At 29.8% G+C, this 124,079-nt stretch overlaps 10 protein-coding genes and 1 pseudogene across 13 annotated transcripts; 5 read left to right on the plus strand and 6 right to left on the minus strand.

The window, feature by feature from the left end:
* Positions 1-2,190: 2,190 nt before the first annotated feature.
* Positions 2,191-7,052, minus strand: LOC132938473 (longitudinals lacking protein-like). The gene is made up of 4 exons (XM_061005326.1): positions 6,440-7,052; positions 6,143-6,330; positions 5,227-5,373; positions 2,191-2,735 (listed from the first exon to the last, which is right to left on the minus strand). The coding sequence occupies exons 2-4, from the start codon at positions 6,326-6,328 to the stop codon at positions 2,691-2,693; spliced, it is 378 nt and encodes a 125-aa protein (XP_060861309.1). The 5' UTR covers positions 6,329-6,330; positions 6,440-7,052; the 3' UTR covers positions 2,191-2,690.
* A 20,037-nt stretch (positions 7,053-27,089) lies between these two features.
* On the plus strand, positions 27,090-31,629 carry LOC132939855 (uncharacterized). Of its 2 annotated transcripts, none has more exons than XM_061007255.1 (3): positions 27,090-27,185; positions 29,814-30,347; positions 30,826-31,629. In XM_061007255.1, the coding sequence occupies exons 2-3, from the start codon at positions 29,857-29,859 to the stop codon at positions 31,370-31,372; spliced, it is 1,038 nt and encodes a 345-aa protein (XP_060863238.1). In that variant the 5' UTR covers positions 27,090-27,185; positions 29,814-29,856; the 3' UTR covers positions 31,373-31,629. The 2 variants fall into 2 exon arrangements, with proteins under 2 accessions (XP_060863238.1, XP_060863237.1); XM_061007254.1 differs by lacking the exon at positions 27,090-27,185 and adding an exon at positions 29,061-29,199.
* A 3,005-nt stretch (positions 31,630-34,634) lies between these two features.
* LOC132938270 (replication protein A 70 kDa DNA-binding subunit-like) lies at positions 34,635-38,547 on the plus strand. Its single transcript, XM_061005017.1, has 2 exons — positions 34,635-34,809; positions 36,517-38,547. The coding sequence occupies exon 2, from the start codon at positions 36,532-36,534 to the stop codon at positions 38,359-38,361; it is 1,830 nt and encodes a 609-aa protein (XP_060861000.1). The 5' UTR covers positions 34,635-34,809; positions 36,517-36,531; the 3' UTR covers positions 38,362-38,547.
* On the minus strand, positions 38,423-41,440 carry LOC132938273 (programmed cell death protein 6-like). The gene is made up of 4 exons (XM_061005020.1): positions 41,194-41,440; positions 41,019-41,125; positions 39,591-39,859; positions 38,423-38,795 (listed from the first exon to the last, which is right to left on the minus strand). The coding sequence occupies exons 1-4, from the start codon at positions 41,250-41,252 to the stop codon at positions 38,697-38,699; spliced, it is 534 nt and encodes a 177-aa protein (XP_060861003.1). The 5' UTR covers positions 41,253-41,440; the 3' UTR covers positions 38,423-38,696.
* A 199-nt stretch (positions 41,441-41,639) lies between these two features.
* On the plus strand, positions 41,640-48,245 carry LOC132938272 (serine/threonine-protein kinase Sgk2-like). 2 transcript variants are annotated; one of them, XM_061005018.1, is made up of 10 exons: positions 41,640-41,781; positions 41,949-42,139; positions 42,227-42,322; positions 42,387-42,523; positions 44,529-44,639; positions 45,527-45,800; positions 45,866-46,132; positions 46,200-46,373; positions 46,440-46,580; positions 46,728-48,244. In XM_061005018.1, exons 2-10 carry the CDS (start codon positions 42,002-42,004, stop codon positions 46,887-46,889), a joined length of 1,500 nt encoding a protein of 499 aa, XP_060861001.1. In that variant the 5' UTR covers positions 41,640-41,781; positions 41,949-42,001; the 3' UTR covers positions 46,890-48,244. The 2 variants fall into 2 exon arrangements, with proteins under 2 accessions (XP_060861001.1, XP_060861002.1); XM_061005019.1 differs by having other exon boundaries at positions 41,648-41,776; positions 46,728-48,245.
* Positions 48,246-51,250: 3,005 nt separating this feature from the next.
* LOC132938287 (apolipophorins) lies at positions 51,251-76,541 on the minus strand. Of its 2 annotated transcripts, XM_061005040.1 has the most exons (46): positions 76,408-76,541; positions 75,520-75,708; positions 72,385-72,456; positions 72,083-72,285; positions 71,801-71,989; positions 71,563-71,712; positions 71,257-71,443; positions 70,897-71,158; positions 70,636-70,801; positions 70,216-70,548; positions 69,810-69,960; positions 69,196-69,412; positions 69,030-69,102; positions 68,772-68,951; positions 68,236-68,421; positions 67,962-68,149; positions 66,959-67,219; positions 66,690-66,886; positions 65,743-66,618; positions 65,475-65,680; positions 65,199-65,393; positions 64,887-65,107; positions 64,682-64,826; positions 64,472-64,625; positions 64,197-64,412; positions 63,902-64,128; positions 63,653-63,832; positions 63,427-63,579; positions 63,199-63,361; positions 62,940-63,136; positions 61,102-61,322; positions 60,722-61,026; positions 60,395-60,522; positions 60,199-60,327; positions 59,842-60,130; positions 59,549-59,757; positions 55,801-56,034; positions 55,583-55,713; positions 55,303-55,475; positions 54,366-54,549; positions 53,523-53,719; positions 53,014-53,135; positions 52,836-52,947; positions 52,352-52,458; positions 51,549-51,834; positions 51,251-51,398 (listed from the first exon to the last, which is right to left on the minus strand). In XM_061005040.1, the coding sequence occupies exons 2-45, from the start codon at positions 75,584-75,586 to the stop codon at positions 51,643-51,645; spliced, it is 8,748 nt and encodes a 2,915-aa protein (XP_060861023.1). In that variant the 5' UTR covers positions 75,587-75,708; positions 76,408-76,541; the 3' UTR covers positions 51,251-51,398; positions 51,549-51,642. The 2 variants fall into 2 exon arrangements, with proteins under 2 accessions (XP_060861023.1, XP_060861024.1); XM_061005041.1 differs by lacking the exons at positions 51,549-51,834; positions 52,352-52,458; positions 52,836-52,947; ... (1 more) ...; positions 53,523-53,719; positions 54,366-54,549.
* A 2,105-nt stretch (positions 76,542-78,646) lies between these two features.
* LOC132939153 (ankyrin repeat domain-containing protein 13C) lies at positions 78,647-88,259 on the minus strand. The gene is made up of 10 exons (XM_061006180.1): positions 87,956-88,259; positions 87,809-87,850; positions 87,570-87,674; positions 81,257-81,388; positions 80,978-81,195; positions 80,775-80,906; positions 80,354-80,521; positions 80,129-80,278; positions 79,931-80,060; positions 78,647-79,828 (listed from the first exon to the last, which is right to left on the minus strand). Exons 1-10 carry the CDS (start codon positions 88,068-88,070, stop codon positions 79,695-79,697), a joined length of 1,326 nt encoding a protein of 441 aa, XP_060862163.1. The 5' UTR covers positions 88,071-88,259; the 3' UTR covers positions 78,647-79,694.
* LOC132939154 (distal membrane-arm assembly complex protein 2) lies at positions 84,319-85,623 on the plus strand. The gene has a single exon (XM_061006181.1). The coding sequence runs from the start codon at positions 84,671-84,673 to the stop codon at positions 85,517-85,519; it is 849 nt and encodes a 282-aa protein (XP_060862164.1). The 5' UTR covers positions 84,319-84,670; the 3' UTR covers positions 85,520-85,623.
* A 3,970-nt stretch (positions 88,260-92,229) lies between the features above and the next one.
* Positions 92,230-94,368, minus strand: LOC132937892 (uncharacterized; annotated as a pseudogene).
* Positions 94,369-102,446: 8,078 nt separating this feature from the next.
* Positions 102,447-109,923, plus strand: LOC132939315 (ATP-binding cassette sub-family F member 3). Its single transcript, XM_061006409.1, has 13 exons — positions 102,447-102,759; positions 102,888-102,993; positions 103,077-103,254; positions 103,380-103,612; positions 103,785-103,889; positions 104,888-105,046; positions 105,110-105,313; positions 105,517-105,682; positions 107,526-107,716; positions 107,795-107,969; positions 108,262-108,442; positions 108,510-108,730; positions 109,444-109,923. The coding sequence occupies exons 1-13, from the start codon at positions 102,687-102,689 to the stop codon at positions 109,597-109,599; spliced, it is 2,148 nt and encodes a 715-aa protein (XP_060862392.1). The 5' UTR covers positions 102,447-102,686; the 3' UTR covers positions 109,600-109,923.
* Positions 109,924-121,125: 11,202 nt separating this feature from the next.
* LOC132938604 (uncharacterized) lies at positions 121,126-122,864 on the minus strand. The gene is made up of 3 exons (XM_061005528.1): positions 122,426-122,864; positions 122,171-122,295; positions 121,126-122,090 (listed from the first exon to the last, which is right to left on the minus strand). The coding sequence occupies exons 1-3, from the start codon at positions 122,636-122,638 to the stop codon at positions 121,967-121,969; spliced, it is 462 nt and encodes a 153-aa protein (XP_060861511.1). The 5' UTR covers positions 122,639-122,864; the 3' UTR covers positions 121,126-121,966.
* Positions 122,865-124,079: the final 1,215 nt, after the last annotated feature.

Genomic DNA, 124,079 nt, shown 5'->3' on the forward strand with positions numbered 1-124,079 from the left:
TGGCTGAATTGTAATGACACAAAACTGTTTTTATTTTATTGTTTAATCATGGTTTTAGTGAAGAAAAAAAAAATGTACTATTCATAAACACAGTAAATTATTGACAATTTTGAACGATTAAAACTCGATGCTGAATATAAGAACTATCTAAAATGTTTCATATTTTTTTAACTAATCTCAGCTTCACTACTCGGATTAGCCCAAAAACAAAATGTTTATAGATGTGAACATATTTATGGCACATGAACTTTTATTAAAGCTGATTATAATGTTTTGGCCCATGTCCTAGAAAAAACTCGACTTCTTCGATCTAGAGTAAATAGCATAATATTATATTAGTTCTTTAAGAGGACGTCAGTATGGCACACCTGCATGTGTTGCCTCCGTCTTACAAATGTACAACATAGAAAAAATTCTGTTTTGCGCGGGACAACTTTTCTCGCACCATATTTGTTGTAGAACTATCAAATTTTCACAACACGTAATGAAGAACTTTATCTGTGCAACAGCGGTCTTTTTTTTAATAGCACTATCCAATCATTTTTTATAAGCAAATAAAAAAAAACAAAATGTTGAGAAGCAAATAACTTTTATTGTATTTATGTTATCTAAAATATAGGCACACTGTTGCATAGATTAAAGTCCTTCTTTACGTGTGAAAATTTGGTAGTTCTACAACAAATATGTGTGAGTAAAGTTGTCCCGCGCAAAACAGTTTTTGCTAAGTTGTACATTTGTAAGACAGAGACAACATATGTGGGTGTGACGTCTTCTTAAGAGGATGTCAGCGCACTATTTATTTTCTCTCTCTGGCACACACATAGCATAGACAAAACGCATTAATGCGAGAATCATTTTTTCTATGTTTTTATGTAATCTTAGAGTAAAATCACCAATAACAAAAAAAATAGTGAATAATATTTTTGAGGGAATGACATATCGATTTTATATTTTATTGTTATTTGATTTTATAACCGACTCAAATTAAACAAAAAAATTTTGTACATTTAAATGTTTAAATTGTTTTGAGACAATATTTAAACAAATAGATATGACATTCCCTCACAAGTCCCAATATCCGTTGTTAATAAGAAAATAATGTAAAGTAGAAATCAATTCAATATTAATTCATTATTTGAGATACAAAAAAAAAAAAAAAATGAAATAATAGTGCCAATAACAATTAATTCTAAAAAAAATACAATTGTACAGAAGAGAATTTCAACCAAGTAATGATAATTGATAAAGATATTAAATATTATTTAATCATCATCAGTGACTTGGCATAATAATTAAGTATACATTTGTGAGAGGTTTTTTAACTTAAAATTATTTATTTTTCTGCCGAGTATTATAAATGAACACGTTTACTGCTGATGATGCCAAGTGGCGACATTTTACATAGTTTCCATATTATGCTGAAAACGCCAATTGGCGTCATGTTCCTTGTTATTAAATCCACTACAATTTAGTCAGTGTAAGATTAAACTTTTTGTTTTTCGCCAGCTTCTTCTATAAGCATTTTAATAATATTATTTTATTAGCAGGTGCAAGCCGTATACTGATAATTTAATTTTTAAATTTTTAGGAAATTTTTTTTTAAAACTCCAATTTGTTCAGCTTTACGACAAAGTATACATAAATAAATATGATATGCGGCAAACGTGTTAAAAATGTATTTTATTTTTATTGAATTAATTTCCAAACTATATTATTTTAAAAAAAAGTTATTAAAAAAAATTAATTTAAAAACTAGGGACAAAATGGCCTTAAATTACATTTTTTAATGAAGACATAATGTCCATTTACCTTTTCAACTATGTATCAGTATTATGTACATTGATTGTATATTTATGTGTTCATTGAATATTGTAAAATTAATACTCCAAGATATAATATATATTTAAGATGCTTTTTAGATGCTTCCAGACTTCCTGTTGATGGCAGCAACAATAGCAACGATAACATTTGTTTCATCAACTATTATTTTTTTTTTTTTTATAATGTTATTGCTTTCAAAGACGAAATGGACACAGTAGCTTGTAACTTTTTACTTGCAGTCGACTGATAATCACTTACGCTCTTTTTGGAAGTAACTTTGTGTTTTAATTGAGAATGTACTTTATATAAATTCTTGAAATTTAAAAGGTTAACTTTTGATACTTCAATTATTTAATAAATAAAACAAGATTACAAAGACGTCAACCACATATATTTTACCTAAATTTATTGTGTTCGTTATAAAATGTCCAATTAAGGTTTATACATTTTTTTTTTCAATTATTAACATAGACTAATATGCTCTATTAAAATAAAATATAATAATAATTGTAATTCATGATAAATGTACAAGACAAGTATAATATTTACACAACTCGTTGATTTTTTTTTTTAAGTAAAAACAAAAATTACATTTTGCAACTACATATTAACACATAATGTCTATACTTAAGAGTTTATTCCTATAAAATAAATATTGTTATTAAAATATTTCATTTTTTGTTTTTTATTTTTGGCTTTTAATTGTACTGTTGTAAAACGTATAGACAAATGTATTATATAGGTAAATACAAATAAAATAATAATTCATTAAAAAAGGAAAGAAAAAATAATGCAAATCTGGGCTCTTCATTAATATGCTAATAAAGATTAAAGTAATTAAAAACATATTTAGCAATGTTGAGTAGATACTAATCTTTTTTAATAGTTTGTGGAGCTTCTGCAAGACCTTTGACCTAAAAAAAAAAAATGGGTGTTAAAAATGTAACAAATTAATTAATAAGGTTTCTTAATAATACATTAAAATAAACTATTGTTTTCACTTTTAATTTATATTAAATTGAAACAGAAGTATATACATGATTTGATTTTTTAAATTAAAATATGTATTATATTCATGGTTTATAACAGAAATGATTCCTAGGTTTAATATGGAAGGTCACCCACAATTTGTTTTATTTTTAAAATGTAAAATACGACAGTTTCTATAGACTATAAAAGAAATAGGAAAAGAACAGGAGTTGAGCTTAAGTTGAATTTAAGGAAATAGGTATCTAGCCAAGAAAACAAAAATTACTATCAACTAAAAATGTTAAAGAGGAGAGATACAAATTATCAACACTACATAATTTTCAAAAATAAACAATATTTTTAGTACTTTTCAACATAATTGAGAAAAACAAAATGAAAATACCTCGGAAAATCAGGAATAGTTTTAAAGAAAATCAATATTGTTTTTTTTTTTTTGTAATTAATTAAAAATTAAAACATGAATAACCGTTCAAATTATAATATATGGTGCCTCGTAAGTTGTTTTTAAAATTTTAAATAAAATATAAAAATATTGAAAGGGCAAATTTTTTTATGGGGATTTGAAGTTTAATGTTTAATAATTATATTTTATTTAATAGATAAATAAATAATAGTATCCCAATTTCCAATGGGGTAAGAGTACAGTTGGTAAATAATCAATTTTAAACCATTTATACCATTAACTTCATCACTCTATTTTATATTATGGTAAGTCAGTGTATTGACTATACTATGTCGCAAAAGAGAACTATTGCTTTTTGCATATCATAAATGATATAATTCACGCGTCAAGAACCACGTGATCACACTAACACTGGGTCGTTGGTGAGATTTACAGAGAACTGACAAAAATCAATCAGCTTACTGATTATTTTCTCTTCAGACAGAGTATAGATACTAATTTAAGTAGTTAATAATATAATATATTTAATATTTTTAGCAAAAAATTAGTTTAATCTACTAATGGTATTAAAAGAAAAAAGAAATGGCTATGCTTAGAATCATTTTCTGTATACAATTATTAGTACCTATCCTATATCTCGACTTGCGCCTATCACTTATCTGTTATCTCAACTACCACCCGATGCCACAAATTCTGTAGTTTCTGTCGTCTACTACAGTCTACACTCTTAAAAGGTTATCAGCTGATTTTCATGGCATCAAAGTTTATAATCAATTAACTGGCGTTCAAAATTATTTTTATTATTTTAGTTTATTTTTTAGTAGGTATTCATTAAAATTATGAATCTCTTGGAATTTATCCTAAAGTAAAACTACGCCCTTGAATTCTTTCAAGAATAAGGTTTACTCCTAAAACACCGTAATTTCAAAAACAATCATAAGATTTTTAAAAAAAAACTGTATATTGGGAAGGTTTCCTACACAAAAAGGATAATTTTATTTTATTTATTGGGGCTGGCAGTCGCGACATCAGGCGGTAGTTGAGATAATGGAATTAAGAGCCTCAGTAATCATGATAATGGATAAGTAATAGTTACTTCCTGTAGTACGAGACTACCACCCATGACTACTTCCGTTATTACAACTACCAAAACAGCTGAACAATATCATTTTTTTTTTTTATATATAATTTGAATGTGGCCATCCCCATAATTATTTATTATTTTATTTGTGGATTTACCATTTTTGTTCATGTTCAAGTTAGGCGATAACGACAATAATATTATTCTTTGTAGGTATTATTATTTATTAATATTTAATTGTTTTCAGTGGCCGTACGCAGAATGTAAAGTATATTACAAATAATTACTGGGTATTTAAATCTTTTCTTTATTTCATTTTTTTTTAATATTATGAATTTGAATGTGCTCATCCCCACAATACCTATAGACATATTGAAAAAAAATATCAAAGAATTAAATAATATTAGTAAATATAAAGTAGTCTGTAGTAATAGGAATGTGTGCAAATTTAGGTAGTCTTAGATAACAGGATTGTGATGTTTCACAATACAATCGCGGTAGTCGTGATAACGGAGGGGAGAGTCGAGATAATAGCCTTAGTCTCGTATAACAGGAAAGTACTAAGTAATCCAATTATTCATCACTGAATTTAAATTTAACACATCTGTGTCTTAGTCAATGACAAGGTACAATTAAAACCTACTATACACCATAGTGACATCTCTGATTTTGTCAAAATTATTTATAAAAATATTTATTTAGATTAAATTTAAAATTTAAATAATATTATTAAGTGTTATACTTAGTTTAAATATTTTTTCATCTTAATTACATTTAGGTAACTACTGACAAAATTATATAAGTAGGTATTTAAGAGGTTACATGCTATGATAATTAATTAGCTATTTAATAATAATTATTTTGAAATTTATTGCTACAAACTTTCTCTTTTTATAATGAAATTAAATTATATGAACAAATTTTAATTTACCTTCAAACGATCAGCCGTCTTTAGAAAAGCTGGCAGTTGTTCCTGGCTGATGTTGACTTCTCCTGCGTACATAAATTCAAGTATTGACTGCAAATGGCTGAACGGTACATCTTTAAGTATTATGATTGGATGTTTTGATGGGTTTTCCTAAATATGATTTTAAAACAAGTGTAAATTATTCAATTTATAAACTTTATATGTAAAAATAGGTACCTGCCTATACTAAAATTATACTTTAAAAATTGTTATTATATTTTGTCAACTAAAAATCAATGTCAATACTATTTAAATAATATAATAATGACTTTTTATAGTTAGTCAATTTAAACACGAGTTAAATTACTTAACGGTTCAAAAAATGTTTTACAAACAATTTGTACAGCAATTTTTGTTTCGTTTAATAGATATTGGGTTACCATAAAAAGGTACCTACAATCAGATTTAAAATTTTGATGTTTTTCCACAATTATTATAACTACTTGAAAGATAAAACAGTTAAAAACCTATATATCACAATTATCAACAAGGAATTCCATAGGTATAAATTATTAATTAACTAAGCATAAATTATTTATAAAAGTATAGATCGGACAATAATATAGGTAATATCAAGATAAAAATAAAACGTATATTAACAGAAAAACCATAGGTATATCTTATCTTTGAACTCTTAAGACTTCAGTTTCTCATGACTCTGGTTAAGACAATTTGTAAGGAACCGTACAAAATCATCATAATATGGAACGCATATTGAACAATGCTGACGTTCATATCTATCAAACCCTATCAAACGATTCGATCTCAAACCATTACAATATTACGGATCCAGGACCAAGACGGACATCATTAAACACGATTGAACTGGGTTCTCTCGATACTGATTCTCTGAATCTTCGCCTGATACGACGGGACTTACCTCTAACAATGCTTTGAAGTAAGGGCTGCAGGCTGATAACACCATTTTGTGTGCCTTACACGTTTGTCCTTCGCAAGCAAGTGTCACGTCCGTGAAGCTCTTCTCGTTCCTCAGGTGTTTGAAGGACGACACCATGTTGCTCTGGTAATCGTTCCATTTCAGGAAATATTGCTGTTGATCGGCCATTACTACACCGGAAAACAATCAATCGCCGATAGTTAGCGTAATAAATATCATTACGGTCGCGGGTCGCTCATTCCGCGACATTGTAATATTGTGCGCCATTATTATAATTACCTTATTGCGGTTCGAATCGCTGACAAAGAGGACGGCGGCGTGCAGTGGTCAAAGGATCCGCGAGCACGACAACAACTGATCGTCTGATTCTCGCCGTTTGTCGCCGGACGTCACTCGATGCACCAGAACATGTACGAACTACGAACTTGAACTTGAATAATGGACGACGCGCGATAACGCAATATCCAAATCCGTCGGGGGCGCGCGCGACTGTGACGACGTTGGACTCGGACGTGTCTCGTCTACGGCGGTGATAAAACCGTGTCAGAAGCACATAATAATAATAATAATAATAATAGTAATGATATTATATATATAAATATAATATTATGTATAATAAAATATCGGAGAGATAAACAAAACGCGAAAAACGTTGACCCGACGTGTTGACGTGCGTTACGGTGATGGTGCGTGCGGGTGCGCGTGATTAACGGCGCGTGTTTGCGGGTGCGCGCGCGCTATTTTCTGCCTTGGACGACGTAGGCGGCGTACTGTAGAGGGACATCTGTTGTCGAGGACGGGGAAAGCGTGGCGGCATCACCGAGCCGGTCGAAGGCGCCCGCCGCCGCAGGTAGCCGTCACGGCGCGTACGGCGCTTACCTGTCGTTGGTGGTTCGTTACAGCGCGGCGGCGTGCGAAATCGTGATGACTGCTTACACGCTTGTCGTTGGGGGGCTGCACTGAGGGCCGGGCGGCCGACTCGAAGTTTGTGTACTCGATGGCCTGAACGCCAAGCATTCGGCGGGGGTGCCTTCACTCAATCACTCGGCAACGCCGAGTTTTTTTAAATAAAAAAAATACGAACAGTAGAACTCAATAGCTCAGTTTCCGATGGAACGAGATTCGTTTGATTTCAACAGTTTTCGGGTGACTTGCGGTTTTCCCCTAAGAAAATTGCATTATGGTCGTCTTGTTGGCGACACTGCGGTTTTTATCATCGCGGTCTAATTTCCTTTTTCAAATTTTTACAATTTCGTTATTGTACCATACGTTGTGACTTGGCCAGTTTTAACTTGTTAATTGTCAGTTGTCGTACATTGTCTATTGATACATTTAAGTTTAGAGTATGACTGTATAAGTTAAGTTCACGTTTGTATTTTTCCGTGTCAGACTACCGTCAGTGACGTATCGACAGATTCGGAAATTTGGTCATCAATAACTCTATTTATATTAAACATATTATATTATGTACACAATGTCCATATCTATGTCATAGGCAAGTAATATTTGGGAAAATTTCAAGTGCAAAATTCCAAGTCAAATTTCTAAATCTATAAAACCTATTTAAAACCTTCTATCTACGTACAGGAGCTGGTTGTTGGTAATGCGGGGTCGTTGCTTACACTTAACTACCAAAAGTAATGTATAACAATTAAATCACGACTATTTAATTAGGTACCTATTCACTCTGAACAGTTTGAATGCCGTCATATGATTTATTATAGGGTTCATATGGTTAGGTTAGGTTTCATATAGTAGTGGCGAGTGGGTGGCAAGGTGGGCATTTGCCACTGTCTGATTTTAAAATCAGACCAATATGGGTCGCATAGTGGCCTGAAACGTAATTTTACGTGGCCAAAACTATACATTTAAAATTAAAATGTTATGTTGTTTAAAAAAAAAAATCATTATCTACACATCCTAGGACCTAGGGACATAGGGAATACTTATACAGAGTTACAGCCTTCTAGGGCCAATTTCACGAGAACAGTATAGCATCGTCCGTAAGATGTTTTCTTACTTCTATCCATAGCACGTCGTATTTCGTTGTCAAATTATAAAATATATTTCCTGTTTAATTTCCCCTTGACACTGTATATCTATTAACAATAATTTCAAATGTATATTTATATACTTACCAGTATTTTTAATATTTTTGTGAAACAGTAACAGTAAAATATATTAAATTGTGACTACTACATAATTTTTCGGCCAGTAAATTGTATTTACTTAAATTACTGCTAGTTCAGACTTCTGGACGACGTGGTCCACCTCTCCTATCTCAATTACACCCTAATCAACAATGGCATAACAATTATTTTTATTCAGCTGAGTAGGTACTTTTTAACTCTGACTGATTTGAACTAGAATTATTAGAATAGCTCTAAATAGGAAGACTTAGACAGTTTTGTTTTTTTTTTTAAATACCTACTACATGTACTATGGACATAAATAGGGGCAGTCTTAGTGGGTAGACCTATACCTACATGGTATTAATTTTTTGTATCGTGTGTTGGCCACAAACACAATATAATCAAACGTACACTAACAAGTTATTCATATTTATGATTATAATAAATAATAGATAATATTATGCTGGCTCAATAGTATGCTGCGTAGTCAGGGCCGGCGCTACAAATTGCAGGGCTCTGTGCAAAATTGTTTGGATAAAATAATACTTTGTTGAATTATACCTACACAAATGAATTATAATATAATAAATTTATGAAGAGTTTTAAAACTAAAAATTACACTGTAGATATATTATGTGTTATGTTTTAAATGCCGTACCTAAACATTTTGAAAGGTAAAATTTGTAAATTTATAAACTGTATAGAGTGACCGAACGTAACCTTTGGGACAAAGTTTGCTACCCAAAAATAGTGTCTATGGACTATAGATAAAAAAATAAACTTCGCTTCACTCAGAAATCAGAATCTAAAAATAAACAAAGAGATTTACGAGTGGCTTTGTTAAATACCTGTGTGTAGGGTAAGCGAATACCTACTAGGTATATTAGGTTATTAATTTATTATATTAAAATGGACTGAAACTTAATTATGCGAACGCCGAACCCCTATGGTTTCAATATTAATTTAGTTATATACCGTTTATTGTTTAAGTACCTAATTACGATTTACATTGTTTATCCTCTTCAATGTATCGTAAATACTAAATATTGTTAAAAATATTTGAGATTTTTAAATTTTTGTTGATGTATAAAATTATATTTTAAATAAAAGTTAGATTACACATATTATAACCGTACGGATGCCACAGAATTATTATTTCAACTGTAATTTGAAAAATATTATCTTTTATGAAATTATAATATTTTATTAGTGATGATTTGCTTTTCTGGAGTGAGCTCAGCTCCCGCGGGGCCCTGTGCAGGGGCACCGGTTGCACTGCCCTTGCACCGGACCTGTGCGTAGTAATTAATTTTCTTATTAATGTTTTAATTTTGTTCAAAAGAAATTTTTACATGTATACATATACATAATACATCAGTTTTTACTTTCATTAATAATATTTATATTTTTCCAAGTACTGATATAGTTTTTATTTTTTAAAAGTTTTCCTATATTCCTTTCATTTTTTTTAAGTTTCTTTTCGTCCGTAAAGTATAAGTTCTTTTTATTTTCAACATAAAACGATTACATTTTTTAGATTCTTAAACGCAAGCACATCAACAATGAATGCAATTATTAACGAAGGATTATATCTCTCAGGCCACATAATCTGAAGACTGAAATATTTTTATGCATCTACAATGTTTCATCAACCGTTAAGCTTTATAGAGAAAAGTTATTAGGTCCAACTGTCCAAGTCATGATAAGGAATTATTTTGATATAAGTCTTGGTCGGCGCATAAGTAAGCTAGACTATAGATATCTAAACCAAGTAAGATGATTTTATGTATTAAGTATTTTGTAAAATGTATTTATTTAATATTGACATCTCCTCACCATTTCATCTCCACACCAAACAAATCATCCAATATCGCCGGCCGGCGTCACACACACAAAATAAACATTTTGATCCAGGACCGTAAAAAAATGTTTATGAATAAGTTTCATTTAAAACAAGTTGAATAAAGAAGTGAGGTCCAATAGGAATAGTGAGTGGTAGGAGACTTAGAAATAGGACTTTGGTAATCTCTAAATAATAATAAATAAATTATAATATATATAATAAAAATATGATAAATACAATAATAATAGTAATAATAATATAGTTATAGTTATAATATTAGGACAGTGTTGAATTTTAAATAAGGATTGGGGGGAGGGGTATATCATCCTAATAATTTAAAAAACTGTATTTTTACTCATCATGGAGTTATAATGGTATGTGACAAATATAAATCACTCGACACCAGCAGCTGATCTCTCCAATTTTTTTAAGACGAGTAAAAGAAAATTAAATAAATTGTTTAAATGTTAATATTGTTTTAACTCAATATTTTCGTAATGGATTATGGAGCGGATTCGCAAAAGTATAGCGAGACTGCGAGAATCGGCAGTCAGTACAAGATAAATACCTAATGAACGGCTCATAAGCCATAAGTGCAACTAGGGAGGGGGGCTGGGGGGCTAATGTAATTATGTAATTTTTATTTAAACTTTACAATTATTTTATATTGCCTATATGATAAAATATGGTAAATATCATTAGCTGTAAGCCTGTATTTGTTTGAAGGAAACGATTTATGTCGGTTTATTGGCAAGATTGTTGTACATAATTTTAATGAATATGCACTGAACTAAAGCATAAACTATAGAGACAGTGAATTGCGGAATAAAAATCCGCAGAAAAAACTCCCGACGAATAATCCCGGAAAAAAATCCCCCAGACTACAATGTTACTGACAACTAGGTACATGATATTGATTGATCAATGATTTTTAAAAGCTAATTAGTGTAATAATTATCATATTATTAATATTTAATTACAACTATTTTATACCTACTAGTAGTATAGTATAACTACTTTTCATTAAAAAAAATTCAAATATAATAAATAATTTTCAAAAATTAACAATAATATTATTTTTTTTATATCACGATTTTAAACAATATATTATATTAATAGTCTTTTTAAAAGATTAGATACCTATTACCTACATTCATTGATTATTTATTTGATAATCATTTGGATTATTCAACATTTCGATCATTCGAAATATTTTTATTTTTTATTTTATAATCTTTTAAATATTGTATCTATAAATAAAACTTATAAAATCGACTTCTAATAATAATAATTATTATTAATATTGACATTTTGCTTATCGTCATTTATATATTATTAGGAAATGTAATATTTTATTTTGGGGATATATTATAATATATAATATAAATCAACAGATGATAATTACCGATTATCTTGTATCGTAAATAATGTGTGTGTTTGATGTCTGTACAACTGTTGAAAACAGTCTGCAAGCCTGGATTTAGGATGGGCATGGGAGGAACGGTCCATTGGGGGCCCATCTTTATTCTCAAAATATATTTTTTAACGCGTCCGATAGTTTAAAGAAAAAAAAAGGTGAATAAGTGGATGTCGCTCTGCTGTACAGTAGGTTACAAGTGGGTCACTGCATGTAATGGATGGTGTTAAATTTGAATTCAATGATATAATATCATTGTATAAGAAAAACGATTCTGAGCGAAAACGGTCAGTCAGCCTATGATATTACCAAGTATATTTGATGATATTATTATGAATAAAGTAATTTATATATAACCTATATACGTGGAGCCTTGTTTTAAATTTTCAATCCTTAGCCATAAAAGTTAAATATTTTATACATTTTTAACTACAAAATAATTAATAAATTATAAATTTGATAAATGTTGTCGAAATTTGAACTTTAAATGCTTATAAAAAAAAAATTGTGCCTATGTATTTTTAATATTTTTCAACTGATATTAGAACGATATATCAGGAGCCTTATATTCAATGTTCACGCTTTTTTACCCAACAAAAAAATTTTTATTGATATTTATAGAAAAAAAAACTAAAAAAATTGAAAACTCACAATGTCCGTAAACCGCTCAAAAAGAGTCAAAATATTTTCAAAATTTTATGGTGTATATAAAATGCTAATATAAATATTCAGTGAAATTTTCAAGTATCTACAGTCATACGTTTTTTAATTACAATAAAATAAGAAAATTGTTACATGAGAAATCGAGTGAATATCAAATGTTGTAAAAATATAAATTTCAGACACTCATAAAAATTTAATTTAAGTTTCTTGTAGACATTTTTTTTTTTTGATAAAGGTAGACAAACTCATGAGTAATCTTATATTACATTTTAAAATCTTAGATTTAAAAAGAAAAATTTTTATGAATTCTCAACTCAAAATAATTTGCTAATTTTCGTGATTTTTCCGTATTTTGTCAAAATTTGAACTTTAAATGCTTATAAATAAAAACTGTGACTAAGGATTTTTAATTTTTTTCATCTGTCTTTGAAACAATAACTTAGGAGCCTTTGATTAAATTTACAAGCTTTTTTACTCAACAGATAAAATTTTATTGATATTTATTGAAAAAAAAAACTAAAAAAATTGAAAACTGACAATGGCCGTAAACAGCTCAAAAAGAGTCAAAATATTTTGTAAATTTTATGGTGTATAGAAAATGCTAATATAAACATTCAGTCAAAATTTCATGTCCCTACGGTCATTTGTTTTAGAGTTACACCAAAAACCAAAATCGATTTTCTCGAAAACAGATTTTGCGTAAAAATTCCCGTTTTCCTTAATTTTTCTTTTGTTTTTCACGTCGCTTGTGAAAACTACTGGGAAATTTTTACTTTTGACCCCCCAAAGTACCAACTAGATTCACTTTCCTATCAGAAAAGTTACTGTTGAAGAAAATCCAAGCAATTTTACTGTCCTAAAAGGTGATGACAGACACAAAAATAAAAAAATAAAAAAAAAACACACATCATTGTAAAATCAATACATTCATCGCTTCGCTCAGAATCTAAAAATATTTAAGTAAGTAGGTATGGTAGGTTAGCTTGCCAACAATTTTTTTTTTTTTTTTGATCATTTTAGATTACCGATTTAACTATTTAAGTATATAAAAAGGTTGTTTAGTAGTTATATAAGAAAAAATTATTTAGCTCTTGTACCTAAATGAGGTATTTCAGTTAAAAGTATTAATGCATATTATATTAAATTTCAGAGGACCATAGTTAATAACCTAGCTAATCAAAATTGATCATTTGACTGTCGAAATGTTCAGGAAAAAAGCTTTATCGGAATCCATAAAAAAATATAGTGGTTACCATTTGAAAAAATAAAGTCAATTTTATTATTGGTACAACTTGAAAAATTTTGAAAATGTTGCCTGTTAAAAATAAAGAAACACGTGTCTTTTTTTGTTTTAACGAAACTCCCTATCATCGATCCATAATTGTTAAAAAAAACCTGCGTACAATATCATAAGTTACACTCTGTATATTTTTTGTATAGTAAAAAAATAATAAGTTAGGTAGTTACAACTTCAAATTTAGTTCAAACTAAAAATTGAAACATAAGCTAGTAAAGAGATAATAAATTTATAGCATGTAACTAAAAATAACTTAATAGTTAACAAACATTTTGAATTTTAAATTCTAGTCGGCAATTTTGAAGATTACACCTCCCCTTCCCCATGATTTTTTTTTTGAGATCGTCCATGGATATAATAAAATTATTATGACTATTGTTACACAAATAAGTAATAACAATGTATCTGTGACCTGTACTGTCCAACACATTAAATAAGTTAAAGATTATTTCATAATATTATGATTTATGTTATAGCTGGGAACATAGTAGAGAAGTACTTACATCTGAGCGCATGGCAGTGCGCCAAAACAAGTTCCAGCAATGCCAGTGTCTTTACACGAATTCGCCCAGTTTTTCTAACCCATATATCTCTGTTTCCTCTTAAGATAAACTTTTGAAATTTAAAACACAGATTAATCTCGAGTAGCTTAGGACGCTGTAAGAAAATGAGCCCTTAATATTGTGCCATTTCAAAATGGGAAGATTTCAAAATTTGCAATATTGTTACTGACTCACTGACTGATCATCAAAAGTATAAGATACTTCCCGTATAGGTAGAAACGTGAAATTTGGCACAAAGGTAGGTTTTACAGTGTAACTAAAGGGAAAAATCTAAAAATTGAAATTTTTTTAAAACTAATGCCGCTTTAGAGAGTGTATTTTTAAACGTATGAAGTGGCGTGCTTAGCACGCATAAACGTTTTTTTTTAAACAGTGTTACAATATGGTAATAAGAAATTGTTTGTAGTTGATTTATATATATATTTATAAAACATAATAATGTTTTCGTATATTTGTTTTATTCAAATACAAAATATAATATAATTATTCAAATACAGAATATTTTAATAATATTCGTTGGTTTACAGACGATAATTATACGTGATAACGTCATAAGATAACGAAAACATTGATGAAAAATTGCATACTCTTATGAATTGAATGGAATTATTATCACTGAATTATCATTATTTTGTATAATACAAAAAAGGAGTTACCGAAAGAGCCATTGTTGAATATAACCGTCTAAGAACTTTGTGTAGGCCAGACTTAACAACTATTCTATCTAAAAAGTCTTGATGACGAAAAGTAAAAGATCGTACTTGGCTATCTTTGCCTGATATTGACAACGCTCAAGAGTCCAATCTCTCAGCTCCTCAACAGAGACCCAATCGGTCTTACAAGAGAAAATCTACGACATATAAAAAAAAAAAATTAAGAAATTAAAAAATTAAAAATTAAAATAAAATAACACGTCGTCCACGACGCTGAAGCCCGCAAAAATAAATGATATCCCAACAAAAACCTAACGGTGAAAAAAGGCCAAGTTCCAAACTCCCTCCCAAAAAAAGTCGGCCTATCAAAGTAGTGAAATCTACATTGTGGCCAAGTCTGCTATTTTTTAATTCATATAACCTCACTGCACTCCTACATTAAAAAGTAGCACTCCTCTTTTATTTGTATTGTTTAACACTTGGCCAGCATAAAACATCATTATCGAATGTTCTCACTTATTACTTACGTGAATGATGGGAAGAAAATAACTCAGAAAAAAGAAAAAGATCTGGATTTTTTCTCAAAAAAAAACAGCGAATAATAGTAGTGGTATCTACATTGCAGCCAAGTCTAGTTTATGCCTCATTCAAAAACTGGCCAAGTGTTAAACAATACAAATAAAAGAGGAGTGCTACTTTTTAATGTAGGAGTGCAGTGAGGTTATATGAATTAAAAAATAGCAGACTTGGCCACAATGTAGATTTCACTACTTTGATAGGCCGACTTTTTTTGGGAGGGAGTTTGGAACTTGGCCTTTTTTCACCGTTAGGTTTTTGTTGGGATATTTTATTCTTCAATATACAATATCCAGGTATTTAGTACAATATTTTTATTGATAACTTTTACTTCAAAATATAATGAAAAAGTCTGATTTTTGGGGATGCACATTTTAAACTGAGGTTAGTCCCCTCAGAATATCCCTATAGTTGCGCCAATGCATGTTTTACGGTCGTAGTATAAATATTTTTATTACCTTGAATACTTTGATATGGATGATATGAATGGAACAACCCCTCTCCCCATCTTTCGAATGAAGATTTTAGTTTTTTGTATATTGTGAGGAATGAGGATGTCAGTACTCAGTGCAATATTTGTTTTCTCTCTTCGGACCACGCACAACATAGAACGTTTTTCGTTCACAATAATGATTATAATTTACAACTATAATAATTTCTAAAATTAGAGTGAAATTACCTCTAATAAAATTTAAAGGTAAGATTATTATCTAGGGCATCTCTTAGGATTTTTATTATAGTTTAATTTTAAAGAGAGCTATGACTTAGTATTTTAAGGTATACAAACAATTCACTATTTTTTTGAAATACTCATAACTCACTTTAAAATTAAAATATAATAAAAGGCTATGACATGCCCTAGATAATATTTTTACTTCAAATTTTATAAGAGGTCATTTCACTCTAGTTTTAGAAAGTTTTATGATTATAATCATTATTGTGAAAATGTGAACGTAAAATGTTTTATGTTGCGTGTGGTCCAGAGAGAGAAAACCAATAGTGCGCTGACAATCGCTTACGTAATCATGCATTTTAATTATTATTTATTGTATTTACGATTGTGAAATATTGTCATAGGTGCATAGGTGTATTAAATTATTATGTAAAATAAAACATAAGTTTTAAGTATATGGTGCGTAAATAGGTGCATATTACTTTATTATCAGTTTTAAATTGTATTTTAGATTACTAGCAGAGCGATATGTTACCGGAAATTTAGACATTTGGGAAATGATGACTATTCCTAATAAGGGAACACAGATATATAAACATACATGTAAGGGAAAGAAACGATATCAGGCAATGATAGTATGATAGGTACCACATACATTACACAGTAAAATAACATATTTAGGAAAATCAGATAAATTATTTAAATATGCCTAATAACTAATAAGTAATAAGTAATAGGTATAAAATGGTGTCGTGTGGGTCACTGACCACTGTAATGGATGTGTAAATACTTAATTATATAAAATCATTACATACGATAAACGATTCTGAGCGAAGATAGTCTATTATATTCGTCAGCCTATATTATAATAATATTTTTAAAATAGAACAAAATAACTAAAATCTTTTTTTCTCCGTTTAAATATCTAATTTTGTCCAAACTTGAACTTAAAATATCTATTAAAAATAACTGTTTCTAATGTTTATATAATTTTCAATTTTTTGGATACACTGATATACTGATGAAACCATGTTTTAAATTTTAATCATTAGCTATAAAAATCGATCATTTTATACATTTGTAACTACAATATAATTTGCAAATTTTCATGATTTTAATGAACTTTGTCAAAATTTGAACTGTAAATATTTTTTTAAAAAAAATCGTAAATATAGTTTATAGGGTAATCCGGTAATGTGTCATGTGGATCCAGGGGTGGATCTTGGATATTTTGATAGGCGGGGGGGGGCACATATAAATTGTATAATGATTCTTCAATCATAATTAATAATACATACTCTTATTTTTAAACAAAATTGGTAATATATTTAATATAGGTAATTTTGATCACATAATAACACACTAAAATGTTGTCTTATTGTAGATAACACATTTTTAACATTGTTGATCATTTCTATGGATTGTGTATAGTCAATATTAATACTCTGTAACTGAATTGAAAGTGGAAGTGTTATGGCTAAAAATTTCGTTAATATTTTTAAGAAAATCAAAAATTCAAATTTACAAATAGCTGCAGATAGAGATTGTGCATTGCTTCCTGTATGGTTACTAAGGATTAATTCGTCTAATGTAACTATTATAGCTGGTAATATTTCCAAAAAATGTAAAATTCCATCATGTCTTTCGACCCAATAACGTGTTTCACACAGCGTTTTAGATTTTAATGCTTTTTGGAGTAGAAAAAGTTCTGTAATTTTTACTCAACTTTTGAGTTTTCAAAGCAGATTTCCTTAAGAAGTTATAAATATTTTTTACTATTCCGACTGTGTTGCGAATTGAAAGTACCGTGCTTGCTTTACTGAGTACTAAATTTAATCTGTGATTGGCACAGTGAGTATAAAATGCAAGAGGCTGTAAACTTGCAATTCGAGATTGTATTCCTTTAAACGCACCACTCATATTCGCGGTACCATTATATCTTTGTCCTCGAAGCAGAGTAAGATCTAAAATTTTTTCTTTTAATATTTGTATAACGGTGTCAGCTAAATATTCACCAGTTACATGTTCGACCTTTGTGAATCCAAGAAAATGATCCTGTACTTAGCATGTGTTCGAATCAAAATACCGAACACAAAATGAAAATTGTTCAGAAATACTTACGTCAGTCGTCTCATCAGCTAAAATACTATAAAACTTTCAAATATGAACCTTTTGAATTATTATCGCTTATAACATTTCCACAGCAATCAATTAAATCATTTTGCGTCGTCTTACTAATATAGGTAGTATTTTTTGGGGCAGATTTGAAATGCTCTTTTAGCATTTGATCACCAGCGTTAAAACAAAATTCTAATAAAGCCTTGAAATTTCCTTATGATATAATATTCGTCATCAACAGAATATATAGAACCATCATCTCTATGCCCACGTAAGGATATATTTTGTAGGTCTCAAAATAGTATAGTTTCAACAATAGGGATTAATTCTATTTTGTTTAACTTAACGTGTCATAGCAGTGTCTAATGTTGTTTCTATATTTTGTATTTTTCCATTCATAACACTTATGAAATTGTCAGATTAAAAAAAACAATTCTTATGGTAGTCATTATTTTTATGGCCTTAAAATTTTCTTTTGTTTTTTTGTAAAGAGATAATGGTACAGTAACTAATTTTCCTAATTTTACACGACTACGGCCTCCCTCATCGCTACTAAATAAAAAGCATATTCTACGAAAAGCTTCTCCAAGTTTTTGGCTATAAGATAGCCAGGGTTACTCATTTATCCAGTAAAGTTTAAAGGAACGATTTTTATCTCCTTGAGAAATTAGAGGAAAAATAAAATTTTCATGTAGAACCCACGGATCACGTAGAATATCATAGTAACATACTCGTAGTAACATAAAAAAAAATGTCCAATAGAAAATTGACAGGGGGCACGTACCCCTGTGCCCCTCCACAGAATCCGCCACTGTGTGGATCGTTTCCATATGGTAGTGACCTCAGGGCTAAGATTATTTAAAATAATAATTACAGTGCATCCCAAACGGCTTCCGCTGAAAAAGGTTTCACCCAAATTTACCCAATGTATGATTCTTATATTTATATATTTTTCTATTTTTAACGCTAAAATTAAAAAAACAACAGTACCTTACACATTTTTTAATTCTTAATTCACAAAATCAAATATAGATATGATATTTTATATAATTTTTATAATTTACATAGAGTATGAAACTCAAAAAACATAAACATATTTTTAACCACACCTCTTTTGAGACAGTCCTATATTAAATCTGTAGGAACTAGGAAGCGGGAATTTTTAAATATTTATTAATATTTTTTGACTATTGTATATTTATATATGGGTTTAGCTGCAGAGCATAATACTATTATTACCATCTACGTCATCATTAAAGATATTAAAAAGTTGATATATGTATAGTACATATTATTATGATATAGGCAATATAATATTGTAATTATTAATTAATAATAATAGCCAATAGGTATATGGAGTATTAATAGTTAATAGTTATGCTGTTTTGGTAGGTATCAATTACCTATTAACCTATAATTACCAAAGGACAAAGGTACCTTTTAGGTAATAAATAATAATAATCATTATACGGTGATTATACTTGAATGTACTGAATATTTTCACACAATCTACATACTCTGGTGGCAGCCATCATAGCAATATTATAACATTCACTTATGTCCCTTGAAGTTGAGCCTTTATCAATGTTTGGAAGGAGCGAGCTCCAAAAGGAACGAATTCCTTTTTATAAAATAACGAGGAAATGAACTAGTTCTTTTTTCAAGGAAAAATAACAAAATTGTTTGTTCCTTTCTAGTTCCAATAATTTACACAGATAATTATGTAAATAATTGAAATTAAATTTTTTTTTAATGTGTATAATGTATATTGCTAATTAGTGATCGTTATCGAGTATCGACGTTAAGACAATCGGCATACGTTAGCCAATAATTTAATTTTGAAGAAAATCTCAAAACTGAATTATAAAATATGTATATTTAAAGTATATTTACGGTTATTCACTTTTGAATTAGAAGAAAATAAGAAACTTGTTAGATGATAAGTCATTAATTTACTAAAACTTTGAACTTCTGATATACTTAAAAATAATAGTGAGTTTACGCCCAACGTTTTTTTTTTAATTACACTAATAATAGCTTATGAGGACCTTGTAGTACAGTTTTAGACTAAGTGACAAAATATTTTTCAACAATAGATTACCCATTAAAAAATAATAAAAAACTAAAATACCTAGGCTATCTGCCTATCTAGTATTGAACATTTTCATATTAACATTTAGTGAAAATTTAAAGTAACTGCTGTTATTCGTTTTTGAGTTATACCAAAAACAATATTTTTGTCAAAGTTCATAATTTATGTTCATAAAACTCAATAACGATGTTACTTATTTTGTTTAATTCAAAAACATTATTCGTGGGAGATTTAAAACTTTTACGTATGTATATTATACAATTTTACAATACGCATTGAGATTGTCATAATATTTAGATTAATTTTAAGTTATTAACTATCTATACTATGAACCTATTCACGCAGTTCTACGGTGAAATACTACTGTACTAGCTGGTAGTATTGACTCAAAAGTTAATAACAAAAAAATATAAATATGATGGAAATAATATACACTTTTAAAATAACTACCTAGGTATAGGCTATAATTATTAATTATGTTTTCAATAGGGAGGGGCTTAAATTTGCATTGTTCTGCCTCCTTACAACCATATATTTTGTCTTCTTTTCATTGATACGTAAACCCATTTTTGCTGACGACTTTTCTAGCCATCTGAATATCGACTTAAGTTCATTTTGCGATTCTGTTACCAGTACCAGGTCATCTGCGTATGCAAACAGTCCTATAGTGTGACCATATAAGTTTATTCCTTCATGTTGTCCCATATTCATTTCCCTTTTCTCTATATAAATAAAAGTACCTTAGTACAATAGTACCTATCTTACTAAGACATGTTTTGGGGGATTACTATTAATAATATATTAAATTCCTTTTTCAATATATAGATTATTTACAAGTTATAAGTTCGAAAATTAGACTTAAAACAACATTGCTCAATGTTGAATATTGACGTTATATTTAATGTATCCTTATAATTTTATAAACAGGCTGGTTCACCAAGCAAGCATTCTCGAGTCTAGTCCCAATTTCGTTTTATTAGGTTAGCGGGGAAATGTTTATATTTTATCGAAATAGGTATACTACTATATTGTACATCTATATCCAACATCGTTTATGATAGTCGATAGACTTATTATAAAGTATAAACTAGTTTGTTATAGGTATATAAATTACTATGTACAATACTAACCATTTACATATTTTATTTTTTAATTAATATACATGAATTATACACGCCAATCAAACAATTTCAAATTCCCGTTTGCGGCCCGTAAAAAGTTTGTTGGAATTACTGTTTTTGTAACAGTTGGTATAACTGTATTATAACTTATAAGTAATTATTATTTATTTAAGGTTAATTATTGTTAATTGTTACTGTGCAAAGAAGCACATTTTCTACATTCATAAAATGCACACTGTGTTGTGTAATATAAAAACCTCATGTCAACGAGAGAAAATCGTTTAATCGTGTGTGCATGCTCGACTGATCTGTGAAGTTCTTATTCGTTGGAAGCAGCGAAAGAAGAATGGCAAAATATATCCGAGTACTAAGAAATATTGGTAAGGTGGCTGAGTTTGACGGCTCGGAAGACTGGCAGCTCTGTGAAGAAAGGCTTGAACAGTATTTTTTGACCAACGGAATAGAAGAACAGCGTAAGGTACCAGTTTTTCTGTCGGTAATTGGACCGAGATCGTATGCTTTGAGGTATGAGACGATTACAAAGTGTACCACAGTTGCTACTATGGAATATTGATGTCAATAAATTGGATGCTCGATATGGAAACGACAAAAGTATAAAAAAAAAAATGTTTAAGAATCAAAAAGAATTCATTGTCAAGGAAAATCAAAAGGGCAATGTTTACACCAACAAGGAGAAGAAAGTGAAAAGTAATTGTTATGCATGTGCAAGCTAGAGACAGCCATAAGTTTGCTGAATGTACCTATTTAAGTATAAAGAGTACATATTATGTAAAGTTTGCAATGTTAAAGGACATTTATCTAAAGTTTGTAAAAGTAAAAAAAATTGATAATTATGATGATTATATTAATATGTTTAACTTAACTGATATTAATAGTAATAAGGCAATTTTTGTAAAATTAATTGTAAATGATCTATTATATTAGATATGAAACTTAATACGGGGACAGGTGTATCTATATTACCAGAAAGAGTAATGAGAGAAAAGTTTAAAAGACAATTAGTTTAACCTACCTTATAGTTAAGGGGACGTTACAGTGGCATTTGTTGTCTCCGTCTTACAAGTGCGTGTTGGGTGACCATACGTCCCGTATTATACGGGATTGACCCGTTTTGCCACTTTGTGTCCCGTTGTCCCGACAAAAGTTATACGGGACGCAATTTGTCCCATATTTTCAAGTAGGTCCCGTATTAACCCGTTTTTCTCCTTATTTGTTAATTTATAACTATTTTTTTTTTACGATATTTTTGTATCACAATATTTCTATAAAACATTTAAATCTATACTTATCAGCATTATTTTTAGATTCTTGTCTTGACAATAAATTATTATAATTGCTGCGGGTAGAAAATAGAAAACTAATAATGTCACATCATTGTCGGCAACGTTAAACCAATGATTATAAATACTAATGGTATAACGTACAAAATGTTATTATTATTATATTGATGTGTGGCGACGTCGTCTACTAAATAAGTACAATTCCATCCACCACAACCAGTTTGTTGTCAAATGTAATGTCTATTTTTATTTTGTAATATCTATAATATTATATCTATGTACAATTATAAATATAATATTTGTTATTAATATTTATACGTGTGTGTCGAGTTCACGATGACATTCACAACTCACAGTGTAGTCGTAGTGACGTGTGGTTTATTTATAACTCAGTGTACCATAATACCTAATTTGTTTTCAAAATGCCCAAAAGACAACCACTCCACAATTAAAATTAGAATTTCCTTTTTTACGAGATGCTGACGAAGTAGGAAAATTATTTTGTACCATACGTCAGTGTTTTAGTCAGTGTTTTCTATAGAACATGGTGGACCTTCAGATATAACACAACTACACAACATGTTACGAAAGTAAAAAAACATTTACTGGCATTATCAGCTGCATCAAAACATGAAAAGGTAAATTCTTTTTTTTAAAAAAAAAAGATCCGAGTGGGTCTACTGACGAAAGTAGACGTACCGCAGCACAAGAAGGGATATTCGCATTTCATACCGTGGTACACAATCACTCATTTCGATCAATGAACTGCACATCATCTCTTTTAAAACAAATTTATAATAAAAAATGTACTTGCGCGAGAACTAAGGCTGAATCGATTGTAAGGAAATAGAAAATATATATTTTGCTACAATTATGAATGATAGATACTTCGAACCATAAGAACCTAAAAATCGTACCCATTTTAATACGTTATTTCAAACCAAATTCTGGAAAACAAACAAAGTTTTTGAAGTAAAAAATTTAAAAGGAGAAACAGCAAATATTTTATCAACTTGTATAATTGAAAGTTTGAAAAAGCATAAGTTTTCAGATAAAATTATTGCATTTTCTGGTGATAATTGCAATACTAACTTTGGGGGTGTTTTAAGAAAAGGTTCAAATAATGTTTTTTCAATTTTAAATAACAATTTAAAAACGAATATATTTGGGGTAGGTTGCGCTGCTCATATTTTACACAACGCAATGCAATCAAGTGCTGATGTGTTATCCGTTGATGTGGAAATCATAGTTAACAAAATGTTTCAATTTTTTCATATCTATACAGTTCGAGTTGATTATTTGAAAGTGAATTTGTGAATATGCAAATGTTGAATATAAAAATATTCTTGGAAGTGTAAAAAATCGTTGGCTATCCTTATTACCTGCAATAACAAGAATTATTGATACTTACCCGGGCTTAAAATCATACTTCGAGAAACAGGAAAAGTGTCCTACAAAATTAAAATCATCTATAGTATGGTTTCATTTTTTGCGAAGCCAATTAAAGGTTGTCTGTGATACTGTAACAAAAATAGAAGGAGATAAAATATCAGCCTGTGAAGTTGTAGAGGAATTAGAAATTTTAGTTAGAAAAATAAAAATTAGAAAAAATCTAAACTTCCTTACAACAAATATTTTATCGCTTTTAAATGGTTTAAAAAACAATAATATGTGTAATGAAAACTCATCAAAAAAAAGTACTGATCTATTAGTATTATAATTTTTTATCTTACGTAGAAAAATGGGGTTGACACTTTGACGAGTTGAAAATATTTCGTTGGGTCCAACTAATAAACTGTCCTACTTGGGAAAATGTTCAAAAATGTATTACATTTCTTATGGAAAATAACCAAAATAATTCTAACTTAAAATTGGATGAAGATACTTATTTGATGAATTCAGTCATGTAGAACAAATTTTTAAATCATGAATTCATGAATGGCAAACAAATTTAGCTAAAGTAGAAGTTAAGTGGTGTGAAATATTTGAATACACTAAAGCTCATAACATTAATACAACTAACATATCAAAAATTGTAGAATATTCTTTGGCAATACCGGGTACAAATGATGGATTTTTTCAACCATTAATGTGTTGTGGACAGATGAAAAACATCGTTTTTTGGTTGAAACTATCAAATTAATTATAATTGTAAAAACACATTTTAAAAATTTATCTTGTAATGAGTTTAATAATATTCTATTAAATAAACTAAGTTACTCGATGACATCAGTTCAGCACAAAAGTACACAAAAACATCAAAAGAAGAAATTTACCTGCCATCGTCATCAAAATAATTTTTTTTTTGATTTTTGTGTACATATATTAATATTTTATTTGTATTTAAAAACTATTATACAGCATACATTTAATTTTTTTTTTTATATTTATATATTTAGTTAAGTAACTTAAGTGACCCTTTGTTTTATTTTTATGGTCACCCTAGCGTTACATAGCAAATTTTACGCTCAGCAGAACACGTTTATCTCCGTTAGTTTAAAAATTAGAACGAATTGACCTTTTAAACAATTTAAAGGTAAGACTATTACCTCAACAATGACTTATGCTTTATATTATATTTTAATTTTAAAGCAAGTTATGAGTATTTTAAAATTATAAACTGTTTGTACATCTTAAAATACTCATAACCTGATTTAAAATTAAAATATAATAAAAAAACCTTTGTCATTGTCTAGGTAATAATCATACCTTTAAATTTTATAAGAGCTCAATTTGCTCTAAATTTATAACTAACAGAGATAAATGTGTTCCGCTGAGCGTAAAAGTTGCTATGTTACGCACTTGTAAGACAGAGACAACAAATGTCACTGTAACGTCCCCTTCAAATTAAAGTGTATGATGGAGCATTAATTGATCCATCAGGAGAGACAGATATGATTGTGTGACATTTTCTAAGTTTAATAGTTTTTGTAACAGATGGTATAACTGTATAATAACTTATAAGTAATTATTATTTATTTAAGGTTAATTGTTATTAATTGTTACCGTGCAAAGAAGCAATTTTCTACATTAATAAAATGCACACTATGTAATATAAAAACCCCATGTCTTCTATACACTTTATTACAGTTTTCAGTAGTTATTAAAACTAAATAAATATCTTGGTTGCGCGCGTCTTACGTATTTGTATTTCAGTGGCGTAGTCAGGATTTTTCTTCAGGGCCCCGGACGCCGGGGGTGATTCGTTTTTACACAGCGGTGGTTTACTTAGGTTCTTACATAAAGTGTGACATGCAGATGCCAAAGTTTTATTTTAGATTTTGGTTCCTATAACCCTAATCATATACTGATTTAATAATACATAATTTTTTTATTTTCTTAATATTTCGTGGTTGGGGGAGGGGGTGGGTTGCTGCCCTTCAGCACCCCCGGCTACGACACTGTTGTATTTAATAATGAAAAATAGCTCAGTCACATTCATTTATGACATTTTTACTATTTTTTTTTTTTTTTATTTTAAGGATAAGGCTTCAACAGCAAAGGTTATTAGCCTGGGAAAGTTACATATATGTTTCTTAAAGTTAGGTGTACATTTATGAAATAATAGTTTTTTAACAATTGTTATTTACAGAGTTTACAATTTTTTAATAATACTGGTAATGTTTAGGAATTTAATGATTTTTGACGTGTTGTGTTCATCGAGTGCTTCTGCAACATTGGGTGGCGTCTTCAGTTCGGTGCGTATTGAGGTGTATAGTGTGCATTCCTCCACTATGACGTGTTTAATAGTTAGTATTTGGTTGCATGTGTTGCATATTGGTTGGGGCTGTTTACTGATAAGGTATGAATGTGTGAGTGCGGAATGTCCGATTCTGATACGGGTGATTGCGGTGTCTTGGCGTCTGTTAAATTGAGGGGAGGTGTGCCACCTTTTGATATCTTTTTTTTATGTTTTTGAGTTTGTTAGTTGTTGGTATTAAATTCCATTGGTTTTGCCAAATTGAGATTATTTTTTCATTAATAGAGTTTGTTATGTCCATGGAAGATATGTTATTTAAAGTAGGGGTTGAAATATTTTTTGTTGCAAGGTCAGCATATTTGTCGGCTCTTTCTTATTTTTATTTTACCTAGATATGCGTTATTTTGTGAACCAATGTATGTTCGGGTGCATTCGGGATGTTTAGGTAGATTTGGGACGAAATAGAAAACTACCTGTGTTCGGACCACTCCTCCATCGCGGTTTGATCGCAACCGCCAGTTGAACAGTTTACAGTGTCACCATGCGTGGGTCAGGAAATACTTGACCCAATAACACAATGTCGCTAAATTGACCAGGGTCACACCTACACTGAAGGGACAATTCCCGTGTGGATAAAATGTTACCACAATATACCAAATAGCCAATAGGTACTTGAAAACCTCCACTAGAGGTTACAGGTGGTTAAATATGTGGTTACAACGACTAGTGGAATTTTTTACATAACCAATATTATTTGTTTGGTGCATAACGAGACAATTCTGATCACGGACTACACGCACTACACAGTTTACACGGACGCGAAGCCACTAGGCAGCATAACAGCCCTTTGATTGTCAGAATTCAGACTATAGTCAAGTGAGTACCTACCTATACTTTAATACTGTACTAATAAGTAATACTAACCCAGTACTACTGTACCACTGTGGACTGTGGTATTATACTTGGTAGAAAAGCACAGAACAATAATAGTAAGTACCTATATGGATTTTTTCAACTTAGAAACTAGAAAGGTAGTGTGATCGTGTGAATTGTATCATGACGTATGAATGTACCTATATTACACCGCAGGGCTTCATGGCGTCATGATAGCGTCGTGCTGTCATCCATATTATCTATAACGAGTCTCAATAACTCGAATTTTTTTTCTTGCCCCTTGAATCTTTAAGATTCTGAGCGGAGCGATGAATGTATCGATTTTACAATGATGTGTTTTTTTAAATTTTTTTTTTTTAAATATACTTTTTGTGTCTGTCATTACGGTTTGGGGCAGTAAAACTGCTTCGGTTGTTTTCAACAATATCTTGTTCAATGGGAAAGTGAATCTAGTTGGTGCACTCGGGAGGTTAAATTTAAAAATTCTCAATAGTTTTCAAAAGCGCCGGGAAAAACAACCTAAAAATTAAGGCACAGCGGGAATTTTTAGGTAAAATCGGTTTTCCACAAAATCGATTTTGGTTTTTAGTGGAACTCTAAAACTAATGAACGTTTTTTCATGAAATTTTCACTGGTTGTTTATATTTGAATTTTCTATACACAATGACAATTTTTAAACTATTTTGATTTGTTTTGAATTGTTTTTAGGAACATTTTCAGTTTCAAATTTTAATAAATATTAAAAATCCTTAGTTGCAGTTTTTTTTTTTATAAGCATTTATAATTTGAATCTTGACAAAATACGTAATATTCACGAAAATGTGTAAATTAGATTGAGTTAGAAATTCATAAAAAGTTTTCTTTTTAAATTTAAGATTTGAAAATGTAATACGAGATAATTCATAAGTTTGTCTACCTTTATCAAAAAAAAAAAGTCTACAAGCAAATCAAATAAAATTTTTATGAGCGTTTGAAGTTCATATTTTTACTATATTGGATATTCACCATAGATTTCTCATGTAGCTGTTTTGTTATTTTGTTTATATTAAAAAACAAACAACTGTAGATACTTGAAAATTTCACTGCATGTTTATATTAGCATTTCCTATACACCATACAATTTTGTAATAGCAGTTGAAAAATAAAGTTCGATTTTCGACAAAATTTAATAATTATTTTGTAGTTAAAATTTATAAAATGTTTAACTTTTATATCTAAGGATTTAAAATTTAAAACAAGGTTCCATGTAAATACTAAATAGGTTATATAAAAGTTACTTTATTCACAATAATATCATCAAATATACTTAGTAATATCATAAGCTGACTGACCATCTTCGGTCAGAATATTTTGTCTTATACAATGATATATTATATCATTGAATTCAAATTTAACACCATCCAGCTGTGACCCACTTGAAACCTACTGTACAGCAGAGTGATATCCACTTACCCACCTTTTTAATATTTATTTTTTTTATTATAATATTGTAATAATAAGCATAATATGTCGTAATGATGGACCGCCACTCACCAGTCGAAATATTTCTCATGGGAAGGAGACTAGGAGGGGGCAACAAAAAATATATTATCCATACCATAGATTCTGGATCTGTGAATTAAATAATTAAATGTTCGTATAACCTAGAGTCCAAAGTTCAGCTTCTATATAATGATCGATGGTTGTAATGATATGGTGGATACTGAATTGGACACCCCAGTTGGCTGATTCGAAGACCATTGTATTTCAGCTTTAGGCCACTATTTATTACAGTATTAGTGTATTACTTATACTTAGATTATGTGATTATGTCTAAATGTTCCATCTTTTTATATTATTACCAATGAAAAATCAAATATTACCTACAACTGGCTACAACTGGCAACTGGCAAGATATTAATGTATTGTTATGTCATCAGGTTTTACCATAAATTAAACTAAAATAAATATTAGCTAGAAATGTGCAGAAACCCAAGTATTTTATCAATATGTGTAGGTATGAACAATATTTAACAATTGTTTTGTTTTTTTAATCACAACAACAAAAAATATTAGTTGAAATTATTTAAATATTTTATTTATTTATTTTTATATTATCATGTAATTACTGAAAATAATAATAATAATATAATAATTTTTATCCTGTTTTGTATACAAAATTTCTACCAGAAAGAGTGCTTCGATTTCAACAAATAGTATCTTATCTTTTAGCAAATTGAATCAATATGGTACTTTACTACTTAAGAGGTGATTTTCTCAATAGTTATTTAATGTCACGTAAAAAACCACCGAAAAATTACGAAAAACCCCTAAAAACGGTATTTTAATTTATAACGCTTTGCTTATCACCATATAATATAGAAACGAATAAAATATAATAATACTATAATAATATTATAATATAAATTCTACTTAAAGGCTATAATAAATAATAACAATATACAGACTGACACACGTCTCCACTCAGAATCGTTTTTCTTATACAATGATATTACTTACCTATGTCATTGAATTCAAGTTTAATTATACATTGACCCACTTGTAACCTACTATGTACACTATACAGCAGAGCGACATCCACTTAACCGATTTTTTATTTATATTTTACAGAAAATCACGCAAAAGATTGGAAAACTATAAAATCATAGAAAAAATGGACTATGAAAAAATGTTAACAAAAGGGGCGTTAAGGTCCATGAAGAACAATGAAAGAGTTGAAGGTCCTGTCATGCAAGTTATTGATGTTAGAAAAATGTTAAAAAACCATTATAATGGTTATGATTCTATAACTGTAAATAATTGTTATAATTTAACTGTTTCTGACGGTGAAAATATTGTAAATTCTGTTGAGATGGACATTCACTTGAACAGTATGTTTTCTACTGGAAAACTTACCAAATTTTCCCTTATAAAGATAAATAGTTATCTTCTAACTTATGTTATTGAACCAGCTAAAGAACCAAGACAAGTCATTATTTTTTCAAATTTGGTTGTTATTGTACCAGGTTCTATTATTTTTAAGACAATTGGTAACCCTCAATCAATTAGTAATAACATTGAACCAATACTTAGAACGGAAGCTCCAGTTCCGACGGTTCAAGTTTACGAAGAATCTAGAGTATTTCATACAACGCAAGAAATATGGTAACTAATTTTCTTATTTTAACAAAGTTATATAATTTCTTCTTACAATTAAAATAATGCTATTTTTATTTATTTTAATAGTCTGGATACTATTATACAGTCTCCACAATTGTATATACATTTATTATTTACAATTTAATATCTTTATGGAGATACCTAACTTTAATAAAAAAGAAATTCAAAGCGTAATATTTTTAACCGTTTCTGATAAAAACTACAATAGGCAATAGCAATTATATATCATGATATCAAAATTGTATAACCTTGTATTAGTTTCCTATATTTATTTACTTGAGAATTATAGTATGTATATTGTAGTTAATTTGATAGTATAACAGTTATAATACCTACCTACTTCTTTATTTGCAATGTGTTTCAAGTTTATTCTATAATGTGGCATATTAACTACACTATATATTTACTATTTAAGTAACTATGAATAGATTTTGAAATTATTTTTAATTTATTGTTTATACAGGAAAACGCTTATAGAAAGAGGAGAATATTCAAGACTATTGACAGTGGGTGCATTACAATTTATCATGGACAATGTAGTTGAGGTCAAATATCCTGTCATGCAAGTTCTCGGTATTAGACAACTAAGAGATAATGTCTCAGGATTGAATAAATTTCGTTTAATTATTTCGGACGGTCAACATTTCAGTACTTTTGTAATGTTAGCTACTCAGTTAAATAATATGATTACTAATGGCAATTTAACCAAATTTTCAATCATATATATAAGAAGTCATGTAATCAGTCAACTCGGTCAGAGTATTACAAAAGTCATTATCCTTACGGATTTGGTTTGTTTGGTTGTTCGTCCGGGTGGAATGATTGGTGATCCTAAACCAATCAGACAGATTTCAGGTCAAGTAGTTGATAATAGTATACCTGCTTCAACTGATGCAATTCCTGAACCAATTGTTGAAATTGACACTTTAGCACCTCCAATATCACCAATAGATCAAGATCAGGAAGTGGCGAATTTGCCTTTGAATTTAGATATGTTACACATTTTTTAATTTATTTTTTTGTTTGACATATTTTTATTTTTCATTTTGCAACATAATATTATTATCATAATACATTATTATTTAAATTCTTTACACAGAATTTATAGTCTTAATTAAAAATATGTTTCGTTTTTCACAATAGTTTCACTAACGTATTAACAATATAATCAGTAATCACTGTAATTATAAATCATTAAAAATTATAAAATTATTTTTTTTTAATAAATCGTAATTGACTTTAAATTGTTTACCTCAAATTACCCAAATAGGACTGTTAAATAAAGCCTGTGAACTCATAAGCTTTGATTCTTTTTTCATTTTGTCAAATGCTTTTTAGATTCTGAGTGGAGCGATAAATCGATTGATTTTACAATTATGTGTGTTTTTTAAATTTTTTAATTACTTGACTTCTGTCTGTGTACACGATAAGTAGTCGAATAATGCTTTGGTTTTCAACTTCAGTATCTTGTTCGATGGGAAAGTGAATCTAGTTGGTACATTAGCTGGGAGGTCAAAAATTTCCCAGTAGTTTTCAAAAGCACCGAGAAAAACAAAAAATAAATTAAGAAAAACCGGAAATTTTTACGCAAAATCGGTTTTCGACAAAATTGATTTTGGGTTATGGTGTAACTCTAAGACAAATAAAAGATACGTGAAATTTTTACTGAATGCTTATATAAGCATTTTTTATCAACCATAAAACTTTCAAAATATTTTTACTTGTTTTGAGCTGTTTACGGACATACCTATTCAGATTCCAATTTTTTTAGTTTTTTTCTATAAATGTCAATAAAATGTTATTCATTGGGTAAAAAAGCTTGAAAATTTAATACAAGTCTTCTAATATATTGTTACAATGATAGTAAAAAAATTTTAAAAATACGTAGTCACAATTTTTTATAAACATTGAAAGTTCAAATTTTGACCAAAGGCGTAAAAATCACGATTATTTTAAATTAAAAATTCATAAACATTTTCTTTTAAAGACTAAGGTTTTAAAATTGAATACAAAATTCTTCATAAGTTTTTCTACCTTTATCAAAAAAAAAATTTCTACTGGAAAGTCAAATTAAATTTTTACGAGCGTTTGAAGTTCAGATATTTACAACATTGCATGTTCTTTTGATTTTGTAGCGATTTACTTATTTTCTTGTGATTCAAAAACGAATAACTGTAGATACTTGAAATTCACATCATATGTTTATTTTATCAATTTCCATACTTGACAAGATTTTCAAAATACTTTGACTCGTTTTGTGCTGTTTGCGGACATTTTCAATTTTAGATTCTGAATGGAACGATGATTTTACAATAATATGTGTTTTTTTTTAATTTTAATTAATTTTTTTATTTTTGTGTCTGTCATCACCTAGTATATTGTTTCAAAAGTAGATGAAAAAAATCCAGTCACAATTTTTTTTTACAATTATTTAAAGTTCAAATATTGACAAAATACGTAAAAATGACGAAAATTTGCAAATTATTTTGAGTTAGAAATTCATAAAAAGTTTTCTTTTTAAATCTAAGATTTGAAAATGTAATACGAGATGATTCATAAGTTTGTCTACCTTTATAAAAAAAAAAAAAAGTCTACAAGCAAATCAAATAAAATTTTTATGAGCGTTTGAAGTTCATATTTTTACAACATTTGATATTCACTCGATTTCAAATGTAACAATTTTCTTATTTTATTGTAATTAAAAAACGAATGACTGTAGATACTTGAAAATTTCACTGAATGTTTATTTTAGCATTTTCTATACACCATGCAATTTTGAAAATATTTTGCCTCTTTTTAAGCTGTTTACGGACATTGTCAGTTTTAAATTTTCTTATTTTTTTTTCTATAATTGTTAATAAAATTTTATTTGTTGGGAAAAAATGCTTGAAAATTTAATCAAAGGCTCCTGATATATTTTTACAAAAGTAGTTAAAAAATATTAAAAATTCATTGGCACAATATTTTTTTTAAGCATTTAAAGTTCGAATTTTGACAAAATTTTATAATTATTTTGTAGTTTATTTTAAAATTTATAAAATGTTCAACTTTATATATAAGGATTTATACTAATACTAAATAGGTTATATAATATAAATTACTTTATTCACAATAATATCATTAAATATACTTATTTGTTGGGTCAAAAAGCTTGAAAATCCAATACAAGGCTCCTGACATGTTGTTACTAAAGCAGTTGAAAAATATGTCCGGTTGATTTGGACTGTCATAGACTCATAGCCATATAGACGTAATCTATAATTATGTCTATGGTCACAGGCCACATCACGAGTTAAGATAATTTATTGTATCCCACAGATTTCTTTATTCTATATTGTACGTTGCTGTGTAGTATTGAAGTCTGTGTAGTATTCAAACCTATCCTACACTCTACAGCAGAGATGGCGAACCTTTTTGTACCAGCGTGTCAAATAAAAATGTTGGTTGGATTTTGTTTTCGTTGCGAGTCAACTATAGTTTGATAATCCTTCTTTAAACTTAAAAAATCCTACATCTATGGTTTGAATGATAAAAACACAAGTCAAATATTATATTATCAAACAATTTAAATATATTATAGATACCAAAAGTATAAGTAACACGTAAGCATGTAAAAAAATTGAATTGCGTTCAATGCGTTTAGGTAATAATACCATAAACTTAACATTTCGTTTTTGTAATCTCAATATATTTTAGTCTACGTCCTACGACCAGTGGTTTTTGATGACAAACTTTTCACACGGTTGAGTGTGTCACTAAAACAGTGTGCGCGTCATAGGTCCGCCATCTCTGCTCTACAGGATAGGGAACAAGGTTCCGCCATCCGGCCATCGTATTATAGTATTTGCCGCAATGTCGACGTACGTCATCATTGACCGTCCAGTATTGTCACGGAACAATGTATTATAACACACACCTGGTAATTGGTATATTGTCAGACAGTCAGAGAGAGTATTCAATTTGCTACGAACTGCGTCCAAAGTAAATCCAGCGAGTGCTTGCGATTTCTATTCTGACCAGCATGCTGTTCCAATTGCGTCCGATGCGGCGAAGTTTTGCAAGCCGTTTGGTTTTCCGACGCCATCGGACGCATTAATTCCTTTTGGACACGGCGTAAGGGTTATCGCCGCGAAATTTAGTAAGGCGGGAAAATGGTTATAAATTATCGATTGTACAACCTCTTTGAGATTTAGATCAATTATCCTATCAGCTCATTTCCCGCCCTTACTTGTGTACTCATTGTAACCACTACTATACCCAGCCAGTGGAATAGTGAATACTGATTATAGTCCACGGAATTGAAAATGTTCTAGACGTAAGGTAAAAAATTAGTCTTAAAGTATAATATTTAGCATTTCTTACTGGAGAAGTTAGAAATCCGGTTGGCCTACTGTTAAACGAAATACCACATTCCAGCGGTCAATAAATATATATCTAACTGTAGAAGGTAAGACACTTTATAATTAATTGATAGTACTTCTTTATCGTGTGTCAAATCCAATCGTTCAGCACAACACAGGCGACGAACTTGTTCAATTGCCCATTTTGTTTACAAATCGTATCTAATTTTAAAACTCGAAATTTCGTTGATTGTAAAATATCTAATTATATAAATACTCATGTTGTTTATGTTTTTGACAATAATACCGATTACCATAATCTTATTCCGCCCGGCGCTTAGTTTAATCCCGATGTGAATAAAAAACACACTCGTACTATTCGGACGAAATACCTACCTATTTTTGCCAATTCTAAACTATAAAAATTTGTGTGTAGGTAGATACTAAAAAATATCTGTTTCAAATACATAGGCAATGTGTGTATTTACAAATATTTTTTTTTACACTTCAGTAATATTCGATAGTAGGTATTGTTTTCAAATATGACTAAATTGTTATTTTTAAATAGTACCTTTGTAATGAATTAGTGCTTTGTATTGTGCCTTTCGTTAAATTTCTCTGTTGTCAACTTCCTATTATAGCTTGGAACACTTAGTTTAACGTTAATTTGGTACCTATCACTTACTATTAATAACGTTGTAAATAATTTAATAGTTTTTAATTCACTGTATTTGAGGCTTATTCTTAATTGATGGTCATTTACTTAAATTTATTTTATTTTTCAACTATAATCAAGCGAGCGATGTGTTTTAATAATATGCTGTTATCAATATAAACTATTTAACGCAACAAAATATTGACCAATATTTATTGCCCTTATTTTAGACTGAGCAGAGCAATAAATGTATCAATTTTATTTTTTATTTTTTTTTGTCTAAAGGCACTTTAGTATAAAAAAAATGAATCTAGGTAGATTTGTGAAAATAAATTATGTCTTAATGTCTTATCAATCTGATAAAATTTACCTACTACATATTTTTTATTAAGGCGCCCGGTGCCGGTGGTATTTTGTCCTCAAAAATATACTCTGCGGGAATAACGATACCGCCTTGTAAAATCAACCTAATTTCTTAATTTTTTTTTTAAGAGGGAAATATTTTACAGCCCGCATCGATCTCTGTTTTTTAATATCTTACAAAATCAGAGATCGATGCCGGCTGTAAGAAGTCTTCTTAAAAAATAGTCATCAAAATCCGACAATTCTACAAAGCTTGTGAGTTATTCCAGTAGTAATTTTTTTCAATATAATACACCCTATCAACCCCCCCCCCCCCTAAATAGGTATCGGGTAGTAGTTTAGTGGAAAAGTCTTATAATTGAGGTAGGAACTAAAATATAAAATTTAATTTTCAAATTTTATAGAATTGTGGAAAATTTGAAAAACTGGCACTGGAACCCTTAACACTTATAAGTCACCATAATAATATAGGTATAACCACATTTTTTCAATTGAAAGAATAGTTAACCTATTTAATTTTTTAATAGTATGGAAATAAGCTAATCAAATTGACGAGTGAGTGCAACGATAATATTGTATTTTTAAATATTGAAGATTATCAACAAAAATATTATGATTTATGATCATCATTATGTTGATATTAAATAACTGTTACAATTAATTTAATCTCATGGTATAATTATCCATTGTGAAAAAAATACACAGTGGAATATGTCCAAATACCTGTTTAAAATGTTTAAATATGAATTGTTTTTAAAATTATTCATAATTATTTCTATGTTATGTTCATATCTAGGAAATCATTAAAAAAATGGAGTATGAAAAAATGTTAACAAAGGGTGCGTTAAAGTCGATCATGAACAATGAAGATGTTAAAGATCCAGTCATGCAAGTTCTCGGTGTAAGGAAAATTACTGCTGCAGGAGCAAACGAAAGATATCGCTTACTTATTTCTGATGGCCATAATTTAAATTCTTTTGCCATGTTGGCTACTCAGTTGAATGGCATGGTTTCTTCTGGAGAAATTAATGAATTTTCCATCCTACAGATAAAACGTCATATAATCAGTAACTTGACTGACCGTTCAAAAGGAAGTAAGCAAGTTATGATCCTTATAGATTTAGCAGTTATGGTACCTGGTGATGTGGTGGGTTCAAAAATTGGTGATCCTAAACCAATAATTGATAATTCTGGTCAAAAAGTGGAAAATGGCGCTTCTGCATCAGTTGATTCTACACCCCAGTCTAATTCTTTGGCAAAACCACATTCTGTCCAATCAAGTGTCATAGATAATGGTCTTCAGCGAGATATTGATGTTAGCAATATTCATCCTATCAATTCTCTTAGCCCATATCAAAATAAATGGACAATCAGAGCTAGAGTTGTAAACAAAGCTCCAGTTCGTACTTGGAATAATCAAAGAGGTGAAGGTAAACTTTTTAGCATGGATCTACTTGATGAGAGTGGTGAGATTCGTGCAACTGCCTTTAATAGTGAATGTGACAAATTCTTTGATATGATTGAAGTAAATAAAGTATACTTTATAACTCGCGGCTCAATTAAAACAGCAAATAAAAAGTTTTCAAATCTAAATAATGATTACGAGCTTACTCTTTCTAATGAAACACAAATATTTCCATGTCACGACTTTGATGATTCTCAAATGCCCGCTCTGAAATTTAATTTTGTTCCATTGAGTCAAGTGAAAGACGTTGATGTTGATGGTATAGTCGATGTCATTGGAGTTTGTCAAACTGCAGGAGAATTAACTATGTTAATGTCAAAGACTACAAGAAAAGAATTAAAAAAAAGAGATGTGACTATAGTCGACCAGTCTTTGAGTTCAGTGACTATTACTTTGTGGGATACACAAGCAGAAGATTTTGATGGATCATTGCAACCTGTAATTGCTATAAAAGGAAGCAGAATCAGAGAATTCATGGGTAGCAAATCATTGTCCCTTTTAGGATCGACTGTAATGCAAATAAATCCAGACATAGATGAAGCGCATCGCTTAAGAGGTTGGTATGACTCACTTCCTTCAAATGCAGAATTCACTAGTATTTCAGCCCGTTCAGATGTTGGAGCTAATAATCAATTTCTTACAATTAAAGGAGCACAACTTGCTCAACTTGGTAGCGGGGATAAAGCTGATTATTATAGTATGTACTCTCATTTGATTTTTGTGAAATCCGAAACTGCCTTATATAAAGCGTGTCCAAAACCAGATTGTCAAAAAAAAGTTGTTGATCGAAATGACGGAACATATCGTTGTGAAAAGTGTAATGATGAAACAGAAAATTTCAAGTATAGATTGATGCTCTCGGCACAATTGAGTGACTCGACTGGAAACCAGTGGGTAACCATGTTTCAGGAAACTGCTGAAAGTCTTTTGGGAACTACTAGCGCAGAATTGGGAAGGTTGTTGGAAGAGTCTAAGGAAGAATATAGTGATGTTTTTCAAAGTCAAATGTTTAAATTGTTTGATATTAGAGCTAGAGCAAAAATGGAGACATACAACAATGAGACTAGGTTAAAAGTAACATTATTCAGTATAAAACCAATTGATTATAAGGTAGCTTCTACAAAATTGATTGCTACCATTAAGAGATTGAGTGGTATTACAACATCGGTTATGTAAAAACTAATTATTAAGTGTATTTTTTTTTTAGTTAATTAAGTTTAGAGATTAACACAATAAATATTATATACATGTATTTATTATAATTTCATCTTTTTATTGTTTAAATAAGTTCATTTTTAATATCACAACATTTATGGAATTGTTTACTAATTAATTTTAACAGTAAACACAGTTTAATATAAATTGTATTATATTTAACTTATAAAAATTAAAAAAGCCTCTTTCATATATCCTTTAGTTTGGTGCAAATATATTTCAAAAAAAAAAAAAAATAAATAATAAAATAATTATTGACGAATAGATGATAAAATATTAAATTAAATGATTTTGACTCATTTAATACTAAACACTAGCCCAACAAATTGTTCATAATGCAATGTGACTACTCCATCTTGATCGGTATCAAATTGGCGGAATGCTGTAGTTAGATTCTGAAAAATTAAAATTATAAAATTAGATAATAAATATTTGTTTAGTAAACTTGTACTAAGAAATAAAATTACAATTTCTATCAATTAATGTTTTGACTACAAGTAATGATAAAATAGTTTTTGATAAACTAAAAAATATTGAAATATATCTCAATTTAACAAAACAGTAAAGATATTGTAGATACCTTTATATGTAAGGTCTAAGTACAGGCGCGGACTGGTAAAATAGGGCACGGGATGCTACACAATTTAAAGGGCAAATAACATAAATTGTTGGGGCGAATTTAATATATGTAGATTATTTATAAAATATTAATATATTTTATTTTGTTTTGAAAAAATATTGAATATACGTTAAACACGTAAATAAGTACCAAGTTACAAAAAACTTTCAATCAAAGTTGTACAATATTATAGATTACTAGTAATCGTAAGTTGGTAACAATCTGTTGTTCATTAGGTGTCTAGAGTCTTTAAATATATAATAAATAATATTAGGCAAATATATTTTAGGGCAAAGGATGCTGTAGCATCCCAGCCAGTCCGCGCCTGTCTAAGTGTGTGCTTCAAAATTTAGTGTTTAAATAAATTATTTAAGGTCAGATTTTGTAATTACATTTTTTAATTAAGATGTCCGGAAAATTATTAATTGTTAAATCAAGGAGTTGGCACAATAAGATTACTAAATACATAGTTTGTATTTTATATTGAGTTATATTAGTTAGTAGGAATTATTCTTTTTATAAACAGTAACTTGATTGAAACAACAATTTAATTTTAATATGCATTACTTACATTAAGCATGATGCAACATTGTATGAAATCATCAAATAGGACAGTCCCTTTTCCAATTCTATCAAATTTTTGCAACATTGTAGTAACGGTAGCATCATTCAAATTGTATCCAAATGTTTGTAATGCAGCTCGAAGTTCATTTCTGTCTATATTTCCAGAATTATCTTTATCAAAGGAACGGAAGCAATTTTGCCAATCTACAATATATTTCCATAATGCACCAAAATCTTCAAATGATATAGTGCCTTTATTTGACTTGTCAAACATATCTATAAATAATAAAATAAATATTAATAAAGAATTAAAATAACACTATACATATGCCGTACGACTTGAATTAATCAGTATTATTTATTTCTATGATTAAATGCACCTACAGAATTTTGGGAGACTGGTCGTAAGAAAAAATTAAACCAAGCTTTAACAATCTTGTTTTATTTGTCTGTAAGATTAAAGGTCCCCACACACTGGCGGTGGTGTTATATTCTATTGTCTTGGCTTTACCGCCGCGGTGAGCCGTGAAATGTGTCCTGCATCAATTCACTGCTGCAGTGTGTGAGGACCTTAACGCCGTGTCCTAGGTAAATCCGGTGAGTCCAACAATTTATATTCTGATCATCCTGCTCGGCCACAATACAATGCGATGAAATATAAGCTGTTTGGTTTTTTGTCGGATTCACGAAGGACACTGCTTAATGTTAACGTAAGGCAATAATTTTTAAGAATGCTTAGCTGGAACCTTTCTAAGATTAATTTATCTATCGGTTAAACCTGTTGGTTATAATATTAACTAGAGTTCCAAAAACAGTTTAACTGGTGCTCAATACTTATAGTATTAACTGTCAGTTAAAGTTAATTGAAAAACTGGCCCTACAATGCCTCCAGTAGGAAGTACTAGCCACTAGGTACTAATTATTCACTATTGGTTCTCTTAATACTTGACCAATCTTTTTACAAGAGGATAGATAAGTGTTTATTCAAGAGAGGCGAGAGCGATTATACCATGTTAAAACTTACTGTCCATGGGTCATTAAGTTAACTGTACTTTTTCCGATTATTGCCTTAATTGAGTTCTACTTCTATTTAGGAGAAGGCCTGAGTCAGAGGACAATATGAGACTACATAATCATTAATGGTAAATGGTATTCAATGACTCAATTGTCCGACGTATTAATTTGGTAATTAATTGTCCTTATAAGTTTAACTCAGGGTCGGACTGGGAATAAAAATTGGCCCCAGGGGTACTGATAATTTGGCCCAGTTTTGGGGTAATAATAAAATATTTATAAGTTATCGACCCAAATTTTTGACAGGCCCAGGCGTGGTCCACCCCTGGTTCTACAATATATTTTTTAATTACAATTATTATCCACAAATTATCATTATAATTGTATTTGTATTTTTAATTAAATACATCTTTTGACTTACTCAACATTAAACGAACCGTCTCCGGGTTGAAAGGTGTCCACGTGCCATTGGATAGTGCGGTTTGTAATTCGTTAGCTGTAATGGAACCACTTTGGTCTTTATCTAATCTTTAAAAATAAGGAAATATTTAAATATATAACTGAATTAGATTTAATGATTATTTGATGTATTTTACTTCTGGAACATTTCCATCAAGTATGCAGGAGGAGGCATTCCACTTTGAGGTTGAGCCATTCTGAAACCCAATGTTTGGTGTTGTAATACTTTTATTTATTTAAAAATTCACACGTATGAAATGAATAAACGTCAATAAAAAAATCGCAAGCCAATAAACATTAAACAATCATTAGGCGAGTACAACAACAATTTAATAAGTAATAACTGAAGTCTGAAATACTACGAACACTGTGAATAACAATTTAGTTTCATTAGATTTCTTATCTACAATTCTACGTGACTATACGTACGAGTGTATGACACAATGTAAACAAAGTAGGAATAAAATAATAAACATAATAATGATAACATAATAACAAAAAAATTAATAACAAAATCCTGTGATTATCATTTACCGTGCAACTTACCAAGTTGGTGAGCGCATGCGCCGTGCCTCCGTCATTAATGTGATAAGCTGCGCCGTTCTAAAAATGGAAAGTTCAGCGTCCACTCTCCACAGATTTATTTATTTTATTAGCTAGAAAACAATCAACAATTATGTGACAGTAGTGGGAAGTTGGAATGCCAATGGATTTGTCGTGGTGAGGTAATAAATTTCCCTGAAGAGACTATTATGGACGATTATTATTATTTATTCTTGTGACGAAATTAGATCCAATGTCCATTATTAGGTCACTGGGTCATTTTGTAAACTAGTTGAAATGACTAAAACTATGTGTCTAAATTGGTTTTGTTATTTTGGATTTCATACAGGCCGACGTGGATATTCTACCATCGGCAGTCATTCCAGGTCATGTGTTGACGTCATGGATAATAAGTCCAGCGTACAAGTAGAGCTAGATACGTGTGAAAACTGTTCAAAATTGTCTATGGACGGGGATGATGATAAAACTGCGGCTATGGTGTCACAAGCAGAGATTTGGCAGGAAGATAAAAAATTCACTGTATATTAAATTATTTTGTATAGAATAATGACAGTCATTATAGTATATAGTATTTAGTTCTACAAAATTTAATTCCATATGTTTTAGGTGTATAAAGTTGTAATTTGGTCACGGAATGAATCTTGGCATGTATTTAGGCGTTATAATGAGTTCTATAAACTTAGTGAAGTACTAAAGAAACAGGTAAAATCCAAGTTTTAATTTTTAATTTTAGTTGATTTATTGATTAATTTTTTTTATTTTATAGGTGCCAGACTCAAACTTAAAAATACCAGGTAAGAAATTGTTTTGTAACAACATGGATCCGTCATTCATTGCCTCTCGCCGGGAAGGTCTTGATCAATTTGTACATCATTTAATGCATCAAAACAATTTACTAAACATGTAAGCTTAACTAATTATTAGTTTGTATTAAATTATAAAATTTTATTCATAATCAAAATATTTAAAAGCTATTAAGAGGCAAACAAAGAATTTATGAATGATTTAATGAATGAACTGAACTTTTTTTTCTTGTGCTCTTCTATTATTAAAATTTGAAATTATTAAATACACTTTCATAATAGATTGTGCATGTTGATACTAAACATTAGTAGTGCATATTTATCTGCAATGGTGCAGTCATACTCATTAACAGTAAAAATAGTTAACTAGATAGAAAAAAATGATATGATATTAATAAATTAATGACTAACAATAAATACTAATTTTGTGTAATCAAAAGCTCAAAATATATTAAATATTTTATTTCGGTATGCGTAGTCAATTTATACAACACACAAATTGACTATGCATATGGACATTTTAGAAGTATGCTTAAAATAATATAACTACATAATTTTAAATAAGAATTAGTTATAAAATTATGTAATCATTTAAAACTTTTTTAATGAATATGTATTATTCAATATATTTTACATAATTATAAATCAGAAAACCAAATAAAAAATAAATTATTTTTAAAAATCCTAATAATTGTACCCAATTATAATGTTATCAAGAAACACCAGTTATTATCAATTTAACTTAATCATTTTTCTGATTTTTTTTAATAATATTTTTTAATTACACATGAATACAACATAATAGTACCACCTCATATTCAATTGCTGTCTTTATGTTCTATTTGTATATGTAATTTTAAAATTAAAATATGTATTACACTATTACGAAAACATTTGTATATAGATATTGTTACTCATTATTTGTGGCAATTTTATTTTAGTATTTTTATATTATATAAACACTAATATCTATAATAGGTGTATGTATTGATAAATCAATATTTGGCAAATGTGTTTTATGCTATCTACAAAAAAAAAACTATGTGATGTCCTCTATCAATATGTTTTCTGTTTGAGTCACTTTGAATTCATTAACCCAGCACCAAACAAGTTCAATAATTTTGCATAATATGTTCAATCTACTATTATTGTTTTTTATTTTAGTCCACTAACGTGGAAAATAGATTTTATAAAAACCTTACCAGCAGCATTTAATTTTGTACATCAAACATTTAAATTTGATAATAATTCTTGGTTTGTTAAAAACTTAAAAACTTCAGATAAGTTTCATCATTAAAAATAATTTTCCGGTATAATTCACACATATTAACCATTGTGAAAAATCATAGAAAAAAAATTGTTCAACAATTACCAAAGACCAAACCCATTCTAATATATAATACTATACAAATATAAAGAATTAGTTTATAATATTATGGGAGAATAAGTAGATATTGTTACTAAGTATAGACAGCATATAACACCAATAAACCTTATACTTCTAACTGTAAATAGCATATGACATGTGTGCCCAATCTATTCATCAATAATTTGCAGTAATCATGTTCTAGGACCTAAAGTTTAGGTATAACGTTTAACCTACAATTATTTTGTTTATTTTTCTATAAAACAAATCAATAATAATTGATTTTTTTAAGAGAATGTCAGTGCAATATTTATTTACTCTCAGACCCATGTGCAACATTCAATAAAACACATTCATATAAAATCTTTTTTATGTTTTTTGAGTAATCATAAAGTAAAATCTTACACTACAAAAATTATAGATAATAATATGTTTGAGTGTTTGGTATATCAGTTTTATATTTTATTATTTTTTGGTTTTAAGATAAATTGATACAATCACGCTCAAAATTATTATTCTTTATAATTTTTGTAATAGGTGATTTTACTCTTCGATTACTCAAAAACCTACAAAAATATGCATTTACGTAATATTGTTTTTTCTATGTTGTGCGTTGGCCAAAGAGAGAGAATAAACAGTGCGCTGATATCCTCACAATATTATGGATTGTCTATAGAAAAAAAAACATCCACTTTAATATGTTCTAAAATTAATATAATAAACATTTTTGAATTTATAGAAGTGAAGTCCGCATATTTTTTAACTTGGATACTAAAGTTAAAGAACCAGACAGACCAAACCTTCTTAAATGCTCTGGTACAATAAATTTAGGACCTTCAGAAAGACCATCGTAAGTAATATAATTATTATAATCAATAATGAGTCATAAGTAATAAATCTTTATTGAAAATACATGTTGAACTAACAAACAAATCCATTACATAATATTAAAATAAAGCTTTTTTTATTAATTAATTTATAATTATTCAACTAAATCAATATGTTCTAATGGTAACAGTAAAGTTGTATATTAATATTAGTAATTACATAATATCTGTCAGCATGTGATTTCTACATAATTCAATATTATACAAAATAAAATTATATAATTTAGTTAATTGTATGTCAGTTATTAGATTTTTACCTATGAAATTCTTACAAGACTCGATCCCAATTCAAATAAATGATTATAAAAAAATATTTCAATACTAAACAATTGTATTTGTTTATTATACATAAAAAATTATTGTTATATACTTAAAAATATTATAGTTGTAAGTTGTATAAAATAAATATATAATTGGGCATACTCAAGAGCCAGAGATTAAGATGGGCTGGGCATGTATAGTGAGCGAAGAATAACTCATATGGAGAGTTACGAAATAGAAACCAAATTAAATACTATTAAGAGGAAAACCTAGACAATGATGGAAGGATGGAATTAAAGAAAGTCTAAAAATCTTAAGAGTATTATATAATCTATATTTTGTATTATATAAAAAAAAAATATAAATAAATTAAAACTTAACGTGACCCGTCGAAAATAATATAATCACGACCCACAGTTCTGGAACCTCTGACATAGACTATAATAGAGAAACATGGAAAGACATGATGTAAGAAACTCTGGGCTTTAAAGGCCTTGAATATTCCTAAAAAAGTTATATATATAACAAAAAGTATTTATAAATTATTTATGTAATGGGTTTAATTAATTTGTTTTATATTAATTTCTAGTGCTAATCCATCAGATTTTGTATTTTTACGTATTATTGGAAAAGGCAGCTTTGGTAAAGTTTACTTGGCTGAACACAAAACTGAATCCATTCATTTTGCTATAAAAGTATTGGATAAAAAGCACATACTTGCAAGAAATGAAGTCAAGCATATCATGTGTGAACGCAATGTTCTACTGAAAAATATCAACCACCCATTTCTTGTTGGCCTTCATTACAGCTTCCAAACCAAAGATAAACTTTACTTTGTACTTGATTTTGTAAATGGTGGAGAGGTAAATAAGTGCTTAAAATATTGTATCAGTCTAATTTTATTTTATTTTTACTTTTACTTTTTTAGTTGTTTTATCATTTACAAAAAGAAGTTAGATTCTCAGAAACCCGAGCTAAGTTCTATACAGCTGAAATAGCATCAGCTCTCGGTTATCTCCACTCTAATGGTATTATTTATAGAGATCTCAAACCAGAAAACCTGTTACTTGACCAAGAAGGACATTTGGTCCTTACTGATTTTGGGTTTTGCAAGGAAGGTCTCATCGGAACTAAAACTACAAATACATTTTGTGGAACTCCTGAATATCTTGCTCCCGAAATAATCAGGAAAGAAGTAATACCTACTGGTTTTATTGAAAATGATTAAAATTGTGATAATTTAATATATTTATTATTTTTAGGCATATGGCAGATCAGTTGACTGGTGGTGTCTCGGTGCAGTACTATATGAAATGTTATTTGGACTCCCACCATTTTACAGTTTAAATGTGCAAGAAATGTATAATTTAGTTTTGCATAGTAGATTAAAAATAAAAGGACCGGTTTCGTCACAATGTAAAAATTTATTGCACAAGGTTTGAAAAATATACTTAATACTAAATTTAAAAAATAATATTTTAATTACAAATATATATTTCTAGTTGTTGGAAAAAGAAAGCAATAAAAGAATTGGTAGCAATGTTCAAGATTTTAATGAGGTTAAAAAACATCCATTTTTCAAAACAATTAATTGGGTTGATTTATTGAATAAACGTATTACACCACCTTTTCAACCACAACTGGTAAATTTAGTTTAGTATTAAAAAAATTACTTTAATATGCTTATATATTAACAATAAATATAATCAGATAACAATTAATTAATTTAATTATAACTTTATAAGTGTGTAAGTTAATCCATTATTTATCAATGATGATTTTTTTCGCAGAGTGGAACATGTGATTTGCAATATATTGATCCACAGTTTACTAAGGAATCTGTCAGTTCGTCCATGTCATCGTTTTGTGATGAAAAACTTTCTACTAGTAAACAGGACATAGATAATGTGTTTGCTGGTTTCTCCTACACTCCTCCTTCTAGTTTAGATTAATAATAATCAAACTACAATCGTTCCTATCTTTAGTTATTTTTACATATTTAATCGACTTGTGACTGGCTCACGAAGACTTACTATCTACAACTTTTTAATACCTACATCCTACACAAAAAGTTTTTATTCTAGTTAATAACTGTTATTCTACAATATTAAAATTAATGTTTTCATGTTTTTAAGAAGCATTAAATAATATATTCAAAATAAATAAGCAATAACATTCCATTTTTAATACACCAGCACCCGTGTGTGTTCATTCATTAATTTTGCAGCTTAATTAGTCAGGGTTTTAATAAGAATATCAACTAAAAAAATATTAATTAAAATATATTATTAATTAATAAAGGTACTTAATATGATATTTTAATTGTAATTCACTGCCAAAATGTTGCAATGTAAAAAATAATTTTTAATCTTTAAAAATTATATCTGTGATTTATTACATTTTTTGCTTTACCGATTCACCTATTTTCGTGCTTTAAAATCAAATTCTTAAACATTATTGTATCATATTATAAACTTTGAGTTTATAACATCTATTAAGTTTTAAATGTAAATACCTATATATCAATATGTTTACACCGAAAACTAAATATAATTAAACTATAATATTGTGTTTAAATATAATATATACTCTATAGAAATGTGTTAAAAATATTATATATCTACCTTGTACTCATCATCTAGAAAATACCAAAAAATGCCTAATAAAACATATACAATGCCATTTATTAAATAATAGCCATAATACCTAGGTAAATACATTTTTTATTGTTTCTGACCCATGTATTATTATGTGAATTATTAATATTACTACCAAATATATTGTAAGTTATAATTTATAAAAATGTTAAGATTAAACTAATAGAATTTATTAACTATGAGAAATAATACTGTGTTAATTATTACGAATCAACATTTACTGGATACTGCCATAATTTATTGTTAATAATCATAGAATAAGTGCTCTTGTTAGAATTATCTTAAGCAAATTTAAAAGGTTATAAAAATCAAATGTTACTGAATATTTCTTGTCTTGTGTTTGTTTAATTCTTATGTGATTTATATACTATTAACTATATATGTATTATTAGACGTTTAATTTTTTTTAGTGTACATTGTACATAACCTGAATGATTTTCCTTGAAACTATTAATATTTAATATTTGAGTTATATAATACCCACTACACTTTTCATTTTAAATTATAAGATATAGTATTATTTAATGTTTAAATTCTGTTGTTTATTTTAAAAATGGTATTTATCAAAAAGTTAAATTAATTGTTAAACCTACTGTTATAATTATTCTTTTTGTATTTTAATTGTGTGTTACTTAATATTGACGTTTGTATCTCTATAAATCAAATATAATATCATAATATAATGTACCTAGTCTACTAATTATTTTATGTGTTATATTGTTACATACTTATATCTTATATGAAACAGATTGGTACTTTCTTATACCTGCGTTATAAATAGGTAATAGAATGTAAGTCAGAGATCGGTAATAGGTGGACCTCGGAGGAGAAAAAACAGGAATACAAAAAATATTTAACTTAAACATAGTGATCACACATGCATTAGTTTTTTTTACAATATTTCGTCATTGAAAGTAACAAAGTATTTTTGTGTATTTTTTTCATTATTTGCCTGTGCAGACCTACAATAATAAGCTAAACATTTCCCATGTAATTTACATATTACGGACAATGAACATCTAAATTTAGTATGTATAAAATAATATTTTGATTTAAAAATCCTTTGAAACTATTCTACAACCCATCATATCTATTTTAAATTATCATCTATACAATTTCTTAATGCATTTGTTAAGTTAACTTTTGGGTACCTATACATAATAGGCGTACTAGGATAGAGTGACTAGATAATAATATGCCGTTTTATACGGGAAAGTTGTGTATTTTAAAAATGTTGTCCCAGCGTTACGACAAACATTTTCGGACTCTTAATTTCGTTATCTTTATTTTATTATAATATGTAATAGGTAACTAATTAGTTTTATTGTTCTATGGTGTTACTGCTCAAAGGTGGCGACACTGCACACTCGTCGTCACAAAGGTCGTGACAGACAGTTTTTTAGACTTAAATAATATAACCTTTGTAAACCTTTTTATAGTTAATTACACCGGAACGCTAAGGCAATAAAATTGTTTACTTTTGTGTGCGAGTTGTCGCACCATTGTGTAGTATTGCTGGTATATTGTCTGAATTTAATAAATATCGGTGCTTTTAAATAGATCATTTTTTACTTTCTTGATTTTCAATCGAGTATGCCGAGTATGGTAATTAAAATGAAAAAAGTCTGAATTTTGAAAACTTCAAGAAGTTAAATAGGAAAATAGTAAAAATGTAACTCGGTAATGATGAGTAGGTGCCAGGTGGGTAATTTATTTAGCTAGCTTTATTATAAAATATTAATGAGAGAGAGGGTCAAAATTTATAGTTTCCAATAGGTTACCCAATAGTTTTCAAAAACGCCGGGGATACAACATAAAAATTAAAGAAAAACAGGAATTTGTACGCAAAATCAGTTTTCTACAAAATCGTGATTTTGGTTTTTGGTGTAACTCTAAAACAAATGGACGTATATACATTAATTTTTCACTGGTTGTTTATATTTGCATTTTCTATACATATACCATAAAATTTTCAAAAGTCACAGTTTTTATTTATAAGCATTTAAATCTTGACAAAATACGAAAAAATCACGAAAATTAGCAAATTATTTTGAGTTGAGAATTCATAAAAATTTTTCTTTTTAAATCTAAGATTTTAAAATGTAATACAACATTCCTTATAAGATTATCTACCTTTATCAAAAAAAAAAAAAATGTCTACAAGAAAGGCATATTACATTTTTATGAGCGTTTGAAATTCATATTTTTATAACATTTGATATTCACTTGATTTCACATGTGACGATTTTCTTATTTTGTTGTAATTAAAAAACGTATGACTGTAGATACTTGAAAATTTCACTGAATGTTTATATTAACATTTTCTATACACGATAAAATGTTGAAAATAATTTGACTCTTTTTGAGCTGTTTATGGACATTGTCAGTTTTCAATTTTTTTAGTTTTTTTTTCTATAAATATCAATAAAATTTTATTTGTTGGGTAAAAAAAAAGTTCAGGAGGTCAGCTGACTCACAGTTAATATTTGCTGATCAAATTGGCCTCTTTTCAGATCTTGGGTAGTTGGACACTTGGACCCTCAAATAAACACACATACAGTATAAATGAATTTTTCTTGTTTTATATACCTAGTACACAAGTATAGATTTCTAATCTGGTTTTAATAAGTGGCCCCTTAAAATGTCCTGACCCACAGTTTCCTAACTCTGGATCCGCCTCTCCCTCCCTGATGAAAATTCTATCTATACATCATTGTACACCCACATGGAAAATACTATAAGTTGGTAAAATTGCAACTGGCTTGTAATACATTTAAGTTTTTATCATATTATATAGTATATACCTACGTATAATATTTATTCTATATGATTCACCAATAACCCCCATTTTTTTCTTTTAATAATGTATTTATTTAAATTCTGACAGTTGGAATTTAAATATATAGCTGTACCACTTATTAATGACCGTATATTTTCAATAATTATTTAGATTTATCATTTATACTTATAAAAATCAGCTTCATCATTTACAGTGAACAAGATTGGAACTCATTTGAAAAAAAGAAGTTGCTGGTATCCCCACAAGACACTCCTTAACAAATCTAAGCATTTTCCAAATTTGAGAAACAGTTAACAAACAACAGCCTTGCAACATATAGGTACCTATACTCATTCTTATAGCTAATTTTATACCTCAGTGAAAAAATATTTTGATTGACTTATTATCCAACATATGCCTGGGAGGATAATTTTTCAATTAAATGAGCCGGTTTTCAAAGTATTTCGACAACAGTTGTAATTGTGATTGTTAACCTAAAGATTTAAGATGGCATTTTACCGTGTACTTACTAATTTACCATCTTAAATCATGTTATTCACTATGAGGATGCCAGCCCACTATTTGTTTTCTCTCTCTGGCCCAAACTCAACATACCAAATTTTACATTCACAGTAATGTTTATAATCATAATAATTTCCAAAATTAGAGTAAAATTACCTCCTATAAACGGTAAGGCTATTATATAGGATATATCATAGGCGTTTTATTGTATTTTTATTTTAAAGCAAGTTATGAGTAATTTAAAATTGTAAATTTTTTGTACATCCTTAAATACTCATAACTCGCGCTTTTAAATCATTTATATCTTTTTCATAGGTACTATATATTATGTAATAATAAATAAATACAACAATAATAACTACTATGATAGTAATATTAAACTAATTTAATAATAATAATAATACATTTAAACATTTTTTGTGGTGATACATATTTTTGATCTAAAAAACAATGAATGGTTGGTTTAAATATTACATTTGACCCAAACACACATTACTGCATATCTGTAAATGAAAATAAAAATAATTAATACACAAATATGAATGATACTATTGAAGACGTCCAGCAACCGTATATATATAGTTATGTTAAAAGCGGTTAAACGATTACAAAATATAAAACTTTAACCAAGACGTAAAAAAAAATGTCGTTACCTATGTATAACTGCTTTTCAGGTGTTACATATTATTTTTATGTATGAGTACGATAATACGTGTCACCCTCTACAAATCATATTATTTTCGTCGGTCAGCTCGTGACGACTACGCACTTCGCGTACGGCATCACTCCGTCGTACAACGAACTGGAACAACTCATCGGGATCGATGCATCAATAACGGACATGCCCACAACTGTTCTGCACAACGACCCCAAGAAAGCGTTTAAATGTGCACTCGAGGTGTCGGCGAAAAACCGAGAATCGTACATGGTTCCGCTCGTCTGTAAAAAACACAAACAAATCGTCTTAATTCGGCGTACAGCTAGATGCAGGTTTGTAAAATGTAATATCAAAAGCACGTCTTCGTCTCGGTCGGTGATGGCTTTCTCGGGGAATGCAGAAAGGTGCAGATGGGTGAACTGCGGATAAACCAACCATATACGGACCTCGATTTTGCCAAATTTAATAGCATACTACGTAAAATAGATAGCCCCATCATTAGGTGCAAGTGGCACGTATATATTGTTGTCTTATAAACAATTGTGTGTATAAAAAAATCTATACATTTTTTATTCGTCTTCGTTCGACTGACCTAGGACCCAGCTGGTTCGATTTTAAATGCACACACTTTTTACAATACCGTTTTTGAATGCATCACATTAATTGAAACCATGCAGTTTAGTACTATCACTTTTTTAAGATTTTCCCCTCTCCATCCAGCAGGGATTCCTGAAGACGCTACTCTACTACATCAATATCATACATACCTACTTGAGACTCGAAATTAATTTTACTCACCTCTAACACCAAATTTGTCTCCAATGATTTGTCGTAAGTATACCCGTAGTCACTGTATTTACCATTAGGCGACGTACTTGTGTAAATCTTGTTCACACCGCTCGCTCCTGAAAGAACAACAAATTATTAGACTAAAAGTTATTAATTTTTCTACTCGATAATCATCTAAGACTTTTAAACGTACGGACGCTACATATTTTATGGATAAAAACGTTTATAATTATTGTAAATATATACACACATATAATATCATAATTTCGTTAATCTTTAAATACAAAATATATAAAAAAAAAAACAAAATAGGTAGTATAGGCGGGAATCAAGAGGGAGCCCCCAGATATCCCATTAGCCCCCTCCACAAAGACAACTTTTTTATTTTATATGAATCAAGCCTCCCCCCACTCATATTGTTACTAATAATGTTAGCCCCCCTCCCCTGAATTGTTAAAGGATTTCCGTCTATGATAGGTTGGTAGGTTCTCACCGAAAATTCCGTCGTCCGAAGCATCACTCAGATTTATGGGGGCGATCAGGTAAAACGTGATACCTTGTTTCATATACCATGACGATATGTAGTTAAACGTATACTGAGATACCTGCAGGGCATACAGTACATTTTTAATCGATTATCATATTATTTTGTTTGAGACTTGAATACTTACGCTGTAAACGGACTCTTGGGTGCTGTATAGAGATTTTTCGATAGACAAAACGACTTTAACAGCATTCGCTCTGTATGGGTATTCGGCCGAAAGTTTGTATGCTTTGTCTTTTGAATTTTTACCTGAACATAAAATAATAAGCACATTTGTGTCGGTTCAATAAAGTTTATCGTAATATCGTAGGTATACATTTACATCACTTACGAATTATGTGATATACATTTATAGGTATACCATAGATATATTTAAAATTGTAATTGTTTCATTTTATTTAAAGCTTAACTAAAAATTAAGACTTATTCAAAAAATATGGGGATTTGGGATGTTTAAATTGCATGAGTGAATAATGATAGCCGATAGGTATACTATTTAACTATTTGTTGCATATTTATACTAATTATTATACTATTATAGTATTATCCACCTTTTGGCCATTATTTACGCTTTGTCGATAGCAAGTTAAATTTTTCATTTAAGTTCAACAGTAAGATAATATGTACGCATCTTACCCATAACTTTTCTAAACGAATGCATATGCTGAGATTCCAGTATACTTGTCTCTGTTTCGGCGGTGGTCTGAGATTCTGTCCATTCCGGTAAGTTACTCAATAACTTGGTGTAACCATCGTCCTCGTTAGTTGTATACATATGCACTTCAGAATCTGTACTTTTTCCAGAGTATCCAATAATAATAAATTTGACGTCACTATAATCCAGAACAAAAATATTAACTTTAAAAATTAAAAAGATTCACATTAATTTATTTATTTGGATTTGTTTATTACTTACTAGTTATTAGTTATAAACTTATAACTTAATAATTATTTGAAAGTTGAGAAAGTGTAAGTACACATATTATAGTGTGTTTTCAACACAGAAAATATATTAACTTATTAGATACCGGATAGTGGAAAGTAGACAGTGGTGTTCACAAATATCATATATATAAGCGAGACGTAATATCGAAATCATGATAATTGATAATTTTACTATTGAAAAAATTAATACATATTGTGGCGTATAACATTTTTTTTAAATATCTACTACCTATAATATTGTTTCATTCAACCTAATTGGTACGATTACCCTGCACTTGGTATGTTGTATAGTAACAACTTCTACTACACTGTTACCTACTAACTTAAAATGTGTTTCCACGTCGTAAATATACGCCTTAATACTTTGGTAACTCGTTACCTTTAAGTTGAATATATAATATCTCAATTCAAACTACTGCAAGATGGCACGATTCAGTGTATAAGCACATAACATCGTATATGATATAGTTATTTTTAACTATGAATGTATTTGATTTTTTAAATAAAAAATAAAATAAAATAAAATATATTTACTTTATTCCTTTGCTGTTAAACTTGCTCGTAACTTTTTTTATGAATGGATCCAACATTAATGAAAAGGTTTGTTCAATTTCTACGACCTCTTCGAACAAAATCATTATATCTGCTACGTCTTTTGGATCAGATATTTGAACATTTGTCGTCGCGTCTATCGTTCGTTTATGTACCGAAGTCGTTACTGTATTATGGAAAAAAAAACATTGATAATTTAAGACATATTAGGTATCAATATTTTTATAAGAAACTATAATTTATACTAGTTAATTAAAATCACAAAGAATTATATTGATTACTATTTACGAAATGGCCACTTAAATTATTCACAAAATGGATTATCTTCGCCCAGTATACAATGGTATTATGAAAGCTTAGATGAATTAGAGATGACCAGCATCATGAATGACTGATATCCACAAATAAAAGATGTCAGACACAGTTGAGATATTTATTACAGTATCGTAGTACGTATACACATGAATTAATTGTTAATTTTTTTTTTTATTTGTTTAAGGATTCGACGACTGAGGTCATTAGCCTGTAAGGTGGGGTAGGGTTGGTACAGTAAGGTCGGAATTGTCGGTAGGGTTGAAAACGGTTGGTTAGGAACACATGTATGTGTGGTAAGGTTTTTTCATACTACGAACCCGAGTGGTCACCCATCCGAGAACTAGTGGCGGTGGTTGTTCACGTTGTGAAAATCACGTAGTGTGATTGGTTTCAGCCACAGCACAGCGCCGAGCCACGAATCAATTATTGTATTAAAATAGTTCTATATTTAATTGTAATAGAAAAAAAAATATGCAGATAACTGATTTTTTTATACGGACCTAATCTAAAGTAAAAACTATACGAGGGCTCAATAATTATTTAAAAATACAAATATAAAATAATACATTAATAAGAATCACAATGTAATTAGTTAGATACTTACTGCACATATCCGGAATATTACAACTTGACATATGATTTTGTCTGGCCATGCTCACGAAAGCTTTTGCCACTAAACAAGCTTTATTCAAACTGTCTTGTTCAGATGTAGCTGTAGAAACGATTTGATTGCAAATCGCTCTGTACGCTGCTGGTGCTATAGTTGAGAAGAACGGTCTAAACACAAAAAAAAATTGTATGTAATCATTACCTACATTTATGTTACATGAAAGACGTTATTAACTACTGATTAATTAATTAATTAATTCATTAAATATGTTTACTTTAGAGACGATTTTCCAGAGAACAAGCTGGAACATAGAGGATCATCGGTTTGTAATAAATCAATATTAGTCGGTTCGGTGTTTCCTGTTTGTCTGTACGCCAGCAAAAATGATGCCATGTCATCGGGTAACTAACATGAAAATCAAATTTAAAATTATAATATAGATTTAGCGTTTGTTCTTTGTTTATTATTTTTTTTATCATAGGTTAGGTTTACTTCTCCGTTAGGTAGTTTTAAATCATATTTAGGTTCTTGATACATTGATCCTAGTAAACCATGCACTTGACCATAATAGTATCCATTAATAAACACTTGCACAATACTTAAATCCAAAGTGCATTTGATGCTAACACCAATAGCAATATCCATTCCAAAGAAATAAACATCTTTCCATGTTTTTAAATTGTCATTTATAAGTGGAAAATCTGCATTTTTTCCATTAACGGTAATCTGTAAATTTTTTTTTTTTTAAATTGAGTTGAGGCTTGAAAATCTGAGGTCATTAGCCTGGGTTATTTAGTTGGTTTTATTACTGTGGGGGAGGGTACGGTTGGTTAGAACATGTGTATGTGTAGCAAGGATTTTCCACTAAAAACCCGGGTGGTAACCCATCCAGGAACTATAGTGGTACCGGCCGGTGCTGGCACTCAGAGCACATCAGTGACTGGAGCCAGACACCACGCCATACCAAGCCACAATCTGTAAACATTGTTTAAATGTAGGAACTAAAATTTTATCATCATTAAAAATCTATATTCTTAAGAAAAAAAAGGTGGATAAGTGGATGTCGCTCTGCTGTACGGTAGGTTACAAGTGGGTCACTGTAATGGATGGTGTTAAATTTGAATTCAATGATATAATATCATTGTATAAGAAAAACGATTCTGAGCGAAAACGGTCAGTCAGCCTATGATTTTACCAAATATATTTGATGATATTATTGTGAATAAAGTAATTTATATATAACCTATTTACGTGGAGCCTTGTTTTAAATTTTCAATCCTTAGCCATAAAAGTTAAAAATGTATAAATTTTTAACTACAAAATAATTAATAAATTATAAATTTGATAAATGTTGTCAAAATTTGAGCTTTAAATGCTTATAAAAAAAAATTGTGCCTATGTATTTTTAATATTTTTCAACTGCTATTAGAACGATATATCAGGAGCCTTATATTAAATTTTCACGCTTTTTTACCCAACAAATAAAAATTTATTGATATTTATAGAAAAAAAACTAAAAAAATTGAAAACTGACAATGTCCGTAAACAGCTCAAAAAGAGTCAAAATATTTTCAACATTTTATGGTGTATAGAAAATGCTAATATAAACATTCAGTGAAATTTTCAAGTATCTACAGTCATTCGTTTTTTAATTACAATAAAATAAGAAAATTGTTACATGAGAAATCGAGTAAATATCAAATGTTGTAAAAATGTAAATTTCAGACGCTCATAAAAATTTAATTTAAGTTTCTTCTAGACATTTTTTTTTTTGATAAAGGTAGACAAACTTATGAGTAATCTTATATTACATTTTCAAATCTTAGATTTAAAAAGAAAAATTTTTATGAATTCTCATCAAAATAATTTGCTATTTTTCGTGATTTTTCCGTATTTTGTCAAAATTTGAACTTCAAATGCTTATAATTAAAAACTGTGACTAAGGATTCTTAATTTTTTTCATCTGACTTTGAAACAATAACCTGGGAGCCTTCTATTAAATTTTCAAGCTTTTTTACTCAACAGATAAAATGTTATTGATATTTATAGAAAAAAAAACTAAAAAAATTGAAAACTGACAATGGCCGTAAACAGCTCAAAAAGAGTCAAAATATTTTGTAAATTTTATGGTGTATAGAAAATGCTAATATAAACATTCAGTCAAAATTTCATGTCCCTACGGTAATTTGTTTTAGAGTTACACCAAAAACCAAAATCGATTTTCTCGAAAACAGATTTTGCGTAAAAATTCCCGTTTTTCCTTAATTTTTCTTTTGTTTTTCACGTCGCTTGTGAAAACTACTGGGAAATTTTTACTTTTGACCCCCCTAAGTACCAACTAGATTCACTTTCCTATCAGAAAAGTTACTATTGAAGAAAATCCAAGCACTTTTACTGTCCTAAAAGGTGATGACAGACACAAAAATAAAAAAAAAATAAAAAAAAAGGTGGATAAGTGGATGTCGCTCTGCTGTACGGTAAGTTACAAGTGGGTCACTGTAATGGATGGTGTTAAATTTGAATTCAATGATATAATATCATTGTATAAGAAAAACGATTCTGAGCGAAAACGGTCAGTCACCCTATGATATTACCAAGTATATTTGATGATATTATTGTGAATAAAGTAATTTATATATAACCTATTAACGCGGAGCCTTGTTTTAAATTTTCAATCCTTAGCCATAAAAGTTAAACATTTCATAAATTTTTAACCACAAAATAATTAATAAATTATAAATTTGATAAATGTTGTCAAAATTTGAACTTTAAATGCTTATAAAAAAAAATTGTGCGAATGTATTTTTAATATTTTTCAACTGCTATTAAAACGATATATCAGGAGTCTAATATTAAATTTTCACGCTTTTTTACCCAACAAATAAAAATTTATTGATATTTATAGAAAAAAAAACTAAAAAAATTGAAAACTGACAATGTCCGTAAACAGCTCAAATAGAGTCAAAATATTTTCAAAATTGTATGGTGTATAGAAAATGCTAATATAAACATTCAGTGAAATTTTCAAGTATCTACAGTCATTCGTTTTTTAATTACAATAAAATAAAAAAATCGTTACATGAGAAATCGAGTAAATATCAAATGTTGTAAAAATATAAATTTCAGACGCTCATAAAAATTTAATTTAAGTTTCTTCTAGACATTTTTTTTTGGATAAAGGTAGACAAACTTATGAGTAATCTTATATTACATTTTCAAATCTTAGATTTAAAAAGAAAAATTTTTATGAATTCTCATCAAAATAATTTGCTATTTTTCGTGATTTTTCCGTATTTTGTCAAAATTTGAACTTTAAATGCTTATAATTAAAAACTGTGACTAAGGATTTTTAATTTTTTTCATCTGCCTTTGAAACAATAAACTAGGAGCCTTCTATTAAATTTTCAAGCTTTTTTACTCAATAGATAAAATTTTATTGATATTTATAGAAAAAAAAACTAAAAAAATTGAAAACTGACAATGGCTGTAAACAGCTCAAAAAGAGTCAAAATATTTGGAAAATTTTATGGTGTATAGAAAATGCTAATATAAACAACCAGTGAAAATTTCATGCATCTACGGTCATTTGTTTTAGAGTTACACCAATAACCAAAATCGATTTTGTTAAAAATCGATTTTGCGTAAAAATTCCCGTTTTTCCTTAATTTTTCTTTTGTTTTTCACATCGCTTTTGAAAACTACTGGGAAATTAAAATTTTGACCTCCCCAATGCACCAACGATATTCACTTTCCCATCGAACAAGATACTGAAGTCGAAAATCGAAGCATTATTTCGACTACTTATCGTGTACACAGACACAAAAATAAAAAAATAAAAAAAAAACACACATCATTGTAAAATCAATACATTCATCGTTTCACTCAGAATCTAAAAAATAAAAAAAAAAATAAAAAAAAAAACACACATCATTGTAGAATCAATACATTCATCGCTTCGCTCAGAATCTAAAAAACTAAAAAAATCAGAGTACTACTAAATTGGAATCACGGGTATAATGAAAATAATAGTTGTAACACTCGTAAGTATATCGTTTCTATCTCAATATATAATATATATATATAGGTATATAATTATTACTGATATAAAATGTTTAGTGTACATTAAAAAAAAAAAACATTTTGTTTATATATCCTATTTATCTATTATTTTATTTGTAAATTAGTGTAGACTACAGTATACCTATAGTATTGTAAGCTTAATAATTCATTTTTTACTTACACTTCCTCCGGAAACGAGTACGTATTTTTCACCATTATAGATTGAAATCGATATTTTTGTTAAAATATTATTCTTGTAACCAGCAAGTATTGTAAATTTGTTGTTTACATAATCCTCGGCCAACGTATAATAACCGGTGTTTGGCATGAAGCTGTAGGGTTCATCATTGTATGTTATTATATTGATGGAGTCGATAATAACACTTTGCACTGTATTAACGACAAAATAGATAAGTACCTATGAGTTAATAATTTTGAGAACACTTTAAAAAATAATGTAGGTATATACATTACCATCGAACGGTGGTATTAAATTCGACGGATTCAAATATTTATGATAATATACATTGAAGTCAATTAACAAAGGATTTTCATTTGTTGGATATTGGAATGTGTTTGGCGAGGCTACGTGAAGAATAGTCTGGCCAAAGGTAGTAAGTTTACGTAATGCATTATACATATTCATTGCTCTTTCGTGATCTACGTAATTGGAGAAATCAAATATCATTGACTTCACGACTATAAGTCCTTTATTCCTCAGGGTTATTATCTCTATTTGGCTCACTGGTATGTCATGAATGATCTACACGATTAAATTAAAATTACAAACATAAATTGCACACACTTTAGTTCTATACACATAATACTAACATTATTTATGTACTTATCCAAAGCATTGATAAAACTACGGAAGTCTTTGGTCGGAGCTGAATTTTCTAGGTCTTGCAAATAGTTATGTATTTCCTCCCATACTTTCTCTTTGTAAGGGTATGATTTTAACTACGAATAATCATTATAAAATATATAAATACAATTATAAATTTATTTCATGTTTAGAATATTTTACTTTTTCAATTTGATCGTGTAACATGTCATAAATCGGCAAGCTCTTTATATAATCATCTGTTAAGTCTTTAATGTTATTTATTGTATCTTCAAGTTTCTCGATCGCTTTCATAAATTTATCCATCATTTCTAATAAAGGAAACAAAAATCATATTATTGTTTGGGCCTCCACGCGAGTGTTATCTGTGAGGCACAGTTTGTTATACATTTAGTTAAACTGTGGTTTATTAGTTCAATGTTTCATTATAAAGTAAATATAATAATTTATAATACTATGTATGTTGTAGCAAGTTTTAAAAATTAATTTAATCAATAACTAATATCTTACTATTATAGTACTCTTTAACCGAACGAGGTTCTGATGACTGCATTTCATTCACAGGTTCATCAGTATATAGATTTAACTGTCTAAATAAGTCCAGTAAAGTAAGCTCCACTTGGTTGATTAATTCATCAATATTATGTGCCAACTTATTTAAGAGTACATTTGTATTATCTGCATAATACTTATATATTTTCTTTAAATAAATTCCCATTTGTTCATTTAGATTCCTACTCGAGGTTATGAAGTAGTCACTGTTATAATTCATAAAATCAATAACATCGGAAAATACAGCTTTTGTGGTGTTTTGCCTGTAAGCAGATATAATTTATTAATTTACCCACAAAATTAAAAATATATTGTATTATATTATATTTTAAATTTACATCAACATTGGTGATTGTAGTAAATAATCATCTTCCAAGACTTCATTAAGTAGTTGATCAAACATGTCGCGCGTATATTCCATCAAAGCATGATATTGTGGTTGAGCTTTTCTTGCTTCATGCAAGCGTAATGAACGCTGATTTTTGGCCACAGATATTATATGTTTCATATTGCTGTGTACACTTATAAATAGTTCAATGAATTGTCCCTTTAATGATTGCTAAAACACAAGAATAGCATATTTGTATGTTAAAAAGGTGGGCAAGAGGGTACCGCTTTGCTGTACAGTAGGTGACAAGTGCTCCTCGTCATTGATACATAGGTACACCCAACTGTAATAGTGTAATGTACCTGTTATGTGTTAAACTGGAATTCAACGATAAATCATTGTATATTATATGAAAAACGATTCCGAACGAACTGCAGAGGCGTATTTACGTATTTGGCGCCCTAGATACACACATTTTGGCACCCCTTTTATTCCCATTTTCCTTTTACTCATTGTCAAAAACTGACTTTAAAGCCACTCTAATTAGAAAATTTACTTTTTCTCTCCGTTAAAAGTGCTACCACAAAAAGTATATTATTACCCTTATTGCATTTATGCTTCCACTAGTTTAGAGAACACTTTTATTTTACCATTATAATTAAATAAAGCAAATTATAATTTTAGATTTTAGCCTTTTTTTTCTTAACTGTACATAATGACACTATAGTAAAATACATTATATACATATATACATAGAAATATGTATAGAAATGTAAAAGATACAGGTTATCACTTATCAGTTATCACTAATATAATTTCTCAACAAATCCAATAAAATAAAAATTAATTTTTTTTTCATTATAACTTTACTTTGAAAACAGTTTAACCTCTATCGACGGCGCCTCTTTGAGGGACAGTCGTTGTCAGCCTGTATTACTAAGTATATTTTATCATATATTTATACTGTTACTATGGTAATTTATTTTACTATTAGTTACACGGTGGGTTAAATTAATTTTTGCCTGATAACGTGTATATATCATATTATATTTTATTGTTATTAACTTTTGATTCAATACCGACTTACCATAAACAGTGTAAATAGGTTTGTGGTATAAATAAGAGAAAGTTTAAAATTAATCTAAATATTTTTAAAATTTTATCGCCAATGCCGTGTAATAAAATATAATTATATACGTAAAAGTTTCAAATATCGGCGTGTATTTTTGAATTAATATATCAAGAAACCTAAAATCATTATTCTCTGTTTAATTAGCCATTTTTGCCAAAAATTTAACTTCAAACGCTTAATATTTTAAGAATGCTATAAGAACAAATTTTATGGGTTTAAACATTTCGGCTTTTTGGGAAAATGCAATAGGAACATTTTTATCAACACTAAAAAAAAATGTTAAATGTTTATAAATAGCTCAAAAAGAGTCAAATATTTTGAATATTATTATACCGTGTATAGAAAATGCTATTATATGGTGAACATCACATATTATACCTATTTATGTTTATTCATTTTTAAATTACAACTAAATAAGAAAATCGATTTTGTTAAAACTAGTGTTGCGTACAATTTCCAGTTTTTCCCAATTATGTATTAAGAAATAACCTATTTTAATACTTTTAGCCCCCCAAATAGTTACAACTTCATTCAATTTCATATTATTAAAATAATGAAGTTGAAGATTAAAGCAGTTTACTGATCTAAAAGGTGATGATTGACACAAAAAATAAAAAACACACATCATTATTATAACTTATAAAACCAATACATTGATCACTCCGCTCAGAATCAAACAAATTCTGTAATGTAAACTATATGGATAATGCACTTACCCAAATTTCGTTAGATTGTTCTGTACTCAAATGGTTACTTGTGTCCCACCAATTTTGTTCGTCTAAGGATTTTTTTATGTATCCCACAGGAATGACGTCATTACCATCGTTTAGTATACGAGTAGCACTAATAACAGCCGAATCATCCATAACAATAGAACCTTCGACCATCAGCTGTTCATGACTTCTCGTTTTACCTAATAAAAATATATATAATTTGAATGTAAAATGAATTATCTCATTTGAAGTTAGTACATACTTTCCCATTCCATCATGAATTTGAAACTTGGATTTGAGGTTAACGAAATCTCAAAGGAATATGGATGATCATTGTACTTTATGTTTGACCGTGTATTCAAAACTCCGTCTTTGACCATAATTGACGAATTAACGTCGATCACGGCAATATCAAAAATGTTCATCTATATAAAAATAATATAATTAGTATTTATACGCTTATACTAGTATAAATAAAGGTAATACAGACTTTGTTAGTAAATCCTCTAGGCAATAATTCAAAATGTGCTTGAAGAGGTCTAATAGTATTATTCTGATCAATAAAATGTGCATCTAAATATTTTCCCCATTTTTCACTTGAAACATATATAGAATCTTTAAATGCATAATCTAATTTCATTCCCTGAAAAAAAAAAACAATACGGTATTATTGGGACAATTATTGTTTCAGAGTAAAACTTTTTAAACATGCTTACATCGCTTTGAGCTAATAGCGAGGCAGAATACAAAACTCCACTATCTTGAACGTCTCTGTTTAAACTAGAATGGAGTTTTAATGTTTGATCTGTAGTGGGAAAAATGTCAAATTCTAAATGAACACTTAATGGATTTTCCCAGCTCTTAAACATCTCGACAGTGGTATTGACACCCATTTCCTAAATTATTTTATGTTTTAGGTACGTACCTGGTGTTTTTATACACACAAGTTAAATTATTTATTTTACCTTATCATTAAATATCGGTACATATATTTTTATGTCACTGGCTGTTGAAAGTCCTTCATTAAGTGAATAGTAAGTATTTATTGATAAGGTAGTTTCTGAATTTGGGTCTGAAATAAAATCTAACCATGCTCGTCCCGAATAAACAAAATTGTATCCTCCTTTTATCTTGTTCAAACTATAATGCACTAAGCCTCTTATTTCTCGTTGGTTATATAAAAACTTAAATGCTACAAAATAACAAAATGGTATATTTTCGGTAAAATACAGCGTATTTTTAAAATGTATATAATCCAACCTGTTTTTTCATAGTTTGTAAACCATTTAAATTCATACGAGTCAATTAAATCTTCTGATGAATAAATTTGAAGAGTATGCTCTTCATCTAATGAGTAATTACCAAATTTAATATAGGAGTTAAATTCTAATACATTTTGGTCATCATTAATCAAATAATGAAAAACATTTGGGGAATCAACTCTAGATATTAATTTATAAGACCAATCCCATGCACCTAAAATTAAATAATTATTACTATTCATAAACATATTTTTGTTTATGATTAATTTATACTTATTATATCATATTCTAAATCCATCATTATTTTTTGTTCCTCATCATCTATTTTGTGCCATTGTTCATAGTTAAATGTGTGTTCAGTGACTTGCAAAAGTTTTTGGTATATAATTTGCTGATTATTATGTTCCAGGGCAACTTTGTACGCGATCTAGAAATATATTATTGTTTAAATTATGTCTAAGTGGAACTAATCGTTATAAATACTTGTTTTCCAGTAGCGTTTCCTTCATCTGTGTAATTTGTATATACTATTTCAAAACTAATAGGTTTGACATTCTGTGGCTCGTCGTAAATACTCTCTCCAGACACATATAATTCACCATCGTTTAGTGTTAATTGATACTTGAACCTTAATAATTATTCATTAAAAATTATTAATTTTATAATAATGAAATATCAAAAGACTTGCTTTTCGGATAGTAAGACTTTATCATTAGAAATGCAGTGAACTGTAGCAAATCCACCATCTTCAATTTCGGGATTAGGTTTACTTTTTACTGATATGTGGAAATTTACTAAATTTGCTAATGGAAAATCAATGTTTCCATTCATGTGGATATGACGTCCGTTCAAAAGCATTTTTCCATTTGAATTTAAATAGTTTGAATTTTGATCACCAGGCCATAAAACCTGTACAATTCAAATTTATAATTTATTTAAAAAATATTTTCTATCGAAAAAAAAAATAGTGTGAATTGCAATGATCATCATTAAAACATACTTTTGTATCAAATAAATACGTATTTCTTGGTTCTGACCAACCATGTACAGTCATAAAATACTTATATTCAGGATTGGGAGAATCAAAATTAATGTCACAAGTTATATCGTCTGTTAAAATATTCACATCAACCGTAAAAATAGACCCATTGTAAACATCATAGTAAATAGTATACTTAAAAGCTTCATCTGTAGACTATAAACAAAAATAATAAGTTATAAATTAAAAGTAGGTAGTATTTACTATTTAGTATTTATAAGATATAACTATGCTGACCTGATGTTCTGTATTAAAATGATATCTTCCAAATGTTTTTGGGTCATCTGAATTAAATTCAAAATAACTACCATTTTTATTTTTATTTTGAATATATTTAAAATCTCCATGTCCAGCAAACGATGGGTCAGAAACAAGAGAATGATCTAAAAGCCCAAGAACATATATTCCCGTATCTTCAGTACTTGGCAGAATCGTGATATTAGCTTTGAACATGATAAGATATAATTAATATAAGCAAAACTATTTATTCAATCATAATGCTTACCATTAAATGTCATATCGAGTAGATTGGAGGTCATAATATATCCATGCGTTGTGAGTTCGCTGTTTTCAAATAATACGTCACAGTTTGCTTCAAAATAATCATCGTCCCAGAAGATATGATTTTTACTTAAGAATACATATGGTGCTTCCATATGAAGTTCTTGTGATGTAAGTACATTCAAAGTCTTAACTTTGTATAGTAAAGCTACAAATTTGGACATTGGTTTATAATCATTGCTTTCATCAATCTCCAATAATTGTTGTTTGGCTTGTTCATCTCTAGTCATATTTAAGTTTAAGTCCAATTTGAATACCGGATTATCTCCACTAAGAAACCCGTTCATATTAATAGTAACACTATTTGCTGTTAAACGAACATCTCCTAATACTTCGTTGTTTTCAAAAGTTAACGACCCTTGTAAAGAATGTCTGTTTTCTGGAGTAACAATAGCAACGTCTCTTAAAGTTAATTTACTTGGGTAATTACTTTCAGAATTTGTATTACGTTTCACAAGAATGTTCCCCTCTATGTCAAACATAGGTACGAGATGATGTCTGTGTTTTTTAGTGCTCCCTTCTGTAGAGTATTTAGCTTCAAATATTGGTGAATATTTCATTGTTTCAGAATCTACCTCTTCACATTTTACTCCAGCACTAAAAACGTGCTGGGAACCATCAATATATTTAACTTCTATGGTTTTTTGTTCGTCTGAATCAACTAATGTACCTTGGAGAATTTTTTTAGTGAATGGAGTTTTAAACTCTGCCAATAATTTTTTATGTGCTTTAGTATCATAAACAACGACTATCTCCAAACCACGTTTGATGTCTGCATTTGGTGTAACAAATATGAACTTAATATATTTCAGTGTTGGCGCTATGAAATAATTATAAACATTATTAATTGATTAATAGATTACTAGTAATTAATATTGTATGTATACTTACACTTAAAGTCATAATTTCCTTTCACAACATATTTAGTAAGGTTTTCATCAACTTTTAAAACTTTTAAAGAAAGTGACGATGGACCAGAAAATGGCAGCAACGATTTTAACTCTCCGTTCCAAGGAAAATCATAATTAATGTAAAACGATAAGCCTACAGTACTGTTAACATTTTCAAATTCTCTTGTATAGGATTGCCTAAAAATATAATTGTTACTATCTATGTACTTTAAAATACACATTTTTTTGTATTTTCTGCAGGTATATTACCTATCAACATCTGCAGACGTAAGGGGTATTTCAATCGATTCACTTTCTTTTTCCTGTACTATTGAAAACGCTTCAGATTTTATAGTCAGTATATCCATGACGTCCAAAGGAAGTCCATAAACCATTTCGAAGCCTCGACCTTGAGTCGTCTCTAATGAAATATCAGATCCTGTAGATGTATGAATTGAGGACGATATTTTATATCCGACATCAACAGTATATCCATCAATTGTTAATAAGGAGTTGAAAACAAGTGAACCGCTGAAAATAATTGATACAGACTCATCAGTTATAATTCATTACAATCAATAAACAATAATATAATATATCTTATCCATTTTTTTTTTAGCTCAGTTTGTAAAATGAGCAAGTGAATATCATAATATAATGTGAACTGAACAACAAAATATTTTTTAAATAAAATTACAGCTATATACAAAGTGTTGTTTAAGTATAACTGTTTGAATCATATTTAAGTTTTAAGGAAACTGAAAATTTTCTCGACCCTATTCATAAATAAAAATTACTTCACAGTTCACAGAAAGGGTAATTTCATGTCTATTACATGTATACAGGGTGTCCCGTAAGGATATACCCATTAGCCGTAAAGGAGAACTCGTCCGAAAAACCGGTTTATGCCGTTTTACCTATAAACTAAAAAAAATATTAAAAATCATGAAATGAATGAAAATAAAATTTGAAAAGTCAAAATGTTCCCAAATTAAACTCTATAAAATGGCTATCTTCAATCATTTCAAAAATAAAAAATAATTTTTACCAAAAAATTAAATAAAATTAAAAAATAAAATATGTTAGTCTTCGTCTCTGTGGGTCTAATAAAAAACAGATTTATGATATATTATTATTATTTCAGGAGAAATCACAATGGGTAAATCCTTGCGAGACACCTTCTACATACAATGCTATAATATATAACTAGGTATAATACTATAAATTATAATATATAACTATAAGATACATTTTAATATTTATAATAAATCACCTAGGTATGAGTTTGAGTGCGAAATTTGAATTTTCTGGATGTTTAAAATAGCTATCTAAATCGAATGTAGTAGCTATATCAATTTTAATAGCTGACGTAGCCTGGATTTTTAATGAAACCGGAAGTCCAGAACATGTAGCATATTTCTTTTCGTAATCGATGATTGGTATTTGTTTCCTTATATTTAGCTAAACATATTATATATTATTATTATTTAATGATCAAGTAGATATTTATTTTATTTAAATAAATAAACGTTAAAATAATTATTTACTTCTATATTCTTTTTATCGGTTACTGAAGTATCAAAATTATTAAGTATGGCATCAATTATATGTTGGTAAGTAATTTGACATTCGCGTCCTTGGAATGAAAACCAACCAAGATCATTTCCAAATAATTTAAGCGCTATATCGACGTACATTTTTTTCATTTCTTCTTCAGGCATATTTTCACAGGCCTGCAAAAACAGTAAATAATAATTTACATGTATGATACACACTTATTCATGTTCATGTTTTTACTATATTACTATATTATATTATAGTATAATATTTCAAGTTTTTTTAAAAATCTTTTTAGGTTCTAAATATTCTAAATATCCGATCAAAATTCATAATATTTACGTTATAAACAGTTAGTTAAAAATTAAAGCGTATAATTTATTCTTGAATAATATCTAGTTCACAATAAAAAAAAATCATTGGTCATGTAGCTGAACAATAGACTAACCGTATACTAGTTGTATAATTTGAAATACAAAAGGCCTTAAAATAAAAATCATATACTGATAAATTATGAACAATTTACTTGTTTAGAAGACAATTCTGAATCGACGTCATTCTGTTCTCTATTCTTAGCATAATTTATTGCTTGAGTTACGTAATTTTTAACTTCATCGAAAGTAGATCCTTTACTTTTTGCAAAATATCCTTCGGGTCCAAATAGTTTTTCCAGTAAAGGTTCCAAGTTTTCAATACGGACATCAACCTAAATTGTAACCAAAATTAGGTAACTAGTATGAAAAACTGTTTTTTTATTTTTAAATAAAAGTATCATAAAATTTACATCAATAATGTCATGTTTACGTCCAAATATGTATGCTTTTAGTGATGCCGAAGAAGATCGTGCCAAAAAAGTTCTTTGAAAAAAAATAAATATAAATAATGATAAAACTGTTTACTTGAGTTAATATTTATACTGTAATAGCCTATAGGTATATATGTTTTATTACTTGTATGAATAAATAATATCTGCATCCAATAAAACTCCACTATGTATTAGAGGGCTTTGATGGTAATATTCCAAATTCCGCGAGTAACGCAGAATGTCATTGAGTGATTTTTTTGATGAAATCGTATTAATTCCTTCATAAAATCTCTTTTGATCTAGTTTATTTTCATCCGCGGTCGTCTGTAAATTTCTCAAGTAGCTGAGTAAGTAAGCTCGAACTAAAATAAAAATTTGTTGAAAAAAATTATTATAATACCATAATAATTGTGTTAATTTTCTTAATATTATTGATGAAAACGTATTGATTAAAAGAAATATTAAATAAATATACATTTTTTATTTTCATATTACAGGAGATTAAGAGAAATATAAGTTTTAATCCCATTTATTAAAAATGGGAAAAATTAAGTATTTAATTGGTACTCACATATATTCACAACATTGTGATAAAGTACAAGGGTTAGCACTTAGCATAATATTAGAAGGGAGGTATACATCATTTTTATTTTTATTAGTATTTAGTTGTATCAAGTTTAAAAAAATGAACTGAATTAATTATTAAATCTAAAACAATAATGTTCGATCAAATGGTAACAACATTTTTCTGGATCTTACTTTGAAGTTGGGTGTTTTTGTCATCTAATACTGTTTTTATAACAGTTGCTTTATAGTTAGATGGATTAATGGCAAATACTTTGAACGCTAAAATACGTAGTTCGGAATCTTCCAAGTAGTCGGTAAAAATGCTTTCACAGGCTTTCTCTACCTAAACACAATATGTAACTAAGTGAAGATTAAAAATGTACAATTCGGTTGATTATAGATAAAGTATTGTTGACGAAATTAAAGATATCATAACCATAAAAGCGCATACCTTAATGTGCTTATATAATTATCTTTACGATAAACAAATATTTAACTTATGAACAGAGTGAAATAAAATATGTAATAATCGAATGTGATATTTTAATGCATGTGGGCAGCGGAACCCGATTTAAATCTAATACGTATTTTTTCATACCTTTGAATTCTCAGCATAGATTTTAACCATATTCAATGCTGCTGCTTTAATCCTTTGAATAGTATTTTTATCCATAGTAATCTTAATAATCAAATCTTCTAGATCACTATTTATGTATTGCGCATAGCCGAGACCCTTTAGACTAGCAATAATTAAGTCTTCGTCGTTTGATGATAATGGACCATAACCCACTTTCATTAATGGATTTCCTAAATTATTCAAAGTATTTCCTACTTCAGGACTAGTATAATCCTGAGTTTCTTGTAGGTATCGTCTTAACAAAGCGCCGACTCCCAGATAACCCTCTTTTAGAGCTCTGTCGTTGAGCAAGCTCTATAAATAATTAAAAAAATGTTATAATCTATAATTTATTTTATAATAACACGCAAGTGCAAAATGAAAATATTTTAATAGACTTACTGATGCTTTGACCACTGCCTCTTTGGTTGGATTTTTTGCATTTGCCAAATTATTAAACCATGAAATAGTTAACGAATCGCTTAATTTATTGCTATCTATGAGTTCTACAGCGGCTTCAATAGATTCACCACTATTAGCAGCCATTAGAGCATCTATGAAAATTGACCTATAACAGTGTTATTAACGTGTTATAATAAAGATTTAAACATTTCAATATTATTTTAAATGGTACATAATATTTTCATAATTTTATTAACATACTCTGGTACTTCGGTATTTTCGTATTCACTGCTACCGCTCATAATCTGCTCAAACGCAGAAAGTATGTCGTCCTTCTTTGCCACTTTTAATAATTGTACTAACGCTGCAAAACTATCAGCACCGTCCATAGCGACTATTGGTTCGAGTTTAGTCAAAGCCGATTGTGTTGCAGCTACTAACGCATCAGCATCTGCCGATCCAATTATTCCAGTTGGTTTTTCAAACATAATAGATCGGCTTTTGCTCAGACGACTTGCAGAAGCTACAAGTAATACGAAAAAATTACACGAGATAAAATATTAATGTGTGTGTGTGTGAGAGAGTATAAAAAAGTAAAAACAAGAAGACAATTTTTCTTACGGGTTTGAACCCCTGTCATTTTCATCAATTGCAAATTCATGGATACCATTATTCTAGTTTCTACATCAATTGGACCAAACGGTTGATAGATGAAAGTCTCTTTGTTGGTGACTGCTACTAATGTAGAATCTTTTATTTGGATTTCAGAACGCTGAACAGCTGTCGAGAACGGAGAATCTTCATAAATCTGTACAAGTACAATAATAATTCAAACAAGACACATATCTCAACAACTTAACTTTCTTGTGTATTTTGTTTATTATGTATATATGTGATGTGTATCGTGTATACTATTTGTATTCTAACCGGATACGATTGTGCCGATGAAAATCCCATTAAATTGATTTTGTCGTGCCCCGTGCATTGTGTGAGATCTTTTTCCTTCGTTATTGTAAGATCCGAGTCCGACCATGTCCCTGGATAATATGTAGTATTACATGTTCCTTGAATATCGGTCTGAAAGCATATATTAATTTTGATTACAGTCACCGAGTCATGCATGATGTATTATGATAAAGATAAATCATAAGAAAAAAATAGGCACCTCGAAAAATCCTTTTTGATCTTCTTGTATCGACGATACTTGCAATGATGATATGATCGCTCGTTTTAAATTCATCGACGCGGCAGTATCCTTTTCCAACGAACAGATATTCTGACCGACTTTTCCGTTGTTGTAAGAAAACATAACTGGGTGGCCCTCTAGTTCCCGTAAGTCTGCGTGGCCGTAAGTCTGTGCCAAAATATAGAATAATAATAGGTAGGTAATAATTCTGCAGTTTCTCAAGAAAAAATGTACTCTCTGCAAATGAATACACGCTTATACCTTCGACCCTTGAGTTATTTCAAGATGCTTAACATAAAGGATGGCGCCACATTTCTGTGTCCCGATGATATTGGCCTTTCCTTTGATCGATACTTCCGATATACCCTCTTCAGTGCCGGTCGGAGCAATAATGGTGGTCTTACCGCTAAACAAATACCCATGTTTTGTGTTCTCGCCAAACACTACATTGCTATTTGAAATGCCTAAAAGCGTATTTTATGGTTTAATTTTTTGTTGCGTTGCGCCGAAAATTGTTGTACACAACGACCGTCATAAATAAGTATATTTCAAAGTATACGAACCATCGGTACATTCTGAGGAACATGATGATATTCCACTCTCTACGTAATCCCTAACAATAGTTAACATCGGTACTGAAAATGAAAAAATCAATTTAGTTCAATTCCGTAAGCTAGGTATTTTTTTTTAGGTATTCATTTATATTTCCCTATCTTTATATTTTGATTTCGTGCAATGTTTGACTCTGTTAAATGGGGCTTAGCCACCCCCAGACATAAGGATGACTATTACTGGATACTACCTTTGTTATAAATACTATAAACACTGTATTTATAATCAATGTATACTGAATTTGCGACTTGCAGTGTTGTAAGTACTCGTAACAAAATTACTGCCCACCCCCCTCAGATCTGTGATCTTGATCCTTGCCTTATTTGCACAAAAATAAGGATATGTAATTTGTACCATCGTATTTAACTGTAATTTGCTCCAAAATTAAAATCGATTATTCTTTAGATATTACGCCGTATACATTTTGATACTAGCTGGTATGAGAAGGTACTTACACAGAATATTCCTAAATTAAACTCGTTCTGTGTTGCAACTATTTTATAATTACTCAATCAGTGGAAAATCATGGGTTATCGTCCATGCGGAAAAGGAGACGTTTTAGATAATACAAATATTAACTCAATATAGATAACACGATATGACGAAGTCGGTATCCGAGTATAAAAATGTACAACAATATAAACTATAATAATTAATATTATAGTGCAATAGTGCTTAATTATTTTAAAGTTATTATTGACATTTGTCATTCATTCGAGTCGTATAGTACCTATCTTTGACAATGAGCGCGTCGACGAGGGTATAGGGACCGACGAAATAATCGAATAGATAAGTACTGAACAAACGGCCGGTTTTTGCCAACCGGCACATACCTAATAAATAGTAAAAATACAGCAATTTAATTTTAAAATAATATACCGTAATAAAAGTTTTCTCAATGGGACTAGATTATATAGTGAATGACGAATAGAAATGATTATAAATTGATAAATATGTTTATGACGATTTATATAAAATAATAATATTATATAATATAGGTAGGTACCCAATAGTCAGCAACCAGATCAACTATACGTCAAATAAAAGATAGATACACAATTAATTGTAGGTATATTGACTTATATTTACTTTAATTTAAAATTTAATTTAATTTTTTCGTTTTTTACAAGCTTTGTACTGTAATTTTTTATAAAATGTATTATAATATATAACGATACAACACAATTATTTGTACATCTACTCGTAATTTGTTTGACTAAACATTTTTGGCTTTACAAATCTGATCAATTTTACTGAATATTAAATATTATATCAGTATGTCACTCGTATTTAGCACAAATAAGTTTTGTCGCAAAAAAAACGAGCACGCAACTCGGCTCTGTCGCGAGAACACCTCAGGCACAAATTCCAACCTATATAGATAACGATTTTCACACACAATAATATTCAAATATTGTAAATTGTGAATTATTCGGAATCACTCAAACACCGATAAAAACAATAATATAATACGTGTTTGTATACATAAAAATTATAGATAGGTATTGTAGATTTTAATTTATTGTACCTATATTGGTGCTGGCATAATACTATAGTGCACTATTTTTATTAAAATCGATAAAATACTGACAACAATAATATGTGCTGAGGGTAAACTACCGTTCTATGATAATATTATATGACCCCAGGCGGCAAGCTCACAACCTAGCTAGCTGGTTTCGCCAATGAGACCACCACGTGCAATGGGTTTTAGAATTTAGTATGTTTAATTATTACTGCAGTAAATAATCGCATATTATCTTAACTTATTATTGAAAAATTAACGGTTTTTTTTTTTCATAAGTAATTACGTGTTTTTGTTCATTTAATATTAAGATTATACAGTGTACCTACATATTATATCATTTCGATGTGGGGACCTACTGTAGAAATAGATACCTACTCAGCTTTATGAATAACTATAGTTATGTAAGATGTATATTGTATATAACATTATATGATATACCTAAGGAATACCTATAAAGATAGATACGAAGTACGAAAAATGTATAATTTTAAAATAGTATCTATATATATAAAACTGAAATCAAGCAAAAGAGGAAATCTTTGTTACGGTTTGGCTTCGAAACTTCTTATCCAACTGTCACGCAGTTTTTTTTTAAATGAAAGAGGATATCACGGAGCAGGTTTTAGGCATAAATAAAGTCCGATAATGTCAGTCAATAATTAGTTATCTATACATATAAAATCCAAATACCACTGATCGCTGTATCTCAAAAACTACTCAACGTACGGACTTGAAATTTGGAATAGAGGTTCTTCTCATATTTTCACCGTGCAATAAGAAAGGATTTTCAAAAATGTTGCGTTTTAGTGGAGTAATTAACGATTATAATTATTCACTGCCAATACGTGATAAAATTCCTATCGTAAATCTCAAAATTCCTGTTTGAGCACCTACCGGGGGTGATCACTTCCGTTTTTAAATTAGCCTATGACACTCACAAAGAATGTGGCTTTGTATTGGTGAAAGAATTTTCGAAATCGGTTCAGTAGTTTATCCCGAACATACAAACAAACGCTATAATTTTATAGTATAGATAAAAATGAATATTTGTGTGTAGATTAGACCTCTGGGAAGAAGATAGGCTAATTTAAAAAGTGTTAAATTTGTTTTATTTTTATTCATCGGATTTTAGTACGGTTGCGTTAGGCTTTTGTATTAATTCATCATATTAATCCTCCGAAGGTGGAATTAAGTAAAAATGACAAACTTTGAACAATTTTGATACTTTAGAGGTAAGTCATACACTTACGTACAAACAGCACGGGGTCCGCGATCTACGGCAGGTAGATTGCCTACCTGATAATAAACTGCTGCGAATCAGAATTTTTATTCCGGGCAACAGAAAAGTTAAGATAAATTTTGAACACCATACACCCACCGAATATTAAACAACGAATTGAACAAAGTTTGAGTCATATAGAATTGGTACATTTAACGGGCAACGAAGTGCCAGCGGGATCAGCTAGTATAACATATACCTGCTTAAGTTAATTTAATTTAATTTATAAATAAGAATTCAATAATAATATTCAAATATAGGTAGTTGGGTACAACTTACTCGAATGTCTTGACGAAGCTAATCCTACTGCTAGTGCTAGCAGGAATAACTTCATTAGTGTTTTCATGGTTACTCAAGAATGATTTTAACCAAATTGGTTAATTTGGTTCACGTAGCTTATGGTTTCACATGCATCAAGCAAATTAATTATACGATCTTTTCTTTGCAGTAGATATTTTGTGGAATGTCCTAAAAATAAGACGACAATTTTAAAATGGTATAGTTTTAAATTGCAACCAAATTGAGGATAAGCAGCTAATACGCAAATTAATAAATGTATTATTGAGTTAATTTTTAATTTTATTATTTTTTATTTAGTAGGAGGAGCTAGTGGAAAAAAATACACATACTATAACATCTTTTGATTGGATCTAATTGATATTTCCATAATAATTATTGTAAATAAGATAAATTACCTGTACCTATTATTTATTAATAACATATAAGTAGGAACTAGGAATTGAAATTCCCGAATATTTTCTTTGACTGAAAAGATCACATAAAAATAATTATAGATAATAACTACAGTTACTAACTATAATAGGTACTTCCAGTAAATAAAATAATTCAATTAATATTTGAAAACTAATGTACCTACCTATTTACAGTGAAAATATTTTCCAATTATTTAAACGGATGACAAACTGTCAAAGACATATTTTATCGGTTCGCAGGATAAATTAATATTTAATTTTAATCTGTTGTGTATGTTAGACATAGAAGTTAATTTGAAAATAAGTATATAATAGCTAAAAAAAAAATATGAGGGTAAGTCGTCCATAGGTATGTCTATAATGTTGGCCTAAAGCTTTTTGCAATAAATTGTAATACGAGCACTTAGTATTGCGTAGAAGGTAAATCATAAATAAAACAAACAAATTTACTCACCTTTTAAAATATTTAAAAACTGTGTGCAATAATGCTTTAATTTCACAAATCTTTTACGAGCGTACGGCTATGTGTACTGGACTATTATCAAAGAAATCACGCAGGTGGTATGACAAGCTGGTTAGAACCATCACTTGCACTAGTTATACTTTTGTCATTTCGAGCTTTTTATAGTACAGCTTTATGACGAATGAATACCTAGTGCATGATCTTGAATTGATTTTGACGGGAAAAAAAATTATGCGTCCGCATAAAATAATATAATTTTAAATTATAAATTAGCAAAATCTATACACAACAACAAAAAAACAACACCTACGAACCAATCAGTAACGATGTTTAACAACATTAGAATTCAGTGTGACGCGCGTATTATATTATATTATTTTCCGAATTTCCATTAATATATTCGCACTGTCCTTGGTAGGTATAGGTTTCTACAGTTATATAACTTAATGACAAATAATACTATTCGAGATTAAAATATATTGAGGATAACCTACAGGGTTATGACTGAAATGTCTTAAAAATATCAAAATAACCTTGAATATTCTTCAGGTTTTGTATTTCCCGTGAAAATATACTATGCATGTGTGTACCTTAATTTAGATTCTGAGCGAAGCAATGAATGTACCGATTTTACAATGATGTGCAATTTTTTTTTTTTTTTAATTTGTGTCTGACCTGTCATCACATTTTGATACAGGAAAATTATTAGATTTTCTTCAACAGCATCTTTTCTGACGAGAAAGTGAATCTAGTTGGTGCTTTGAGGCGTCAGGAAAAACAAACAAAAAATTAAGGAAAAATGAGATTTTGCGGAAAAAAAACAATTTTGATTTTTAGTGTAAATCTAAAAAAAATAACCGTTGGTACATTTCTCTGAATATTTATTTTATATTAGCAATTTCTATGCACCACAACATTTTCGAAATAATGCGACCCTTTTTGAGCTATTTATAGACATAAAAAAAATAGCTTATTAGTTTTTTTTTTAATTATTGTCGATAAAAATTGTTTTGCACGGCCCAAAAACTTGAAAAAGTAACATAACTTTCCTAGTTCCTCATGAGTTTTTGTTGGTCGAAATTAAAAAAAAAAGTTGAGCGTAAACCCTCAATAACTTTTTATGAGCGGCTGAAGTTGAAATTTGGAACAAAGCATAAAAATCACGAAAAAAGTTTACCAAAAAGTCAAATTAATTTTTAAGAGTGTTTGAATTTAAACATTATAGATAACTATTTACCCGTAAATTATAACAAATTCTCATTCAACGATTTTCTTATTTTGTCTTTATTCAAAAACTATTACTCGTAGGTAGGTACTTGAAATTTTTATCATTTTCTATACATGATAAAATTTTCAAAATATTTTGACTAGGTTTGAGTTGTTTATAGACATAGGTAATTTACTATTTTTTGTAGATTTTTATCCTACATAAATGTCAATAACATTTTATTCGTAGGATTAAAAAGAATGAAAATTAAATACCAGATTCTTTATAAATTGTTATAATAGCAGTTAATAAATATTAAAGATCCATATTCACGATTTTTATTAAGTACCTATTTTTTTTTTTATTTATTTGAAGTAATCTACAATCTATACATGTTCTTAGTATAATAAGTAGGTTTGATAAGTGACAAGTAAGAATGAAATGAATAATAAGATTAGGGAAGATACCCAGTCGTAACACCCTGTAAGTGACATAAAAAGTATCTATTTAAAACTCAAATTTTGACAAAATTACATATTAAAACTAAGAATGACGATTTTAACTATATCTTTTTGTAATTTAAAAATATTACGATATTTTATACTCACAATGACAATTTCAAATGTAATTTTTTTGGCAAAATGCAATTTAATTTACTGTTATACTAATGCCTGATAGTAAAATAAATTACTTTATTTACAATAATATCACCAAATATACTTAGTAGTTAGTGATATAGTAGGCTGACAGACAGTCTTCGCTCAGAATTGTTTTTCCTATACAATGATTTAACATCATTGAATTCAAACTTAACAGCGTACATTACCCAAAAACAAAAAATGTGCCATATGTAAATTGAAAAATAATTATAAGTAGCACAATAAGAACCAACATATTATAATTATTTCATGTCTAGTAAATTCTAATATGAATATTCTGAGAAAATTTTAAGTGTCTACATTTGTTCATTTGTTCATTTTTGAATTAAAATTGATTTTCTAGAACACACATCATATAAATCAGACATAAAATATTTTATTTAACATAAAAACCAATTAATATTTGTTATTTCAACTTGTACAATATAATATTAGTATACACTAATGCTCAAATAAAAATGTTTATTATAGGTATTCAATTTTATTTTTTAAAATAAACTTGAGGTAACATTTACAATTTACAGAAATGTTTCAACAAAACAAAATATTAATAATAATAACTAATACTAAGAGAAAAAACACCCCTTTTTTGAAAATACACAATTATATTATAATATGGTGCTACTAAAAATAATAATAATAAATAAATAAAAACTATAAGTATACAATGTTGAGATAGGGAAATAATATTCTAAATAACATACATCATTTAGATAATAACAATTATCTAATTTAATTAAATACACCAGTATTGTGTATTTATGTATACAGCAAAGCAATAAAAAAAAAAAAAACAATTTTTTAAGTTTAGACAAAATAATTTTTAAGTCCCCCTCGGCCCCTCTTTTATAAACAAAACAAAACATTAAATACTGTAGTTGCAATTCGGAAGGATAAAAAAATACTTTTCAGAGGTAGTTAAATACAAACCATAAATGCATAACGTAAATACAAAACAAAATAACAAAATTATAGTAATATAGTTTGAAATTGCAGGACGAATAAATAAATTAAATAAGTTGACTAATTTTGTAACACATTCATAAGAAATATTACAATTTAAAAAACTCTGTGCAACAAATAAATAAGTAAAAATAAATAATGTTTTACAAAGAAATCTTGAGAAGTAAAAATAAATAAATAAATAATAATAATAGTCACTAATTTCCAAGTATTTTCTCTTGAGAATCGTAGTAGGTAAAAGTTACATACAGCAATGTATACAGTTGTGCCGTGTGTATATCATAACAATATATTACATTTATCAGATGATGTAGTAAGTTGATCAATAAATTGTCAGCAGGCCTTAGTAATTCTGCACACTTGTACACTTAGGAGGAAACTATTATACAATTTGATGGCACCTTCAAATAGTTCTGGATCTATGATAATGTTGTGGAACTCAAAAATCGTCATAAATCTGGAAACCTTGATGGATCTTCAACATAATTCGCAGGTACTTCAAAAAGATTAGAATCTATATCATCTCGAAACTCAAAAGCCTGGAATGTGATCTTAGCAGACACTGTTGGCAGTATTGGAATATCTAAATGGATAAATTAAAATTTAATTTCTATAATGTCTAGGAAACATTTTGTTTTACACGTCTTGTTCAACAATAAATTTGAAACCCATTGTCACAACATACCTAATTTGACTGGAAACCCTGGTGGTAATTTTAAATTCACAAAATCACGTAGTTTAGCAAAATGTTTAAATGGAGCAGTAACCTCAAGTACATCCATTAGCATAGCAACAGATAGAGGGAAATCCATACTCTAAAAATAAAAAATATTCTATAACAGTTCTTTACTAAAACAAAAATCGTTAAAAAAATATATATTACCATAGCAACTGTTGCTTTAAATCCTCTTGTTGTGTTTTTAAAAACCATTTCTCTCGCTAGGGCTGGATGTTGTCCTGCTGGAGATGTAAAATATTCTTTCCATGTGCACAATGCAGGCATGGGAGGAAGGAGTGATTCTCGTCTTACAGGCTTAAAAATAACAACAATTATAGAATAACTCAACACTTGGATAGTCAAACATACTTCAAATATTAAGTTACTTACTTCCCCGTTACAATCAATACTAATAGCACACCCTCCTTTAGTTAAACTCTCAATGATTGCTTTATTCTTTTGTAGATCTTCTTCGGATAAGTGTTCCCTTCGTTTTTTCTGTTCTAGTGTTAATCCATTTATATGATAAAAATCAGCATTGAAATCTCCAATGGTTTCCTGAATTTACAGTTTTTAATTATTAAAGCTACAATTTAATAAAGTCAATAAACATGGTGAAATGATGTACCTACATTGAGTTAACAATAAATAGTTTTTTAGTTTTTTTCTTTTATTCTACAATAGATAATTATACATAAGCATTTAGCTTATTACATATTAATATAAAATTCAATATTTATTTACAACAAAAAAGTTTTAGTAATAGTCAAATTAATTAAAATGAAACAATTGTTATAATATATATTCATACTTTTCTGTCTTGTCGAAATATCCATCCTGATTGGGCTCGAGAAAATGTTATTGATTTCGTAGACATTTGCGCAGTAACTATATCAGTACTCATCATTAAATCAACTTCATCTTCAATCTCTGATTCAGTTTCCTTTAAAATTTAGAACTATAATAGTATTTTTCATAATCAATAAAATTGTATACAAATTTTAATTTTCTTACTAAATATCTGACTCTTTGGTAAACACCAGCTTTATTGTCCATGACAATGAGAGAATGTGGAGGTTTAGCATCACCATCAAACAAAAATGTGATTTCCCCACGTTCCCATTTCATATCATTCATAGCAAAGTCTACTAATGTTGTATCCAATCTAAAAGATGTGCCTCTTTTATGAATCTGACAAAGATCTGAGGGTAGAACTCGAGAAACTAATGGCACTATAAGAATTATGAATGTTTGTCAATAAATGTTTGTTAAGTAAAACTAATCAATATTCACCCCAACTTTGAAAGTCCCATTTTATTTGCATATAGAAATCTCCAACTTGTTTCAGTGCAGACACTAAACTAGGTCGCCTTTCTTCAATCTGTTCTCTTGCTTGGTGTTTCATTTTTTTCAATAACGATATAACTGTAAATCAAAATTGAAAAAGTTTAAAATATCTTTTAAAACCCATATGCATATTTATTTACAAATAATATTATAATGATATAATCAATAATTTGTTTTAATTACTGTTTTTCGCCAGAAATGTTTTATTTTAAATTTTTTTCCTATGGAGACTATTTTCATTATATTCTTGAAAAGACATTTATAGAATTATTTTATAAAGAGAGGTTTAAAGACAGATTTGATTTTTGTTAGTTTTTGTAATTTGAATTATTTATCAGATAAACTATTATATATTTATAAATAATAAGAAAATATTTAATTTTAATATATTTCATAAATAGGTACTAAATAATATACAATAAGTCAATATAATAATATCTTTCTAATTTATCTGAGTTAATGCATCTACTGATTTTTAAATTTGATCAATAACAACCTTGAAAATAGTTCACACAAAATTGCAATAGCTCGGTACTTTTATGTTTTGTAATAAATGACTCGTGACAAGTAAAACTAATAAACAGTAATTTGTTGTACCTTGTAATTTATAACTATTCATAATATTTGCAGCAAGTTTTTAACTACGTTCAATGAATAAATATTGAACAAGCTATAATATTTAATTCTTCAAATGATTTAAATGAATACCAGAAAAAAAGTTTCTGTAAAAAGACTGGACAAAAGTCATTTTGAGTCTAAAAAAAATACTATTCATAATTAACTTAGTACATTGTAAATTGTAATAACGATAAGCAAAATATATATATATATATATATAATATTAATTTAAGGAATACTTGGAATTAAATGTTATAACAAATCACAAATGATAAAACTAATATTAATAATTAATTTTGTGTATTATAATAAAAAATCAATAAATAATAATAATAATTTAAAAAATATTTTGATTTAAATATAGAATATATTAAAAATTGAAAAACTTTAAAAATATCTCTTTTCTTATGTTTTGATCTATTTGTGTAAAAAGTTAAGGATTTACTTTTTATTCATCTCTTTAACTCTAAAACAAATGACCGTAGGGACATGAAATTTTGACTGAATGTTTATATTAGCATTTTCTATACATTATGGGTTTTATTTGATGTGCAGAATGGTAATATGCGCTCCGACCTGAGGCATCGCCACAGTCCGACAATCGGCACAGTCGGCCTCATTCCTGTACCGCGCCATTAGATAGATGTTTCACATTTTCTATACACGATAACATTTTGAAAATATTTTGACTCTTTTAGAGCTGTTTACGGACATTGTCAGTTTTCAATTTTTTTAGTTTTTTTTTCTATAAATATCAATAAAATTTAATTTGTTGGTTAAAAAAGCTTGAAAATTTAATAGAAGGCTCCTAAGCTATTGTTTCAAAGGCAGATGAAAAAAATTAAAAATCCTTAGTCACAGTTTTTATTTATAAGCATTTAAAGTTCAAATTTTGACAAAATACGGAAAAATCACGAAAACTAGCAAATTATTTTGAGTTGAGTATTCATAAAAAATTTTCTTTTTAAATCTAAGATTTGAAAATGTAATATAAGATTACTCATAAGTTTGTCTACCTTTATCAAAAACAAAAATGTCTACAAGAAACTTAAATTAAATTTTTATGAGCGTCTGAAATTTATATTTTTACAACATTAGATATTCACTCGATTTCTCATGTGACAATTTTCTTATTTTATTGTAATTAAAAAACAAATGACTGTAGATACTTGAAAATTTCACTGAATGTTTATATTAGCATTTTCTATACACCATAAAATGTTGAAAATATTTTGACACTATTTGAGCCTTTTACGGACATTGTCAGTTTTCAATTTTTTTAGTTTTTTTTTCTATAAATATCAACAAAATTTTATTTGTTGGGTAAAAAAGCGTGAAAACTGAATATAAGGCTCCTGATACATCGTTCTAATAGCAGTTGAAAAATATTAAAAATACATAGGCACAATTTTTTTTTATAAGCATTTAAAGTTCAAATTTTGACAACATTTATCAAATTTATAATTTATTAATTATTTTGTAGTTAAAAATGTATAAAATGTTTAACTTTTATGGCTAAGGATTGAAAATTTGAAACAAGGCTCCACGTAAATAGGTTATATATAAATTACTTTATTCACAATAATATCATCAAATATACTTGGTAATATCATAGGCTGACTGACCGTTTTCGCTCAGAATCGTTTTTTTTATACAATGATATTATATCATTGAATTCAAATTTAACACCATCCATTACAGTGACCCACTTGTAACCTACTGTACAGCAGAGCGACATCCACTTATCCACCTTTTTCAGTCACTTTTTAACTGAGGTCTTTATTACCGAGACATTTTTCCTAACGAATGGTCTTTCCGATTGATGATTTGAATTCCCTGGGTAATTATTAACAGTTCCTATTAGATATTAACATGTCTATAAAAACATGCCTATATATTATAAGTAAAGACTGGAATTTGCATATAATGTATGTTCATATTTTTATAAACAATTACATGCAGTAAATGGATTTTCATTGATAATCATAATACTTCAATAAATAATATTGCTGGGGTTTAACACCCCCCCCCCCCCCACCATCACTCCCAAATTGAAAATTCTTGAGAACGCCATTGCTTAATATACTATACGTATTTAACAAATTAAAATATAATTGAATAATATTATATGGCCACAAATCCACAATGGCATACAATACATATAATACCATATATGGTATGTATACCATATATGGTAAATATAGGTCAAGTGTCTTGAGAGTACTTAGTTTAGCCACGTTTAGCTACTCATAGCATAGAACAATAGAAAATTATGCTCATAGATTACTCTTTCCATTGGACATTTTCCACCGTTAATAGTATGTAATATTACGAGTTTTATTTCTGGTAACACTGGTAGTATATTATCAATGTTATCAGTGGACAGTCCGACAGTGATTACTGATTAATATGTTTTTTACTAAAAGGTTTTTTAGTTGTAACTTAAGAAAATGTGAAATGCCGAAATCACATCATACCTATTTACATGTTATTGTAATTTGCAATTATTGCAGTATTTCAAATTCATTTTTGTCCCTCCGACTTTGGAATTAAATTTTTACTACTTATAAGTGAAATTATTAAATTTACTGAATACTATATTTTTTTTCTAAATGTGAACATTTAATTGCGGTATGAAGTATGTACTTTCAACATAAACATTTATAGTTAGCATAATATTATAGTTGAATTTATGCATACAAAAAACCAGTGGGCTAAAATTGTATTAATTCAATTTTCAAAATGAACAGTCTACGAAAGATAATGCCACAATGCTCTAAACAAGCATTTCCAGGGAAAAGGTTCTATTCAAATTCAAAAGATTTATCGAAAGAGGAGAACAAGATTTTGTACGAAAAACTTTTAAATAAAAACTATAATAATGAAAAATATACGGAAGCGAGCTCTTTTGCCAAATGGTTAACACCTCATTATAAATTTGGACCTCCGCGTATCATGAATTATGATTGGTCTATAAAAAGCATTCATTCTTGGTACAAGCGCAAAAGAATTGAATTTCACAAGTACAATCAACGTTATGTTACTGAACGAGTAAAATCACTTGGAAGCGATATAGCTGTAGCACATTTTATTGTTTATCGAGGCGGTGCTATCAGATTTCGAGGGCAAGAGGACTTTATCAGATGGAATAATAAAAAAGAAGAGTACTATATCAATTTACCACTAACTTACGACCCAAATTATTTTGTTGAAGCTATTGATGCACCAGACATAATGTTTTATTATGAAGGATTAGAAAACTTTAAAAATCTATTTAAATTGAAATGGCTATGTTTAAGAAATAATTCAGTTCTGGACAATTGGTGTCTGGATTACATAGGACATGCAATACCTAGTTTGGAATATTTGGATATTTCCAACTGTCCTAAAGTAACAGCAAGTGGTATAGCTGGTCTTCAAAAGCTAACTCAACTCAAAACATTAGTGATAAATAGCAATAATATAGAAATCCAAATGGCATGCTTTGCATTGGAAGATATAATTCCTGGGTTATTTGTCTTAATTCAGGAGAGCAAAGATGTTAAATTACAAACAAAAACAGAAAATCTAAATGTTAATGAAGTACAGTAAAAATAATTGCATTGTTTAAAATAGTAAACTAGTTATTTTTATTGTTAATAATAACGCTCTAGCTTTAGCTTGATTTAATAAAATATACATAATATTATATATTATTGTTTGTATCTTAATCTGTTCTCATTTTTATTCAAACTAAGTTTATTGTACATGTTTATAAAAATAATAATTTACAAAACTCATATTTCCCTTATTTTAGGATAATACTCAATGGGACATAAAAACAAAAAGTATTAGCAAAGTTTGCTGAATTATTTGTGGGCAGAATTGTCCACTACTAAAGAGAAGTTTGCTAATGCTTAAAATAGTTAATAAGAACATTTAAAGTGTTTAAATTATAAGATCTAATGGTAAAATTCAGGGCATGAAACCGCTTATGAAAATTTCAGTTACCGGGTAGGACCCAAAAAAATTTTCGTAAGTGGTTACCGGTTTTATGGGTTTTTAGAATTAGTGGTAATTGATTACTGGTTACCAAAATGATCCCTAAAAATGTGATTACCGGTAGTCGGTTTGGAAGCGGTTTTAATTCTTCAAGATTACCGGTAACCACTTCGGAAACGGGTTTTTTCGGAAAATTTTAGTTTTACTTTAATTTACACAAAACAAATATCTACTTTATAAAACGATTTAGGGACAAGCTATAAATTAAAAATAAATATGATTCTAAACATTGGGTTCTTTTGTTTTTTTCATTTGCTTATAAAAATTAATTGAATAGTGCTATTAAAAAAAAGCATGCTGTTGCACAGATATATCAGTTCTTTACATGCTGTGAGAATTTGGTAGTTAGTTTTACAACAAATATGCTGCGAGAAAAGTTGTCCCGTGCAAAACAGTTTTCTATGTTTTACATTTGTAAGACGGAGACAACACATACGGGTGTGACATTCACTTATAACTTATCATTGCGGCTACAGACAGTATACCATCTTTAATCGTACTTATTATTACATTACATTTATTATCTAGTAAATAAAATTATTAATCAAAAAAATAAAATACAATTTTCAAAAAAAAAAAATTATAAAAATATAAAAATCAAATATAACGTTATTTTTTTTAATATTTCCGGTTTTGTTCAATCGACCAGTTTTTTTAAAAAAAAAAAAGGTTACCGTTACACGTTAACCCCTTAATTGAACTTGGTGGTTACCGGTAATTGTTAACCGATTCTCAAAATGTCAACTTACAAACCGGGAAGCGGTTACCAGACTCAAAATTGGTCATAGTAACCGGTTTCCGTTAAAAACCGGTAACCGGTTTCAAGCCCTGGACTAAAATTTAAATATGAAATAACATACTTGAAGTTATACCAGGTTCTTGTATTGAATAATTTAGTTTTTTTTTTTACTAAATATGCATAAATATATTTGTATTTTTTAAGTAAACAGTAAATAATGTGTAGTTTTGTCCATTTAGTTGAACATAATAGAAATAAAACTTTAAATACAAAAGTCAATAGTTCATCAAGAAACAATATTGTGGTAAAATAAATAGCTAAATCAGTTATTTTAATTATTACTTAATATTAAATTGCACTATCATAACTTGAATTGTGATGAAAGTTTGTATTCATATTTATTCTACCTTCTACATAACTTGGAGTTGGAAAAGATTGTATTATTTAATATTTATCGAATGAGTTAGTTTGAAAAAAAAATATTGAGGAGATTGGCAACATTTAAACAGAAGTTTATTATAAAGATTAATAATTGCATTCTAATGTAATAATTTAATTTCAATAATAAATTAATATAACAATTTTATTTTTTATATTTTGTTCACCTATCAACTAATATGCAATACCTATATAATAATGTTCACACTGAAGTTATAATATTAGGTACCTATCTATGTTAGATTACTCAAATAGGTACAATGACATACCTAATTTTTTTATAAATAAGTTATTCTCAAGTTAACAAAAACAAACTATTATCATAATTATTAAGAACCAAAAATCTTTAATAACTTATTTCATGTATATCTTACACTGCATTAATGAAGTAAATATTTTAATTCAAGCAATAAATTAACTTACTAGTAAGACGATCTCCATAGCTAATCGCTTCAGACAATGGGGTCCATCCATTTACGTTTTTTACTTTAACTGGTGCATTGTGAGCGAGCAACAATTGTACTATATCTGAAATGTATTTCAGATGAGTAAACAGTATTATTAATATTGTGTTATTGAGCAACAGGCGGTCATGAGATACAATCGATTGGTCTATTATCGATAATATCTCGTTGTCATCTCACTGCCAACAACCAACCTACCTTTACGACCTAGCATGATGGCCAGATGCAGTGCCGTATTACCTGCAACAAACAAATGTAATGATGAATCAAGATATTCTGTGGTCACGTAGCATACGAGACCATAAGTAATAATTAATTTTGGTTGATACCGCGACGCCACCATACCGTGTTTGTCTTTTCTCGATAGATCTTCAGTCCTCATCATCCGTGCAAACTTTTGTACATCACCCTCGAACACGCATTCGTGCAGAGGATACGACAAGTGCTGTTCTTCCGCCATACCACTGCCGCCGCTTTTCAGAGTGTCGTAGTCCAATTATTTTTAATTATCCGTGAGCATAGTGTTTCATATTATTATTATTTCGTTATTTTGTTGCTGTCTATCGTCATATGCGTCTACATTATAATATTAATTGACAATTTATTATTGTGAGTTCACCGTTTGTACGGTGTTAAAAAAAAATTATTATCAATGTTATTCCAACGTCCGAAACAGTGATAACAAAATCACAGAATAAATTTATTTTGTGACAAAAATATGCAGACGATGCACGGCTGATAAGAGCGAAACCACTACATGTGATAACGTTTAGTTTTATATTTTTGTTGATTTGACAATTTAGAAGTTGTCGAGGTCATCTAGGTACGCACAAAGTTCCATCCTCGCGCGCGGCTGTGCGCATGGCAGCACAGCGCACAACTTACTTATAACTCGACCACGGTTCACGACGTCCTCACTCAGACATCCCTCAATCCTCATATCTTCAACACTTTTAAAAAATACCCACTATTTTTAAATACATGCTATGTACTTAAAATGAGTTCAAGGGTCCCAAAGACATGGCGGGCCTTGAGTGGAAGTCAGAACCCTTGGTTTAATTTGTTGACAAAGTTGACACTATCGGGGCAATATATACCGCTCTTCGTGACGCTCTTACCTATCGTTAAAAAAAAACTAAATTATTGATATTAAATATTTATATTTTTACCAATCGTGGTTAAGAACCTTTTTTTTTTTGAAATATTGTTGTTTTCTAACAATTTTTTATACATTATAAAGCGGTTCTGTCTCAAACTTTAACAAAGTATATTTAAAAAATCATCTGTATTATTATACAAATATATTGATATGCCGTCAATACCGTATTTGTATTATATCCAATGCTGGAATTGGGAACAAAAATAGAAGGGGGATGCAAAAGTATAAAAAATATGTGCGTACCTGAATATTGAAATATCTTATTGAAGTAAGAGCCTAAAACCTGGGCAAAACTCTACGCTTATAGGTTTTACAAAGAATAGAACGGATGTCCTATGTTGGTTAGTGGCTACACACCGGTCTTAAAAGAGAAGAAGCCAATAATTTATAGGTCAGCTAGTCTAGGTAACCTACAAGCCACGGAATCTCTACTTTTTAAATTAGTGAAATTTAAATATTGGCAGAGGCCTGGGGTCACAATATTACTTACTCACATACAGAGGCTTAGCCAATGTATATGTACAATAATTATCGTAAGCCTCCCCTGCATAGTGGTTAGGACGCTATATAGCTTCCCTTGTCGTCGGCTAAAAAGGAAAAAAATAGATTCTAGGTATACGGGTTTACGTAGTAGAAAAAATTGTATTTTTGTTAAAAATCATACAAACACTTAAACTGCCATAAAATAATAATAATTACAGATTCCGTTCTTTGGGTTTTTATTAACAAAGACACAAAGTAAGAATATTATATAGTTATATTATCATTATTATTATTATTATTATTATATTAATAAATAACTAAAAATTAAAAATTAAAACACGCATTCAAAAGTTCACAGAATTGGACAGTTAAATATAAGAGATAGAGAAATGTAATAATAATATCAGACCAGATGTTGCCCGTCAAGGAAACTGTCCCAACGTTTTGGAATAAGTCCCTCATAAATTGAAAAAGCAATGAGTTACGTCGTAAGATGTACGTATGTACTGTATGTATTGGGTTTAATCAGTGGCGGCTCGTGGCTTGGACGACAAGCGATCGCACCCTTTACTAAAACGAAAGGAAAGAAAAAAAATCATTTTATACTTATTGATATAGAATTTTTATAAAAACTGCAATTTTTGAATAAAAGTATATTTATCACACATTTTGTCATGTGCGAACATTGAATTGTTTCTTTCAGAAACTTGGAGCGTATAGCGGGTACGCATGCAAACACTTGTAGTATTTGGGACAAAGTTATCGTCGTCCGAGCTGCTCTGAATACGCCCTACATTATAAATTTATAAGCGAAGGGGAAGGCGCATTAATTTTGTGCGTGCGCCGTGTGGGTTCGTTCAAACGATCTTATTATAATATACGCGTTTTGGATGAACGGCAGCGTCTAACCATATAGTAAAATATTAGTGTAGAAGGTAATTTATTTTTAAAATCAACTACGTATACGTGCGTCATTGGTTGCTATTGTGAATTAGTATTTTTAAACATTTTAATACTTTAATTTACTATTTCTATTTAAGTAAAAGAGTATACTACAGTTATTATACATATTATGAATAATATTATCCATAGATATTTCTTTTCTACTGCAGCCACTTTGACAAATATCATTTAAAGCTTAAAAGTAATATTATATTTTAATTTGTTATATTGACTAGAGATATCATATTAAAGTCACACTCGTCATCCTTACGAACAGCAACCAGTAGACGTCACTTCCAGGAGCCGTCTACTATACAGTAATCAACCAATATTGTAATCATATTTTTAAAACCTATTAATATATTTTTATATTTTCAAATTATGTTACTATTGCAATATGAATGTGAACGTACGAAGTTATTTTTTATCTATATAAAATGATCAGACTATTAACATTTGTATTATTAAAAATATTAATGATATATCCCCCGTCGTTAGTTGTTACTTTATATAGATCTTGCCATCTGGGAATACCATGTTAAGAGCCACAAGTCGTCATAACTCATAACTATAGTAATAAATCTGAACAGGATATTATATTATAAGGCTTGTTTTTGGGGAGGTAACGAAACCATTTTCTGACTGTTTATTGATACGGATATGAAGTTTCTTCATTGTCAAAACGAAAATGTATTATCAAGGATGCAAGAAACACTAAAACGTTGAAAAAGTCGGTTAGTGCTAAGAGCAAACACTTAAGTAAACAGTAAACAGTTTTGACATAAAATTATCGCCAAAACAATTTTTAGTTCGTATGCCCTGGGACCTGGGTACCTCCGCGAAAACGCTCTTATAGTTGTTTACATTATGATAACACGGCGTCTTGTATAGGCAATTTAGCTACACGCCTGTCGATGATCCATTTATTGATTATTCATTTTATTGGCTCAATAATATTAATGTTCCTATATTTTTTAACATTATAGGAGGTCCGTTATTATATTTATATTAAATTGTTATTATTATTACCTATCCATTATAGGTAGTATACCCGGTGTTGCATTCCAAAGATAACTATTAACTACAATAAAGGTCTAATCCGAATTGTGGGCTGTATTTTTTTGCGTCATATCCTATGTTGCGGCCCGATTAATATTTGACATATCTGTTATACGTCATACGTATATAATATTATTATTGTTCCCAGTTCGATAATAACGACACCCAGCAGTCATAACATAGATTTATAACATTATAATATCATATGTATTTTTACTAGTTCCAGATGATTTTCTATCTAGACCGATAACTAGTTGACTGTTTAATAATGACAGTAAATGTATATATTTTCTACCGGTGAGAACGGTTCACCGCAAACCGATTTCTTTTCTAGGGTTAGGTTAAACAAACAAAATATATTAAAAAAAGAAACTTTTATTTTTAATACTATGAAACAGTTAGAAGAAAACCAAATTGACAAACTTGAATTTATAAAAATAATCTCATACAAGTTTTTACCAGTGTCATAATATTAATTTTTGAAAAATAAAATTTTCAACCTACCTGTGCTACAGACAGTGTTTGTACCTATATAAATTGTAATATGAAAATATAGAAAATCTAATATAGAAAAAATTAAAAAATGAACAAAAAGTTTTTTTTTAAAATAATTTTTATATAATATCTGATAATGAAATAATAATCAAAGCATTACCTTAATCGATTGTCTTTAACATCTATAAGTATAATATTTTATCGGTAGATATTCTGTAGCCTGTTATTATTTTCATCAAATATTGATACAATTAATTAAATTAAGTCACTATAATGCTGGTGATGAATAACAATATTGTGTTGTCTGGAACCACGATATTATTGATAGATGTGTAGTTTTATGTAGGTAGTTGATGAAAATTTTAAACTGTATGTCTTCATAATATACAATGTTGTATTTAACAATATATTAAAATTTTATATATTGGAATAAATTGTGTTTACACATATATAATTCTGGGTAATAAATATCAATAAATTAAATAATAATAAAGTTTAAATTAATAATGTATTTCATTTTAACGCATGAAAGAAATTAAATTAATACATTTTACCTAAATTTTGCTTGGATTTTGCACATGTATTGACTACATTCAGAAACAGATCCAGTAAATGATTCTTTGAAAACGTGTGCCAATTCATGTTTTGAAATAATTATTTTGGCCATGCTGCAAATTCAAAAAAAAAACATCGTATAAATAGTAAAACACTTAACAGTACAATACAGTGCACGTGCGCATATAGGTATTGCATTCTACAGAATTATTAATTTCAAAAGTATTGCATAATGGTAATAATCTATACAAGCCAATCTTATATTAGTAATAACGATTCGGCAGTCCTGCATATATCAACGAACATATAGGATATATCACTCTATGGTAGTCGATGGATATTATATACACATTAGATGCGTTAAATACACATCGCAGACGTTTTATAAAAAAGCACTAAGTAGTTTTTCGAAAACGTACATGCTACAAATGGTTAGTGGGACCATAAAGGACCACGGGACCCAAAATAAAACATATATAAATATTTATATTATATATCGTGTGTTCGTGCGAACTGAGTAGTGTATATACATTATACACTCTACAACTCAGTCACCTATATTATTCAGTACACTATACATATTATAGAATTCTGTCTGCAGGAGATTGATGATCCAATAGTCTCATTACATGTCCCGCAAACAGAATTCAAAAATATGTATTGGGCTCTGAGAAATACCTATAATATAAATGTATAATATTGGTAGGTAATTCAATTATACAATGTGCCCTGTTTTCTTTGACACTCAGTATATTATTGACACTTTACTAATAGGCATTTTGAGCGCAAGTTTTTTTTGCAGTGTACAGTCACAGCAAATGTACCATTTTAAAGGCAATAATATTTTGGACGTAAGTAAAAGGACAAGATTAAAAAAATAAATGGCACTTTTCTTTAAAAACCACAAAGGTCGTTATACCAGCTATTAAAATATAAAATAATTATATTTATATCTTATATTATGATAGATAATTATGGTATACTACGTATAATTACCGTCGAGCAGAACGAGCTACGGGACTGCTGGCCAATTGAAGTCCGGCCTCACAGACAATTCTCTGAAAACACGGTATGTCGTCGTTGACCGCGTCGTTGACCGCCGAAGTCAGGGCGTCCAAGTATCCGGATATCTGACGACCGCCCGCGAACCGACCGTCGTCCGCCACGTGGTCCTTCATCATGGCGTACACATGAATGTAATGCGCTATCCTGGGCAACACTGACGTCCGGAACAGGTACGACGCGGCCATAAAGAATCCGGTGGCGAACAGCGGATCGAACACCCTGTCCAAGATGAACCGGCCGACCGCCGTCAACCGGCTGCACAACGGCGAGTATCCGTCCAACCGCGGCGGACCGAACATCGTTTTGCCGAACAGCAACCGCTGCAGCAGACCGGAAGCGCGGAAAAACGGATGTCCGAACAAGTGAAGGTGTTGCGGGGGTGGGGGGCCTAACTGCAGCACTCCATCGCCGGCCGCAACGTACGGCCCGACCGCGGATAACGGCTGCTGCAGCAGCTGCTGCACTCCGACCGCTTCCGGTTCGCCGAACGTCCCGATGCCGCCGCCGTCAACGACGAAACCTCCGGCCGACGGTCTAAGCACCACGCTACCGCCGCTGACGATGACCGGACCACCGCCGTTAACCGCGACTCCGGTCACGTCGGTTAGTGCTGCATTAGAATAACCGCCGCCGTGGTGCACCACGGATGACTCGGGGGTTTGCCATTTGTCGTTGTCGTTTACATCCGGTAACGAATGATAACCACCACTTCCGGGGTTCTGGACGTTGTCAGTGCCGTATGGTTTTCCAGCTGCAGGCGGCCGCTGTTGCACTTCGGGGTATTCGCGGTAGACGTTGTTGGCCCCGTGCGATTGACAGTTTGCATTATGCAGTACGATGCACAAGCAAACGACAACCGACATTATCGTCCCTGGAAAAATACGGTGAGATTTCATTTGGCATTTATTTTTTCGTACAAAACATTTTTCAGATCATAGGCGTGTTCTGTGACATAATGCTTTGGCGTTATAATATTACATTTTAACTTGCATCGACACATCGTACTGCGTTCGCAATTGAAATAAATTCACAGTTTTTCTTCCCAACAGTGCGAATAACTGTATGATTACAAACGGCTTTAAAGGAACGGAGCGACAAGAGTCAAATATCACTCAGGTAAATTATAGTTCAGGTATATACGAGTTACCCAAGAGTCGAAATGCATTGTTGTTTGGTACCTATAGTACCCAATAACACTATACAGACTACTTGAATATACCAAATTAATAATTATAAAACAATCCTTATTACTACTTACCTTTCCAAACATCAGACGAATTCCTCATGTTATTATATTTATAATTTAGGTATTAATTAACTGAATGACCAAAAAACACAGAGAACAATAATATCATTCAATTCCACGATAAACGTAAATATTAGGTACCTAATAAACCCTGTTGAGGTTTTACGCGCGTTATACTTCAAATTATCTAGTTTTCTTTAATAATGACGATCATACTTCTTTCAGTTTATATAAACTTAAATTATATGTGATTAGATGATAATTAATACCAACTAAATCGTCGTTGACATTATTTTCTAATGTTCTTTAAACGACGGTCTTAATTGTTGATCACTAAACGCTTTGAAAAAGGAATACGAAATAAAAATTAGGATTTGGTATATAAAATGCATTAAAGCTATTAATACGACATAAATAGGTTATAACTTATAACCGTTAAGTATATTATATTATTTAAGGCTATTTGTCTTGTCATTTGACAGTTAAATTAAGTTATCATATTAACATTCGTTTGAACCCGTGAATAGCAATAGAAAGCGCGTATATATTTTTGCAATCATTAGCTAAATAACATATTATAATGTGAAATTATACAAAAACCAAACATATCGACTGTTAGACATTTGACCCAGCCGTTCATTAAGAGGTTTGTTACCTTAGTTTATTTTTAGCACCCCTAGGCTAGTTACAACATTTTTAAAATGTAGAAAAGTTTTTTTACGTATATTATACACTATTTTATTGATTATAAACTATAATTAAATTAGTACCTATAAATTATAATTGTGCATTAATATTACAAGTATTACAACTATAATTTATCAGTGAATAATATAAAATGTATGAAAATAATGTAACCTAACCAGATCAAATAGCAATTACGTTTTCAAGCTATTGACTTAGAAAAATAAACATATCCTTTAGATCATCATAAATTGAAAAAAAACTTACCTAAAGGAAATTATTTTACTTTTGACTTCCCCGAGACTTACAATTTGCTACCAGAAGTTTATAAACCACCCTAATTTTTCGAGATGAATTTTGAAATGACAGTACCTTTAGTAAAATATGTATTTTATTGGAATTCTCATTCAAATATTCTGCTTTGAAATATTAAATTAAAAACGTATCTTGTCAATCAAAACGTTAAAACTAACAAAACAACTACAATAATTATATATATATTTTTTAAAAAACATTGTTTTTTAATGACTTAGAATTGCGTGTAGGTACACTGTATAATGTATATTGTATTACCCGGTCGCGAATTATGTGTGCGCAGGTGTCGAACGTTTTCGGGTAATAATTGCATATTGTATTTAGAATTTATACTGTGTGCTTTTAAAATGTATTATGTATCTTGTATTTAAATTGTAAATACTATCAATTATATTTTATACCATATTACCCAATCGGAAATTCACAACGGGCATGACACTGCGCCAGTACTGGCTAATACTGTCGTGGTGCTGGCAGCCCATTCTGTCACCAGTACTGTCATAATATATCTGGGATGATAACGCTTTAGTACTGCATCCTTTGTGAGTGTCGGCGTAAATCATACATTTCCGATTGGGTAGTATATTATTATTATTATTATTAATTATTAGCATTGGTGCAACTAGGGGGGGGGGGTGCTTTGGGTCTTTAGCACCCCCTAATCAAAATTAGCACCCCCTAAAAAATCGTTGGGTGTTTGGTCCCATTGAGTCACAAAAAAACCTGGCGCTTAAGCACCCCCTAGTTCAAATGTCTAGTTGCGCCAATGATTATTATTTATTAGTCTTGAAGTTATAATAATGTCTGTTTCGATTGCTATCGGTTTGCTATCGATAGGTATCGATACCTATCGATATATTTTTAAATTCCTGAAAAACCATTTCACATACCTACCTACTCGCAACTTGCTTCACGTTTATTGGGTTTTAATTTGTACAAATTTATTATAATATTACTAACGGTGTGTCAGTGTACATAGCCAATAGCCGTATTAGTTATTATAAGTTATAAAGAAAAAAAAATAATAATATTACTATCAATATTAATCAATACATTTTTCTTTATTACTTAATCTAAAACATAATTAACATAATAACTAATCTAAGATATTTTTTTAACCGGACGATTCGGGCAAACCGTTGAGTAGAAACGCTGGTTGGAAATCAGGGAACGTCATTGCCGGCTTATAGACGTACTGCACGAAGGCGATTTTGCGGCGGACTTTTGGACCAGGACACCAGGCGGCCACCTAGCCACCCCCGCAGGGATTCTCGTCGGGCCACGACGACGGCGCGAGGTGCACTATAACGCGCGGCTAACCGCGGTTCAGCCGGCAGTACTCTTGACGCACGGGGCAAGAGGAGGATGCGCTGGTGCATGTAGACGGCACGGCATCAGGATCAGGAAATGGCAAGCAAAGGACGAGTCTGGAAATCGGCCTTTACCGGAGGACCACAACCACGGAAATGCTGCCCTCGTCTAACCGGCACATGTGTTCGTTCTGCGGACACGGGGTCAGCCGGGCGGTTCGGACTAGAAAGCTTGCGGCTGCAGATTGAGGTGCGGGCGGGGCGTGCCGGACCCCACGGGAATTATTAAAGCCGTGTCGTGGTTCTCAGAACTGCCGTCACCATCAAGCTTCTTACCCTTCGACCAGTTTCACCGTCACCTCCAAAAGTTCCTCCTCCTCCTGTCACCATCTCCGGGTCCGCACCTAACCATATCCGGGTCGGCCGCACCCGCACTCGGAGATGGTGACAAGAGGAGGAGGAACTTTTGGAGGTGACGGTGAAACTGATCGAAGGGTAAGAAGCTTGATGGTGACGGCAGTTCCAAGAAGCGCGACACGACTTTAAGAATTCCGGCAAGCATATCATTGGAGGGTAGTAGAAGCTTGCCGGTCAATCGTAGGTACTATTATGCTGAAATTACAATTTAACGGAAAATTATTAACAATTTAGATTTTTTTCATGGTTAAGAAGTTGTAACACTCTTATAGTTCATAAATACTGTATGCTTATAAATTACGTAATAATATGTTGTCATTCTATTTGGTAGTATATTTGATTTGGACATAAGTTAGGCTGATCTGGCGGTGCCAGCTTTTGCTGTGATGTATATGTTTCGTGTTCAAATCGTATAGTGTCACGTTTCTTGTGGAACTTCCAGTTTCCTCGTCGCTTCTTACTTCGTTCAGTTTCACTGTCAGTCAGTTATTACCTCATAATTTTCGACTCGGTTGTCACCATCTCCGGTTCCGACACCAACTCTGGCACACACACCGTCGACGTTCACGGGCGGACCGGTTTTCCGGACGCGGGCAGCATTTCCATTACATAATATTAATATATTGCTCCTCCGGTGGCGGCTGATCTTCAAACTCGTCCTTGCTGATCGTTTTCTGCGGCTGCTGCAAGTGCCGCCGCTGCATTCCATATTTTTTTTTATCCATCTCCGACATCGAGTTTGCATCCTCTTGCTCCGCCGGCCGACTTGCGTTCGTCCATATAATATGTTGTATACACAGCCCTAAGCCGTCGTCGCGGCCCGACGAGAACGTGGCCCAGTCACCACAGAGGCCGACCGCGTCCCCTCGGGATCGGCCCCATGGCGTCCAGGTCCGACAGCCCATCGCTACTCCTCTCTTTGTCCTTGGTGCAGTATGTCTTGTTATACCTATATAGGCGCCACTCCAATTCCACGGAATGGACATTCCCCGATGATCAATTTATTCAACTAAACCAGCGTGTTTCTCTTGCATTGTAAATAATACATTTTAGTGTAAATAATACTTTAATATAAATAAACAAATCTCGTTACTGTGGTCCAAGATATTATTATATTTTATAGTATTACGACATTATTTAACATATTATTTCGTTTTTAGCATTTAAAACGGAAAAGTTGTTTATTCAATTATGGCCAGATGCCTGTGTATAGTACGGCGTGTATCCGTATCTAATAATAATATATTTTAATAAGGTAATAAGGCCGCTCAGTACCATTATGGTACGTGTTTGAAGTGTGAACGATGCGTGTATTTCTACAGTTTTTAAAATTGAACACGATAACGTGACAGTAGTTGTGCACGTGGGCAAATCGACCATAATAAAAGTTTGTTCAGAATATAATATAGTTGGAAGTATCTAAACCAATAAAAATAAGCATTTTCCCAAAAATGTCTATGTCCAAAAAATTTTGGAGGAGGGTTATCCCTGGGTATGGGCGTATGGCGTATGCGCATTGTTATTTAACTTTTATTTAATGGAGGGCTGAGTGAGCTGCAGCTCGGGGCCCCACAGTTTCGTTACTATTTAACGGTAAATACAGAAAAATATATTTAATTTAAATTTAGATATATTAAAAAATATTTATAGTATTATGGAACTTAAATTTAAATCAAAAAAGTGGGTAAGTGGAAGTCGGTCTGCTGTACGCAGTAGGTTACAGGTGGATCACTGTAATGGATGGTGTTAAATTTGAATATATATAATATAATACAATAATTGTATACGAAAAACGATTCTAAGCGGATACAGTTTGTCAGCCTAGGATATTTTACATTATATTTATATTGTTGTTATTAATACAGTAGCCGGTTAAGTTGAATTATAATTATTATTATAGATTATGTATTGCGACGTATAGGTACAAATTTACAATTTAATTGATATGTTATTACTTATTACAGATCTGAGATCCTTATATTAGTCATGAACCCCTTACTTCCCTGCAAACCCACAACTCTCAAAAGTCAAAAACCTCTTCACCACGCCACTGCAGGTGTCTAGTGTCTATGAGTAAAGAAGCTTGAAAATTGAATAGAAGGCTCCTAGGTTATTGTTTCAAAGACAGATGAAAAAAATTAAAAATCCTTAGTTACAGTTTTTATTTATAAGCATTTAAAGTTCAAATTTTGACAAAATACGGAAAAATCACGAAAATTATAGCAAATTATTTTAAGTTGAGAATTCATAAAAATTTTTCTTTTTAAATCTAAGATTTGAAAATCTAATACAAGATTGTCCATCAAAAAAAAAATGTCTACAAGAAACTTAAATTAAATTTTTATGAGCGTCTGAAATTTTTATTTTTACAACATTTGATATTCACTCGATTTCTCATGTAACAATTTTCTTATTTTATTGTAATTAAAAAACGAATGACTGTAGATACTTGAAAATAAAATTTTGAAAATATTTTGACTCTTTTTGAGCTGTTTACGGACATTGTCAGTTTTCAATTTTTTTAGTTTTTTTTTCTATAAATATCAATAAAATTTTATTTGTTGGGTAAAAATGCGTGAAAATTTAATACAAGGCTCCTGCAGATATATTGTTACAATAGCAATTGTAAAATATTAAAAATACATAGGCACACAGTTTTTTTATAAGCATTTGAAGTTCGAATTTTGACAAAATTTATCAAAATCTCGAAAATTGTCAATCACTGTAATTAATAAATTATAAAATGTTCAGTTTTTATAACTAAGGATTGAAAATTTAAAACAAAGATTCTCATAAATAGTTCATACTGTAACCAAAAAATCTAAAATATACATTAACACAGTTATTTTTTACAGACATTTTAAATTCAAATTTGGACGAAATTACATATTAAAATCAATATTAACGATTTTGGTTTTTGTTGTAATTTAAACATATTATTCGGGGATATATGAAACTGAAAAATCAAAAAATTAAAATATAATGTCCTATCCATACAATCTAGTATTTACAGCTTAATGATAATATCGCTCACAAGATTCTGTATTTAGGTACTGTACTTTTAATTAAACTGATGTATCAATCCACTGTTAATTGTATGAAATGTAATAAATATTATAATTATTAAAATCAGTAAATTTTTTATAGTTCATTGTTTGATTACAATTAATTCTAATCCGGTCAAATTTATTTGAAATAGCTCCACAGTTAAGCAAAACCAATTTGAGAGGTTAAAATTTGGACTAAAATCCACAGAGTATAACATCAGCAGAAATAATTCAGGACAAAGGACTAACCTAACCTTTGTTATACTTGCATATTCTCCATCGATGACATAATGTTGCCATTTACTGTATCTAAATAAATAACATAAATATAAAATAATTTAAAATATCCATAATCTTAAATAAGAAACAAGAGTTATGATACTCCTAAAACTTACCTACAAATGTTTACACATGTTTATTGTTAAGTGAAAGTATTGAAAAATAATCCAGGATTTGATTTGTCTTGTACATTATGTGTACCTATGTCATTACACATTTACATACAAACAAGCAACACAACACATAATAAGGCAAATTAAATAAAAATATAATCATGAATAAATCTATAGATGTAACTGTAAGCTTGGTAAATGTACAGGTAAATATTTTATTTTACTAATAAAATTAGCATGAGAGTATGTGACACCTAAAATTAAACATCATAACTAGACGAATATTACAAGTCATAACCACAGATATAATATTATAATACCTACATAATATTATAGTTGATATAAAAATATGTAACACGTTCTATGGTAATAGGTCCGGACGTTTAACTCGCCCACAAGTACTGATAGTGTATTATATTAATATTCTATCAAATATTATAACTAGGGAACGGATTTGAATGCAAATTGCATTTTTTTTCTGAATATCCGAAAACATTGGTTTCCAAGCAAAAAGTTCATTTCATACATCAAAGAATTAAAAAATGCAACTTTTTATTTGCACTTTTTGAAATTTTTAGTGCATTTTGTGGTTTTTAAGTCATTTTTTCAACATATTTTCCACATTCATTCTAAAAAAAATTAAAATACCTAAATATGTATTATGTTACGAAATTACGAAATTACGTGTATAATACAATGCTATGAAACAAAATGTAAAAGTATAACGAATATACCTATCTAAATGGTATACCTATTAAATTTTTTATTTTTTAGGGTAAAAAGAAGATGGAGAGAAGATAATTGAAAATTAATTAATTAAGGTTGTATTGTATTTAAATATTTTTTATTAGATTTTTCATAATAATGTGTTTTTTTATAAGTTTTAAATTTAAAATTTTGTTTTTATTGAATATAAACCCATTTTTGAAGTTTTTTAGGGCATTTTTTTAGTGCATTTTTTGATGTTAAAGCATTTTTTTAAGGAATTAAATCATATTTTTTTAAGGTATTTTTCTTGTTTTTTAGAGCATTTAAATCCGTTCCCTCATTATAACTTATCACTATTAATTACCATCACATTAATTAATAAATTTGATTTTATCGACATTGTGGTTAAACGACAATAATATGGTCCATGATAGTTAACCTAGCTAACCTATCACGGTTTGTTGTTGATGTATACTGCGTTATAAGTACCTAATTAATGTGATGTGATTAATTTGGAATTTATTTTAGGTACCTATTATAGGTCAATTATTTTTTTAATACCATAGATATAAGTATATAATATTATGTCTTAAACATACCGTCTCCGCTCAGAATCGTTTTTCTTTTACAATGATATTATATCGTTGAATTCAAATTTAATAACATCCATTATACTGTGCCCCACTTGTAACCTACTGTACAGCAGAGCGACATCCACTGATCCACTTACCCACCTTTTTTATATTTCACTTGACTATATAATATTAAAGTGGCTTTCACGTCGATCCACAATGTTTGGCTCCCGCCACCAATCACGTCAGTGTTGCCAATGACACGGTTCCAGCCTTAAATCACGGCAATTTTAAAATTTTAGTTTATACAGCTTGATTTGTGATAGGAGCTACGTCCGCTATAGCGCCAGCTGCTAAATGGACAGACCGACAGATGACAGTATATACTATTCAGTCTCATTGGGCATTGATTAGTTGAGTTTCCGAAAAAAAAGATTAAATTGGATTATAGATTATTCAACAATCCACATCATGAATATTGTTGTTTAATTACGTTTATTTTATTTCAAAATAAACATTTACACGTCCGAAAGTATGCCAAATACATGTCCGTCAATACTGAAAATACGCTCTATAGAATAATTAGTCAATAACTTAGATAGGTATAAATAATTTATTAAGTAAGCGATGGACCACTGTAAAGATTTTATAAAAACAGAATTCCCCTCTATTGATATAGAGATGTTTCAATACATAGAAGGTAATATACTAGTAACTTGTGCATACAAAATTTGTCTCAAGTATTGTACATATAATTGTATTGAAAACTTGTAGAATTTGTATGCTTTAAATACATTTTTATCCATGTATATTGCTTTACGGTTACAGGTGTTCTACAAAATGGAATTGAAGACTTCCATGATTCTGAAGACATATTTGAAGCAATTGGTGAAGTATTACAGGAAATAGCAAATAAGTCCGAATCAGATATCAGGTACAACATAGGAAAGTCAAATAATAATTGCATTTAAATATTGTGCATTGAGAATACTTGTGATATTAAATAAATTGTTTTAGAGGAATCTGTTCAAAATTATTACATTTCATGCGTCCCCATTCTAATGACAATGTAATCAGAAATGGACATACAAAAATTTTGGATGCCCCAGTGCATTTGGCTTCAATGGCAGCAGATCTAGAAGACAACGATATGGAAATCAAAAGTATATGGGTGAATTCAAGGGATGATAGTCTGGTACGTTATAATATTTATATTTTATACCCGTGCCTTAAGAAAGCAAAATATGAGTGCTGATTATTATTTGGTAACGTATCATTAATAATAGTACTTACTTTTTTGTATTGCTTTAATTTCATAAGAAAGTGGACAAAAAAAAACTGGAAAAAGCTCAAGCAAAATTGCAACAAAAACAAGATAAACGGACTGAGCAAGTTGTTAGAGGTGTAGGAACTATGAGTGTAGTAAATAGTAAAATGGATGCTGCAACTGCTTCTCAAGTGACTAGTAAAAAGGAAGCAAAATTGGAAGCTAAGGGAAATAATCGAGCCACAGATATAAGGATAGAAAATTTCGACGTTGCATATGGAGAAAGGTATAAACGATTCTATGTTATTTTTAATACATCTAACTTTGCTGTTGTTATAAAATTAAAAATTATTTATTACCTAGTACTATCTATTACCTATATTCAATGTAACTAAAGTAAATATAGATGACTTTCAATTTTATCATAATTCTTTAATCTAAATAATGATTTTTTTTAGGATATTACTACAGAATACAGATGTAACTTTAGCATGTGGTAGAAGATACGGTTTAGTTGGAAGAAATGGTCTTGGAAAAACTACACTATTAAGAATGATTTCAGGGTGAGATTTATAGTTATCTTAGCCTAATATGATTTAATGGATATAATTTTAATTTTAAATTCATAGATGCAATTAGGGGGGCTTAGGGACTGAGCCCCCCAAAAATTTCAATAGCCACTCCCCAATATTTCCTAATTTTTTTTTTAAGCATATTCGACATTATAGTATAGGCCCTAGGCTTCAGCACCCCCCCCCCCTAATTTAAATGCTTTTAGCGCTTATGACTTTAATTACAATGATTTATATAATTCATTATTCTAGGCTTAACTAAGGTTTTTGAGTTAAGAGGACATCCGTACCCGCATGTGTTGTCTCCGTCTTACACATGTACGACATGGCAAATTTTCGTTCACTATTTTCAATATTGTGCTGTTAGTACTGCGTTCTCTTAATACCGGTTTAAATATCCGTAATTTCAGCTCGGGAAATGTGTTGTATGGAAACATAGCCCTTTACGCCCATATTCACATAACTGTAAATTATTAATCAACCAACCCTAAACATTTTGGAATTAGAAATTGTATTTATAGTATAATTGATTACATATTTTGTTAAAATGTTTATTATACCTAATACAGGTGTCCCGCGAGGGTTTACCTATTGCGATATCTCCTGATATGATAAATATATCATATATCTGTTTTTTTTTTTTTATTAGATTCACAGAGACAAGAATTACACATATTTTACTTTTTAATTAAATTGAAAATTTATTTTTGAAACAATTGATGATAGTCATTTTATTAAGTTTATTTTTATGAACATTTTGACATTTCAACATTTTATTTTCATTAATTTCATGATTTTAATTATTTTTTGAGTTTATAGGCAAAAAAAAAACCGGGTTTTTTCCGGGCGGCAAGTCGTCCCCTACAGCTAATGGGTATATTATCATGGGACACCCTGTATATCAATAAGATATTATTATTATTATTTTACTCTAATTCAAAGTGATATTGTGATCACTGTGTTTAATATTTGTTTTGACTAATTTTTAGTGGTCAGTTGCGAATCCCATCTCATATATCAATACTACATGTTGAACAAGAAGTTGTTGGTGATGATACACCTGCTTTAGAATCTGTACTGGAGTGTGATTTTGTTCGTCATGGTTTGTTAACTAGAGAAAAAGAAATCAACATATTGATTGCTGATGGGTAAAACAAAAGTTTACTTTAAACTTTAAAAGAACAAATTAATTTAATATCTGTTATTCTTAGGTCTACGGCTAGTGCTGAATTATCTTCAGAATTAAGCGAAATATATATGCAGTTAAGTGCCATAGAAGCTGATAAAGCCCCTGCTCGTGCAAGTGTCATACTTGATGGTTTGGGTTTCAACCCGGATATGCAAAAAAAAGCTACCAAACATTTTTCCGGAGGATGGCGTATGCGTTTAGCCCTTGCAAGAGCACTTTTTTCAAAGTGAGTATAATAAAATTATCAAATTATTAATAGGCAACCTGAATTAGACTATTATTATTTATCCCATCTACTATCTACCAATAATTTATCATTTGAAATGTCTTATAATAGGAACTATTTAAATTTATTTTAAGTTTTAATAAATTGCAGTTTACAAATTATTTTTGTGTTTCATCAAATAATACTATTTTTTATTTTAATAGGCCAGATTTGTTATTACTGGATGAGCCTACGAACATGTTGGATATGAAAGCAATTATATGGTTAGAAAATTATTTACAAACTTGGCAAAGTACATTACTAGTAGTATCTCACGATCGTCATTTCTTAGATACTGTACCTACTGACATATTACATCTTCATTCACAGGTAATTCATATTTAAGAAGATTTGATACTGTGATTTTCTGTCTTTGTTCAACGTACATAATAGGATTTTAGATGTATTTTTTGCCAAACGTACCGATCGATCTAATGAAGCAATAAAAATTCTAAATACAGATTTGAAATTTTCGTCAAGACTACTTCAGATCAAATTTCCCACATTTTTAATATTATCCCCCAAATTCATAAAAACATATTAAAAAAGGGTGGGTAAGTGGATGTTGCTCTGCTGTACAGTAGGTTACAAGTGGGTCACTGTAATGGATGGTGTTAAATTTGAATTCAATGATATAATATCATTGTATAAGAAAAACGATTCTGAGCGAAAACGGTCAGTCAGCCTATGATATTACCAAGTATATTTGATGATATTATTGTGAATAAAGTAATTTATATATAACCTATTTATGTGGAGCCTTGTTTTAAATTTTCAATCCTTAGCTATAAAAGTTAAACATTTTATAAATTTTTAACTAGAAAATAATTATTAAATTATAAACTTCATAAATGATGTCAAAATTTGAACTTTAAATGCTTATAAAAAAAAATTGTGCCTATGTATTTTTAATATTTTTCAACTGCTATTTTAACAATATATTAGGAGCCTTGAATTAGATTTTCACGCTTTTTTTTACCCAACAAATACAATTTTATAGATATTTATAGGAAAAAAAACAATGTCCGTAAACAGCTCAAAAAGAGTCAAATTATTTTCAAAATTTTATCGTGTATGGAAAATACTAATATAAACATTCAGTGAAATTTTCAAGTATCTACAGTCATACGTTTTTTAATTACAACAAAATAAGAAAATCGTTAAATGAGAAATCGAGTAAATATCAAATATTGTAAAAATATAAATTTCAAACGCTCATAAAAATTTAATTTGACTTTCTTGTAGACATTTTTTTTTTTGATAAAGGTAGACAAACTCACGAACAATCTTTTATTACATTTTCAAATCTTAGATTTAAAAATAAAAATTTTTATGAGTTCTCAACTCAAAATAATTTGCTAATTTACGTAATTTTTCCGTATTTCGTCAAGATTTGAACTTTAAATGTTTATAAATAAAAACTGTAACTAAGGATTTTTAATTTTTTTCATCTGCCTTTGAAACAATAATCTAGGAGCCTTCTATTAAATTTTCAAGCTTTTTTACTCGACAGATAAAATTTTATTGATATTTATAGAAAAGAAAACTAAAAAAAATGGAAACTGAAAATGTCCGTAAACAGCTCAGAATAAGTAAAAATGTTTGGAAAATGTTATGGTGTATAGAAAATGCTAATATAAACATTCAGTCAAAATTTCATGTACCTACGATCATTTGTTTTAGAGTTGCACCAAAAGCCAAAATCGATTTTCTCAAAAACAGATTTTGCGTAAAAATTCCCATTTTTCTTTTGTTTTTCATGTCGCTTTTGGAAACTACTGGGAAATTTTTACTTTTGACCCCCTATAGTACCAACTAGATTCATTTTCTTATCAGAAATGTTACCGTTGAAGAAAATTCAAGCATTTTTACTGTCCTAAAAAGTGATGACAGACACAAAAAAAAAAATTTTAAAAAAATACACATCATTGTAAAATCAATGCATTCATTGCTTCGCTCAGAATCTTAAAGTAATTAAAAATTGTCATATTTAAATTTTTGGATAATTTAAAATGTGGGAAAGTCGATCTCAAATAGATTTGACGACAAATTCAAATCTGATTTTATAATTTTAATCAATCACTACATTGATTGTTACGTTAGGCAATGTTGGTGTGTGTTAGACAAAATTCATTGTTTTTATTTTCAAAAGTTAATGAAGTTGTATATTTAGCGCATTGATACGTACCGAGGTAACTATGAAATTTTTGATAAAACCAAAAACGAGAAGCTTAAAAATCAACAACGAGAAATTGAAGCGCAAATGGCTCATAGAGCTCATGTTCAAGAGTTTATTGATAGATTTAGATACAATGCTAATCGTGCTTCCAGTGTCCAGAGTAAAATTAAAATGCTTGAAAAATTGTAAGTCTTATTATTATTGTAGGTATACGCTTTCATGTAAATAATAAATTAATCATTCATAATATAATATTGCTTTAGACCAGAATTAAAACCTATTGAGAAAGAAGTAGAAGTTGTATTACGATTTCCAGAAACAGAAGGGTTGTCACCTCCCATATTACAACTTGATGATATTTCATTTGCCTATCCTGGTTGTAATAATGTTTTGCAAAATGTTAACCTTGGGGCTACATTAGAATCCAGAATTTGTATTGTAAGTTAAATACCTACCTATTTTATGTATTATTGTATTTACCTTCAATTTTTGCTATATAACTTAATTTATTATGTACATTTAATTTATACTGAATGTCTGAACTAAAACACTTTGCATTTTTTATAATCACTTTGCTGATTAAAAGACCCCATATTCTCAAAATGGCTAATGCTCTTCTACCATAGTCTTAATCACATAGTTATTATTTTCTATGAGGTCATTTTATTTAATATTTATCATAAATTTATCATTATTTTTTATTATACTTTTAATTAAAATTTTTTATTAGGTGGGTGATAACGGAGCTGGTAAAACAACATTATTGAAAATTATTATGGGCATTTTAAATACTACAGCCGGTGTTAGAAATGTACATCGAAGTTTGAAATTTGGTTATTTTAGTCAGCACCATGTTGATCAACTGGAAATGAACCTTTCTTCTGTGGAACTATTACAATCTTCATTTCCAGGTTTGTTAACATTTAATTTAAATTAGAAAATGTAACCTTCTCAATTTATAATACAATTTTTTATTAGGTAAAACCATTGAAGAATATAGACGTCAATTAGGAGGTTTTGGTATATCAGGTGATTTGGCATTACAAAGTGTTGGCAGTTTATCTGGAGGTCAGAAATCGAGAGTAGCTTTTGCAAGGATGTGCATGTCTAATCCTAATTTTCTAGTACTTGATGAACCTACCAATCATTTAGATATTGAAACAATTGAAGCTCTAGGCAAAGCTATTCAAAAATATACTGTAAGTTTGCAAGTTATCCATTATATTATGATTTATTAATATTTATTGTTTCTATATTGTATCTTAATTCTTAAGACACAATGTATTTTTCTCTAATCCAGCAATGCTATAATTAGACACATTGAATAGTCTACCCTCTGGAAATCTGGAGTTGATAATTATATTGAGTTCTTAATTTCTTATGAAACTTTTTTTAACGATTACACTGTAAACCATTAAAGAATGTATAAAACATGGTGTCATTCTAACAGCGGTAGACTGCAGATCAATCCAACCAATATGAATATTATAGATCTAATTTTAAAATATACATAAAAATCACCTTTTTTATTTTCCAACTACAGAAATATTGATCAATGTCCTTAACATCCAAACATAATTTTGTTGACTATGGGTTACATTTGTTAACCTAAACATGTGCAATGTACCTATAATTAACACAAATTATGCATCATTACTTAAAATTAGGATATTTAAACGCAAATACATACATTTTCCATTTAGTAAACTAGTAAATTGAATACGGATAGTGTCTTAATTAGTAAAAACAAATTTTCATATTATCCATAACCACAAAATAATTTAAATAATCAAAAATAAATTTAATAATTTATTTCAATAACCTACCCTGGTAGCATATTTGTTAAATTACTAATTACATTGTATTAGCTTATAGACAAATAAATTGATTAATCTTAAAAATTCTTTTTTAGGGCGGTTTAATACTTGTATCTCACGACGAACGCTTAATACGTATGGTTTGTAAAGAACTATGGGTTTGCGGTGGTGGAAGTGTTAAGAGCATTGAAGGTGGCTTCAATGAGTACAGAACCATTGTAGAACGTGAACTTGCAGAAGCAGCCAAATAGACACCACTGACCATTGGCTATGTAAAATAATCATTTTTATATATATTATTCACTTGTTTCCTTATTGGCATTTATTTGGAACTTTACCGCAAGTGTAAATGGTACACATTGGTCTGTTGTTATAAATATTGTAATTTAACAATTTTCATAACAATGTGTGAGTGTGAATTGTATATTTATATGTAAAATGTTATGATGACTTGTTATCAGCCATTATCAATACACATGTATAATATAATATATACACAAATGTTTCTTTTTTACTTGATCATTATTGTTTGGTTTGTAAACCATTCTTTAATAAACCTAATAAAACTTATAAAATGTTTTTATTTCTTTAGAATAATTTTTAACTACATTCTGTTTAAAATGGTTGACATTATATTAGTAGCATTTATTTTAATGAGTGACATAACATAATACAGTATTATTTTCTTATATGCAAAGCATTGAACGATTGAAAATAAATTCTGGGAATGAACTAAATTAATTTAAAAATGTATTTCTTTCTTAATTTAACATAAATGGTCAACTGATGTTCTGATCTATTAAATAACATCTAATGTTCAATAATATATTATTATATAATTCTAACAATTCATACCTACCCTAAGTTCATAAATTAGAAGTAGCGTTGATGGACACTCCTTTCCCTCGCATTTTTCACGTATAGAATTCATGTTGTAATCCTATTTACTTATTGTATTATTTTGTATTTTTGTGAATACAGATTGTAAATATCTTTTATAAATAATAAAAAAAAGAATTAATTTAATTCCAATTTAAATCAGAGTTTAAAAAGATTCTGATCTTTAATCAATTATACCTTGTAATCGTGTTTAAACAAAAACATCTACAACTTGTATAAGATATTACTTATTGCATTAATTTTACAGATTGTAAATATTCACTTACTTAATAAAAAAAAAAGTTGTTTTCATATTTAAGAAAAAAATAACGTATACCTACCTAGGTATTAACTATTTTTAATAGTTCCATAATTTTTGAAACATCCGTTAAATTTTTCTGTCAGTTTGAATAGTTTTCGTGGGCAACTATTTTTTTTATTAAGAAAGCGAATATTTACAATGTGTAAAATTAATGCAATAAGTAGTAATAGGCATATGAAATAAGATATACAAGGACAGGATAGATTGATTGAAGACTGTTTCCGTTGACACTACCCCGAAAAAGTTTTTTTCGACAAAATTGATATTGTGTTTTGGTGTAGCTCAAAAACGAATAATCGTAGAGTTAATAGATACTTGAAATTTCCACAAATTGTTTTTACTAGCAATTTATATTATGTAGATGATACCATTTTTAAATTGTTATTTTACGCTTTTTGAGCTATTTTAGACGTTTGCCATTTTTGATTTTAGATTCTGAGCGTAGCAATGACTATTGATTTCACCACGATGTACGTTTTTTACTATTTTTAAATTTTTTGTATCTATGTGCATGATAAGTAGTCGAAATAATGCTTTGATTTTCAACTTCAATGTCTTCCCCTATGAGAAAGTGAATCTAGTTGGTGCATATTCGTCTATCTTGGTCCTCGTCGATTTCTACATTATCTTCATAATCGGAGATGACGTTTTTATAGCATTTTTGGTACATTTACCGAATAGATTTCCGAAATGTGAAGTACCTATTAATTAATTCACCTTATACCGATGGCCGCCGGGGTGCGGTATCGCCGTTTCTTGAAATCGTGAAATTGATGTTTGATGTACCGTTGCTTAGGCGGCCGTCAGAAACTCCGTAATCGATACAGACCATCGATTACAAATACTATATCTCTCGTGGCGCGGAATATAGTTAATACAAGTATTTATAACCAATAATATAGACGTATTATCGTTATTATATGTACGAGGCACGGCGCAAAATACGAAAAACCGATACCTGCCATGCGTGTGTGGAGGACCAACAAGTTTTTGGAGACGGCGCAACATCACCGTTTGAAATCGATGTCCGGTGCCTAATCGCGTATTGTACGACGTATTGACTTCTTCCATTTGTATTCAATATTATTATTATACTATCCGTACAACCCGACTTTGCCCGTGAAAAAAATAATCAAATATATAACACAGAGCTATACTACATATTATATAGGTGTATCTCGCTTTGTGGACTAATTCGACCGATGCGTGAGTAACTCACCTGTTGTTGCATGTAACACTCGGTTTATTTTTTAACGGGGTTCAAACTACTCTTTAAACTATACTGATATCTCTATGAGGACAATCTCTGAAATTTTAGTCCAAAATCTATCGAGTAGTTTTTGATAAAACAATAAACCATAAGCAGTGGTCGGGAGTAGCGCGCTACATTATGCCTTAGATAGCGAAATACTATATAGCGCGCTAAACATTTCCGGTTAGCGTAGCGAAAATTATCATTATTTTGTCGCTACCTATACAATCTAATATTGGTGATTATTAAAATATCAATTATGATTATATTTGTTTATTTATATTATGATAATGATTAGTTTATTAGTGAAGTTTTTGTCCTGTGTTCTGTCTAGTGACCAAATGTCAAATCAGTACAAGCTACAAACACTAGTTTTCTTTTTATTGTATTTCTGTAACCAATTACGACCCTATTATATTGAAGCAAAAAAAATTTCGATTTTCGTTAAAATGAAATTCATGTGTTTATGTGTCAACCACCCTATATAGCAACCTACATCAGAATCCTCTGCAGGGGTTGAGAAACGAAGCTATAAGAATACTCTCCGAGTCTCAGAGAACACGTGTAAAAATGTTGGTGCCAATTGGTTCAATAGTTTCCTAGTCTATACCTTAGCCCCATATGCTAGCATACATTCATTTTTATATGTTACACATTCATAACTGTACAATTAATTAAGGATGGTGATCGTTCATCGTATCGTTTGAAATTTTCGGTGCTATACAATTATTTGAACGACCATATCATATTTTATGTATATTATATAAAAAAAACGAGACAAACAATTTTGGCTAACTCTAATAAAAAATACGACCCAGGCACCAACAATTATTTAGTTTTAATTTTTTCATTGATACTTTGAAGATGCCTTTAGTAGGAAAGGGTGATAGCGGCCTCGAAGGTTCATAAATCATATTACACTGTGCAATACGACAATATTAATAATATTTTATGCAGTCAAGTTAATGCTTATAGCTGAGTACTGACAATCGTAATTGTTCGTCGGCACTCGACGCTATCGCTATATAAAAAAATATTGTTTATAAGTTATAATAAAAATAAAATAAAATGTTCACTAAATATTTTAATTTTCCAAAAAAATGCTATATGGGAAGGGCGCGACAATCCCGTTTTAAACAGGACGTAATGTCACCACTCACCCTACTGCTACAAATCATTATAAAATATTATATAATATTATGATTTATGAATTATGTGACTAGACCACGGAGTGACAACACGTCATTATATTAATACGCAAAGAATAGAAGAACTGCAGAAGACAATGGTTTTTGATCGGCGATCAAAGGAATAACATGACAGCTGGTTTTCTCACGCCGACGACTGACGAGGGAAATTGTTGCGGATACCCGCTCGCGAGTATACTATATAGATGATAGCCGATATCAGTGGCGTAATAATTGGGATGGCAAGAGGAGCATTTGCGCTCCCTGAAATTTTTTGTGAGGGCAAAGGTATTATATTTTGCGCACACCCTAAGTTTTTTTACAAAGTTACGCCACCGGAACATATTAAATACAGGCATACAGCGTGGACCGCGGTCGCCGAGTTTATACCATGGTCTATATGTTACCCGGTCACCAGGACACGGGTAACAACCGCCACCATATTATTTTCCGTCGGTCAGTCTTAAGAGTAAACTGCGAGGGCATCACAATCCGTGTTTTCAGTGTCCGATGCCGAATCCGATTCTCAACGATCCTTTTAAAAGTAGGTAAATCCGGATATTTAGGTACTAAACACGCAGGGTCGTTATAGGGAGGGTATCAAAAGTGGGTCTAAATTTTCATTGTTTTAATCCTCACACAACACCGTTTTCTTAATTTCTATACAATTAATATTACCCGTATTTATACATTTTGTAATTCGTTACCATAATTTATAGGTAATATTATCATTATCATTTGCATAAATGCCAAAGCCGTATTAAACATTGAAAGTGATCTAATCTCCAGTAGGTATATTTATTTTATTATGAAAATATAATTTAAGAATTTTTTTTAGTTACAATCTGTGGAAAATTTTTGTTTAACTGTTATTTTTTTTAGTATACCTGATTTCTTGTTATTATCAAAAATGTTTTTTTAAAACTAATACATTTTTTTTTTAATTTGTATAATTGAAAGTTTTTATTGTTGCCCCTGAGAGGAAAATCCTAAATATGGCCCTAATACCGTGTCGTGTATAGTTGACTATATTATTCAATTTGTATAGGTAATACGAGTTACGATTTTTTTCAATTTTATTCAATATTCCTCCTATACATGACACCAGTGGCGGTTTTGGGGGTGAGCCAAGTGAGGCACCGCCTCACTTGTAATTTTCAGGAAAATAAAAAATATATAATGTTTCTTTATATTAGTATTTTGTACTATTTTGAATTTTAAAATTTTAATCGTATACTCAAAATTTTTAATTTTAATTTATGTAGGTACTCGTATTTCAGGCACTAAATGCTTTAGAATTTAAGTTTAATAAACAACAATATTGAATAATATTTTTTCGTACAGAACTTGTACAGTTGTACCTACGAACGCGAGAACGGCTGCACGTCGCTGTAACGTAACTTATGCGCCCGCCGCCGCCACCGCTAAAGCGCTGACATCGACAGAGGCGGTAGCCGCCGTCGCCTAAGTTTGTGAGTGCGAGGTGCGTCTACGCACGCACGTCACGTAAGCTCGTAAGATAGTGTTAATAGCGCATGCGCAGACCGCCGCCAGAGACGACTAAAATCACCCGCTCAACGATATTATAAACGTCGGCCGCCGGGTAAGTACATAAATTATAATAATATGCAGCCGCGCTGCTTGCTAGGCGGAGGGCTGCCATAGATAATATAAGAATATATAAATGTATTCTTATATTATCTATGGTCGCACGACGCACGTCTGTTTTCATTTGGTCAAGAAATATTATCTATATCAGCTGTCAATATCATATTTATTTATATATATAAAATTGTTATCTTAGTTCATGGTAAATATGATAAAATGATTGCCTTAGCACAGAACAGAGCCACAGAATAGTTTTTATCATAACTGGCTAATCTTTCCGCTCCATTTTGATAACTCGATACCATTTGAAAAATGTTGTTCCTGTGGGCTGTGTTAGAGTAATAGTGTATTTAGTATTTAATATTTTTCCGCCTCGTGTAAAATGACATGCGAAAACCGCCACTGCATGACACAAACGTGACTTTGTCGATGGGATGTATCGTTGTAGATCTAAGTATCCGACCGAGATTAATATTTTGCAGATATCCTCGTGTGAAATAAGTTTAATCACTTCATATAAATATCTATAAAATTATTTTTGTGTTGATTTAAATACGCAGGTCTGCAGGCCATTGCTAGAGTGTCAATGGCCACTGACGAGACACGTAAACACGCCTCTGTGAGATGTACATGAATCGCATCAATGTGCATATTGTTCACTACCCTCTGCAATCTGCAGGCTTCTCGACCCTCGTATAGCAAGGCAGCCTCTATACATACGACCGTTATTTACGATTTATTGTTGAAGTTGTGAATAGTGTTGTTTAGGGAGTATATATCGTGGGTCTATAAAATCCAAATAAAAGTATAAATACTAAATAGTAACGATAAAATAGTAGTGTGATCGTCAAGTCAGCTTAAAATCTGTGAAAAATCGTCTCTAAACAGAAGTATCAGCGGAAAGTGCCCACCCACTATATTTGTTTTTTTCCCACTTAAATGACACTGCATCTACCTATATTTTGATAAATTAAAATGTTTATAACATTTTCATCTGTGTAATACTAATTAATAATATAATCGTAATGTAAATCGAAAAAAACGTGTTCATGATAAGCAGCATATGCCATATACCGATATACCGTAAGCACGGTTTTGAAAAGGGCCTAAGAACTCCTTGAACCCGCCCACCTGTGAGACTTGCGAGTGAACCAAAATATTATAATGTTTGATGTCAAAACTCTTTTGTATATTTCGTCACGACCAGAATATGGTATCGGGGGTAAAAGCACTTATTCTGTAATGGACTCGTATGAACAATAATGTATTATTGTTCGGACTACGATATACATATATCCGATTATAGGTCCCGAGCATCTAATAATATAATATGTTTATATTTAAAACAAGTAATAATTTTTCTAAAACGTCATTATTAAATATTCTTTTGTTGTCTATTATATTTTAAAATACGTGTGTGATCAAATCTGAGGCCTCATCGGTGTATAAATTATAAATATGACTTGAGTCATATCAAACGCAACATTCATACGCATTCACACTAGTTTTTATATGTATAGGTACCTATGGCCATAGTTATTATACTTATCACTGTTTACTACCTAACAAATAACAATAATATATACCTATGTAATAGTATGTATTCAGTACAGGCTGGTAATTTATTATTATATAGCCGCTAAGCCTTCTAAGGCCCAATGTCCAATATAATGGACAATTATTATAAATACATCATCGGTGGTTAGCGCCAGAGTTAATTTTTACTTTTGTATTGTTAGTTGTTAACATGTCTTTTGCAGACTGCAGTAGATGTTTTTTTTTTTATCCCTATAGGTAATAAACTAACACAAGACCCATATCACCTAAGATTAGAGAGAATTTGGGAAGCATATACATTTCCCCTCCAATCACAAGTGTTTGATGGTTTTTTTTTACCAGATACCATATTACGGCATTACTTATACGAAAATGTTTATTGAAATAAACATAATATAGTTTTAGTCACTATTAATGTTTAAAAAAACAAATGTCTATTATAATGGACAACTCTGCAAAAGTAAAAATTAACACGGACAATAATGCAGTCAGAATATAATCGTCGTCCCCCTCCTCTCCCGGAAATGTTTAAAAGTATATAACAATAGAGTTTTTATGTTTTGAACGTAAAAATGGTAAGTGTCCAGTAACCATGTTAAAAAAATTTTGTATCCCCCACGGCCCCAACAGAAATTTTTGTTCAGTTAACTAGGCTTACGGCCTTTACTGTACCTATTAATGTTCGTATTACCAAATTAGTTCGGCCTCGGGAGAATGGACGTTAGAATATTTACATTATAATTTATAAGCCAATCAATATTTTATTGCATGACGTATCAAGTATTTACACGTATTTCGCAATTACTCTTATCAATATAATATATTTTTGTTCAGTTATTGTACACCTATCCAATATGTAATTACTCTAATCAATATAATACATTTTAGTTCAGTTATTGTATACCTATCCAATATGTAATGATCTTGTCCAAATGTACGATAGATACTCAGCTGGTAGATTCTGCAAGAATTTACTCAATATAAGAAATAAGAATAATAACACATTAACACGTGAATAAATAATTTTAAAATAAGTACTCACGATAGTTAAACGTATTACCTATTATATGGCTATATCTATACTTTGTTTATCCTTTGTCTGTTTGTCCTCTATATATTATATTTAAAACCTACTGGACCGTTTACAATAAAAGTTATACCAATATAGATTCCTCGAGACTCGGAGGGTGTCTATAGCTTATTTGTTCATCCCCTGTAGGATGCTTAGGGTAGCAAACTCGCGCATTTAGTTCACAAAAACCGAATAATATTGTTTGTTTATATAAATGGTTGCTATTGGTTACAGATTATATTATTATTGTAATTACCTAGAAGAAAATAATATAGTGCCCATATAAAAATAAAAATGAAATACTTATATAAACACAACTTCAATGACTACCTACTTTTATTTTTTGCTTTCAATGCTGGACATGATGTAAACACATAATGTCATTAAGACGAATAGGTACCTACCAATAATTACAAAAATGAAAACTAAAACGGAAAACGATAGAAAAATAGGTTAATTTTAACCCGGGCGAAGTCGGATATATACAGCTATAGTATTTAACTAAAGACGACCTACTAGTTTCGGCCGGTTCTTATTTTCAAATCATTCACTCACATATTATTATTCTAATATATTATTAAATCTCAATTACTTGGTTTACGTTTACAAATGACTATGTAAAATATTCAACTTCTGGAGAAATGGTCTGCAATAGTTAAGGTGGTCTATTTAGTATACCGTATACGTACTGAAAAGAAAATAAACGAGGAAAAGTATACATAGCAAATACAAATAATAATTACGATTACGGTAAGTATAGTCGTGTGCTTCGTGTGTAAATGCCTCCACCCCGTGATCTAAATCAGATAATTTACAGTCTACGCGATCGAAATTCTAGCGCCGGCTATTACTGTCGGATGATATTAATAGACATCATGTGTCATGTAATACGATCATTTAACTGTCCACGTTTCGGATGTACCTACGCAGGCCGGCAGAAGTCGACCAAACCCGGCATCGCTTCCGATTAAAACAAGAGCAGTGTGTGTCGACTATCGTAATATTAATTCGTAGTCAAGCCCGGATTAAGACATTAAGGGGCCCGGGGGCTATATAAGGTCCCTGTACGAAAAAAAAAATAATAATGTATATATTATTTAATATTAGGAACCTGTTATAAAAATATAAATAGATATTCGGTACATAGCAATAAAATATAATGAATAATAAATCATTTTATTTATAAATTATAATTTACAAGCTTTTTTCCTCGCTAAATAATAATCATCGATTTTTTTTTTTTAAATGATTTATGCAGTGTTATAGCCTTTAACGAAAAAATGTATTGACAAATCTAAGGCACCTAAATAAATTCTAAATATCATGGCCCGGGGGGGAGGGAATGCTCCCCCCCCCTAGATCCCCCTTAATCCGGGCTTGTTCGTAGTGTGGCGTATTATATAGTTGCGTGTAGATCCAACACAACGACAGTTTATTTATTAGGTATATGCTATTATTCACAGAGCACACAAAAATCACGTACAAGCAATAATTAACAATATGACGCGTATACGTATACATTATTAAGGCCATGTGGGCAAGGGAGACACCACCGTCAATAATTATAATAATCCCAACGGATATTATGACAATATTATGTACGCCTATTTAGTACCTATACGCCGACATTACAGTGATACTGATTAATTAAATACACGTATTATATACTGTTACTATCCTGCAGCGAATGCACAGTGTTCGAATCGATAAAACAAAAAACCGGGACTGTTTTGATTTGTAAAAACCTATCGACCCTTGAAATGGTTGAACTTAAACTATTATACTTGTGAGCGAAAATGTCCCACAGAGTATACAGACTACCAGCTACTGCTACAACCCCATCCACCAGTTTCCCAACAATAAATTACAATATAAAAATATATACCAAAAACGACTTAAGAGCGATTGAAATAAATATTTTAGAACAAAAGAAATTTAATATATGTTTTAATTACAATCAAATTATATCCCATATACCTAGTTGCATTATCATATAATTCATCAAATTCAATTCGACTATAGCATATTCAATACAATTTTACGAAATAAAATTATAAAAAAAAATGCGTGTAAAAATATTTTATGGTAGGACCTCCTATTTTGATGAAAATAATTAGCTCTCACAATATTTAAAAATAAATAGAAAAGGTGCTTCATTCATTTGAGAACACTCCCCCCCCCCCAAAAAAAAAAAAAAATAAAAATTCGACACTGACATTAAATCTGTATATAATACTCTCGGGCTTGAGACCTCCAAAATTTTTTCCTCAAAAGCCATAAAAAAATGTTAAAATTAAATACTCCTTGTGTCAAAATATATATATATATAGGTAATCACTTATCACATTCACAAGTTTAGTTATGTTTCATAAAAATACAATGAACACGATAATTATAAATATCTTCAGGTGCAAGTTTTTACGATTGTTACGTGACGTACCTAGTGTATTTTTCCCGTACTTAAATATTAATATGTGTTTGTAGTTATGATTAATGTAGAGGTACGAATTACGATATGTACTTTATGTGGAAACTATAATAGTGTGCTCTCTAAAAGTTACTCGAAAATAACTTGTGAGTTGTGAACTCGTGACCCTATGATGATAATTATATACAAGGGAAAAACTATCCAAAAGATTTTAGAAAAAATTATAACATTTTCGGCAACCCGCCGTTCTCGCTGAAAACCAAAATATCGAAGACGATTTCGGATAGATCGGATTGAAATCAATTTGTATCGGTGCACTGCACCACTATTGCAGTGTAAACGATATAGCTGCACAATCAAAAATGTAATTAACTATTCAAAGTCGATTGCCAATGCCAAACGTAATTAAATATTTAAAGTCGATTGCCAATCTCAAACGTATTTGTTCGAAAACTACGATTTAACTAAGAAATCCTCTCATTTACTAGTAATGCTAATAATACTGTTTAAAAAAACTATTTTGTACGCACCACGCACGTCACGATGAACTGTTTTCGATGATAGATTAGTATTACGTTCGATATTATTATATTAAACTGTGTGTACTTATACAGTATTACAATATATTATACACGCGTATCTATTGCATGCAATTAAAAGTAAAATTATTGTTTAAAAGGTCATAATATTATTGTTTAATAATAAGTGATTGTACTTACCTGTTTAGTCGATGAGTCATTTACTCATTAATAATTCGTTTTCGATAATATTATAATTTATAATAATTGTTATCTATTTGTATTAAATAGACGAATGACGACAGAAGAGCCGTAATAATAATAATAATAATAATATTAATACGCGTGTACCTATAATAAGAATAATAATAATACCTAATATTATATGATAATATGCCAAATGTGACCGTTATCGGGTACGGTTCTTAAACATATTTTTTCAATCTAATTTTATTGTATCAAGTATATTATTGAGTTGCCAATGACCGCTGAAGAAAATAAATGACCAAACAAATATAATAACCGCACACACGGTATATGTTGTACAGTAGGTAAGAGCATAGCAAAGAGATAGGTACCTATACGACGCCACGCCAAACGGCAAACCGACGTCGTGTTTACTCTATAATATTATTATAATTATTTAATACGATTTGAGTACATTTCGATGCCTATTCACTCGTTGTCCAGGCGTTTTGGCCTTCGTAAAGTTTCCGAGCAATTATTGTTCACGCTACACATATTTTTTTTCGTATAATATTATATTTGTATACATCGTTAGTGAAACATTGATAAATGATAACAATGTATTACGCATTCGATGTGCCGAGTTTATCTGTACGCGTACATTATATGCGTAGGTATAATAATTATTATAAAACAAAACGAATACGGACTAGGATTTCATATTAGGAAAGGACTTCAATAGAAAAGATAAAAATTATTAGGCGCAAATGTAATCTTATCTCTTCTTCTTTATTAATGTAATAAAATAATTTTAAAAAACCAGAGGACATAATTATAATAAACATAATAAAAATAATAATAATCATAATAATAATAATAATAATAAATAAATATTAATAATAATATTATTAAACAACAGTAGTATGTTTTTTTAATTATGTCTAATAGTGTGTTGAAAAAAATAATAAATAAAAATGTTGATCTAATCGCCATATTAAATGACAACGAGATAAACATTATAAATATTATTACAATAATAATGTTAGTCGTAGTAAAAAAAGTAAATAGTTAAGTAGCTATAGCCTCAAAAAAATAATAATATAACTTATTCTTACAAACTTAGGTATAATCTAAAATGCGAAAAATTAAAATATAAAAATACTGTGATATAAAGTCTAAAGGAGGAAACCTCTTATATGGGTTAAAATATGATCTTCCCTAATGGCTAATGCCCTTTAATTTGTACGAAAAAATATAATAATATTGAAAAATACATAAATATAATTATTGTATAAGAATAAATGATTTCAACCGAATAGGTTTGATATAAATTACTAATGATTTTACTTTTTTTAAGTATATATAGGTATAAGTACCTAAATAAAAATAAATTACGAAAAAGCTTTAATAGCATAAAAAAATATTTCTTCTTCTTAACTCTTAAGACTAATTAGAAAAAATAGTAAAAAATATGATTTCCGGAACATAAGTAGATTTGGTATTAGGAATAAACTAGTATAAATTCACTTGTCCGGTGGCGAAGAAGCAGCGCCAGTGGTGGGGTGTTGGCCGCCGCTTCCTTGCTGTGGACATATCCCTCGCTCAAATCTCATATGGTCGTCGGTATGATCTCCGTTGTAGTCAACGGTCTGGGCTTGCAGCGGTACACGTACGCGTTCACTGACAGGTCGTCATCGGTTTTCAAGCACGCCAAGTTCTGATTGCAAATGCATCTGTAATCAAGCAAAAGTGTATTTAAAACGACTGTTATATTATTATTTCACTATAATATAGTGCTTCGGGATGGACTCACGTGTTTTTCATGAAATAATCGATACGGCGTGTGAACGGCACGTATATGGCCCATCCACACGGGGTATTTTGGTGGCACTCTTTTAACGGTCCTGTGGTACTCTCGGTAGCTGAAGCGATAGCCCTCTGGAAAAACAACAACAACAAATACGTTAAATGAAAATTCTATAATACGTACGTTGTTGTATCGTTTTCGGAGGAAAACTGACGGGCGAAAATACAACATTATGATGGCATAAAATAAATAACGACTTACCTTATTCTTGATTACGGATGCGCAGCTATCCGTGGCTAGCAGCCAGAAACATAACATCATGAAAAAAGCGGAGACGAGCATGTGGCTTTTGTGGTTCCTGGAAGCCTTGCTGGGTCGGCCGATGATCACTTTCATTTTCGGGGCCTCTTGAGCAGTTACCAGAGTCGTGTTGTTTCTGAGCATCGTGATGGTTTCGACTGATTCCGCCGTCATGTTGTATGGAGTGCAAATGAAAAATTAAAACGGACCGGTATACGGTTCAAAAAAAAATCGAATTCGAAATGAGGAAGACCGCGGTCTTGTGAAAAACGATTAAGTTCCAAGAGACAAGAAGACTTCCGGAGAGTAGCCGATTATTATAATCGTGTGCAGGTATAAGAATGAACGGACAACGTGCGTGTGACGCGAGGTCGGTATGTGCAGACTGTTTCAAATCGAGGCGGGATAATGTTTTATATAGAGGGTCGGCTCTGTGGGAGGGGGGGCCGCCGTTCAATGGAGAGATCCGCCGCCGTTCGATCTAGTATACAAGGTGTAGTACGGTTGCCACCACCGCCGCCGCCACCACCACCACCACCATCACCACCGACGCCAACACCACCACCACTACGTCAACCAATAGTCTCCGCCGCCGCCGCCGCCGATAATGTATAATATACATTATACATATTATAATTTATAATATATTTTAATAATAGGTACGTGCGTTTCAAATCGTTCCTCTAATTATATTAATATTATTTTTTTTTTCTCTACCGTTGCCGATGATTCATTGTAGAAATTCCAGAACAACTTTCATTCGTCTGATATTATTATGATTATAGATAATAATATTATGTAAAGAACGTCGAACGCGACCGGTCATTTTAGGTCTAGGTCTCTCTCTCTCCCTCTGTATTCTATATTATAATAATATTCACTACTGCTGCAGTCTGCAGATGTCCGAACATCAATCACGCGGGCGCGCGCGAGCGGGTTTTTTTTCACTATTCTCATTAATTATTTTCCTGCACGTTTTTCATTGCCAAATGTTTTGCGACTTTTAAACGTTATGAGTTTTTTTTTTTTCGTAACACCACACATTATTGTATCATAATATACGTTTTTTCCCGTCGAACAGCTTGCGCGCACATTATAATAATATTATAATAACATAATCAGAGCCGATGACAAACGAGTTGGCGCATTATCTAACTCGCGTGCATTGGGTAAATTCGACTATAATGACTGAATCACGGTAGTTTTGGTCGTAGATAGTAATTAAATATTATCAGCTATAATATAGTACGGCCGATACATCATGGGATTGGCAGCCGTCGGTCATCACAACTGTATACCTACGGTCGTAAACTGTTAATGTGCATAATTATTCCAATGAGATCCTGACGCGAAGAATCAAACGAGTTACGCCTATAAGAGCCGTTTTTTACAGTGTCCGGTAAAGTGTCGGTTAACGCTAGCCGACCGATAGCAGATTTTATTACCGACAGAATTCGGCCGGTTAATTTTAACCGGACTTTGTAAGAACGGCCTTTAGTATACGTATTATATCATATTATAATGTTGTGTATATTAAACACGGAAAATGCAATTATCCGGACGCTTAAATATATCATCCGTATAGGTAGAGTGCTGAATATTAGGTGGTGGACCG

The sequence above is a fragment of the Metopolophium dirhodum genome, chromosome 2, assembly GCF_019925205.1.
Source record: "Metopolophium dirhodum isolate CAU chromosome 2, ASM1992520v1, whole genome shotgun sequence".
Taxonomy (NCBI): domain Eukaryota; kingdom Metazoa; phylum Arthropoda; class Insecta; order Hemiptera; family Aphididae; genus Metopolophium; species Metopolophium dirhodum.

What these genes read in the sequence shown, in the direction of transcription:
- LOC132938473 (XM_061005326.1), bottom strand. Translation starts at nt 6,328, where the DNA reads ATGGCCGATCAACAGCAATATTTCCTGAAATGGAACGATTACCAGAGC. An exon ending in ACTTCAAAGCATTGTTAGAG is followed by an intron (nt 5,374 to 6,142) that starts GTAAGTCCCGTC and finishes AATCATATTTAG; the next exon opens with GAAAACCCATCAAAACATCC. An exon ending in AGACGGCTGATCGTTTGAAG is followed by an intron (nt 2,736 to 5,226) that starts GTAAATTAAAAT and finishes TTTTTTTTTTAG; the next exon opens with GTCAAAGGTCTTGCAGAAGC.
- LOC132939855 (XM_061007254.1), top strand. An exon ending in CATACAACGCAAGAAATATG is followed by an intron (nt 30,348 to 30,825) that starts GTAACTAATTTT and finishes TTGTTTATACAG; the next exon opens with GAAAACGCTTATAGAAAGAG.
- LOC132938270 (XM_061005017.1), top strand. Translation starts at nt 36,532, where the DNA reads ATGGAGTATGAAAAAATGTTAACAAAGGGTGCGTTAAAGTCGATCATG.
- LOC132938273 (XM_061005020.1), bottom strand. Translation starts at nt 41,252, where the DNA reads ATGGCTCAACCTCAAAGTGGAATGCCTCCTCCTGCATACTTGATGGAA. An exon ending in GACGGTTCGTTTAATGTTGA is followed by an intron (nt 39,860 to 41,018) that starts GTAAGTCAAAAG and finishes TATTATTTATAG; the next exon opens with ATATGTTTGACAAGTCAAAT. An exon ending in AATGTTGCATCATGCTTAAT is followed by an intron (nt 38,796 to 39,590) that starts GTAAGTAATGCA and finishes TTAATTTTTCAG; the next exon opens with AATCTAACTACAGCATTCCG.
- LOC132938272 (XM_061005018.1), top strand. Translation starts at nt 42,002, where the DNA reads ATGGATAATAAGTCCAGCGTACAAGTAGAGCTAGATACGTGTGAAAAC. An exon ending in AGGAAGATAAAAAATTCACT is followed by an intron (nt 42,140 to 42,226) that starts GTATATTAAATT and finishes CATATGTTTTAG; the next exon opens with GTGTATAAAGTTGTAATTTG. An exon ending in GTAAAAATTTATTGCACAAG is followed by an intron (nt 46,374 to 46,439) that starts GTTTGAAAAATA and finishes ATATATTTCTAG; the next exon opens with TTGTTGGAAAAAGAAAGCAA.
- LOC132938287 (XM_061005040.1), bottom strand. Translation starts at nt 75,586, where the DNA reads ATGAAAACACTAATGAAGTTATTCCTGCTAGCACTAGCAGTAGGATTA. An exon ending in GAAAATACCGAAGTACCAGA is followed by an intron (nt 70,802 to 70,896) that starts GTATGTTAATAA and finishes ACACTGTTATAG; the next exon opens with GTCAATTTTCATAGATGCTC. An exon ending in CGCTATTAGCTCAAAGCGAT is followed by an intron (nt 63,580 to 63,652) that starts GTAAGCATGTTT and finishes TTTTTTTTTCAG; the next exon opens with GGAATGAAATTAGATTATGC.
- LOC132939154 (XM_061006181.1), top strand. Translation starts at nt 84,671, where the DNA reads ATGAACAGTCTACGAAAGATAATGCCACAATGCTCTAAACAAGCATTT.
- LOC132939153 (XM_061006180.1), bottom strand. Translation starts at nt 88,070, where the DNA reads ATGGCGGAAGAACAGCACTTGTCGTATCCTCTGCACGAATGCGTGTTC. An exon ending in ATCGAGAAAAGACAAACACG is followed by an intron (nt 87,851 to 87,955) that starts GTATGGTGGCGT and finishes TGTTTGTTGCAG; the next exon opens with GTAATACGGCACTGCATCTG. An exon ending in GTATTGATTGTAACGGGGAA is followed by an intron (nt 80,279 to 80,353) that starts GTAAGTAACTTA and finishes GTTATTTTTAAG; the next exon opens with CCTGTAAGACGAGAATCACT.
- LOC132939315 (XM_061006409.1), top strand. Translation starts at nt 102,687, where the DNA reads ATGGACCACTGTAAAGATTTTATAAAAACAGAATTCCCCTCTATTGAT. An exon ending in CTATTAAGAATGATTTCAGG is followed by an intron (nt 103,890 to 104,887) that starts GTGAGATTTATA and finishes ACTAATTTTTAG; the next exon opens with TGGTCAGTTGCGAATCCCAT. An exon ending in AAGCTATTCAAAAATATACT is followed by an intron (nt 108,731 to 109,443) that starts GTAAGTTTGCAA and finishes ATTCTTTTTTAG; the next exon opens with GGCGGTTTAATACTTGTATC.
- LOC132938604 (XM_061005528.1), bottom strand. Translation starts at nt 122,638, where the DNA reads ATGACGGCGGAATCAGTCGAAACCATCACGATGCTCAGAAACAACACG. An exon ending in CATCCGTAATCAAGAATAAG is followed by an intron (nt 122,296 to 122,425) that starts GTAAGTCGTTAT and finishes TTGTTTTTCCAG; the next exon opens with AGGGCTATCGCTTCAGCTAC. An exon ending in GATTATTTCATGAAAAACAC is followed by an intron (nt 122,091 to 122,170) that starts GTGAGTCCATCC and finishes GCTTGATTACAG; the next exon opens with ATGCATTTGCAATCAGAACT.